Source organism: Ambystoma mexicanum, chromosome 2q, assembly GCF_040938575.1.
Source record: "Ambystoma mexicanum isolate Mex_15411 chromosome 2q, UKY_AmexF1_1, whole genome shotgun sequence".
Taxonomy (NCBI): Eukaryota; Metazoa; Chordata; class Amphibia; order Caudata; family Ambystomatidae; genus Ambystoma; species Ambystoma mexicanum.
The window spans coordinates 545,493,047-545,637,225 of NC_090924.1; positions in this window are offsets into that span (position 1 = coordinate 545,493,047).

Here is a 144,179-nt window from a genome sequence, read left to right on the forward strand (position 1 = left end):
TACACAAGTACTGCCTCATCCCCAAGTACAGGGACCAGTAAGAATAGGGCTAAGAGTAAGGATGATTACCAATAAGTAATCAAGGCATTAAACACAAGTAGTGGTTAACACCATTGAGTTGACTGGGCTTCAGCACTCCCCCCCCTGAAATTCTGGGCTATGTTGACACAACCTGGCTGACCTTCAGAGCAGTTGCCGGACAGAACAGGACACAGATGTTAAACTGCACCTGGGCTTTGCTGTTAACAAGGGCCCAGCAATTACTAACATAAAGCATGTCATTGTTAGTACCTGCATTCAAATGCCACATTTTTTAGGCAATTTAAATTGTGATGTGGGTTTAGTACATGCATGTCAGAGGAGTGATAGAAAAGGTAGAGAGGGAACTGGAGACTGCTCATTCTCACAGCAGTCCTTAAGTGGGTGTTTTCAGGCTTAAAGGAGAGAGATCCTTGTATCATTGACATGCACTAGAATAGTCTCATTAAAAATGCACAAAGCACTAAGATGCCCCTCCGCCACCTCCCGTGAAGTTAACACCTCTCCCTACATTTGAAGGATTAGCCCCTCGAAATGTAGGTTTTGTTGCGCCCCTGAACACAAGCACACACACCATTCATCATATACATATACGCACAGCCATCCATACATTTAAGTGTGCACCCTTTCACCATAGAGGCACACACTTCCAGGCACCCACCCATACATTTAAGTGTGCTCCCTTTCACCATGCAGGCACACCCATGCAGCCACCCATATATTTAAGTGTGCGCCCTTTCATCGTACACACATACGCACACCCAGCCACCCATACATTTGTGTGCACCTTTTCACCGTACACTCACACAGGCACCCACCTACACATTTAAGTGTACACCCTTTCCTCAAACACTCACACCCGCACACGTCATGGGGTTGATAGGAGTCACATTACTTCAAAAGAATAGGCTGGAGGTCTCCATGTCATGGGTTGGGGGGAGCCCTATGACTTCACAAATAAATAGTTTATTTTTGCATTCACTCTGACTTCATAAAGAAATTATTTCCGTTAAGGATCGAACCATAACAGAAATAATTTCTTTATGAAGGCAGAGTGACTTCAAAAATAAACTATTTATTTTTGAAGTCATAGGGCTCCCCCCAACCCATGACATGGAGACCTCCAGCCTATGGTCTTCCATATAATGGGGTGGGGAGCCCCTCTGACTTCAAAAAGAAAGTTTCTTTTCGTAGTCACTCTGCCTTCATAAAGAAATTATTTCTGTTACAGAAATAATTTCTTTATGAATGCAGAGTGAATTCAAAAAGAAAAATGTTTAAAAAAATATTTGGGAAAAATATATGTTTTCATTTTCTTTTCTCCAAGTGGGGCCACCTCACAGGACATGTGCTAGCGGGGTCCCCGCACGCCGGGGTCCATAGGGGTCCCATTAAGCCAGTGCTAACAGGGTTTTTCATAGTCCAGGTAAAAGAAAAAAGATGTAGCAGGTCTTCCTTCTACAACGCCTGTACTATACCCCATCTAGGATGCATAAAATGGGGATATTACCATCGCCTCTCTGCTGGAGGGGGTGTGGAACAATAGGCACAGTGGGACATATCTTGTGTTCCTGCAGAAAGATCCAGCCATTCTGGCAGGTGGTGCTCGGCTCACTATCTGCTCAATTCCCAGAGGCGGCTATTCCTTTGACACCGGAAGACGTGCTTTTTGGAGCCAACTACAAAGATATATCCAGCAACTTGGATCAAGTTTCAGACTAACTGTCCACTTCCGGTTAATCCTGTTCAGCCATATGGCATTAAAGCGTTCTCACATAAAAGCGCATTCAGTTATTATCTTGGGCCATGATGAATAAAAGGCAAATGACCATCAAGCAAAGTACTGTGCCTCCTGGAAGGTGGTTTCATAATTTCAGAATGTCTCTTTCCAAGTAGCTTCTTTGATGCAAGACAGAGATAATTATGCTCGCCATTATTTTCGAAGTTCCTGGAACATTACAGAAATAGGATTCAAAATTCCCCGCCTGTAAAGACCACTTTATAAAAGCAAACCACGGAATTGTTGATACTTTTTTCTTGCCACCCATAACATGGTTCATTATTGCTTTGGTCAGTACTGCCTTGTCATTTGTCCAGACCCTCAACCTGTTCCAACCTCAGATAGTCCTCCTGAGTTTCATGGCACTTTTAAAGTTTTTTCCAAGACTGGCTCTGTAGGCAGGGTTAATACCACAATCCTCTTTGCCTTCTCTTGCTGGGTGCTTACTTCTTCTTGAGATTTTAAGTATATTGGTTGGCATGTCATTTTCTTAGGTTGGGCTTCGTGTATCCCTTTTGTTTTCTGGGAGAAGATGCCAAAGGTTGGCAGAAAAATTCCCTCCAGTCTTGCGCCTTGGGAGGGCTGGATTTCCTTGGAAATCTTATCGAAACTTCCCATGCTTATTGATCCATTGCCTTGCCTGTTGGCACTTGATGTTTGGGATGGGTCTTGGGATGGTCTTGTCGATTCACGATCCACGGGTAGTTTTAAGATGGATAATTTGTTAACGCTGTTCAGGGAGAACGTAGGTGGAGGTCTTTGGCTATCTGTTTTAGAAACCTTTTCTGAAGGCCCATCTTTTAGTTTCATATGATCAACTCCTGCTGTTTGAGTGCCCACAGATATTGTGGTTCGTTTTATTTGAACCAGTGTTGATGCTTCTACTGTTTGTGGTGGTTCGTCCCTGCTAGGGGTATCTGTGGTTTGCACTTCTTGATTTACCCGTGCAGGTTTGTCGCTGGCCTTTCCAAAGACGTAATAGCAATAATAATAATAATTTAGCATTTGTATAGTGCTACGAACCCTCAGGTATCTGAGCGCTTCTTATTATTACCCACGGTGTGTGGTGCTCATTTATCTACCTCAGAAGGAGGAAAGGCTGAATTTGGCCCTACCGGATTCGAACCTCGTACCCTTCCAAGTAGGATAGTTTGGTGTGCATGTATGCGATCATGGTGGTCTGATCCTTTAGCATGTCATTTATCGCTTCATACAGCTTTCCAAAGGGTGCCAACGCTATTGTCACCATTGATAGTAATGTCATCGGATCCATTTTTTTTACTGGTGAATCTCTGGCTGTCTGCATTGCGATTTCACTTAGCATGTCGGTTCTGCTGTGTTTTCGAGCAGAAGTCTGGTTTGGCAGTTGGTTCAGAGTTGAGCGCGGTTCTAGTGGTATCACTCTCCGAAAACATGGGACCTCTCTTCTGTGTTGCTGGAGTTGCTTCTTTGTTAGCTCTTGCTGTATGGAAGTCTGCCCATCTACTGGTGATCTGTTAAGGTTTTTAAAAGGTGCCCTTACTTTTTCCTGGGCCGGCGGCCTCTGTCCGTCATTAAGAGGGCCAGTTTGGCTGGGTTTCGCGGCTTTTGGGGTTGTGCTATTTATTCCAGACTTGTGTGGATACTTCATGTTGAGCAATTTAGGGGCGTCCTGCGCTTGTCCAACTTTGTCGGGAGGTTTCCAAAAGTGCCATATTTGGGGTGTCCTGCTCGTTGGAATTGTTTTACTTGTGACTTTGCGCCCCCCTGTCCGGGCCTCTGAGGAACTGGTAGGTGCAACAGATTATAGTCACATTCTCTCAAACCCTCGACCACAGCCAGCAATTCAGCATCCGATGGCTCATTAAGCTTCTTGTCTGCTGAGAGTTTTTTTCCTGAAAATCTCTTCCAATTTGTTAGTGAGCATTAGTTGTTGACCTGCTTGTTGCCCTGGGTTAGCAGTGGCCACTTTCCTATAGGGGGCTTTTGCTCTCGATGAGCGAAGTATTGTCAATTTTTTTTTTTGTAACTGTTCGAGTTTGGTGAATCATGTGGTTGTGTCCGGCCTGTTTTAGGAATTTCTTTTTGCTTTTATCACTGTCTATAGACTTAGTTATCTTATGTTATGTTACTTTGCATTTATATAGCGCCTTATGTACCATTGGTATGGTCTCAAGGCGCTGGTAGGTTGAACGCCCTTGGGAACCGAAGTTCAAATCAGTAGAGAGAGTAGAGAGAGTCAAAGGTGCATGTGAGCACCGGATATGTGTGCAGCTGGTGTGGCATTTGTGTAATAGTTGCTTCTTAGCGGTAGGTGTGGTGGTTGAGAGATCAAGAGTATGTGTTCGTTCTGGCAGGATTTATCCAGACCGATTATGGTTGCGTTAAGCCTGAGGAGAACGCCTGGCTAGGGGGTGTGTAACCAGCAGTGTTTAGTTAGAGTGATGGGGAGTATGAGGCAGATGTTGGTATGAGAACAGCTATACCGAATGGTGTCATAGTATCTCTGTGTTCTAGTTGAATGGTGGTGTAAAGAAGAGAGTAAGCGTGGTGATGTGATATGATGGGTTACATGCTCTTTCAAACGTTCCATGCACTCCAAACAATTCCATGTAAGTCGCGCAATTCTATGCGCTCCAATCCGCTCTATGTACTCCAGTCTGCTCCATGTACTCCAGTCTGCTCCATGCACCCAAGTCCGCCCCATGCATTCCAGTCTGCCCCATGCACTCCGGTCCACCCCATGCACTCCGGTCCGCCCCATGCACTCCAGTCCACCCCATGCACTCCAGTCCGCCGCATACACTCCCGTCCGCTCCATGCACTCCCGTCTGCTCCATGCACTCCAGTCCTCTCCACGCACTCCAGTCTGTTCCACGCATTCCGGTTCGTTCCACGCATTCTGGTCTGCTCCACGCACTCTGGTCCGCTCCACGCACTCCGTTACGCTCCACGCATTCCAGTCTGCTCCACGCACTCCAATCAGTTCCACGCACTCCCATCCGTTCCACGCACTCCAAATCCCTTCCGCACACTCCAATCCATTCAACGCACTTGAATCTGTTCCAAGAATTTGAATCTGTTCCATGTACTCCGATCCGTCCCGTGTATTTCTAAGTTGTTTATGCACTCCATCAACATATTTCACCCGTACCATCCACATACTTCCCGTACCTTTCACATATTACACCAGTACCTTCCACATACTTCATCCGTTCCATCCACATACGTCACCCATTCCATCCACATACGTAACCCATTCTATTCACATACATCACTCGTTCTATACACATACGTCACCCATTCCATCCACATACTTCACCCGTTCTGTCCGCTCTACGCACTCAAAAGTACTCATCCACTCTACGCACTCATCCACTCTACGCACTCATCCCCTCTAGGAACTCATCCGCTCTACATGCTCTATGCACTCATCCGCTCTACACACTCAAACGCTCTACGTACTCATCCGCTCTACGCACTCATCTGTGCTACGCACTCATCTGTTCTAGGCACTCGTCCGCTCTAGGCACTCGTCCGCTCTAGGCACAAGTCCGCTCAAGGCACTCGTCCACTTTATGCCCTCACACGCTCTACGCATTCACCCGCTCTACTCACTCACCCACTCTACGCACTCACCCACTCTACGCACTCACCCGCTCTATGCACTCACCCGCTCTTACGCACCCCACCGCTCTCACGCACCCCTCCGCTCTTACACACTCATTCGCTCTTATGCACTCGTCTGCTCCATACACTCGTCCGCTCTACCCACTAGTCTGTTCTATGCATTCATCCACTCTACACACTCCTCCGTTCTTACACACTCCTCTGCTCTGCGCACTCCTCCACTCTGCGCACTCTACCACTCTGCACACTCTTCCGTTCTGCGCACTCTTCTGCTCTGCACACTCTTCCGTTCTGCCCATCCATCCGCTCTGCGCACCCATCCGCTCCACGCACTCATCCTCTCCCCGCACTCATCCGCTCTATGCACTTGTTCTTTCACACACTCATCTGCTATATGCACTCATCTGCTCTACATAGTCGTTCGCTCGTACGCACTCATCTGCTGTCACAGGTTTCCTTCCTTCTCACCTGTTTGTGTTCTTTCTTCGATGGAGTCTTCCCGCGCACGCTACGGGTCTTATATAAGCCCGTGTGAATGTCCTTGGCTTCCAGCGTGCGTTCCACGTTCCGAGTACTGGATCGTTCAGAATGTCCGGGAATTCCTGGAAACAGCGAAGCTTACACTCGGCAGAGTGTATGCAGAGATCTGGGATGAAGAGAGGGCAGAGGAAAGAAGGAAGGTGGAGGTTTCAAATGGGACCAGGAACCAAGAATTGAGAAGTTAACGAGAGCGAACTTCGGCAGCACATGTCAACCACAGTAAACGGTAGCGTTGAGACACGCAGAGCCGCGGGGCGTGGCTGCTTTATAGAACGTGATGCATACAACACAGAAACTGGTACACAGTGTTCTGAGTTCGGTGGGTATGTTGGAAGTACTGCTGAGTGTAAGCCTCTGTGGGTCAGGGACCAGGAAGTCCAGAAGGGACGAGTCCGATGGTTCATGACAGCATGCCTCCTCCGAAGACCTGTTCCTCTGGGTTTGCCGGGGTGTATAAGGTGGTACCTTTTGAGTAATCTGGGGGCATTAAGATTTGAGAATGGTTCCCAGGTGCGTTCACTGGAAGGGTACCCATTCCATTCAACCAGATATTGTAGTTGACCACGTCTGTACCTGGAGTCACATATTCTGGACACTTCATATTCCAGCTGGTCATTGACAATCACATGGGGTAGACCTTGGAGCAGTCCAGGAGGACTAGATGTATGGTTTCAGTAGAGATGTATGAAATACTGGGTGGACTCTCTTCCAGGAGTCTGGTAGTTTGAGTCGGAAGGCCACTGGGTTAATAATCTCCTTTATGGAGAAGGGACCATAGTACCGGGGGGCCAACTTATTTGGTGGTAGATGTCGAGGCAGTAGTTTCGAGGATAACCAGACCTTATCACCTACTGTACAGGAAGGCCCTGGTCTTCTTTTGGAGTCTGCATAGAGCTTGGTAGTAGCTCTGGCCTTTTCAAGGTGTTCTTTGGCTTGCTTGTGCACGTTGATGAGGTTTTCAATCGAGGAGTCGAGTGTAGGGACTTTGTGTAGGATGTGGAAGCAAGGATGGGAGAACAGAAGGATGGAACCCTTGGTTACAGAAAAAAGGTCTGGTTTTGACAGCTGAATGATCCAAATTGTTATAGGCGAATTAAGCCACAGGTATCAAAAGTGACCAATCGTCCTGGATCTTGGTGGTGAAACAGCGAAGATGTTGCTCCAGGGTTTGGTTCACACGTTCAGTAGCTCCATTGGTCTGGGGATGATAGCCTGAGGAGAGGGCACGTTGGATTCCCAGTATACGGCATAGGTGTTTCCAGAATTGAGATATGTATTGGGGTCCCCTGTCTGATATGATTTTGGAAGGGAGACCATGAAGTCGGAATATGTGTTCCTGGAAGATTCCAGCAAGTTCTGAGGAAGATGGTATTTTGTATAAGGGCGTAAAATGAGCCATGTGAGTGAATAAGTCAATGGTAACCATGATAGTTGTGTATCCTCTGGAAGGTGGAAACTCTACAATAAAATCCGTAGCAATGAATTCCCAGGTCCTTGTTGGTAGTGTTGGTTGGAGTAGGAGACCCCCCAGTCTCTTGTTTATCATGCTTGTTTTGGTTGCAGATTGCACAGGTTTGGATATAGCGTTGGACATCGACTTTCATTTTAGGCCACCAAAACTGTCTTTGTATCAAACGGAGAGTATTGAAGATGCCACGATGTCCTGAATGGAGGGTATCGTGGCAGAGGTTCATGATCCTTTGTCGCAGTCTTTGTGTGGGAATAACCAGGCATTTGCCCTTAAACAAATACCCATCCTTTGTTCTAAGATTCCATCGATTCTTCCCAGTAAATTCCTTCCAGACCTCAGAGGATTGGATTTAAATTCGAATGTCTTCCAGGAGGCTGATTGCTTGGGCTACAAAAATTGTGTGAGGAAACATCTTGGGAAAGGATCGATCTTCTAGAGTTTCATAGTCGGGACGTTGGGATAAGGCATCAGCAATTATGTTGTGAGTTCCAGGAACATGTTGTATTTGGAACTGATACTGTGTGAAGAAGAAGGCCCAGTGGGCTTGACGACTATTCCTGCATTCCAAGGATTGTAGCACTTGACGATTCGATGGTCTGTATGGACCTGAACAGGATATTTGGCCCCCAAGAGTAGATGACACCACTCAGTAAAGGCTTGACGGATGGCTAACAGTTCCTTTTCTTGGACAGAATAATGAGTCTCACTGGGAGTTAGAGATCGCGAGAGATAAGCGATGGGGTGTTCTAATTTGTCCTCGAGTTCCTGCTTGAGAACTGCTCCGATGGCGTAGTTAGAGGTATCCGTCTCTACTATGAAAGGTCGATCGATGTCTGGTTGAGCCAAGATGGGGGCTTGTGTAAACTCTGATTTCAGTCATTGGAAGGCTTTATCTTGGCCTGCTGACCAAAGAAAGGGAGTATCCTTCTTCAAGAGTGTAATGATCGGTTGAACTATCTCCGAGAAGGACGGTATGAATTTCTGGTAAAAGTTGGCAAGCCCCAGGAATGATTTAATCTGTTTCACAGTTGTTGGGACTGGCCAGGATAGTATGGCTTTTACCTTTGAGTGGTCCATTCCGATTCCTTCAGGACTGAGGACAAATCCTAGATAATGAACAGTAGAGACATGGAAAAGGCATTTCTCGGGTTTAGCCAGGAGTTTATGTTCACGTAACCACTGTAGGACTGCCTTAACATGCTCTTCATGCTTGAGATGATCCTTGGAATATATTAGAATATCATCCAGGTAAACTATGACGAAGAGAAACAGCATATTGGAGAACACCCAGTCCATGAAACGTTGGAAGACCGCCGGGGCATTGGCGAGTCTGAAGGGCATAACCAGATATTCAAAATGTCCAAAGGGTGTTCTAAAGGCTGTTTCCATTCGTCACCCTCCTTTATACGGATTAGGTGATAGGCACCTCTAAGATCAAATTTTGGGAAGACTACCGCTCGTCTCACTGCTTACAGGATATCCGAGATTAAGGATAACGGATAACGGTCCTTGAGGGTACATTGGTTTAGACCATGGTAATCAAGACAGGGCCTAATTTCCTTGGTATCTTTTTTGGGAACAAAAAACAACGAAGCTCCTGCTGGAGATTTGGAGGGACGTATGGTGCCATTTTCTAGGTTGGTATCCAAGTATTCTCGTAGGACCTTTTTCTCTGGCTCGGATAGAATGAACATCCTCCCAAAGGGAATTACTGCCAAAGTCTCAGTATCAATTGTACAGTCTTCAGGTCTGTGAGGGGGTAGAGACTGAACGATAGCAGTTGAAAACACATCAGTGTAATCCTGATAGGCCCGAGGAACCTGGATAATATTTGACACTGTGAACGGGCCTTGCTGTTTTGTGGGCGCATCTTCTGGGGATGTAGGCGAGGAATCCAGGTATAGACAATGAGACATACAATGTTCGGAACCAAGAAACAAGGATCCTGCTGCCCAGTTGATGTATGGGTTGTGCTTCTGCAACCAGGGCATACCCAGCACCATTGGATAATGGGCAGACTTTATGATGTCAAATCTCATAATCTCTCAATGATGGTTTATGGAGAGTTGGATCTCTTTGGTTTGTAAGGTGATGGGTCCTGAAGAGAGGGGTCTTTCATCGATAGCTTCTACAGGCTGCATGATGCCCAGTTTCATATGGAATGTGGTGGGTAGTGACCCAATCTTGATCTATAAATATCCCCATGGCCCCACAATCCACCAATGCCAGAATGGGGTAAGTTTCTTTCTTGGATGGCGATAGTAAGGCCTGTAAAATCACTAGATTGCTTTGTCCAGGAGAGTTCAAGGATGGAATAGATGTGGAGCAAACATCTCTCTCCCGAAACTGTGCTCCATCTAGGATCGGGAGCTGGCGTTTCCCGAATGCTGTGAGGGAGCCAAGGGACATTCTCTCACAAGATGTTTATCTGAGGCACAATACATACACAATCCAGTGTGAATCCGTCACATTCTTTCTTGCAGGGATATGGGTCCACGAAAGGCCCCCAGTTGCATAGGTTCTGGGTCTGTAGTGGGGGTAGAAAATGGCTCAGGTTTAGAGGAAGGTTCTATGGAGCCTTTTTGGCAAGTCATTTTGGTCTTCTTCTTTTCCGCCTTCCTTTCCTGGATACGGAAGTCTATTTGTAAGGAGAGATCCATAAGAGCCTGGAAGGAACTCGAAAGAGGGTAAAGCAAGGCTCCGGGGACCAATCTGCGTCCTTGGTCAGTTGCCTAAAGCGTGTCACATAGGTCAGCATATCCTGGGAACCTTGTTGGAAGTCCAGTAGCCATTCCTGGGCACTGTAGACCTGTTCTGGGCGGTCAGTCATGGCCTTTAAAGCTTGTACGAAACCATCATAGTCATCCAGGAGGGCATTTCCAGAATTAACCAAGGGCGTAGCCCAAGTTAGCGCATTCCCGGAAAGATGTGAAATCATGAAGCCAACCTTTGCTCTGGGAGTAGAGAAGTAATAGGGCTTAAAGGTAAAGTGGACTAAATACGAATCAAGGAATCCGCGAAGGTTTCTTGATGAGCCATCATATTTATCCACTATTCCGCCCAGCAATACACTTTCTTTGGTCACAGAATCACGTGATAGGACTAACTGTTTTAATGCAGCATTCCCGGCCTTGAGATTATGAACTTCTGTTGTTAACTCCTGCATGCCGCGCATGAGGTCTTGGACAGCTGCCTCCATGTCCGTATCAGTGTCGGTTTGTTGGCGTCTCAATCTGTCACAGGTTGCCCCCCTTCTCACCTGTTTGTGTTCTTTCTTCGATGGAGTCTTCCTGCGCACGCTACGGGTCTTATATAAGCCTGTGTGAATGTCCTCGGCTTCCAGCATGCATTCCGCGTTTCGAGTCCTGGATAGTTCAGAATGTCCGGGAATTCCTGGAAACAGCGAAGCTTACTCTCGGCAGAGTGTATGCGGAGATCCGGGATGAAGAAAGGGCAGAGGAAAGAAGGAAGGTGGAGGTTTCAAATGGGACCAGGAACCAGGAATCGAGAAGTTAACGAGAGCGAACTTCGGCAGCACACATCAACCACAGTAAACGGTAGCGTTGAGACGCGCAGAGCCGCGGGGGCGTGGCTGCTTTATAGAACGTGATGCGTACGACACGGAAACTGGTACACAGAGTTCCATGTTTGGTGGCCATGTTGGAAGTGCTGCTGCGTGTAAGCCTCTATGGGTCAGGGACCAGGAAGTCTAGAAGGGACGAGTCCGATGGTTCATGACATCCGCTCTATACACTCATCCGCTCTATACACTCTGCACATTCATCTGCTCTATGCACTCCTGCGTTCTACACACTCCTCCGCACTTACGCACTCATCCGCTCTACACACTCGTCCACTCTACACACTCATCTGCTCTACACTCCATCCGCTCAGCACACTCATCCGCTCAACATACTCATCCGTTCTATACACTCCACTGATCTACACACTCATCTGCTCAACACATTCATCCGCTCAGCGCACTCATCCGTTCCACGCGCTTCATCCATTCTAACGATTTCATCCGCTCCATTCACTTCGTTCATTCATCATGCATTATCGAATTCAGGCCATGTCACTTGATATATGCACTGGATCCGTTCTGTGGTCTCTACCTGTTTTATGCACTTCACCCGTCGCATGTACTTGATTTGTCTATTCTGTAATTTCCATTTATGCCATGCACTCATACAGTCAGTGTCATCTGACTGTGCACTCATCAGTCTCTTGAATTCATCTTTCCATTCTCTTCTCTTTATTCGTTTCGCCTATTTTGTTAATTTTGTCAATTGCAATCATTACATCAATTTCATTAATTTAAAACTCATTACTGTTTTCGTACGATTTATTCTTTGTATCCACTTCACTGCTTTGATCTAGTTTACTCGTTCTATTCTGTTTGTCCTTTTAGTTTACATTGGCGGTTATTAGTCATCGATTTCGCTTGAATCTTGATGTTGTATTGTTATTTGTCTTATTGTTATTCAAGATCTACTAGTTTGTTGGGTTGGTGTCATTGAGATGCTGCTATTCAGTTTGGGTTAGTTTGCATACGGGTTGGTTTTAGGGGAAGAGCCAAGTTTTCAGTAGTTTGAGGAAAGACATTAGATCTTCAGTTAGGCAGATGTGGGGTGGGAGTGCGTTCCACAGCGTGGGGGCCAAGGCTGAGAATGATGATCCGCTTAACCAGACTGAGTTTGTTTTAGGTATGACCAGGAGGCCGGCTGAGCTTGATCTTAGAGTACGTGGAGGGTGATAGGGTTTTAGCTTGTCTTGAAGATATTGAGGTCCGATTTTTTGCAATGCTCCATGAGAAATGCATAACGTTTTGAAGGTCACCCTTCGGGCTACTGGAAGCCAGTGCAGAATTTTAAGGGCTGGCGAGATGTGGTCTCTCGGGCCGAGTGCTAGTAGCAGTTTGGCTGTGGCGTTTTGTGCTCTTTGAAGTTTTTTCAGTTGGTAAGCATGGACTCCGAGGTAGAGGGGGTTAGCGTAGTCCAGTCTTGATATAACAATTGATTGGACCGCAGAGAGTCTGTTGGGAAAGGAGAGATATGGAAAGATGCACCTAAGAGTTTTAAGGTGGAAGTGGCAGGACTTTGAGACGTTGTTGACTTGGCGCGAGAGTGTTAGGTCAGAGTCAAGGGTGTTAACTCTAGCGGCACTTGGTGTTTTCCTGTTGTCTTGTAGCACAGCTGATGAGTTCAGAATTGCCGGGATGGGAGCCGGTGTCTTCCCATCTAAAATGGGGGGTATGGGCTTGTTGTCCTGTAATGCATTCTCTGAGTTGGGAACCTCATCTGCGTGTACATCCTGCGTTTCCAGATTGTCAGCAAGTAGATTAGCCTCTTGTTCCAGGGGCAGATTCCTCAGGTCTTCTTGTTGTGGTGTAGTATGGATCATGACTGAGGCTATGATCCCTTTGAGATCTCGTTCCACTTCTTTCTGCAGAACGAGCACAAGCTCATCTGACTATTCTGCCCCTTAACCCCTTTTGCAATCTCGGGTTTGTGCGAAGTCGGAAAAATAAAGACGTCACTCGGCTCTTCCTCTTGAACGTTCCAAAAGCCTGTTCCAGACCCGCTTTCCTCCGTCCCCTCTCCACGCGCAACCGACGGTCATCCAGGTAGTGGGGGGCCGTCGAATGCAGTGGCTGTTGAGAACTCTGCTGAGGTTTGGGAGGTATGTGCGGGTGAACCCACAAGGCTAAAGTTAGTTCGGGCAAGGGGCGGGGAGAGCAATGTGATCAAAGAGGTCTGGCGACTTGATATAATCGAGGGAGTCTTACCGGATGGTGTTAGCAAGCGGGTACGAGGCAGCCCGCACGTTTTCTCTCAATGCCTCGTCCGAGGATTCTAGGTCCTTCCGCCCTTATTCCTTGTCCAGAGGGTGGTTTTGCTTACTCCGTAGGAGTCTTCCTTCATCTTCAGCCGTGGGTCCAAGCACTGCGGCAGTTGCTGCCATAGACTGCAGAGACTGCAAACAATTCTGCGACAGCTCTGCGGTCACTCCACGGTCTGATGATGTTCTTAAAGCGGACTCTCACGCTGTAGTAGACAAGGTTGAAAGACTACGCTCTGTAGTCAGGGAACAGCAGGAAGGAGCAGGTACTGCAGAGACTGCAAACGACTCTGTGACAGCTCTGCGGCCGCTCCGCGGTCTGTTGACGTTCTTAAAGCCGGCCTCTCACGCTGCAGTAGACAAGGTTGAATGACTACGTTCTGTAGTCAGGGAACAGCAGGAAGGAGCGGGTACTGCAGAGACTCCAAACGACTGTGCGATGGCTCTGCAGCCGCCCCGTGGTCGGATGATGTTCTTAAAGCCGGCCTCGCACGCTGTAGTAGGCAAGGTTGAAAGACTATGCTCTGTAGTCAGGCAACAGCAGGAAGGAGCGGGTACTGCAGAGAATGGGGGTATTATCATTGAAACTGGAAGAAAATGAAATCCCCAAATATTCGAAAAACACAACCGTTTGCAGCCTTTTACCATCTACCCGAAATTGATGTCACTTTCGCTTTTCTGACTTTCTTCCTGGATTACAAATACAAATGAAGATTGCTGCTTTGGGGACATTTGTCAACAAGTTCCAATATTTCCTGAATGCTGTATGTGCGTCAATACATTTTTGTAAGGATCATGGTGTCCTGGCCAACAATACAGTGGGGTCAGCATACCACTACAAGCCTGCAGGCATCTGAGTGCTGAGATAACAGTTGTTATTATCCCACTGCATGGTACTCAATTTATCAACCTCAGAAAGATGAAAGATTGAGTTGGCCCTCCCCGGATTCAAACCTGCATCAACAGGCTGCACACAGATGTCAGAAACAGGCGCTCAGCTGGTTGTGCTATCTGACTGGCTATATATCCAAATGAGGAACATTTGCTTAAGCAACCTGTAAGACTACTGATGAATAATGTAAAAAGGAGTAGAGAAAACACATGAACAATGCAAACACTTGTTTCAACTGGAAACCTAGGTGTAAATTGTCCATGGTCACCAGAGCATATGCATTCTGAGCTATCTTTGTGGAAGCAGGAAAGAGTACAAATCAGATCGATCGGGCATTTGAATTTCCTGACACACTGCCATAACTTCACTCTGTTAACTTTGTCAAAGACAGTGTTAAGGTCCATCAATGCCAAATATATGGGCTCCTTTTGGAGGTAACTAGAGTTGGATATAATCAAGTACACATTTAAGGTGTGCTTGTTCAGTCCCACTCTATCCCAAAACCCCAATATTCCTTGTCGACCCATTCCTGCAGACGGGCCAAAACTGCCTTTCCAAAGATCTTAACTGTGAAACAAGGAGGGGGATAAATCGTATGGCACTGGCAACTCTCTACTCTCCTTCTTGAATATTGGGAATATAATTGCTTGCCCCTAAATAATTGGGAAAGAGCATTGTTGTAACATACATTTAAAAAGACAAACAAGGACTGGCATCCAAAGGTCCTCTAGGGAACAAAATAAATCAGATGGATTAGCATCAGGACCTGTACTTCTCCCGAAGCCTCTTTTCGTCGGGCAGTTACTATCTCAGGGTAAGAGAATTGCAGGCCAGTTTTCTTGACGCATGGATCCTCTCTAGTCTCGCTCTCCTGTATTCATTAATGGAGCACTCTTTCCATAGAGGGAAGAGACGTGGTTCTCCCTGAACTTGTAGGGGACATTGGTATTAACCACATTGTTATTTCCTCTCTTTTGGGTCCATGATTTACAAGCTTGCAAAAGCGCATGTCGTTTGATTGCGCAGCAAGCAGTACCAGGTCCTCTCAGGCGTGATCATCTGCCACTTTCCTTTCCAGTGTAACCTTTTTGTAGACTGCTCTGGCATGCACGATACTCAGCCTATCTTGTTTCTCTGGTTCTAGACCATTCAGCAACCTGACTATGCCCTGTTTGTATTCGTCATTATACCAGGAACCCCTTTCCATAGTTTTGTACTGCCAAACTTCCTTTAGAAAGTTAGTCGAGATTTTGGGGATTAATTCCAGGTAGAATTTCAGCATTTCAGATAATATATTTGCCGGTATTATGCAATGCATAATCCAATTAAGCTCCAAGTTAGAAATAAAGGGGTTATCTTTATAGGTGCAAGAGGTCCGTAGTCCTGAGATTTCTGTATATTCTTTAGGATGTAGATTACAAAAGCGCCAAACATCTGTCATGCCCTGAAAATTGAAAATATTCTATACCTTTGCAGTGGACTGAGATAGGGGTCTGGATTTTCTTCTACAAGGGTGCCATACTAAATTTAAATCTCCTTCCCACATCATCAGAGTATTTAACCATTTAACCAGTAGTTTTCTAACACATTCAAAGAAGGATGCAGTATTGATATTAGGTGTATGCATTGATCTGCAGAGGCCCTTAATTAGCTGTAGTGCCAAACACAGATAACATAACATAAATAGCAGCCTTCATGATCCTCAATCATTGCCAAGAGGTTAAACATGGATTTGTGTACAATGATAGCCACTTGGCTAGCGAATCTCTGTGTAAGGCATAGTATCTATTACTACAAGGAGATCGTAACTGACATCATCTCAGCCAAGCAGAATGTTTAGAGTGCAATCAGTAACTACTGGTATTGACTCAATTCTGAATATTCCGACTTCAAAAGCAGACAGGGAAGCAGCAAAGCAATTCCCAGGTAAGATTTCTTTCAAAAAGACACTTTCTCTCTGGGAGGATATTTTTTTTAATGTTGCTACAGCATGCTATTTAACTCACGAAAGAGAAAACTAAAACACGAGAAAACACTTTTTTTTGTTATAGAAAAACCATTTACTTTCACATGACACCTAAAGTAGGGTCATGTTAAGACTGTTTCAGTTCAACCAGTTTTGTAATTAAAATGCTTAACTTATAAAGACAACCCTGTTATTTACATACTATGAAGTAACATTTAATTTATTAACTCAGTTTGCATATCTACTTTACTCACTATTAAAAAAGCATTTGACTTTGCTACCAAAACTCCAAAACATGTACAGCTAATACTGTGATGTGCTATTAGCCTTATAGACCTCGGAAGGGGATAACACCTCTTACCCATGATATTGACCGCCCTCCCTCCCTCTTTATGGCTTTATTATTGCCATAGTTGTTGGCCATATGTCTCTGTGTTGACCCGCTCAGATGGGTTTCTTATATAAAGTATATGTTAGCTGCATACAATAGCACAATGCATACCTTCAAATAATTATTAAGCCCATGGACGTTTCATGCCATGATCTGTTGGTTTTGATCGGCCATAAAACACTACATCAAAAGTAGTTTATATATTACCCGGTAAATATAGTCTCTATTCCATGTTAGGAGCTTCGTGTCAATACAGTTTCTCCCCTCCACCACATCCATCAGATTCTGCATCTTCTGAAGGTATTGCACCTGTATATCCTCCCCTCCTTCCTGAACCCACACTGACCTACCACAACTGGCAGCGATAACCCCCACCAACATAGCCAATGTCATACCATTGCAAAATCTTAATGGGTCACTTATGTGGGGTGATGAAGTGGCTCAACTCTGAGTTACCTTATGTCAACATTAGCTGATCAAATAATAATCTGTACATTATCCCCCATCCATTTGGCAGCATGGTCAGCTTACAGAATATGGTGACTGCCTTGACCGATCTAGAAAACAGACATTCCCATATGAACTATTTCACATGATCAGGTCAGATTAGCGGGAACCAGTACTCTTTATGCTCGGTAATAATGCAATATCATCTCAAATAACTGTAGCTTAAGTGGGTGGGCGAGCTATAAGTAAAGCCTCCCCAACCTGCATTGCCAAGTCATGATTTGTAAAGAATGATGGTAAGCTGCACGGCGCATAATGTGATTTAGAAGTTAATAACAAGCATGCCCTATCTTCTTGACGCCTAGCAGTTGTTTTACTGTTTGAGATTGCGTGTATGGCTTTTTCCCCCCCAGGGCTGAAGTCTGGGAAAAATCTCAAGACAATGTTCCGCGTCTATTGCACACCACATCCAAATAATGAAGACTACCTTTTAAGTTGGTTATTCTTCTTTATTCCGTATCGTCGTCGATGACTGCCGTTCACACTTCACCTTCCTCTTTCCTCAACCAGCTCCCTCTCATCTCTGGATATTAATGGGATTCTGTTCTGGAAGGTACACCGATGAGACCACAACACCATCCCCTTTGCAGCGTTTAATATTTTTTAAAATGTGTTTATTGATATAGTTGATAAATCAACTTTTCAATACAAAAGTACAATTTTTTTTTTAAAAAAACTGAAATATTTAAAATACAGGAAAAATAAACAGATCACATCACCACACATCAAATCACATCATATTAAAACACATCATATTAACTCAGTTTACAGGTTATAAGACATTAATGCAAATGTCGGCAGGCAATATCGTTAAAAGTAATCATTTGGAAAAGAGATATTATATTCACTTTTCATATTTTCACTTTCTGAATTGAGCATGAAAACATGAATACAACTCAACAACAGAATATTAAAATGATTATTGCAACTACCTAGCCTTTTCTATCGCTATAAGATTCCTGCTGTTAATGTTGTGTGTATTCAGTTAGTTCTACCAGCTGCTATTTTTCTGGTTCCAGCCGTTGTTACAAATTCAATTCAGGGCCTTCTTTTAATTTCAATGCTGTCAGATAATTGACAACTGCTAGTCTTATTTTTGTTATTTGAGTGTTATACACCAAATGCCAAAAATGCTCAGTCGATAGGGCTATATATGTTTCAAAATGTCTTTTAAAATACTCAACCCTTTTATCCAATAACATAGGACATTCCGCAATGAGATGGACCATGGTTTCAGGAATTCTGGAATCTTTGCAGAAGCGACAACAGAAGTCGTCCTTCCTTGTAATGATATTCCATTTAGCTAGAACATTTCTTGTATGCCATAAATTCGTTCTGAATATCAAAAAAGAGTCTCTGGCTTTAGCGCCAGGAAATTTCAACAGATAATTTTCAGGAGTTCTTATTTTCTTCGCAATTGTTTTGTAGACCTTAGCATGTTTGGTTTTTTGGCATTGCTCATATGTATTAATCCAATCCCATATCATGGCCTTCTCCTTAGCTCTGTTAGGATTTGTTATTAATAATTCCTCTGATATCTCTGCACTTTGTAGGAAGCATTCCACACTTTGTCGCCAGTTACCTATGGCTTTATGCTCACTTGTTTTCTAATATATCGACAAAACATGCAAAAGTGAGCTTTGTTGTTGACTCATGATGCATTTTCGATACAGACTACATAGTCTGCACATGTACATGCAGTATAAAGAGGATAAAGAGGATAAGCCCAGCTCATACCGTAATAAGCACATCTGAGCTGTCTTGGGCACAAGTAATATGTTTTTTCAGAATTGTCCTTCCAATCTCGACCAGGCCATCTCGTTCTTCCATGATCTGGACTCAGCACCATATAGTACCGTAGGTACAACCTTTTGGCAATAGAACATGATTATAGGTTTCAAAGAAAAGGCACCATATTTCTGATTTATAATAGACGCTTGTGAGATGGCAGTTCGGATTTTCTTTTTTAATTCTTCTAGATACGGAATGTCAGAAGTGGATATATTGACAAGCATTCCCAGATACTTATATTGCGTTATGTTTTCTAAAGGCTGAAATATTAGGGACCATGTAAGATCATTTTCTTCAACATATTTCCCTAAATGATCAAGTAAGGTTTGTAAGCCCCTTGGTGTTTTCGCCAATAAGACCAAGTCGTCGGCATAAAACAACCAACGGACTGCATATGCTCCAAGCCGCAGAGCATCTGATATCACGTCCCTAAATTCCTTCACCACGTCTGCTATAAAGTAATTGAATAGGGTGGAGGCCAAGAGACAGCCCTGTTTTAAGCCTTTATATGTGTTAATGGATTTGGATAAAGTTCCATCCATTGTCAACCGCACTTGAATGGAAGTTTCTGTGTGAAATTGAATTATCCAATGCTGCAGGTATTTGGGACATGAGTTTTGATTAATTTGTTAAATAAGAGTCTTCTAGATACGGAATTGAAAGCAGTTTCGAAGTCGATGAAGGTCATAAAGACCGATTGTTTAACTTGCAGCTCATGCTGTTTGATAGCATTCAAGACCTGCAAGTTCACAGAGGTGCCTAAACCCACTACTAAACCCGTTGAAGTCTCTTAAGACCAATCGCGCAAAGATCTTCCCTGGGACATCGAGTTGGTCTATAATTTTGTGGGTCTAATCTGTCCCCTTTCTTGTAAATGGGGACAATAATGGACTTCTGCCAGGAGCAGTGTATTTTTTTGCTAATTATGATCTGATTAAATATTGCACCTAGTATAGCCGCCGGCGCCTCAATGTTTTTTCTCAACATAAGGTTGGAAAGGCCGTCTGGTCCCGGAGCTCTCGATTTGCTCAATTTTTTCATGTAAATTTCAATATCTAAATTGTCGAACACTAATTGCTTGTCTCCATTAGAGCACGGGTCCATTAATGGCGTCGGAATATGGGTTTCGGCATATAAAGAGTTATAATACTGCACCCATATTTCTTCTTGTAATACATTTATTGGTCTTATCGATTGTTTTCCCCCACAGGTCGTTTTTATTAGGCCCCATACTAGTGCCGAATTCTTCGAAGTTATAGTATGCAACGTGGTTTGAGCATCTTTCAATATCATGTTTGCTTTTCGCTGTTTTATCCAGTTATTATATCTATTTTTGCATCTGGATACCATTAGTCCTTTGTTGGCAGCATTCTGCTGCTTTATGAAACGTAATTCTCTCCTAAGATCTGCTTTTCTAATTCTGATCTCTTCATCATACACATGTCCATGTGGTCTCTGGTTCCTAGAAGAAGATTGTTCTGGTTTCTTGAATAGCTGTAGAGTACCCACATAATCCCCATCTGAGTAATGTAGGTTAGGATTCAGAATGTCTTTCGAATATGACACAGCTACAAGAAGGTCATTTAAGACCGCATGAGTGCATCTGAATCGGTTACCATTGGTAGAGAGCGCCAGACTCTTAGTATATTTTTGATGGGGCTTTTTCAAAACGTTAGTGGGCCACGTCCATGTTAGATGAAGAATATTATGATCACTCTTGGACTGATTTAATATTCTAAAAGAGGTAACATGACAAAATAACTCATTATTAGTGTAAACATAATCAATTGTGGAGGTATAATTGCTTTGCTGCCAGTTTATTTTAGGGGGTACATCACCAAACACTGCACCATTTATCATGTTAAACCCTCTCTTCTTCATTAGACACTTCCATGTTTCCACTGTTTCTTTCAACTTCCCCGTTTTTTCATTGATACAATTCAGATTTAAATCACCAGCTATAATAATATGCTTTATATTAGGGTCTTTGTCAATCATATTTAAGCAGTGGGTCAAATCTCTGAAGAACCGATTGTCAGTAATACTCAGATGGTTCCAATGCAAATTTAAGCAGGCAACGATGTTATCATTTGAAGTGACACGGACCAACTGCATATGACTATTTGGGGAGGCCCATGCTTCAACTTTCAGGCCGCTTGACAATTTTACAGCGGTTATGAGACCTGTCATGGGCCGACCTCTAGATTGTTTGATGGCCGGTTCTAGAATGACATTGTGATTTTCCCACACCGGAGCGGAGGTTAGCCATACTTCTTGCAGCATGATAATGTCATAATTGTCCAGAATGGACATCGAGGTCGATGTAAGGTGAGCATGGCCTCGGGTATTTTATGAAGCTAGCTGAATAATTTGATTGCTTTCTTCAGTGGGTAGGTAACATCCATTCAACCCCTTTCCCTGAGAAAATCTTGTTACCATTCTTATCTGATTGTCATTAGCTGTAAAAATGTTATAGTCAAGGGATCGGGGGAACCTGCAGCCAACCGTACCTTTCTATGTTGGATGTTTGAATGTGTATTAGCTATATTCAATGGATAGGTGTTAGTTGCACTTGGTGTTGGCGTTGGATTAAGCAGCAGGAAACCTAATTGATATATTTCGTCCCTTGCTTGCCAAATTGTATATTTGACTAGGGCTGATAACATCCACATTTTTGCAACTGCTCTATCATGATCATGAATGAACTCAATTTGTGAAATGTCATCAGATTTCGTGCCCTGTAAGATTGGAATATTTTGTAGTATGTTCAATACTGAGGATCGGTTCAAGTCATATAATCCAAACTCTCCACACCAACATTGCAAAATTAAACTCAAATGTGTTGAGTCATTACATTTGTTATGTCTATTCTTCACAGGAATTTTCATTTCCTTTTGCTTGTTTTGCGTCATAAAGTTAGTACTTGCAGGAGTTGTTCCTGCACCACAGAAGATGTTATTTTGATGGGATTTCAGGTCATATATATTAGGATGGTACTTCCCTGTTTGAATCGCCGCAATCTTGTGCGGCTTGGCAGCAATTGATTTGGTGCTCTGAAAATGTTGTGCAAAAAAGATACTCATTGATTTCATAATTTTTTCCCGCCATATTCCAATGTCAGAAACAAAAGATCTTGTGGTCTGTTATCTAAATCCCCTCCCAGCTCTTTCTTCTGTACCAACTGTGAGGGAGGGTATGTTCTTAATGCATCAGTAGCTTGTTCATTTTTTGCTGCCTCGTCCACGAGATTATCTAGTGGATCGTATCTGAGATCCATAGTAGTTGGAGTTTTGTTTTCTTTTGTGGCCAATTTAACAGTTGGAGTGACAGCTTTGCTTCTATTAATAGGAGTGTATTTTCGAACAATAGCTGCACTCTTCTCTTGGCATCTTTTATCTGGTAAGGTCAAAAGCTTAACAAACTGATGAGAATTTTTATTCTTATGCATTTTCGTAATCTATTGATTTTTCGTTTTTTTTCATCACAGAATGTTCAACAGCAAGTTTTTTATTCCCTCTCTTAGTCACACTAAATATGTTATATGTCTCATTGTTGGGCAGAGGGGGCACACTCACTTGTTCTTGGGTTCTTTCACCTACTGCTTTCTCCGTCTTCTCTCGATCAATGATTTCAATTACACTTTTATCATGCATCACACATCCAGTGCCAACTTTCTTTTCATTCATGGACAATATACTCGACCCTTTCTCATCTTGATCATTTCTATTATCTAGCATGCTGATGACAGATTCTTTTATGTCTTTTGGTTTAACTAAGTTCGGTTTCTGAGGACTTATACTAATGACCGCCTTGTTTTCAAGTACCGGAGCAAGTACATTTTTACTTTCTAACAGCTCTCTTAGTAAAAAATTCGGATCCATTATTCTTGCATCTAATGTTTCATATAGCTTGGCTAGCGAAAAAAGGGCCGTCTTCATGGCCTGTAGCGTAATTTCTGTAGGGATCAGTGAGACTGGGTTTTGGGGGCATATTGATTCTAAATTATTATGCTTAGATTGCTTAGGGGAGCGTTGCCTGAAAGATATAGATAAGGTGGATGATTCTAGTGAGCATTCTGGAAACATTACAGGCGATTGTGACAAGTGTTCCACATCCGCTTCTGCATTTAGCTGTTTCGCCAAGCCACCGCTAGCCGGTGACACAGCATCATTTATTGTATTGGGAATGTCCTCAACATCATCATTTGTTTCTACATCATTATTAGTTAGAGTATATAAGTCATCAGAAAGTTGTATAGTTTCCGTGTATAACTACATCGGTTGTAGATTTAGAATACGCTGGCAAGGCATAATCACCCAGCAAATTGTGTTCAGACAAGGCAGCTAGAAGTGAATCAGACGGCGTGCATAAGTCGACTGCAGTCGGTCCCGTGTTAGTGTTTTCAGGGATCACTGCAGTCGCTTCGGATTCGCTGCATGCCGATTTTACATTTCTTTCCTTCCCTTTCGTGAAATCACATTCAACACCCGGCAGGCCATCAGAATAAAACTTCCTAATGTCGCTGGTATGCGACAATGATCTACCACGGGAAGAAACACGAGGGGGCGCCCATTCACAATTCGTTTTGGGGTTATATGAAAATCATATGGTCGTTCAGTTAGTGGTTCAACCGCAGGCATATTTGTGCGCAGCGTGTACAATTTCACCATTAAGATTGTTTTAACAATATCACGCTTAGAAAAATTTCAGAACTTTCCCACAAGTAGTTACACAAAAAGAGATATGGAATGAAAATATTATTATTGGGGCTTACCCTCGCCGCCCTCTGCACGATAAGCACAATCAGCCCTTACAGAAAGCCCTTGCTCAGAAAGCGCACGCAGGAAGCACGTGCACTGGGCTAAAGTAGAGAATGCTGGGATGCCGAGGTGTGGCTCAGCTGTCACTATAGGGAAAACAAACGACAGTGTTCACAGAAATGTTTTAAAGCGCCAAAGCGCTAAGTCTTTGTTTATAATGTGCGAATGCACTCGACAAATGTAGCAAACCGTGGTTGTAGCAGGTGAGAAACACGAAGTCCAAATCACGTAGTGTCACACAGGTAAGACAGGGGTTCCTCAGCACAATCAGCCCTTACAGAAAGCCCTTGCTCAGAAAGCACGGACGCAGGAAGCGCATGCACTGGGCAAAAGTAGAGAATGCCGGGATGCGGTGATGTGGCTCAGCCGTCACGTGGTTGTAGCAGGTGAGAAACACGAAGTCCAAATCATGTAGTGTCACACAGGTAAGACAGGGGTTCCTCAGCACAATCAGCCCTTACAGAAAGCCCTTGCTCAGAAAGTGCACGCAGGAAGCACGTGCACTGGGCTAAAGTAGAGAATGCTGGGATGCGGAGGTGTGGCTCAGCCGTCACTATAGGGAAAACAAACGACAGTGTTCACAGAAATGTTTTAAAGCGCCAAAGCGCTAAGTCTTTGTTTAGAATGTGCGAATGCACTCCACAAATGTAGTAATAACGTGGTTGTAGCAGGTGAGAAACACGTCCAAATCACGTAGTGTCACACAGGTAAGACAGGGGTTCCTCAGCACAATCAGCCCTTACAGAAAGCCCTTGCTCAGAAAGTGCACGCAGGAAGCACGTGCACTGGGCTAAAGTAGAGAATGCTGGGATGCCGAGGTGTGGCTCAGCTGTCACTATAGGGAAAACAAACGACAGTGTTCACAGAAATGTTTTAAAGCGCCAAAGCGCTAAGTCTTTGTTTATAATGTGCGAATGCACTCGACAAATGTAGCAAACCGTGGTTGTAGCAGGTGAGAAACACGAAGTCCAAATCACGTAGTGTCACACAGGTAAGACAGGGGTTCCTCAGCACAATCAGCCCTTACAGAAAGCCCTTGCTCAGAAAGCACGCACGCAGGAAGCGCATGCACTGGGCAAAAGTAGCGAATGCCGGGATGCGGTGATGTGGCTCAGCCGTCACGTGGTTGTAGCAGGTGAGAAACACGAAGTCCAAATCATGTAGTGTCACACAGGTAAGACAGGGGTTCCTCAGCACAATCAGCCCTTACAGAAAGCCCTTGCTCAGAAAGTGCACGCAGGAAGCACGTGCACTGGGCTAAAGTAGAGAATGCTGGGATGCGGAGGTGTGGCTCAGCCGTCACTATAGGGAAAACAAACGACAGTGTTCACAGAAATGTTTTAAAGCGCCAAAGCGCTAAGTCTTTGTTTAGAATGTGCGAATGCACTCCACAAATGTAGTAATAACGTGGTTGTAGCAGGTGAGAAACACGTCCAAATCACGTAGTGTCACACAGGTAAGACAGGGGTTCCTCAGCACAATCAGCCCTTACAGAAAGCCCTTGCTCAGAAAGCACGCACGCAGGAAGCGCATGCACTGGGCAAAAGTAGAGAATGCCGGGATGCGGTGATGTGGCTCAGCCGTCACGTGGTTGTAGCAGGTGAGAAACACGAAGTCCAAATCATGTAGTGTCACACAGGTAAGACAGGGGTTCCTCAGCACAATCAGCCCCTACAGAAAGCCCTTGCTCAGAAAGCACGCACGCAGGAAGCGCATGCACTGGGCAAAAGTAGAGAATGCCGGGATGCGGTGATGTGGCTCAGCCGTCACGTGGTTGTAGCAGGTGAGAAACACGAAGTTCAAATCATGTAGTGTCACACAGGTAAGACAGGGGTTCCTCAGCACAATCAGCCCCTACAGAAAGCCCTTGCTCAGAAAGTGCACGCAGGAAGCACGTGCACTGGGCTAAAGTAGAGAATGCTGGGATGCGGAGGTGTGGCTCAGCCGTCACTATAGGGAAAACAAACGACAGTGTTCACAGAAATGTTTTAAAGCGCCAAAGCGCTAAGTCTTTGTTTATAATGTGCGAATGCACTCGACAAATGTAGCAAACCGTGGTTGTAGCAGGTGAGAAACACGAAGTCCAAATCACGTAGTGTCACACAGGTAAGACAGGGGTTCCTCAGCACAATCAGCCCTTACAGAAAGCCCTTGCTCAGAAAGCACGCACGCAGGAAGCGCATGCACTGGGCAAAAGTAGAGAATGCCGGGATGCGGTGATGTGGCTCAGCCGTCACGTGGTTGTAGCAGGTGAGAAACACGAAGTCCGAATCATGTAGTGTCACACAGGTAAAACAGGGGTTCCTCAGCACAATCAGCCCCTACAGAAAGCCCTTGCTCAGAAAGCACGCACGCAGGAAGCACATGCACTGGGCAAAAGTAGAGAATGCCGGGATGCGGTGATGTGGCTCAGCCGTCAAGTGGTTGTAGCAGGTGAGAAACACGAAGTCCAAATCATGTAGTGTCACACAGGTAAGACAGGGGTTCCTCAGCACAATCAGCCCTTACAGAAAGCCCTTGCTCAGAAAGCTCAGAAATCTCATTGTGATAGTGGAGCAATTTCATGGTTATTGGGCTCGGTCTAAGAGACCCAATGGATGCGTTCTTTGTTAAAGGATTGTGATGGCATGAGCTTAAGCAACAACTGCTTCTTTGTGTATGTGTTTGGTTTCCTTGCTCATGTCCCGGGAGGATAGCTCAAGGACAACGTACTCACTTTGGACACAAGACGACACGGAGCAACACAGACTCAATTCACGGGTCTGCGCTCAGAAACCTCTGGTTATTAATCGTGTTATGAATAACCTTTCATATCATGACAACAAGACAACTTGCACTACAAATCTCGCCTCCTTTCCCGCAGCTCCGCTTCCCTCGTATCAAAGGTTTGCTCACGTCCCCGGCATCTGCGGGGGCGTGAGCACAGACTTTCTGTCATGCCTTAGCTCTGGTTGAAAAGCAGCATGTGTAGATTTAACACGACTCTTTTGGGGGTTTTCCATTTCTTTATTTTTGTGCAGCAGGCAGTGGGTATTTTTCACTCTCAAATTGTCATTCACCTAGGCATCCGACGATGATGTGAAGAAGGGTACTACTTCTTTTCAAATGCACACACTTCTGCATATACTCAACTAAATAAAACAATATTTCACACAGCACAGTTAACCGAGTCAATGTCACAGCTTCTGGAGCACTATTTATGTCGTGCAATGAAGCTGACCCGTGGACCAATCAGTGATCTGATTGGTCAACGTGTCATCTCACTATTTCACTCCTCACATGATTCACTCAGCAGCCACAGTTTGGGTGTGTTGCTCATTGCTGGTGAAATGTGTTTACCATGCAATGTGAGGAAGAGCAAATGGAGGGTGACCCACCCTAAACACCACCAATAAAGCAAACAGTTTCTCCAGTCTGCGAAACTGATCTTGACTCTGAGCAGTTGCTGGCCATGCTGGTCACCAGCCATGCCTCTGCATGGAGCATTTCAATAAATGTACTGAATCTTTGCATTGTTTCTGTCCCCCAGTGAGCTCCATGTAGATAGAATTCAGCCCCAGGAGCCATCTTGAATTGTAGCTTGTGGCATTCAGACCTAATCTGGCAGCATATCCCTCAAAAGCCTTTCTTCAGAAGCCACCAGGGCTGTCACAGGGTTTGGTGAGGTCCGGCGAAAACAATGTGGTGAGGCCTCCTTGCTATTGTTTGCACTGTGCCAGCTGCACCATAAATAGGAAGCACAAAAACTCTTTGGTTTTATGTGTTGTGGGCATAAATGTGCTGACAAGGCCCTCTGATTGCAGCTGGGCTAAGCTAAAATAATTCTGTTGGTCCTTTGCACATACCATCAAAAGGGTATTCAGAGTGAAACAGGAGACTGAAACACTGACAATCATTGCAAAGATGATATTGTGGTCAGCCAACATATGTCATCATCCACCATCTGCCAGTCGTGTAAACCTCAGTCAAATTAAAGCTGTGCATGTTGCTGCTAATATGAGCTGCAGTATGACATTTCCATCATAATCCCCCCTGCAAAAGCCTCCCTTATTTCACCTGTGTTTTGGCTTTCTCTAACGTGCTTCTTAACCAAGGTACTGTTGCCAAATAGTGGTTGTCTATACAGGGCAGAGGTTCTCAGTTAAAGTCAACTTGATTGTTTTCTCAGGCCTATCATTTGGTGCAAACATATTTCAGGTTTGGATGTTACTGTGGCGTAGATTTCCCTGTATCTGGACTGAATAACTGGTATTATATCATATTTTTATGTATAGCGTTCCATGACCGACTCCTACTACAAAATGTAATAATACTTCATTTATCCACCTGTGAAGGAAGAGGGGCTGGTTCAGCCCTGCTGAAATATGACCTTGGGAAGTGTAGCCTGGCACAAGTCAGAGTTGAGCTTTCAAAAATAAACATGTATTAGAATGCCTAGCAACGAGCCTCTCTTATCCCCTCCAGTCCCATTTAAGTCAACATGTAACATTACTATTATCAAGCCAACTCGTGGGTCATGGCATATTCCTCCTGATTTTAAGCATCTAATATGTTTCATATTAATAAGAAACGTTACCCCCAGGGCCAATGCACAACCAAATGCTGTGGTATGAATATTTATGGAGAAATAGCTGGTAAGATAGCAGTTTCAGAGCCCATTGCTGGAATCTATGTGTGATCTGCAGGTCACTTGTTTGAATCCTCTCAAGTTCGACAAATGAGCATTACATTTGGCTGGAAGTTAATAATCATTTTATATGAGTGTTTTTAAGTAAAGTGCTCTATCCAAAACACTGTATAAGTAATGGATTTATATACATGCCTACATGTTACAATCAACCATTCTTCAGCTGCAGTAGAGCGCGGAGCGAGGGATCGAGCAGGAGCTCTCACTTCCTCTTCCTAGCTCACCCTGCGCCATCTGAGCTGTCCAGACCACCCCCTCACTGGAGCATTGCCTCTGGGCTATTTAGGTACAGAAACAAGATTTCCTTTTGTTGTACCTATCACCCACCATATTTATTAGCCTCACCACTCTGACCGTGAGGACAGCTGTGAGCGACACCTTATAGCACCACAGACCGATGCCCTCTCCATTCCACCATCAGCAACACTGTTTCCCTACAAGCTCCGAGTGTTTTACCAATGACGTTGTGAGCATCCAGCCAAAATCGTTGTTCGTCTCATAGGTGCCACTGATTGGCAGCCTACTTCCATATCCCGCCCACCAGCCGACCGAAAGGCGGAAGCCGGCACCATCGATTTAGGCATCATGAACAAGGTGCCTGTACTGAGCCTGTCCGGTGCCTACAGGGCCGAGGGCCAGCTATTATACCCGCTACCCACTCTACCGTGAGCCGTGCCGAACCTCACTTGGTCCCATCTACCTCAGCTCCTGGTGCCTGCCTTGCACCCTGGTAAGAGACACACAATCCCACTACTCAGACCTGTGTGTGACTTCTCCTTCTACACAGCTGATACCAACAGTTTAATATATCCTCCCATCTTGCTGGGGTTCACGGGCCAATATCTATCCCCTCCGTACTTGAATATCTGCACAAGCAGCCCGTGCAAGACCTTTCCCTTTTACTACGAACAATGCTTATTGCTGTAAAATGTTCACTTCGGCCCAGTCACAAACCTACTTGCTGCCAGTAATTCTGTATGCCTCCTGATAACGTTTGCTCCGCATGCCTGCTCGCGGTCTGTTGATGCCTATGGCCTATACAACCTTATGACTAAGGCGGCATTCGCATCCACACTGCAGTCTGCCAACTGCTACCCGTTCTGTGCTCTCAATTGTGAGTCAGCACGTCGTAGCACAGTCGTGGCACCAAACTTTGTTTGCCCTAACTGCATCATCGAAAGCACTGTTGTTTATCATACTTACTGCCCAACATGCTCCTATTTTTACGACTTGTCGCCTATATACGTGCCTAGTATCCACTCCTCCTTGTAGGATCATTACTTGTATCCACTCCTCCTTGTAGGATCCTTACTTAATGTTTGCCTCACTGTGATGTTCAACTGTTCCAAATTGTATGATCACATTTGTATGCAAAGATGTTTATTTGCCCACTGCCTCTGAACTAGCCATCTTGTAGAGTGCTTCTCTGACCCACTGCCTGATCGTCTATGAGCCTATTCTATGTTCTGCTTTGTCTTACTGCTCATCTCTGATCTAGCTCAGCTGTATGATGTTCACCGCCCACCACCTAACTCTGAACTAGACTATTTTCTATGATGTTCCTTGGCTTACTGTTAACTTTGAATCAGCCTATTTTGATGCTGCTCACTACCCCGCTGCTCAATTCCAAATTAACCTCTCTGCGTGCATAAGCACTCTCTGGCCCATTGCCCATCTGCATACTGTAGTGCCTTCAGCACTATACATCAAATGTGTAGCCTATAGCCTGCATCATATACCAAATGTGCACCCCTCTGCTTATTTGTATACTGTAGCGCCTTCAGCATTATACATCAAATGCACAGCTATCTGCTAAACGTGTCTCATCTCTTAACTTATTAGGTCAGAAACCTACTTATCGACATATGTCGTTTCTAGTCTATTCCAGACTACTAAGACCACCATTTAAATACTACTTCAGGTTGCCTGGCATATCTCTTTCATTTCAGACTATTGTGAATGTTGAATGCGTGCCTCTATCGTACCTAACCTATTCCAAAATATTGTGTAAACGTTGAATTTAGCCTACACTAGCCTACTGTGCCTCTGTCGCATCTAGCCCATTCCAGACTATTGTGCAAATGTTGAATCTAGCCAACATTACTTTCCAGGCCTATCACCTCTGTATTTTCAAATGTGTACACTAGCCAGCACCTATACCTAGTCACACTTGTACCCCGCACACTTATCTGGTCACCCCTGCCTTATATGAACCTATCTTCTTAAAGTGACTTACTTACTAAGTATCAGCATGCTTACTAAAGCCATTAGCTATATTACCTGCTTTTCATTACTTATATTGAGTCTCACACTCTGCCTTGCTAGATGCCACACTCAGGCCCTTGGAAATTCATCCTCAGCGGCACCCCCCGACCTGCCCAACAATATAACAACTAAACAGCCTCTAGCTATGGGTGACACTATACAGCTATACACCAAATCCTGAGTAACCTCTGCTCAACGGATTCTAGGAATACTCGCCTCAGAGCGAGACTAGAAAAAATATTTGAGCCACCATGAAGTTCGTTACCCATCTCTATAGGAAAAAGGACACCTAAAATTCAGCTGGGCCTAATGCTCTCAAGTACCGAGTTAGTAAACAACCGCCTTCCTAAGAGAAAAAGTTGCACAGTCCAGCACTTGATACCTAAAGACCAATTAGTTTCTCACCCAACAACTGTAGACCCCACTAGCCTGACTATCAAAAGAGCTCTAATAAATTCCAGATCCTTAGTTGCTCATGCCACCAAGATTGCTGACCTCATTCTGAGGGGTAACCTAGACTTTCTCACCATCACCGAGACATGGTGACACCCCACAGCAGGCCCTATGCTTATGCTAGAAGTCCCAGATGAGTATACCATCATGAGACAAGATAGACAAGGAACTAGAGGAGGAGGCATTGCCATTATCCACAAATGCAGTCTCACTATGAGATTAGCCCCCCTTACGATATCCTATCATGTGAAGCACTGTCAGTCAAAGTACCTTTGATTAACTCCCAAACCCTCAACATACACCTGATAAATCGCCCCCCGGGCCCAATTGTAAAATTTGAGGATGACATTAACACAATCCTAGTTAACAACCTCAAAAACTCAATGCAAGCATTACTATTGGGTGACCTTAATCTGGGTTTCAATGACCCTTCGGATCTGCCTGCCCTGGCAACAGCAAATACATTAACAGAATTAGGCTTCACACAAAGAAGTATTACCCCCACCTACAACAAAGGTAGCATACTAGATTGGGTGGCAGACTACAATTGCCATGCCAACATCCTCTCCATCTCACCGCTAGCCTGGACTGACCACTACTTACTCTCATTTACTCTCTCCACCACTAGACCTTTGCCCACACCTGCCCCTATGGCTCCACCCACACTTACCAGACATAAAAAGAGTATCACAACGGATAGGCTCATCCCTGCCATACTCCCCACCCTCAATGCACTGCCTGACAGCACCAACCCAGAGAATCTCGTTGAGGAGTACAACAACAAAATTATGGCCTCTTCCCTGGACCAGATCGCCCCCCTCAAACTCAGACCAAGTAAGCCAAAAAACCATCTGAACAAATGGTTCACACCCTTCCTAAAAAACCTAAGGCAACAAAAAAGAAATTGCGAGGCTGCCTGGAAATCACTACCCTCAGACGCCAACAAAAAAGAAATTTGCCTAGCTAAGAGGGCATCATACAACACTCGGATCTCTCAAGCTAACTCCAATATAAAAGAATGATTTACTATTCTCAAAGAATTAGAGACCCCCATCGCTATTCCAGACACCTGTAACAAAGATAAAAAATGGTGCTCAGACATCCAACATGCACTTGCGAATGAAGTATCTACCTTACAAAATAAAATATCCCTAAAGAAGACTCTTTAAGGAACCCACCTTCTCCCAAAATACCTAGGAACACAGACGAAGCCCATCCTACCAGATTCAACTTCACCAAAGTGTCCATCGTCAAGGTGGAAAGAACTATCCTGTCCCTTAAACCATCCAATTGTCAGGGTGATCTCTGCCATGCACAGCTTATTAAGGATGCAGCCCGAGACCTATCACCCTTCATATCCAAGCTTATTAACGCTTCCTTTACCACTGGCACTATACCTACTAACCACAAACAATCATGGGTACTTCCAAAACAACGTTAGATCCCTTAACTCCCACCAATTACAGGCCAATCACAACAGTCCCCTTTCTTCTAAAAATATTAGATTAGGTGGCCTACACGCAAATACAAAAATATTTGGAATCTCACCACCTACTAGGAGCTAGACAATCTGGCTTCCCCCCTCAACATGGAACAGAAACTGCCCTTATTGATCTCAAGACCCAGGTCGATGAGCTTAGAGACAGCGACAAATCAGCCTTGCTCCTTCTCCTGGACCTCTGAGCTGCGTTCGACCTAGTGGATCATACAATATTATGTAACCATCTCCACACAGCAGCACACTTCTCCAAGGAAGCTATAACCTGGATTAGATCTTTCTTATGTGGCAGAACTATGAAGGTCTTCTCGCCCTCTGCAGTTGCAGACCCCATACCCATCACTTGCGGCGTTCCACAGGGATCCTGCATCTCGCCTACACTGTACAAAAAAATTTACCAAGCCCATTTTCGATGATCTGGAACATCTTGGTATCACCTACACCAACTATGCAGATGATACCCATATCCTCCTCCCACTTTCAGGAGATTATGACAAGGATTTGGCCTTGGTGAATAGAGTGCACATCATCATCCAGGAATGGATGGCCATGCATGGTCTATGCCTGAATGATGACAGAACAGAACTCATCATCCTGGGTACCCGTACGAACCTCAAGAAACTGGGACCTGACTACTCCTCTTTCATAATCGATGGCAATTGCATCAAGATAGCACAGGAAGTAAAAACGTCTACATTCTCATTCTTTAAACAGGTCAACACGCTAGCATCCTCCACGGCCTAGACGTGTAAACTCATAGGAACAGGTAAGCCATTCCTCTCCACTAACAGCTGTACCATCCTGGCCAAGACAATTTATCCTATCCCGATTGGATTATTGCAACACCCTGTACATAGGCTCCAACAAATCCATCACTAGAAGAATCCAAACCCTACAAAACAATGCTCTTAGAGCGGCACTAGGCATTTCTAAAAGAAATCACGTCTCTGAGAGCAGACAACAAAATAACTGGCTCCGAACCAGTGACAAAATCCAGCTAAAAACTCTGTCACTTACACACAAATCTCTTAATAATGCCGCCCCTATCTACCTCTCTGAGAGATTCAATAAACAGACTTCCACAAGACCCACCAGATCAGCAAACAGGGACCGTTTGTCCATCGCTAAATTTAAACTATCCACGATTGGAGGTAATAGTTTCCCCGTCAAAGCATCTAAACTATGGAACTCCCTGCCTCCTACAGTGAGAATAGACCAGTCTTATCTTAACTTTAGAACCAACACCATCCTGTGGCTGAAAACCAATGACCATTAACTCACATGATTTCTATTGAATTGTATCCAACAAAGCCCTTCCCAAATCGGCAACCCCCACCTGGTGTTCATTGTATATAACATTCGCTATATTGTAAATATCTGCAAATTCTGCCACTGTAAGAAATGTATTTTACTTCACAACTCAATATATGTTAGCTATGGGGATAACAATAACATTGTACATAATGCCAGTAACTTCTGTAAATAGCAGTTTATCCTGCTCTGTAATTAATGTTTCACACTTTGACTCACTGTAACTAAGCTTTGCACCGTCTTGTAACTGCTGCGCCCTGATACCCCTGGGTCTGGCACGCATTATAAATAATTAAACAAACAAACAAACAAACAAACAAAACAAACAATGAATCCAAGCATAGGCTCAGAATGTCAAATTCCTGAATTAGTGTCATTTAGGTGTGACTTCTGTGACACGCATTGAATTTCAGGCATCCCTGCATGCGCATGATATCCAACTGTTTCTTTGCTTCCTTGAGATATGTGTGAATTGTATATCTTGTTTTATATATAACTCCTGCACACACCACTGCCCTATTTTACCCACAACTCATCTGGTGGTCATGAACCACATGAGGTATACCAACAAAAGACCTCGGCTGGGCATGCTTCCGGCTGAAAAATGGATAAGGCAATTGCGTTGTGGGGTCACAGATAGGAATAACACCAGAGATTATTCAGGAAGCAGGTTGTCCTGGTCAATCAAGAAAGCAGTAGAGGGTCCAGGTTGCAGAGAGAGGGTCCTTTTGTAGCCAGCCTGCACTCTGCACTTCCCTGCTTGAGCTTGATGGGTGGTGTGAATGACCGCGAGTGACAGCAGCAAGTTAGCATGAATGTATCTGTGCTCATTCAGAGGTGGTGTTAACGAATGCACTATGGTTACATGACACTGTCACATAAAGAGTCAGTGAATAGCTTTCTATTAGTGAGTGACAGAGGCGCAGCACTAGTGCCTATTCAACAATCACGCCGAACAGCAGGCGACTCGCCATGTGTGGCACATTTTCGCACAGGGAGATGCTAGACCTGGGTCCCACACTTATATGATATGAAATGATAAATATGCCTGTACAAAAGTGTTTCTAGGCCCGACAAGACAACGGAGGGAAGACAGAGGGAGGACAAGACAAACAATCTTACTAGGCCTTGTGCCATTCAGATCGCACAAGTGCAGAACGCAAAGTGCAAGGGGAAGGGAGGCTGTGAGGCTGCTGTGAGCGTGTGGCCTGGAGCAGTTTGTACCCCATGCACTCCCCTCATGACGGTCCCGCAAGCCACGCATCGATATAATCATCGGCAGACACGGGTATCTTTCTGTTTCCTTGCCTCGCTACCAGGTAGCAGAACTGAATATAAGAGGAGTTTCTTGCAACACCCAGCATGGAGCCGAGATCTCAGTGTGCTCCCTATTTCCCACCCATCACGTGATCTCACACTTGGGTAAATGTAATCTGGCCCAGGGACAGCAAAACATTGAGCAGAATGTATCCACACCCTCAAGTGCCCTGAATCCCCCTCCAGTACATCTCTAGCACCCCTGCCGAAGGAAAGATTTTGGTGTCCAAGCCAAAAGACACCCCCATTCAATTCCTCTCTCCATCCCACTATTCTGGCATATCAAAGAAATTCCAATTCCTTGTATTGTTTACACCTTAAGTGCTAAGGACAAGTATGTTAGTCCTTTTTGCATAGGAATGCATGATAGTCTTCTAGATGAATGGCCATGGGCCTCATTAGGACCCTGGCAGAATGGGTTTAACAGCGCCGGTAAAGGTGCCGGAGCCGTTAAACCCATTCCGCCCTATTACGAGGTCAGACCAGACGTCCTTTGCGGGTCCCGCGAGGGGACCAGGGAGCTAACAACGGGCCCGTTATCAACGGGCCTGTTGTTAGCTCCCTCCCCATTCCCATTGAGCCCTATGGGGGCTCAAATGGGAATGGGGATGGGTACATTGAATGAGGAATTACTGGGTCCTCCAAGGTTGGAATGGCTCGGTAATTCCTCATTCAAGGAACCCGGACCCGAGTTTGGAGGCAGCCATGCCCTTATTAAGGGCATGGCTGCCTCCAAACTAATGAGGCCCCATGTCTTGTTTTTGTTGTCAAGGAAAACATAAAGTAGTGGGACTGCCAAAGGACGGCTTTGCTGAAGTCCCTTTTCCAAGCAAGTTATTAAATGTAAAATAATTCCCAGCGATGCATGACGCAGTTAAAGTTCTATGCAGAAAACACTATCATTTCTTAAGAAGAGACAAGCATATAAGGTGGAAAATACCTGATTATGATAGCCAATCAGCTGTAGTAATGAAACAGTGCTCTTCTATGCCGTTATTGGAAGGACCTACAGAACTTCAACACAGCACGTTTCAGAACGGAAAGGGTTAACAATTGTACAGCTTTGAAAAGATTACGATTAGGGTCACTTCATAACGGCACACGTTTCATCAGCGTAATTAGGCTTTCAGGCCTGGCAAGCAACGTTCGTTTTTTCCACGGGGGCTAATTTCCCCTTTTAGTGGTTCTTCAACCATTAATGATATCTCTCCGCTCTGAAAATAATTCAGCTGCCTTATTGACCCCATCTATGTTGGTACTGTCACCTTATCAAATGAATTCCGGCGGGGAACAAAAAAACCCACTTTCAATGCTAACATTGTGCTGTGTGTTTCTCCTGATAATGGCCGCATAATGCCAGCCCATTTTAGTGTCTTAAGAACTGCACAGTAAGTATCCCATGTGACCAATGCAAAGGTATTTGGGAAGTTGAGTGGTCAAAGGTTATAGAAAGGTACTCAAGCACGTTTCGCAGCAAAACAAATATTTCCATAACTGTAGGAGTGAAGAAGCGGGGAATACACTTGTGTTGTTTCCCGTGGGGGGCAAGGGGGGTCTATGCAGGGACAAATATTGCATTCAGTTGTAGTTTTATCACGAAATAACTAGCCATCTCATTTCTCTAATTCTATGTTATCCACTGTATCCGATTATCAAAGTAGAGTCATGTCATTATGCAGGCAAGGCACAGTACATTATTTGCTTCATATGTAGAATCCTCGACTCATCCCTTTTGGTTTGGGCTATGTGGAATTCGGGTTTGCACGAGACACAAAGACATTTGGATTTATTTGTATTTTATTTATTTTAATAACAGGGGCGTCAATTTCCATCGAGAAATGACTTGCAATATAACACATTTACAGATGGTGGAAAAATCCCCACCAATGTTGCCTGTACAAATAGCATTAAGATGAGAACAATAACTGAGACAGTTTATGAGGGTGTATTAAATGTGGACATAAATCAGGGTCAAAACAAAACAGACAGATACAAAATGTATATAGGAAAACAGGTGACTTACAAAGGTAACATTAGTGCTTCAAACTAAAGAGGAGGACTAATTAAATATACAAAAGGACATTATTAAGCATCACTAGAGGCAGTGGAGGAGTCAGGTAGTGTGGATGGGGAAGGGAGAAGGGGGAGCTCCCTCTTTAGCAAGAAAGTGAGGTTTTAGAAGAGCTTTGACTAGTTCCACAGTTGGTCTGGCTTTGATTGCGATGGGCAGTGCGATCCAGTGGAGCAGGACAAGTAGGGAGAAAGAGTGGACGTGAGAGGTGGCACAGGGAGGGTATGGGATGGTCAGGTTGAGTGCAGAGGAGAATCGGAGGGAACAAGATGGTGAATAAATTGAGATACAATTCGAGGGGTACTAGGGAGCAAGGCCATTGATATCCACTGGCATCAGAGTATTTATCATATGCATTACTATTATAGTAATAGGGAAAAACACATGCACATCTTGGAGGAATCATGACAGGTAGCTTGCAAGCGGGAACCCAGGCTCCGCCCACTCCAGGGCCTTTGTGTTCTACTGGAACAGCAGTCTTTGGCAAAGAGTTGCTGGGTCCATATGTCAGCTCGCCGCACAGCCCCAGTGTCTCATGCTGCATAGTTTCGGTTTCTAATACGGGTGGGTCCAATTTTTCCTGATCTTCCTCCCTGGGGTTCCTGGGCATGTGAGAAGTCAGCACTGTCAGTGTAGGTAGCTCGGACGGCTCCGAGATCGGATTTATTTTCAAAAGGATTGCCGCTGGAGAGGAGCTCATCAATCAGGTGGCCATCTTCGTTGCGCGCAACAGCGCCCCCCATTTCCACAGTGTTGTTTTAAATAAGTGAAAGAAGGATGGGTTGTGTAGGGAGTGTGCACTGCCACTGATTCCGATAATGTGAACGAAGCATTCAACAATCAGAATCTAACACGGACACTGTAAGATCTGTTTACTTGAAACTGAACGAATTTGAGTTTTTGTGTTCACTGTCAAATAGGCCCAGCCTTGAAATGGACCCAAGAGGGTCGAAACACGTGTTGGCTTCTGAATGGGCTGTTATTAGCATTTGAATGGGCTGTTCCTGTTGGGCAATAAATGAGACCCACAGTTGTGTTTAAGGATGCCTTAACATGGGGCAACTAATAAGACCCACATGTTTATAATTAAACCATTTACTCAACAAGGGAATTAAATTTTGATTGTTGACTGCCTCATTCACATTATCAGAATCAGTGGCAGCGCACACTCCCTACATATCCCCTCTCCTTTCGCTTATATTGCTAATGCAGGTTGGGATTATCCTGCAACTGTAAGGAGGTGCGGCAGTCACACGTTCTCCATGTAATGTTACCTATATATATCTATTCCACAGCGCCCATTATCCGGTAAATCCCACTTGTTTCTTGTTTTAAATAAGGTTAAGGAAAGTCTTTACTACTTTTCAGGATAGCATAACAAACTTATTTTTGACAACAGTGATTTAAGTATGGCAAAGGGCAAGTCTTTTCAAGGTTTCTGGTTCACAAAATGTTCAAAGGAAACAAGAACTTAATATGACCAAGTCTCTTCTCAACATACCAATTCAAAGTGAGTTTCCCGGTTCACTCCTCTGCAGGAAACCCATCAACCACAAACTCCCAGGAATATACCCCTTTTGGCTCACTTAGATCCCCTGGTGTACTCTCCTGCCAGATATCCTTGTCCAAAAAGGTTTCACTACCTGATATCCTTAGCAGGGTTCTCTGCACATTCCCTTTCTCCGTAAGTACCACACAACTGTGCTTTTTCACTAGCACACTTTTGTTAACTTCATTTGTTCTATTCGGTCGGTATTCAAAAATACTTTTAATATGCTTCTAAGCATATCTGCTCATCCTGTGACCCCCTTTGCTATAAGGTTGACTTAGCATCTCTTTGTGCAGTGGCTGAGGAGTGCTCATGAGGGGTTGGCTTCCCTTTATTGGTAGCGTCCCGCTAGGTCTTTGCCTATGTTCTTCCTGCCTTCGCTGCCAAGACCAGTGCAGCTTTGCAAGACCGTCTCTCAATGCATGGCTTCGCTGTGCACCATGTGCTTTCTCTCGCGCTGTGCTCCTCTCCTCTGCTTCTGGACCTCTCCCGCTGACTTCTGAGAACCTTCTTTTCCCACAGTTCTTTGTAGGATTCCCTTTGCCATCGGTCATGATTTCCGCTCTGCACACTTTGCAACCTGCCTTCTCTGTCCATCCAAGTTCAATTAGCTCCATGTGATTTTGAATTTTAAAAGTCCAGCACAGCTGATTAGATTTGTGACAACTAGACTGCACAGTGGTAAACAGTGTATTGGTGGGTAAAGGGCCTGTGAATGCGCTCTGCCTAGCTCTAGAATATGTGCAAGAATGAGCTGCGTTGCTAGCATCAAGAGCCAGGTGTACCCACTTACACCTGGTAGTGTAGAAATGCAATTAGAAAGATGTGACGCGCTTGTCAGGCTGACACTGAACTACTTACAAACACCTGAGAGACTAGAGGAAATATTTCTCTAGACCACGTATGAACAGTCCTCTACAAATTGGTACAATATAATGTATTCACCAGGTCACTTGTTTGCCCTTATTCCATTTGTATCTACCACCTGTATGTGTTGTTAATCATTAAATCTTCACATACCCATTTGAAGTATCAAAAATATCAATTTATTAATTTTTTTAGATATAAAACATTATGTCATAAAAAAGCATACACCTTTATGTCAAACGTGCATACATCAATATAAAACAGATTATACCATTTTCAACCCATTGATAGTGTACTACAACAATATACTGTGGTCTATTAATTCATCAATGTTTTTCATTCTCTCATTAAATTAATTTTCAATATGGATCTATGGTTAGAACCTTCTCAAGTTGAGCCGGCACACCCTAGTCCTTTTCACTTTCACCCATCAGTCTTTACTCACTCATTCCAAACTTTCATACTGCATCCACAAACACTCCCAACATGTTTCTTTCCTTAGACTTTTATCACAACTATTAGGAAATTCATCAGGGGTGGAGCCACATTCAATTGCATTGTACAATACAATGATATCTTCTTAGAATCATTAGGGGAACCACATCTGGTCCCTCCCTTTGTTCCTCTCTTCCGGCTAAGACACCGAGTGGAAATCTGTGGGAAACAAGTAAAGGGCAATCGACTTTTAGTGTTCGACATATCCTGGTTGTATTTATCATTAGATACAACTTGATATGCTTAACATCACAGTAGGAGGCTACCATTAATTTATTAACTCCTCCTTTTCATCTTTTGATGGTCTCACCCCGCTTGGTAGTAATGACAGGTTTCACATGTACTGTTCTCTTAAAAATTCTTATCTCTGTCTAGTTTTTTTTGCCATTTCTTTAAGCCATGTTCTGATCAAAGCTTCCTCAAGCCTCAAATCTCCTTTATGGTTTATTCTTAGTATTAAGTTAACAAGACACTCTTTTTTATGGCCCGTTCTCATATTACCTCAGTATCCTACTTCAATCCCGTGTCGAGATCTGTCTTATCTTCGCACACGAGTATGTTCTGGCTCTGCTTAAGTTACTTGAGATAGTAACTCAATGGTTTTAGCCATTCAAGTGCACCATTCCCGCAAAACCTATGCAGAGGAACAAAACACACACCGTTTTGTGTAAAAAGGCTCTTGACATGAGTTGCAATAGTTGTTCTACAGTTCTAAAGGCCACTTTCTACTGCTCTTACCCATGTATCCAATTTGTGCATCTCCGTTTCTATTCTGCTCGCTCGACAGGCTAGCTCTAGAATCCACCCCCCTTCATACGGTTGTTCCCAATATCCTCACCTTCTTTGGGCTACAAGGGACATGAAAACAAACCAGGAGTCAAATGTGTCATCTTTTCTCTCTAATTATGTTGTTACTTCTATATTTCTTAAGTCATTGGTGATATTGCCACTCTCCACGGGTTATTGCTTCAAAGAAGCATACAAAGACTTACCAATGGGGGGCGTATTTCGTGTCTCTGATGTCTTTACAAATGAGTCTTGCAGCACTTGGGGTTCTGGCTCCTGCTTTGTACTTGGGACCGCGTGTTTCCAGTATACTGGTTCTAACTACGTCCACCAACAATTTTGCTGTAAAACACGAAGCAACAACACCAAAAGGTGTAGAGGGGCCGTGTGGACATGTGTATACAATTATCCCGCTCTTCCCCTTACAGATCGTGTCCCTTCTCATCCGCTCCATAATGTCTTATGTACTACTGCCTAAAGTGCCTTACCTGGGTTCTCCTGCAGAGCTCATTGGCGTCTTCCTTCTCGCCTGGTGTACCTTCGCCGGTCGCGTATCTTTTACTCGGCCCTGACTTCCTACTTTTATACTCGTCATTGGTATCACGTGACCATTCCATCATGTGATTTCCAATCTACACGCGGGTGACTTTTTCTATTTAAGGCGCCAGAGTGAAAATGCTGCCTTCGGGCCCCCCTACTTAAGTTTAAATATGCCGCGGGTCATTTCACTCTATATCCGCGGTGTCTTTTCACGTTTTACACCCTCAGTGTAATTTTTATGCACGCGGCATTGGCCCCCTCTGGCTGGTTTTGTTATCACTCCGGTGGACACAGGTATGTAACATTTGGTATTGTAAAATTTAAAATAAAATAATTTCTTTACTGTGTATATATTTCAACTGTGCTAATACAATGCCAGTATATCGTAGTGAGGTATTCATGGCCATCTTTATATAATTTTAACTTTTCACCACTCATTATATATTTGCATCTATCATCTCCTCACGTAGGATAGATTCAAAGATCTCTCAAGAGTTTTTTTTCATTTTCAACTCCTTGCCCTACTTGAGCATTTGTTTTTTTAAAATATTTTTTACAGAACTGATGATGAGCCACACCATGAGAAAACCAGTGTGGTAAGAAATACCTGTGGTTTTCATATCTATACTTATCAAGGAAGCATTGGGGTATGCCTAATTCTACAGTCAAATGTGAATGCCCAGATTTTATTAGGCAGCACTCACCTGCATCCTATACTTTCGCGAACATCAATCTCTTTGGATAGCCTAGGCATCCCACTATATGTCTTCCTGGGTTGTCAATTACACTCCGGTCAGCCTTGACGCCTAGTTTTGAGCCAATTGTTTGATTTTACTATTCTGCTCTTTCATTTAGTCCCACATCAGCGCTGTTGGTTAGAAAAATTAGTTCTTTTTCTTTCAAGATTAGTTTTTTTCTGTCTAGGTTGATATCATTACTGTTCTTTACTTGGTAGACTACAGACCACCTCAGGTCTTCCACTCTATGTATATTTTCTATAAAATGTCCTACCAGTGGGGCTGAGTGCACCCTGTTCTTTATGCAACTTTTGTGTTCAGTTATCCGGGTTTTGACGTTCCTTTCCGTTTTCCCTATATGTAGTTTATTGCAAGGGCACCAAATAACGTACACCACAAATTTGGAGTTACAGTTTGTTAGCACTTTTTGTTTCCACAGAGTATCTAGGCCCAGGTCTATTTCTGTTGTTTTCTTTGTCTGTTTGCAGCAACTACAGGATCCACATGGATAATGTCCCTCTGGTCTTCTTAAGCCCCATGTTTCTGTAAGGGTTGGTTGCGCTTGTGTCTGTTTTGTAATATCATTGCGCATGATCTGATCTTTAAAGGATCTACTCCTCCGAAAGGCAATGAGTGGTCTTTCAAGGGGAACATTCCCTTTCTCAAGTATTTTCCAATTTTGGTGAATAATCTTCCGAACCCGATTGGAGAGGTTACTGTATGTATTGACAAAGACTAAATTGTCTTTATTTTTGACTTTTGGTGTTTGCTCGAGGATCGCATCCAGATGATTATTATCAGCTCTTTTTATGGCTTTTTTAGTCAAGTTTACCAGGTACCCTCTTTCATGCAGGCTAGTTCTTAATTTCTTGGCCCCAGCTTTGTAGTCTGTCCTGTTTGTACTGTTTTTCTTCAGTCGTAAAAACTGCCCAAAAGGTAGGTTGTCGCGTGTATGAGTCGGGTGAAAGCTGCTGTAATGCAGTAATGCATTACGATCTGTTGTTTTTTTATATGGTTTCACATATAATTCGCCCTTGTCTTTGTCACACTTTGACACTGAACTACAACATTAAAAATGTGTGTTGACTAACACTGAATGTATATATACGTCTATATTTATGTGAATTATTAGGAGTTTCAAAAAGAATTATAGGCAGAGCGCGACAAGCGCGTCACATCTTTCTAATTAGACTGCACAGTGTTCTCAAGGTTACATTTTCTCCACATGAACTCCTTGCTCCTCTTCCTCGTCACAGTACTTGAGGCTTTCTCGGACATTGAGTCTGTGGAAGTTTCAATGGATTTTACATCACATAGTTGAGCAGTTGCAAACACATTACAATCACCATAAACATCAGATGTTTTTTATGTTTTAGTTTCACCATGTCTACATGAAGACTGAATGGGTTTTTTCTTAAACAGAGAATTTCTCAAGGTTTTAGAATTAGATGGTTTTCAATAAGGACATTAGGCCATTAAAAATCCTCAATTTAATGGATCTTTTTCACAATAAAGAGAAGTATATCACTTCTATCCTTGTGGAGTCACCACTCTCCCCTTACAACCATCTCCTCCCATGTGATCCACTCTCAAAATACCAATCCCAGGGTCAAGATCAGGTAGCAGCTGCCTTCCCCTGGCCACAATGGAGGATACTTTAGGCTGGGATCAAGTGATGTCTCTGCAGGATTCATCACACAACTTATTTAAATCGTTAAAAAGAAGATGTTCACTTTTTTCAGCTTTTTATTTTGGTTTCCACGGCCCGTTACACTGGCTATGAGAGGTGCATTCCCGTTGGTGGTGAGATCCCCGCGGCTACGTGTCAGTGGAAATGCACATGCTGTTCTTGCAGCTACCGAAACAAAAACTTTGCTTTTAAACGTGGTAATCCCATAGCTATACAGCCGTTTTGTGTCAAGGCTAAACATGGCATTTAGTAATACAGCCATAGGCCACACCACAATCAAGCATTTCTAGTCCATTGACACTGTGAGAACATACGTAAACCCGCTTTTTAAAGCATTTATGTAATGTTTCTATGGTCAGTTACCATGACTATGTAACCGCACCCACTGCATAAGCACAATGACACTTCCTGCAGCTTTGTAATGATTCTCCTGATTGGTCCGCATTCATAACCATGATAATTTCACCACAACCACAGGAAATCTGTATGATTCTTTAATTGATTTTTTGGCTTCGGTTGAGGTACATTCCAGCTCCACCAAAAAAAGCGCTTTTCTTTTAGTATCTTTATGTTGCTATCCCTTTTTACCTTCTCTTACTCCTTAACCTCTCTCCCTTGTCTTGTCAAGTGTGTTTATTGTCTCTTCTTTAATTTCGCTTATTTTTTCTGTTTTTTAAAACTTTTTCTTTAAAGTGGCATGGTAATTTTGTGCAGTATTTTTATTTTCCTTTGTAAATTTTCCTCGTTGGTCCTCCATTTACCACCATACAAGGACCATCCAGTGACTTCAGTGATGACGACATCCAACAAGGCATCTTTTCTCTGGAAGACGAAGATGTTGGCTGGGTTGCCACTGCCTCACCCCCCCTGAAGAAGGCAAAGAGCATCAGTATGGCGTTGGATAGCTGGAAGTATTTCCTGGTGCTGTAGCAACACAGCCTGAAGCAGGGTGAGTCGGTCCGCTGCACCTTCTCTAGTAAGGTACCGTGACGGAGGCTGTCCAACATCCCATCCCAGAGCCTGGCTCTTAATCAACATCTTGTCTGGGTGCACAGGGATGAAGTGGATGACACCTACCAGCATGCCCACCAGAAGCAGAAGGTGAACGCCCACAGACCCCAATCAACACAACGGGCCTGCAGTGCGACATCTACTTCCTCACCTGCACCACCATCAGCACTGGCCACACCTCCAGCAACATCTGGGCCACTGCAAGTGCAACACCTTCCACAAGCAGGACAGTGGCCATGCCATCTGCAACCCAACCTGCTGTCATCCGGCCAACTGTAAACCTAAGCGAGTGTATGATTTTATGACTGGTGTGCCACAATGGAATTACTTTGAGAGGTGCCATCCTAGACGAGAGGGACCTTCACATAACAAACCAGCAACAGAACTGCCAACACTAGGATTTTTTTATTTTTTGAATTGGCAATTTTTTTAGTAACAATACCCAAAAAATGTCAAACCAATAAACATTTATTCATGCTCCAACCCTAATATTCTTCCCATCCAAGCTCCCCCTCCTCCTTTCACCCCCAAAAGTTATTTTAAGAACCACCCTTAAAGTAATGAAAAATAGAAAAAAAGAATGCACAGACTGTATAAATGGATTGATAAAGCATGTACCATCCATTTTATACAGTATGTGTCTCTAGTATGAGTGAGCGAAAGTTTCGCTCGTGAAGCGAATAGTGAATAATCTGCACTGGATTCCACTTCTGCTTGATCCACAAAATCAGCATTACTTTTCCGCCGCCACTGAAATTTTGAACACTTTTGCACAGTTGTTTTTTTTATCTGTGCTAGTTTCATGCCGCTGCACACTTTTCTATGATCCAGGCTAGTTTTGTGCAGTCGCTGAAGACACTTTGCATACTTTTCGCTTTTTTTCTAACTGTACTAGGTTCACGCAGCGGCACGAGAAACTTTGCGCATCTTTTTTTTTTGTTCGATTCATGCTAGATCCGCCCAGAAGCATGAGGAACTTTGCATTGCTTTTTATTTGATTCATACTAGGTTTGCGATGCAGAACGACAAACTTTGTGCTGCTCTCTTTCGATTTGTGACAGGTTTGCGCAGTTGAATGAGAAACTTTGTGCAGCTTGTTTTGGCTTGCAAAAGGGCACGAGAAACTTCGTGCTGCCCTTTTCGATATGCAAGGGTGGCGGAACGGTTGATTTTGGCGAAAATGATCAATATCTTTCAGATTTCGCTTCTGCAGCTGGCAGAACAGAATTTCACAATTTCGCCCATCCCTAGTCACTAGAACCCTCTGTATGCACACAATTTGAAATTACTGTAGTTATACAAAATGCACTATTTTATAACTGCAGTTATTGGACGTAAACCGCATATGTGCACTTTTCATCGTTTGAACACCAACAATTACTCAAATTGCTCAAAGGTACCCTCACCACACCCACAACCACTCTACTCCCTCCTCATAATCCCACAGCACTGCCTGTTAATATTCTTCAATTTTTCCTCTGGCACACTTCCATTTTACATATTTAATGTGATAACCACGATAAAATAACCATGTTAAAAAATTGCTTTTATCGAATCTGATTATTTGCTCCATTTCAGACTCCCCAATTTCACATGATGTCCACCACCGTCCCCACCACTACCATAAAAACCTTTCAATACTTTTTTCAACTCTAAATACGTTTTTGAACACGTTTTGTTTTTGGCCAACCCCTGTTTAACCATGGTTATCTCTTGCATCGAGCAAAAAAAAAAAGGTGCCTTTTAATTTCTGAAAAGTCTCTCTGCTGCAAAGCACTATGGGAGATATAGCTATCATTTTGGGCTAGTGGGCCTCCCCCTTCTCCGTAAGTGCTTTGTGCCCAAGTTGTTTTGTATCTGCTCCAATTCTGCCCAGTGGATTTTGCGCTCCGCAAAACCTTGGACTTTTCTCTAAGGGGAAATGAATGGGAATAGGTTGAAAACAGCTTTTTTGTTGCTTTCTGAATAACATTTTCATTTTTTATCTAATCTTTCCCAATATTTCTAGTCTGGGATGGGCCAGCGATAAACTTTTTGTTTGGAAAATATCAGCCAAATCCATCATGTAAGTCAAAAGTTATTATCAATAGATTTTTCGGATGTCCTATGGATCAAGGCATCACCTTAACTACAATAAACATGACACATGCAATTTCATTTTAGTAAAGCTTTTCTGAAGTAAAATACTCCTTTTAGTAAAAAATGAATTATCTACAGGTCATAAATTATGTGCGGTTTTCCTGCGGTTGTCCTTGGTTTAAAGTTCATACTTAATTGTGCCCAACATATTCGAAATTGTTTGCCTATCAAATCTTAAAACTTTCCCTTTTGCTTTGGTACCTATTCATATGCTCACGCTCCATTGTGGAATACCCTTTCATATTTACCATTCTTCTTTCAGGGATAACTAGACACAGAACCTTGTTGAAGGTTTTGTGTCACAGTATATATTTAAGTCTGGTAAATAATCCTGAATGCAATACCGTGGAACACGCCTATATGCACTGTGGTAGTGGGGGCAGCCCAGCCTCCATGCTCCCTGATTGGGAGGAACTGGTCCCACTATTCCCTATCAGGGACGTTGAAAGTAGCACCAAATAAGAGTACACCAGGTTTCAGGCACATTAGAGGACCAGAACCTTCTAAAGGCTATAATTTGTTGAGATTCCCTGTGTTACAGAAATCAGCTGGCAACAACTATTTGTCCTACTTATTGACTGGAATGCAGTACATTCCAGCTAATCAAAGCCATCTCAGCCCCTACCTCTTGAAATTAAAACCTTAGGTTTCAAAGTTAGAACTCTGTGACACCACCATTCTTCTACTAACCATGGAATTCTGCTGATCCCTGGCAGTTACTGATTACTCTGCACATCCTCTGGTGAAAATGGTTACTGGACCACATGATTTTCCTGGGCACGTCTTTGTGGGTGGGCTTGTAGTTAATCTGCAGCAATTGCTGCCTGTGACAATGCATTCTATGTTTTCCATTGTGAAAATCCCTACAAGAACGTATAGGTTGTCTGAGCTGTGCTATTGTATTGTATTGCATTATATGCTGCTATTAAAGTAGTGATCTAAATAAATAAATACAAAAAGCAGAACCAGGGGGATTTATTTATGTTTTATTTTTATTTATTGGGTTCTTATAATGCGACAATACAATGTGACATTTGATTAATACATGGTACAAATTAATCAAAAGAGATAATCATTTAACTGAATAACTAATCAACAATAGTGATACACTACCAAAGAATCTGCTTATGAGTACATGGTAATTCATAATTGGACATAGTCATCAAGGTCTGTACATTTTTATGAAAAATAGTGAATCGATGCCAGATGTAGGAGTTTATCCAAAGAGTCAAAATAAAATTCCATATATGGATGCTCTAGGATAAACAAACCCAATTACACAAAACAGTATACCCAAGCCAAAGTGAAACTACCACTATGGTATGAAATCAATTAAATAAATCACACTCAAGTTTCACCTCATAACATTGTACCTGAAAGACTTTGATGCATGTCAACCCCAATGGTAGATGTAGGAAAAATGTAGATCTTCACCCACTGTTAATCAAAATAAGCATAATGTAAACCACAATCTTGAAACATTATGTTATAAAGAGAAAACAAAGAAAGAAACCTGTGTGATAAATAGTCAAAGTGTACCTTAGAAAATGTGTCAAATGCCGCAGAGTGGTATCTCACCCAATCTTCAGGAACTAGAAAATTAAATAAAAAAACGCTTAAGTACCATGTGCCGAAAAGGTCCCTATGATATCCCAAACAGTACACAAAAACGGACCACCGCTCACAAGCAAAGATCAAAGATCCACCTAGCAACTCTCGAACACCATAGAGATAAGCTCCCTGCGATTGACTCACAAGTTTAAAAAGCCAAGATGGCCACCACGTGAGGTTGTGATGTCATCACGCGGACGCAATGACGTCTTGACGTGTAGTGTTCATGTAGAGTAGATGGAGTAAAAAACACCCCTGATTAACACAAGAACTTTATTAAACAAGGGAAGGAAGGTAAACATGCCAGAATGAACAAGATAAGGAAACTCTTAAGTGTTGCATAATTGTACATGATTGCATGTTCATGATATATATGGCAATAAACTACGAAATTACAATTTTTGAATACTGAAACATCATCAAGTGCTGATATCTGAAAATCGACAGTGCACACTTCCAAATCAGTCAACGATTTATTCCATAATAGATAGAGTACTACTGATGAAAAGAGGTCCATCATATTATATCCAAATAACTAAATAGGAGACAATAGCTGATCATCAAAAATAAAATTAAATAAAAATAAATTTAAAAAATCCTTAGCTAGTAAACAATGTATCATAAAAAAGAGAAACAATACACTGCTGCATTCTTGTAGTGCTAGCAAGTAATTACATAAAAGAAATGAATTAACAACATATAATTGGGAGTCCAGAATAGTATATGATGAAATGTACAGGATTCTATGTTCACATCAAGATATCCTACAAGTAACATCGCAGACTGAACACTTCATTCCCTTTGGTTAAATCGTGTCCAACCGGTCTATCCAGTACACCTCCCTTTGCAGCAATCTCTTCAACCTATCTCCCCCTTTTGTATATACACACAGAACTTCCTGTATTGCAAATCTAATTTGCAAACTATTATGTCATTTATCCAAAAAGTGTCTAGCTACTGGGGATTTCAAGTTACAAGTGTGTATGTTTGATTAATGTTCCACCATCTCTTTTGTGCTGACCTGGATGTTTGTCCCACATATAAGAGGCCACAAGGGCATTTAATGGCGTAAACAACTCTTGGGGCCAGATTACAGAAAGTTTGCACCAGTGCAAGTGCAATGTTTGCACAGTATTAGCACTGCAACAAAGTTTTCCCTATTTTAAAAAAACACTGGGGCACATTCAAAAACCATTGCACCTCGACAAGTGCAGTTTGGCATATTAAAAAGCACTTGGGGGGAAAATTGTCCTAGTGAAAAAAAGCTGCATTTTCACTACATTTTTGCACCACAGCAAAGTTTGCCCGAGTGCTAATAAAGAATGGTGTTAGCACTAGGGCAAACTTTGCCCTGATGCAAAAATGCATCAGAAATGTATCTTTTTAGCACTAGGGAAATTTTAGCACTGGTGGTCGAGGTGCAATGGTTTTTTAATGTGTCCCAGTGTTTTTAAAAATAGGGAAAACTTTGCCCTAGTGCTCATACCCTGCAAACTTTGCACTTGTACCAGTGCAATGTTTCTGTAATCTGGCCCCTGATGTATTGCAGGTAGCAAACATACGTAGCACAATTCTTTTTCCAGTATGGGGATGTTGAATGGAGTTGCCCTTCATGATATGATTGCCATTACTGCAATTTAGGCACAGGTATGTACCATTCTTGCGAGTCTATAATCTTCTCTGTGTGTCAACCTTTGGTTTCTCAGCTCGTCTCTAAAGTTCCTCCCTCTCCTATAAGCCATCATACAACAGTTAGGTAATAGTTTCCGCAATTATGGGTAAAATTGTTGAGGCTTCCAATGTGTCCTAATAATTCTCGATATGTGCATACTCTGGTATACTCAGTAATGTAAATAAGTGGTAAATCCTGCCTTTTAGATCCTCTCTCTCAATCGGGACAATTGTATGTTGTGCTTGACAATTAACTTTGTCGGGATAGCCTCTTGATCTCAATCTTTCCCAGCAAATTGTATGAAGTGGCAGGGCCCAGAGTGTACTGTGTGCAAGGTGGATGAGGTGGGCCCAGAGAGGGGAAATGAGTATTGTGAGTCACCCTTCACAGTGATGTTTGCATGGTCACATATTGACTGAAGGTTGCAGTGCTAGGGAATAGTTTAATATTCTGACAATATTTTATGATGAACTGTCTGAAAGTGCAAATGGAGCCCAGCTGAGGATTCCCACACAGAGGGCTTCAGGTGTTACATGACGATCACCAAATAATACCATAACATGCTTGTTGCTGTACAGAGCTTTATGCCAAAGTAAGGCCACCACACAGCAGTGAGGTCGGGAAATGGAAAGGAACTCTTTGAGACTGCAAACAAGCAATGCTAGTACCAGCGCCCACCCACAGGTCTGTACTGAAAGGCTACTCTGACCTACCTAGCTGTTTTTACAGTAAAGATATGTGGGGGACTCTGAATATACATCTGCATTAGAATGGACCTCGGTATGTAGGTTTTCCCTTGAGACCACAGCCCTGAGTGGGCTGCCCGAGAAGTAATCGGGCCTTGCAAACAAACGTTTGGGTGTTCCAGGGGTGGTGTGGAGAATGGGCCCTTATTAGGTGGTTTCTGGGCTCCTCTGGAAATGGTCTGCAGATATACAAAACCTTCATAACATCTTTCATCTGCGATAGTTGTCTAGTTGGGTTATCAGGTACAATAGGGTAAACCCAGCTACCTTTTGGAAAACAGCACGTTTTACTGGACATGGTGCTCGTTGTACAGCACTAAACTCAACAACAACAACAACTGTGGGAGGGTGACAAAGGAAGATAGAAGAAAAAGTAGGGAAATATTGGTAGGCCGAAAATGGGAAGTATTCATGCTAAAAGAACAAGAAATGTTATTGAAACACACATTCATTTGGTCCAAAACAGACTTGTCCGCAAGAGAAATGGTGAAATGGGTTGCTAATACAATTACAAACTCTTTAACTACACATGCAGGATTGCGTTCAACTCTGTTAAACCACAAATACATTTTCAACAAAATTAACTCCTAGACTGGGCACTTTACTAGCAATATGAGAAATGGGGAATGGGCAGTAAATAGACTTAGAAATCCTTCACAAACCCTTTAAAAAACCCAAGTGAGATTTAATATAAACCTAATCATATGAAAATTATTTTGCAACAACACCAGCTATAATACTAGACCCTTTTCCATTAGCAGGAGAAATTTGTTTTAGTTCCTTCAAATGATTTCCAAATATCTTTTTGCCTTAAGGGGGTTCCAGCCAGAGCCAGAAGGAGCTTGCAGACCTCTGAGCCCCCACATACACACCACTCCCCAAATGTAGCATTTGTTTTTAACCAAGCAGCAGCAAGTGCTATGTCCTGTAGACAAGGAAAACATTTGGGAGAGCAATGTACAATATTTACAATACTAATGTGAGAATGTCTAACTGTTGATTTGCCCCAAGGCCATCCTGTTCAACATGTGGAGGGAAATGGGAAATCAGAGAGGGGAGGAGTGGGAAAGTATGAGCAGACTTATGGGATGGGGAACCATACTGATAGGCTGGGTACTTGTGTAACACCTTCAAGGTTCATATGTTGTCCCAAAACACTGATGGTGAAGGGGAGTGTAAATAAGGGAACAGAAAAGAGTCAGTGGGCCTCATTAAGAGTTTGTCGTTGTGGAATTAACATGCCAGTATTATCGTTTATCAGCACGTTTCTGCACTGGCCAACTACAAGTTTGCTGGTGAGGTGCCTGAATGACCTCCAGCTAAGAGCAAACATAATCAGTATTACCGGCTCCTGTTTTACTGGTGCCAGCAATACCAGCAAAATCCCCCATGGGTAATGGGGATTTACATCGGACACCTGCACTTGTAATCCAGCGGTAATACTGGGAGACCAAGTGCTGGTAACAGTAGTTTAGTTTGCCAGTATCCTGTGGGATGTACCGCCAGGATATCGGCAAGCTTGTAATGAGGCCAATGGCAAAGTTGTTTTGTCTGTTGTGTGAGGTGTTATTTTTTATATTGTACCAGTCATCCCACTGGTGGTCTAGCAGCACAGAGGCTTGTCCAAATAGTTATATATCATACTACAGTCAGGAGTATGAAGGAGAAAGCAAAAGGACAGCAGAGAAGGGGAAAAGGGGAAGAAGAGCAAGGTTAAAGGCAGAAGAAATACCTGTACAGGTAAGAAAGGGAATAAGGGGCAGGGACGGAGAGTGTAATAGTTTGCATGCCAGTAGAGCCAGTGTGTAATAAGCAAAGCATAGTAGTGATCACAAAAGGCCAGATGTGAAATGCTCCTGTGAATGAACAAACACCTTTGTGGACAGTTTCTAATACTGTCAAGGAAGTACTGAAATTAGCCAATGATCAGTTGCATGGTGGGCTTGAGATGTGCTCCAGCTTACCCTTCAAGCATGGAGACTTGCTTGCCTGCTTGCCTGCTAGGGGTCACCATATAACCTGTACTCCAGACAGATTCATTTGGGTTTGCCCAGCCAGCTGTCAGATGGGATAGAGCCCATGTTGGACTGAGTGCAGGGTGAATAAAAAGGAGGCAAAGTGTACCATGTGTTAATCTCAGGTAATGATGGAGAAGGGTTTTATGCGTTGTAAATATGTTGTGACTGGCAGCATTTTCATCACTGGCAGGGCATTTCTGCTCTAGCCACTATTTGTTAAACTCAGGGGTGGAACACCTGTGCCGCTCCAGATGTCTTGTACTACGACTCCCATGATCCCACACCATTGACCATGCTGGCTAGGGGTGATGGGAGTTATAGTGTAAAACATCAGGAGAGACAAAGGCTGCAGACCCCTGGCTTACCTGATAGAAATGCAGGAAAATATGCCTTCTCATTGCTGTATTTTTACTGCTGCTGGCAAGGACTAAAAGTGGTATTTTTTCAAAAGGAATGTGAATTTCATTCTATCGGTTATCCTACATAATTGCACCACCCCAATTATTACCAAACGGTGGAGGCGTAATTCACATTTGGCAGTATTTGTTTCATAATGAAGCCGCCTGCCTTGTACCTGGGTTATCAGTGCATCCTGTAGTCTGTTCTTTGCCGTTTACTCACTGCCTTACTGTCTACATCCGCCCTTGTTTCTGGCCCTGTGTTCCTTCCCTTTTATTCTGTCAATGCACACCCATTCGTATTATAGAAGCAGGAAGCTCGTACTGCTAATTTTCAAAAGTCAATACTTAGCGGGCCTGTTTCCCATCAGTGAAATGTTTCATTAGGTATAAGAAAAATAGATAACAATGGCTTCCTCTATTCTTGGAGGCACAGAAAAAAAACGAATATTCAAGTGACGATGAAAGCAGTGCGGAAGGGACTACAAAAGAAATGGTTGAACATATTGTAAACGAATAAGGTGAACCATTTTAGTAATGCTGAAACATATCACTTTATTTCAATTACCAGACACTTAAGATTTTCATTGTCAAACATGAAGCTAGATGTAACCAGGCGGAACCAGTTTATAGCGGTGGTAACTGCCTAATGCATAAGTGAGTTTCAGAAGTGCACTGTACTGAATGCATACTCGGTATTTAATGGAATTGAAAGACTGGTGCACATGTTTCATTTTAAATGTTCAGGAGCTGAACTGGAATACAACACAATTTCAAGCTTCAGGAAGCCTTGGACGGTTTCAAGCACATATAGGCATTATGGCCTCCCTCCCCCACTTGCATTATGTTTTCAGAGCAAGCGTGCAGTTTTTGTAAGCAGCCTCTCCCTGATTTGCAAGCCCTTTCCCAGAAATCTCTTTTATAAACTTGTGCATCGTATTTTTTTAAAATCATTGCACAGAAGAGCTTTGCCCTTCGATAGCTAATCATTGTCACACTGTGTGCCCTATTCACAGAATAGCTTTAACGCACTGGTAATACTGCATGTGATAAATACCATTATTGCATGTGACGTAAAGTTACACACTTGGGGCCTAATTCACAGAAGTGTTTTATAAAGGCAAAACACCATTGGAAAACGCTCTGTGAATAAGGGCCCAAATATTCTAGCCCTTATTGCCATGCCTGCGGTAACGGCAAATAGTGCATGCAATTATTGGAAGATACTGCATGCAAAATCACTGGAACAGCATCACTGCATGCAGAAACAGCATTAGCTGATGCAGAAACATTTAATTGGGCTAAACAACATTACGAGCAGCTTTCATTACTGGCAGTCCAATCCATTGTGCACTTCTCCAGGAATACGTCATCCGCCCATGATGAGTGTTGTATAGATTAACCACGTATAATAAACGCCAGGACACCCTCCGGCAACAGAGAGCAGTCGCAGGCACTATGAAGACCCGTGTGGATGTGTTTCACTACGCAATGCAAAAACGGCCCGGCCCCAAGCTCTCTCCGGCAATGAGCTGGAGCTCCGGCACTGTTACAACACTGTTACAACATCGCCAGTGTTGTAACAGTGTATCGGAAGCGGGATACGGCGGCGGCACGGAAATAACGCACTTTCCATGGGTCCAGCAACACAGCCTGCAACCCACATGTCACATCCACCTCAACGACACCTCAGCCACGTGCAAGGCCAGTGAAGAAACAAACTGGATCCAACCCGAAACAGCATGAAATCCAGAGCACATGTGTGGGACACAACACAAGAACACACTGAAGCTAGCTCATCGCCAAGGTGGGTGAATAGAGCAAGGTTCCACCAACTATGAGTGGCCATTAACACCATGTAAGTCCAAATGGCTGCCACCACGGCCCCAGCGACCCCTGCCCAACTGGTGCCAAATCTTAGCCCTAACACCACCCCATGTACGCAAGGACATGGGTGGGTGCCTATGGCCATGTTTAACCCCTACATTGAACCATCATCAATGGGCCCAGGTGAGCACTATGGATTCAAAAATTTAAGATGGCCATGGACTGCAAAGACATTGCCTTGCCCAGAAAGATGGGGTCTCACTTAAATATCAATTCATGCCCCAACTCAAACCGGATAATGACATTTTTAATTTCTGCACAATGGTCCAAGGCGAGGCAGAAACACTTCATGTATATCATACTCGAGTGCAGCGATTGGCCCTATCATGCGAGTTTGAGAATGTTGATAAAGAAATCAGATTGCAAACCATTACTGTAATGTTCTCAGAAAAGCTGAGGAGAATTATACTGAGCGAGAAAGGCATTCCTCTATCCCATATCCTGTAATCTGGCCGACAGAGCGAACTCTCGCACGCCTGGGCGGCACACATGAGTAATACAATCCAAAGGCTACAGGTATTTCCAGCACTGACCATTGCGGCAGTTACCAACCGTCCACCACCTTGGAGAGAAGACCATGGCCCCTCCTGCACTCCTGGATGGTGACTCAGGACCCCTGGCCCAATGACTGCGGGTGGTGTGGTGGACAACTACATGCAAGGTGCGACTGTCCAGCACAGTACTACATGCAGCATGTGCGGCCGCCTGGACCACTATGCCAAGGTCTGTCGACCCTCGAGCAACCCCATTGGCCAGAGGGCCCCAATGGGAAAGCCGCCCCCAGAGACAGAAAGCAGGCAAAGGCGTGCCAAGTCGAGGTTGAGAACAACTCCTTGTTGGCACAGTCCGAAGATGAAGGGGACAGGACGATGGCCACCATTGCAGCCCACCAGACCAAGAAGAATAAGGGGAAAGTGCACCTCATATCGGCACTAGTGCAAGGAAACCGGAGAGAGAAAAAGGAGAGGAAGAGACCCCGATGCAGCATTATGGTAGGGGATCGGGAGGTCACTATGACAATCGACACCGGGGCCTCAATAAATGTGATGCCCCTTGACACTCTACACACAATCGATCCCCGACCGACGCTGAAATTCACCAATACACAACTCTATGCATACAGAAGCAGAAAACCCTTCCTAGTAGTTGGGCGGTTCCGCACCACACTCAGCAGAGCAAGAGGACCGACGATCCAGTGGAAAATGTACATTGTGGATGCAGGGATTGATCTAGGTCTGATCAAGGTTATCTACGAAATCTCAAATGACAATGACAAATGACAATGAAATCCAGGAGCTCCTGTCAAAACATCCCAACCTATTCGAAGGGATTGGATGCCTCAAAGGTACAGGTATAAAATGACATATTGACCCAACCATACAGCCACAAGCAGCAGAGCACCGGCGAACACCTTTCCATATGAGGGACCTAGTAGCCAAGGAGCTACGCAACCTGGAAAAGGCAGGAATCCTAGAAAAAGTGACCGGACTGGCGCCATGGGTCTCCCCAATGGTGGTGACAAAGAAATCAAAACAGCCCGGGAAGATCAGAATCTGCATACACATGCACCTCCTCAATGCAGCCATTATCCGGGAAAGACACATCACTCACCCTTGACGAAATAATTGCTGACCTCACAGGGTCCAAAATGTTCTAAAAAATTGACCTGAAGGCAGGCTATCACCAACTGAAATTACACAAAGACTCACAATACATAAACACATTCTCAATACACCTGGGGCTGAGGGGGGACAGGAGGTTACATTTTGGAATATCTTCTGCAGCAGAGGTATTCCAACAGACAATTCACACCATCCTGAAAGACCTCCCTGGAGTCCTCAATGTCAGTGATGACATCCTAGTAAACGCAAAGAACAAGGACGAGCATGTGGTTAGGTTGGCAGTGGTTCTTGACAGGCTGGAGGAGGCTGGCCTGACCATACACAGAGAAAAGTGTGAGTTTCTTAAGGAGGAACTCATGTTTTTTGGATACATATTTAATAGTAAGGGCGTGTCCGCAGACCCGTTGAAAGTGGTGGAGGAAGCAGCGCCACCCACGACACCCACTGAAGTCTGCAGTTTCTCAGGGATGGCCACATATGGCGGGAGGTTCATCAACAACCTGGGCACCTTATGAGAGCCACTCAGGGCCCTGACCAAATCAGGCACAAAATGGCAATGGGACACACGGTGCCAAGAGGCGTTCAACAGCATCAAAGAAGCACTATCGACCAGCACCACAATGGCCTACTACAACACCACTCTGAACACAGAACTACATGTGGACGCCATCCCAGAAGGTTTAGGGTAGTATTGGTGTAAACCACTGCAATGGCTGACACACAGGGCGTGGCATATGCTTCTAGGGCCCTCACCCCCCACGGAAGAATGCTATATAAAAAAAGAGAAAATCGCTGTCCTGTGGGTTGTAGGCTGTATGGTCTGAAGTTCAAAACATTCACAGACCACAAGCTACTGATCCCCATATTCATGGGTTCGGCTCCACACCCCCCAACACGGGTGGCCATCAGTACGAGGTCGATCTTGTGTACAAGCCGGGCGCAGACAACCCAGCAGACTTTTATCTAGGCATCCACAGCCTGCTACTGAAGTCGAGATCTCAGAATCAGCAGACAATGAGGAACACATATGCTCAGTCGTGGAAGTGGCAAAGCCAAAGGCGGTGAGCATAACCAAACTAATCGAGGCCAGGAAAAATGACCCATGTTGCACGCTGACAAAAAAGGGCCATTCTGGGAGGAACATGGAATCTGTTCCTTCAGAACAACCACAACCGCACCACGGAGGCAAGAGAGTTTTTATCAGACAGCTTTACAGACTGGCATGAACTGTCGATCACAGATGAAGGAATCATCTTGGTGGGAGTTTGCATCCGTATACCACCCGCGATGCAAGAAAGAATAATGGCACTGGCGCACGAAGGACACCAAGGCATGGAACGGACCATGGCAAGGATCAGGGACCGAGTATGGTTCCCCCTCATTGATACCAAAGTCGAGGATGTCGTTACAGCATGTCTCCCATGTCTGTCCACAGGAGCCCCACCAAGGCCTGAGGCCATACAAAACGCTCCGAGAGGCATGTCACAATGGGAATCCATGAGTGTTGACTACTGCAAGAAGTGACATAACTTTTAGTTGCCATCAACGGGCACTGCTGCTACTCTGAAGTCAAAATAGTGCACTCAACAGTGGCAGACTTTGTCATATCAGCCTTGGAAAAAAAATGTGTGACACACGGCTTACCCAGGAAAATGAAGAGTGATAATGGACCGCCATTTCAGGGAACTGACTTTGCAAAATACATGGACGATCTCCGGATTGCACATCACCTCATCATGCCGAGATGGCCCTAAGCAAATGGTGATGCCAAACGGTTAATGAGAACGCTCAATAAATTCCTCAGGATCGCAAAGGTGCAAGCCGCCCCATGGGAACTCGAGTTATTTTGGTTTCTCTGCAACTATAGGCTGATCCCTGACGCATCAACCAATACACCTCCCAGCCGACATCATGTTCCGGACTATATTACGATCTTCCATACCTCACCATCTCTACAACAAAGTCAATTCAATACACTACACAAGCAGAGGACACACAACAAGAGAATAAGGTCGAATTAGCACATGAGCTGCAAGCGACAGGCACGGAAGTCGCACACCAAAGTAGGAGACCAAGTGCTAGTCCTCCACAACCCATCAAGGACCAAGCTGGCGAGTGTGTTTGAGCTGAGCCATGGACAGTGAAAGAACAGAAGGGAACGATGATCACTGCAAGCTGAAATGGGAAAATAATCACCAGAAATGCATCAGGACTTTGTGGGGAGAATGAGGAGACCCATTGGCGGACAGAGAAACAATAGAGGGAGGCCTGGGTCAAGAAGGAGCATGGCACCAGTCCTGCAGCCCAGTCAACATGGGACACCCAGACCAGGAGAAGGGGGGGTGCCAAACCCCCAGATCAGCTCATAAGGGTAGCCCAGAACAACAACAAGCCGACAAGCCCTCATCCAGGCCTGATGAGCGAGCAGAACAGCCGATACAAACTGAGAGCCGTTCTGTAGCCTCCAGACAAGCTAAGTGACTATGTGCGCGAAAGAGGACTTGAATGATGAGCTATACACACACATATATATATATATGTGTGGGTGTTTGTTTGATTAATGGGGGAGAAGAGGAATGTTGTATAAACATCACTACGCTTGCATGGTGAGTATGATAAACAATGGGACGCCCTACAGCAACTGAGAGCAATTGTGGGCACTACGCAGACCTGTGTGGATGTGTTTTACTGTGCAATGCAAATGCACGCAACGCCCTGGCCCCAAGTTCTTCCGAGCAATGAGCTGGAGCGCCTGCATCGTTAAACAGTGAGTGACATGCAGGGTTGCCAGTAGCAATTATGTCGAAAAGGTGGAGGCAGGAGACTGTGGCATTTCAAGTTAATGAAGCAGGAGTTCATGATTTTAGCTGAGGAGGTAGATACGCAGGCTCCCAGGTTGTTGGCCACTTCATGGCAAAACAGCTGCAAGCAACTTTGAGGTCAGCCTACCCAGGGCATCAAAAGATTTCCACAAGAGATGGGATGACTTAAAATGACATGTGCACGCCATACTTGCAAAACATCTTAAGAAATGTATGGCAACATGGAGAGGATGTGGACCCCTTCATGCACTCCTGCGAGCCAAAGGTTGTGTCTATGGTTGACATAACAGGAGTGACTGGGTCTGGAGATACTGGGGTGGGCGCTGGATAACAGAAAGCATCTGGTAAGCCAATGTTCCCACGTTTCAGTCACAGCCATGCAGGGGTGGACTGGCCTATAGGGAACTCTGGAGATTTCCCGGTGGGCCTCTGCACCCTGGGCCTCATTTCTGTGGTATTTTCAAATTTTCTCATAGGAAAAGCATTGGGCTTGATGAAAATGTGTCATATGGGGCCACTTTTAACTTTATTTCCTGGGCCTCTTTTGGTCCTCAGTTATTATTTCCAGGGCCTTTTTTAGTTCCCAGTCCAGCCCTGCAGCCATGTGAATTGTGGGGCCGTCATATATCCAGCAACAGCCTTCTCGCCCATGTGGGACACATGCTCTGGGATTGACCTCAAAAGTCATCTTAGACAAGCGCCCTCAGAGACAAAGGACACAGGCTCTGTGGTACGTACACATGTGGAACCCCTCCCAACCCAAAGGAGCTTACACTTATCAGTGGCAGACAAGCATGCCCAGTATTCCACATCCCCCTCCTCAATGGACAAGGGACCCCACATCTGCATGTTCCTTCAATGTACTGGGGGTCCCATGTTCAACTACATTCTTCTAACTACGAGTGCATGCATGCTAGTGCTCTTAAAACACTCTGTCATGTTTTCCTTGCTGATCTGCATATGTGAGTTTGTTCTACAGTGCTAAGCTGTGTGATGGAAAAACGCTGTGCTTTTGAAACATTTTGAAGCATTATTGAAGTTTGTAACATCTTGAGTGCTTTGTAAACTGCGCAATTCTTTTTGTATTCAGAATTGCTCACAACTGCGCACTACATTTCCCAGCACTGACTGGGTACTTAAGCTCAGGTCCAGGCGTGTCCATGCCGGCACGTACAAGCCGGTTTGCGCCAGTTCACATTTCATTTGTGGAGGGAAGCCTGATGCAGCTGAGCGTTCCCCTGAGAGAGTTTTTGCTTGTACACCCCGGTTATTGTGGGTTTGGAACTTTTGTTTTTGTCATCTGCTGTGACTGTCTGTCTTAAGGCGGTATGTCGTGGTTGGGGACAGTTAGCATTGGACCAAGCTGGGCAGCTGCTTTCAGAGTTCAGGATCGTGCCATGGCCCTGGATTCCAGGGGAAATGAACGCCCAAATGATAGCTGGAGTATACCAGCACAATGACTATAGAGTCCTCCGTGCCACAGTTCCCGCTGTTAATTAATGGCGCGACGGAGCAAGCTATATGTACCACTGTATCAGTTGTGATTGTAAAGGTCAATACCCCCTGTATTATTACAACTATGACCACACAGGCTAAACATGCACCCTTGGAAGTTGAAACTGGGAGTGAAGTCCCGATGCAGATTATTGATGCTATGCTGTTACAGACTCACTCTCAGCCACCAAATATCATCTAAGCAGTTACAGAGCTAGGGAGCCCACATAACTCCAATACCGTTCAATTTGGAGTGTTAGACAACAAGAACATTGTTGAAAGTAGTCCAGAAAACTCATTTCTCCCAGATAATGCCCTATGTATGTCATCTGAGTTAGGAGAGGCAAGCATGAATGTTCTAGGCCCGACCAAGAGTATTAACTGACTGCTGATCAATACCGGGTCCTTGATTAAGCATTTCACTGAGAGTGACAATTTTCTGCTAGATAAGTATATTGAAATCTGTGCAGTAACAGTGACATGGCTCCATGGTTCTGCTGGACCAGCTTTCGGGTTTGCTGTACCGCCAGTCAATGAAATCCTCAGAACCAATTGCACCTCAAGTAGAGGTGGAGTGGTCGCCCTGATCTTTGCTGCCTATTTACAGATTCATCAAGTGGTTACGGAAGGGCCAATTGGGTGTGAAATTTTACATGTCAAGCTATTGACTCAAGTGAAGGTGGCATTAACCCAGGTAAACTGGCTTGGCTGAAGTGGATGGTGAAAGCTTTTTATTTTTTTATGCTGCCGAGATCCGGCGGACCCTCCTCCTTTCACTGTGTACACAGCTGTTTGTGTTGTGGGAGGAGGGGCTGCATGTCGACAACAGCCAAGGTTGTGAATACATGTTAGGCACTTGAGAAATTAGCCCCGGACAAGGCAGAGACATGGTGCTGTCATGCTTGGTGTCTCTGTTTCGTTCTGGCTCATTTTTGGTCATGTTGTGAGTCTAGAAATTACCCTCCCATAGCATAGGCGATATATTTTGTTGGCTGAAAACCAACCGCATCATATGTTCAGCATTATTAGTATAGACTCATGAGCATGACCAGAAAGAGTCCATTTTGTAGGAATAGAATTCGCCATTTTGACTAATTTTCGCTTTTTGCTTTCTGTTCAAACTGCTTTGCTGTAAGTGAATTCTATTCCATTATTGCTCATGCATAGAGCAAGGCCACAAGTTACATGTTGAAATGCAGCCCAGGAAACCCAGACAGCAATGCCCGGTCTCCTCCCTCACAAGTCCTTGGAAGTAAGCAACAAGGCATTTAATCACTACGCAGGTGCCAGCTAGTCTCACTGGTGCGGCAGAAACGGTAGAAATGAACAATTAATGGCTTGAATTATGCTCTCTTTTACGCCCCCCCCTTCACTGAGCCCCTGTAGATCGAGCGGACCGTTAGCCCACAAATAGAAACTAGAAGACAGTGAGGCCTGGAATGTGTCTCTCCCCTGCATGCAGCTTGCTTGTAAGAACGAGAGCATTATGTTCCCTAAAACAAAGAATGATGTCTGCGACTTCACAAATTGCAAACTGTTGCTGAATAGATGTCTGAAGGGTGTCATATTCATCATAATTGTCAATCATCGAAACTATTGCAGAGAAAGATACATTATGGGCGGTTATGAATATGTCACTACTGATAATAAGATGTTCACGTTGTATATATTTAACTGTGTAAGAATGCTCACTCTCTTGCGCCCCACGAGGTCTGGGTGACACACGTTGCAGGACGTGAGACCCAGTCGGCCGACTGAGACTATTTGCTTTGCTTTGTGTGTCCAGCCAGAGAGCAAGGAGGCCAGGGTCCTGAAATGAGGCAGAGTGAGCGCACTAGAGTAACCCGTAGTGCGGTCAGCAATGAGAGAAGAAAGGAGTTGAAAGACCAGGCAGAAATGTATACAGATGGAAACGATGAGACATCAACGCTGGATCATGTGGGTTGCTTTTGGGGGTGGCAGGGCTCCAGCGAGCGGGTCCTGCTAGTTTCCAAAGTGTGTCAGGCTAAGACGGACACTGTCTCAGCCTGGCACAGAAGTGGGTGGGATTTGATTGTTGGAGCCCTGCTGTTTCTGGGGGTGGCTGATGTAGTTGGGGATGGGTCCGGGACGAGGCAGAGACTTTGGGTGTGGTGGCACTGTGTGTCTGTTTCGTCCTGGGCTGTTTTTTCAGTCATTTGAGCTAAAGGCAGGGCTCAGACGGATAGGCCCTGCTGGTTTCTAGGGTGGGCCAGGCTGAGGCAGTGTCCTTGTGACATGGGCACTGCCTCGGCCTGTCACGGTTGAGAGATTGGCAGGGTTTGCTCGCCAGAGCCCTGCCATTACTGGAGGTGGCTTATGTGGCTGAGGGTGGGCCTGGGACAAAATGGAGATATTAGGAATGATGGCTCATGTCTCCATTTTGTCCTGGGCTAGTTGTCGGTCATGTGAGCTACTTTTGGATGTTGTGGGGCTATGACAAGCAAGCCCTGCTAATTTGCAAAGTGTGCCAGGCTGAGACGGTGTCTGTGTCACACAGACACAGTTTCAGCCTGAAGTGGTGAAAATGGAAAAAATGGAAAGGAGATCACACAAGGGCCAGGGTGGGGCAGAATTTGGAGAAGGGGTGGAGTTCCAAGGGGCCAGAGCTAGAAATTGAACTCCGCTTAAAGGAAATATTCAAAATAATAGCTTCAAAATGGTGCAATTTATTTCCTGATGCTTTTTTAGGACAATAAGGGATCCATACACATGCTCTACAGTAGAAGGCTATCAGGGTACCTCAGCCGGTTTGAAATCGTTGTTGAGATGTTACATTTGAAAAACTGGTTGTTAATAGTATATCATTTTGCAATTCCTTATTAAAAACAAGTGCTATAAAATGTTTTTGGCCAGGGCATGGGTTGGGCTGGTCGTTTGCTTATATTCAGGGTTTGAGGTGGGGGTATTTCTGCCCCTGTAGTGAAAATCAAAAGTTGGCACCGTAGAACCCACAGTTTAATTTCCTAATAACTGCTGTCAGCACAACAGTTGCAATTATTTGTGATTAAGCAGTTTGACAAGCATATAACACCTTTATAAATATAACCTGTGATAAAACACAAAGGAAGGGCCACACAAAATACAGGATATTTGTGTGGTAGTCCAACAAAAAAAGAAATCAATTTCAAAGCAAACCACCAGTGAATACAAGTTTAAGCAGCATGTTTGAGTTTTGCAATGAATAAAATTTGGCAATAATAGAATTGTGAATTTTAGCATGTGTCACATCTAGATAGAAATGTGAATTTTCGCTTGCACCACATCTAGATACAAATGTGGGTTTAGCAGGTATCCCATCTAGATAGAATTGTAAAGTTTAGCATCTAGACATAATTGTGATGTTTAGCATGTGTGACATCTGGATAGAATTGTGAAGTTTAGCATGTACAACATCTAGATAGAATTGTGAGGTTTAACATGTACCACATCTAGATAGAATTGTGAATTTTAGCATGCACCACATCTAGATAGAATCGTAGGGTCTAGCATGTGTCACATTTGGATCGAGCTGTGAAGTCTGGCATGCACCACATCGGGATAGAATTGTGAGGTTTAGCATGTACTACATATAAATAGAATTCTGAGGTTTAGTATGCGTCACATCCAGATAAAATTCTAAAGTTTAGCAGGTATCGCATCTAGATAGATTTGTGAGGTTTGGTATGTGTCACACCTGGATAGAATTGTGAACTTTGGCATGTGCCACATCTAGATGGGGTTGTGGGGTTTAGCTTGCGTCGCATCTGGATATAGTTGTGTGGTTTGGTGGGTGTCACATCTAGATAGAATTGTGAAGTTTCTCACAGTCTAGTGTAGAGGAGGAGCTAAGTACCCCCCTCATGTACTTCACCCCCATATTGCCTATATGTTGGGAACCAGAGTGTGAAACACGTGCAGTACCAGTGAGAGTAACACTACCAAAGAGAATCCTGGAAGCAAGGTTCCCATTAAGAAAGCTATACCTGCATACAAGACAGATTGATCGCCATTTTAATGAAATCCCAGAAGAAACAGCATAAATGAATGAAAGAGCAGATTGGGGATGTCACACAAGACCAGACTGACGTGTATAGAAGAGATGCAGAGACAAGAAAATGTAGATATTCTATAAGGCATCAAGAAAGTATAAAAGATAAGCAACATTTCGGGCTCGAGATGAAGAGGCTTATGCTACAGAAACAATGAAGATATCAAGTCATTTCAAACGTGTACAGATGCAGATGTACAGATGCAAAGAAACGCAAGCAGACAAAGTATTCTTGAGGCTAGCTATGTAGAGAATAGTTTGCAGCATGCATCAACTTAAACATATATAGGAGTGAGTGAATGATGGACGATTCCAGTAGGTATTATAACAGGGCTGAACCAGGAAAAGAAGACCTTCCTTTTTCCAGTGTGTTGCAGTTGAAAAGCAATTGAAACACAGAAATGAATCTCTGTAGGAAGAGGCTGGATGAGCCCCAAGGAGCCAACGTCGTTCTAGCAAGAAGATCAAACAGTAGTTACAATCGTGTGAAAGAATGAAACTCCTGTTCCAAAGACATGCACGAAAACAAGGAAGAAGTCAGGTTTCATGAAATAATAATAGTATTTTAAATGCACCAGAGCTCAAATTTGTGGTCTTCAGTCATGTGGAGGGATGAAACTGGACAAACATGAGAACCCCACCTACGCAGGAAGACAGAGTGTGACTCCACTCCCTCGTATTCTCCAGAGTTAAGAACATTTCCAAGGCCAAGTTCAAAGCCTTAATTGACGTGCAGACCACTGAGGTGATTATGGATGATATTCTAATTAGTGAGAAGCTATGCTTATGAGCAGCTCACCAAGCACCTGGAAGTCCAGCCTGCATGCTGCTAACGTAGGTGGAAAGAACTGGTGGATGTAAGAGTGCCAACCAATTGTAGGGGGCCACGTAATAAAGGGCCCTATAGTTTGTGTAACCAATGGGACGTGGTACATTTAGTGACGTTCATAGTGACCTGTTTGGAGGGTGGTCTTAGTAGGCCCGCCTGACGTTGAAGAGCCTTTCATTTTCGTAGACTAGTATGGAACGTATACCTAGACGTTCCCTCTAAGCCAATCGCATTTGCCACTAGCTTTTTGTAGCTTGACACGTAGGATGACATTAGTAATACATAGGTTAACGTTAGCAATGACGAGTTTTTACTATAAAAAGAATGTTTTTTGTAAACTGCGTTGAGTTTATGCCCTGAGACATCCGGTGATGTCTGTTGGACTGCCTGTTTTAGATAAACTAACATTAAAACAGTCAAATTTGCAAACTTCCTGAGTAGTTTTGATTATTGATGTTTGGGTATCTTCTGCATCCCCATCCATCTCAAAGTATTGCTACCTCATCTTAATGGGCTGGTTGTCCCGGTTCACTACCCTTTTGTGAAACCCAGTCCATTTCTCATGGTCTACCATTCTCAGAACCAGAAGGAAACGACTAGGAAGCATAGACCCAGTGGGAAACAAGTACCACAGGGATGAACCCATGACCCCTAATTTAATATTACCTAACCGGGGGTGGGGGATTACCTCTAGTCCACAGAGGAAGCCTAGGCATGTAAGGATCCCATACAAGATGGACCAGAATCCTCTAACCTAAACTTTGTCAATGCCAGGGCAGGGGAAACACACCTTCATCAGCCAAGTACATGTACCACTAGAGTAATACAGAGGAAAACTGCCATTCCTCAACATCCCTACCAACTAGGTGGCCAAAGAATAATCCCAATCACACAGGATAATCATCGATGTTGATCACAGAAATGCAAAAACAAAGAGGTAAGGAAAATCTATTAACCAAATTCTAAAACCTCAACTTTTCGCATAGACTTCTCATACAGAAATCCACAAACCACCTCTCTGCACAGCAATCTGCACGTACTTCACCACATTGCAACAACTGACTAACAACACATAACCTGGCACAACAGCACATGGGAATTTGCACCGACCCAAAAACCGTACTTAAGCTCAGCCAACGGTGCAAACCGAAGTGAAGCAGCCAACAGAACATCACAACTGTCCGTTTCCTATTCCCACTACACCCTACTACCCCCCCGCCGCTCTCCATTTTTCACATTGTCCTTTTCAGATCCGCCAGAGTTCTTATGATCAGAGGATTAACAACACTAAATCAGACTCAAGGAACATTTTTAAGATTCTCAGGGAGCTAGAAGATATCTCTCTCTCTACACCATCTGTAACTAAAGATAAAGGCTGGTGCACATCGATTAAGAACACATTGATCAACAAGATCGAGACTATTCAGAATTACATCATGATTAAACGGGTGGCCTTGGCTAAGCAAAGTGGCATGGTAGAGCATACAGGACAAGGGAAGGATATTTCTCTGCTTGAGTTCAGGCCAGTCACAGAACATGAAATCTGCTATTCCAGCTGAAACCCACCTTCTGTAAGGGGGATGCATGCCCTGCTGCGGATTTCAAGATCTTTGCTTCCCAGATCATTCCTCTAATTACTAAATTTGTGAATTCCTCATTTAATGAAAGTTCTGTGCCGCCTTGCATCAAACAGGTCTGGATTTCGCCGTTGTTAAAATAGCCCTCTCTGGACCCTAGTATCCCCTTCAACTACAGGTCCATAACCAATGTCCTGTTCATGCTTACAAACCTCGATCGGGCTGCCTATATGCAGGTGCAGGCGTTTCTGGAGAAACATAGCATCTTGGGGCTGAGACGGTCCGGGTTTCGCAAGGTGCACAGTACTGAATCTGCCCTACTCGATCTCAAGGGTAATATGCTGGAAATTCTGCAGAAGGGTGGTACAACCCTCCTGATGCGTGTTGATCTGTGGCAGCATTCACCTTGGCCGATCATACCATGTTGTCTTCAGATTTACACACTCAGCCTCTTTTTCTCCATCAGCAGCCAGATGGGTGGAATCCTTCTTGACACATCGGTAGCCAAATTATTTTATGAAGTTGCAAAGGCGGTGGATGTTGGGGTGACTGCGTATCCCCCATATTATATAACTTGTTCACCAAGCCCCTCTTGGATCTATTGGAAGCCAAGGGTATGCTTTACACCAACTGTGCGGATGCTACTCAGTGTCTCATCCCTCTTTTGGGTGATTACATCAAGGAAACTGAAACCATCAATGCAGTTTACACCTTCATTCATATGTGCATGGCCGACAATGGACTAGCTCTGAATGATGCCAAAACAGAGCTCATGATAGTGGGCATGGCTGCGTGACTGAAAAAGCTAAGCCCTGATTTTCGGGTTTTCCAGATTGCGGGCTGTGCAATTCTCACGCTGCCCAAGTTTAAGACCCTGGGCATAATTCTGGATCAAGAATGTAACATGAGGGCGTATGTAAGTAGCCTGGTATCTTCCATGTCCTACTATATGATACTGCTTGTCCAGCTAAGACTGTTCCTAACATGGGATAGCTGTGCCACTGTTACGTGGGCCATTATTGGGGCCACATTATTGGGATTACTGCTCTAGCCTGTTGCAAGGTGTCAGCAAGGGAGAAATCGCCTGGCTCCAGATTGTGCAGAGCAATGCATTCAGGGCTGTGGTGGGTCTGCACAGAAACGATCATGTCTCAGAGGCCAGAAGGGTGCTGCATTGGCTTCCTATTGCCATCAGAATCTACTTTAGTCTCCTGTGCATCACACATAAGTTCCTCCATGGCAGCAGCCCCAGATATTTATCCAGCAGACTATCATGGTTGTTGGCATGAAGTGTGCTGAGATGGAATAATACAAGCCTCCTGCAGGTGCCCAGAGCCAAGCTCAACCTGGTCTCCCACGGGTCCTTTTCCTATGTAGCACCTAGTATTTGGAATGCACTCCCTCCTGACCTGTGCCTCACTAGCCAATTTCAAACATGGACTAAAGACAGTTTTATTCAACTGGTTCTCATCTGGTTTTCCCTCTGAACATGCCTTGTTAGGCTTATGTGGTCTATGTCTGTCGGTTGTCGCTTCTATGCCTGCGGGCCTGTTCACAGTGCTGTGGAGGAGCAGAAGAATGCCTCTTCAGGAAGTCCCACCCCCCTGCTACCTATATGCTGGAGGCCAGAAATCATGCCAACCATGACACCAGTAGTTGTACCTATTCCACTGAGAGTTTTTGAGAAAAGGTATACACTAAGAAAACCCTATCTGATGTATCCCTGTAGAGAGGACAATCTCTTGGAAGAGGTTCCTGAAGGAATATGAAGATGAAGGAAAGAAAAGTTGTTGACATCACAAGAGATGAGCATGACACACTGAAAAGTGTGGCTGAAGAAGAGGATGGAACCTGATGACGAAGTAAAGAATCGAGTAAACTTTCATGTGCAAATTGAAGATTGCATGTGTGAAGAGCACTCAGAAAATGCAAGCCGTTTAATCACTGTACAGATGCAGCAGCGTACGTAGACTAAGTAATCTTAGAAGCTGGCTATGTGTAGTAAATAGACTGCAGGCGGTGTGGCCTGGTGTTAAAGGCTGGAGCAGCCAAGAACTGGTTATCTATCATTGAAAAAAAGTGAGCATGAGAAGCTGAGTCATTCATTGTCAAGGTACAAAGAAAGAACACTATGAGTGCCAAGTTTTATTCATTTATTACAATTAAATGCTAGAAAATGAGCCGAATTGTGGTCTCCTGTCACGTGGGCTGTTAATGGAAATAGAAGTTGGGCATGCAGGTCTAGACTTAAGATAGCATTTGCTCAAACTCCCATATATTTCCGGGAGCAAGGATATTTTACAAGGCCAAGTTCAAAGGCAATCTCCATGGCAGAAGGCATGGTTGATGAGAGATGTTGGGCTAATTGGCTTGGAAACATGGTCAAACTCCACCCACTGACACCTGGGGTACCAGCATACGTGCATCTAGTGAACCAAATGTTCCAATCATAGAAGGCCATAAAACAAAGCGCCTTATAGTTTGATAGCCAATGATGAGCTGTGTGTCAAATAATTATTGAAGATGACTTGCACTACGGCTGGGCATAAGTTGTCCATCTGACTGTAGAGACCCAATCACAACCCATTCCCACATAGAAAGTATACTTAGATATTCCCCTTCAACCAACCACAACTCCCCATAGGTTTTTCTTGTTTGCCACGTAGTATGATGTCACACATGATGAGTTTTTCTTATAAAAGAGTCATTTTTTATGAAATGCTTTGATAGATATGCTGTGCGACATCTGTAACAGTTGAATGAGACTTTGCCAACTTCCTGAGTCAGTTTGATTTTTTGGTGTAAGAGATATTGTGCATCCCATCTACTGCACGAGATGCTACTTATTTAAGGGCCATAAACTCGCTTGGTAGCAGTGGTAGGATGGTTAGACCCATCGATTAAGTAACTCCAGTATTTTGGAAAATCGAACATCCTGCGCCACCTAACCAGGAGATTGCAGGTTTTCCTGTGGAGACCAGCCAAATAGAAATCTTGCAAGAAAATCGAGACGGTGGGCAGGCACGGAATGCGAAAGTGGTCGGTTGGAGGAGGAGACGATACCGAGGGCCTTGAGTCAAACAAATGAATGGTTAGTAGACTGAAGTGAATGGCAAACTAAGGGAACAGGGTTGTGGTAATTTCAAAGTAATGGGAGTAATGGGAAATATTGTGTAGAGCTAAAGAGAGAGATATAAGTGCCTGAGAATCCTGACCCAAGAGGGTCTAGAAGAGGTCGTCTCACATCCCATTGTGTGTCCTTAGGCTACTTATGAAGAGGCTCATATAAGGAGACAAGATAAACTCTGTGATCAGAGTATTTAATTAGGGGCGACGAGAAAGAAGGGTGATCACAGTGGTTTTATGTGTAAAGTTGACTAGTCTGTCTGTGCATTTGTGTGAAGGAAAGGTGTCTAAGTGGATATATGTTGTGAATGATTTGAGATAAAAGTCAAAGAGTTATGTCATCTTTCTAACGAAGTGGTTGGTACAAATCAAGAGGTAGTCAGAGAATATTGAAAGAATAGAGGTTTGAGCGGCGATTGTTGGAGCATGCTCATATTTGTTGTTTTTGGTAAAGGTCTTTTTATAAAACTGGTAAGTACGGACAGTCAATTGAGACTCGTCACAATGGGAGATATCACTCCTATGATGCATTCATGTAAGGCATTGCCAAAACACATGCCCAAGCTCAAAAAGTATAGTGTGGAATGGGTGAAAGGCACGGCAGATAAGATGTTCATGCGGCCACAAGGGGGGATCATTGTCAAAAGCAGTACCGCAACAAATTACCACATACTGGTACGCTGTGTACACAGGGAAGAAACTGGAAAAAAAGACTAGCTATTTTAGAGCTTTGGAAGATGTACTAAGAAGAGAGAGAGGATCCACCACCTGAGGAGTGGATGCTCAACCAGTGTAAGGAGGAAGGTGTTGAGCCCTCAGCTCCCCTTACCTCACCCAAAGTAACAAGCGCTAGTAGGGAAGAAGTAGGGTTGTATCCTTTAAAGGAACTGAAAGCGGCGACAGGGTATCGTAATCCGATATACGAACCGCCCACTTATAGCAGTGATGATAGTCCAGAGGAGAGTAAGAGAAAAGAGGAGATCTTTAAGATCATACAAAATAAGGAAGAGAAAAGTGAGCGATCGAATGTATCAACAGAAATAGAACGAGAGATTGAGAGATGGGAAGGAGAGAAGGATAAAGCTGTCAAGGTAATGTTTGTGCAGAATGAATGAATGGATGGGAGGGCAGATATTACTCAAGCTAGATGGGAAAAGCATTGAGGAGGTAAGGCAAAGAGGAGACCAGGACAAACAGGATAGAAAAGACAGAGAACGAGAAAAAGGATTGAAGGAAGACGAATATAAGAGAAAGAGCAAGGAACGACAAGAACAGATGTATCAGGAGGAACAAGTGGAAACACAAGAACAGGAAGAGGAGCAAAGGAAGTATGATAACAGGCAAAGAGCACTATAAGATAGGGACAGATGAGAAAGGAAGAGAGAAGAGGAGGAAGCACAGAAATTAATGGATTAAAGAATACAGAGATGGAGGGAAGCAGAAGAAAGGAGAGCAGGAGTGAGGAGAGAAGAGATAAGACAAGAAGAGGAGAGAATCAGAAGAGAGGCGAGAAAGCAATGGGAATTAGATGAAGAAATAGAATGAAAAAGGTGACAGTAGGATTCTGAATCTAGCTGTGTTCGTGAAGGAACCGGTAGAGCTAAGTCCAGCAATACAATGGGACAGAATGAGAGAGTTTCTTCCATTAAAGGGAGCAACGTCAGGGGCATCTAAAGTAGCGTTAGAAGAAGGCTTTGATATAGGAAGTATCGGAGACAGGATCGATCAGGCCTATCAAGAATTAAAGGGAGATGTCAAATCTGGAAGCCGATGGAAGGGAGACCTATCCCTAGTATTTCAATCACAAAGCGAAGAGGAAAATCCATTCAGCTTCGAGCATAGAGCCTTATCCTTAAGCAGGCTGACCTTAGGTAGAGATGAAGGAGACAAAAGTCACACTAGTTGGGGACTAGACATGTCAGACGAGGAGAGAGAATCCTTCCATGGGGAAGAGGGAGGGAGTGCATGTGCCTCCGAGGCAAGCCTGCAGACGGACAAGGAAGTAAGATGGTCCAATCTAAAGCAGCCTAATGAAAGGACGCCAGATCCCAGAGCATACCCAGAGTGTCCGAGAGGTTGATCATATAGTGAGAAAGGAGAATCACCGCTTTACGTGAGCAGGTTAAGGTCACTACCAGTGAGGAGGCAGTCAGGGACCATTGCCCCTGCCATGGACAGGCAGTCCATGGGAACTGATTGCGGGTTAAGGTTCAAACAATTTCCCTTATTGGAGAAAGGGGAAGCAAGACCACAGTATATTCCATGGCCGCAGATGGATAAGTATCATTTAAGATGCAAATTCCTGAGTTTGATGTCAGGTGCGTGAAAATGGATTTATGAATTGGAAAAAATGACAGGAGAAAATATGTTGGCCACAGGAGAATTTAAGGATCTATTGGCAGTTATTCTTGGAGAAAGAGTTGATGACATATGGAGGAGAGCAGGCTATTCAGGTGTGACAGCAAAAAACACAACACATGATGGAGCACCATTTAATAATTGTAGAGCAGATGTTTGGAGAGCTCTCAGGGTGCAGTACCCTGAAACATCAGATATGGGTGCAATTATGACACGTAAGATGAACGAAGAAGACCCTCTTGCTTATATTCAGGATATTCAAGAGTATTGGACTCTTAAGATGAGGGAGCCATGGGAAAAAACTGTGGCATTATTTTACCACATTTTATGTCAGGGGTTTCCTGAGCAAGTACAGAGACAAATGAAGAAGGAAGTGGGGATGGAAGCAAAGCCATGGGCTGTAATACAGTTGACAATAGTTCATTACTGTCGGCTATTGCAGTAGAAAAACAGGAAGAAAGATGAGGACAGGAAAATTGAGGAAGTTAAATTTGGTCAGAAGAAATAGTCAGAATATGCCATAGAAGGGGCAGTATTGACAAGCGGAGAAGGGATGGGAATACAGCAAGTCATTTTATTGCTTTTAATAACGTTGTACAACATACAAATATAAAATATAAACCCCCCCTCCGCCACTTCCATTGCCGCCTCATCAGGTCCATCAGGTGTTGTTGTGCCGCTTCCTATTTGTCTCCGTCACTGCGCACCAAACGCTACTTTACTGAGTACTCCCTCTTTCATCCTCCTGCTTCCTCATGCTGGTTTTCAGTTCACACCCTCTTCCCATTTCCCCCAGATCTTGGTGGCCTTGGCTGGGCACACCCATGCAGTGTATATTCTGTGTTCTTTCGCTGCGCATGCATCCAGAAAGTTGTGGGTACATCACAGGCGAATAATCAGCACCCGATGGACCAAGTTGGGAATGGGTTCATGCCACGAGGCAGAGGCATGGGCTTTAGAAGAAGGGGTGGATTTCGAAGCAATCAAGATGGGATTAAGAGTGCACAGAATGAGAATTAGAATGCACAAGAAGAATTCAACCAAGGGGCACTAGTCAGGCAGGATCCTCCTGTATGTTGGACTTGTGGGATGACAGGACACATTGCATGCGTGTGTGGGAGCAAAGGGAATGTACAGAATGGCCAATTCTCAAGAGGGGGGACAGTTTATCCTCCACCATATAGCACACAAACTAGGGAAGGGTTTACCCAAGATCAAACAATGTATCAGGCACAAGCGCCGCAAATGCAACAGACACAACAACCACAGCAAGTGCAAATGAATCCACTGCAGGGGCAATCACAACATGCCCCCATGCAGGCACAGCAGTATGAAAAAACGGGACAATTATTGACACCTAGAATAGGTGGGAGGAATCCCTTCACAGGTACTGGGCATATGCATGTACCCACAATAGGACAGCTCACAGGGCGACTTGTTCTGTTCAGTACTATCTGTGACACCAGACCCCCAAGAGGAACCAAGGGTCAATGTGACAATAGGTGGCAAATATAATTCTTTTTTAGTAGACACTGGGGCCACTCGTTCATGTATACGAGAAGGAAAATATCCAATGTCGGGAATTGCCATGAATGCTAAAGGGTTCTCTGGAGCTATACGTCGAGTTCCTTTTACTGATGAATTACCAGTCTCTATAGGGGAGTGTGACATGTCTGTTCCATTATTGTATTCATGACAGACACCAGTAACATTTTGGGAAGAGACTTGATGACAACACTTAACATTATTATTTCTTTCACTGACAAAGGGATAGTGTGTTGCACTCCTGGAGTACACTACATGAATGTGGGCAAGTTTATACTGGCGTTTACAGGGCAAGTGGCTCTGCGAGGTGTACCAGTGGAGCCAGAGGTTTTTCTTTATGGGATGAGCATTTTATTTACATGGCTACCTGGCTTAGTGGGAAAAACTATGAGGATACCTGACAAATTCTTGTTTAGATCACAGATACCTATGGATGAAGAGATGGGATAGACTATCCCTATAGGGTTAGAAGCAGCCATAGTACAAAGGGATATTGCGATGCTTGAAGGAACAGATGATCAGGGTAGACCATGGAACACAGTGATAGCTCTTGAAGAGGGGTACAGGTTGACTGACATTTCTGACAATGACATGTTCAGAGATGATCCAACAGACAATGAAGTAGTGTTCTTTATGAGCATCACATACTGGATAAGAATAGAGAAGAGCTGAATCCCACAGCGAATGGCAATAATGCGGTAGCATCCAGCATTTTTTTACAAAGACTTGGAGAAGGTGCCCGGCGTCTTATGGACCACAGGCCCTTATGATGTAGGACTATTGAAAGGAATAGGAGAGGTTAAGATAATGCTGAAGCCAGGGGCAATTTTACCTCGAGCAAAACAGTACCCCATGTCTCGAGAGGCCGATGAGGGTATATTCAAGACTATTTCAGCAGTGATGAAACAAGGTATTCTGGCACCATCAGAATCATTGTGCAATACCACGGTGTACCCTGTGAAAAAATCAAAGGGAGGCTTGTGGAGATTCATACACGACATGAGGCTGATTAACCAGATTGTTGATGCAGAGTTTCCTTTAGTTCCTAACCCGGCGATGATACTATGCAGTATCCTGGTGGAAGCTCGATATTTCACAGTGATTGATTTGAAAAATGTGCTTTTATCAATCTCGCTGCACAAGGACTCACAAGATTTGTCTTCATTTACGTTCCACAAGACTTGTCTGAAACACACCAGGCTGCCTCAAGGGTACTGTGAGTCTCCAGCGATTTTTAACAGAGTCCTACAGATGGACTTCGGCAATATTGATTTGAAAAGTGTTGCGATTCAATACCTAGATGACATTCTAATTTGTAGCACTACAGAAGATGAGTGCTTACAGGGCTCGATTCAGTTGATGACTATTCTAGCAAACAAGGGATACAAGATAGACAATGTGAGCTACAGTATTGTCAAGAAGTTGTGTTGTACATAAGGCAATTGATTACACATGAGGGAAAAAAGGTAACACATGAAAGGGCTGAGGCAATTATGAAGAAAACAAAACCTCATACAATAAAACAGATGCAGACATTTTTGGGACTATGTAATTATCTTAGAGCCTGGGTGTTTGACTATAGTTTGTACACAAGATCCCTCTTGCAGGCTTTAAAGAAAGCACAAATGGACAACGTTAAAATAGAATGGTCTGAGGAGATGAAGGAAGGATTTGAAGAGTTTAAGGAAGCAATTTTAACAGCTCCTGTTTTAGGAATTCCCAATTAGGCTGAGGAGTTTTTCTTATTTTCGCATATGAATGGTACAGTCATGACTGCAGTGTTTACACAGAGGACCACATTGGGGTATACGCCTTTAGCATATTACAGTGGGATGTTAGACCCAGTTATGAAAGGACACTTTCCGTGTGAACAGTCATTGGCAGCCACTGCATTAGCAATTGAGAAGTCTACAAGCTTTGTGATGGGCTGCACTATGACAATTTTTGTGGGACATGCTTTGTTTGCCATTTTAACGAAACCTAAGGGTACATTGACATCTAAGAGAGCTTCTGCTTATGAAGTAATGATTTTGAACTCAACAATCAAAATTGTCAGGTGTAAAATAGTGAATCCAGCCATATTTGTAGCTGAGCCAGTAGCAGAGAGTGATCATGTGCATGTCTGTGCAAACTATGTTGAATTGTATGATGATATACCGCGCATAAAGGAGAATGCATTATCGGGGGGAATTCTCTTTGAACATTTATCAGACAAGTGGAGACTGGCATTCTAGCACAGCTGTAGTGAGGCATAGAGCAAATGGCGAGTTTGAGGTCATAGCAAGTGCAAGACTACCATCTCAATTTTCGGCGCAAGCAGCAGAATTGGTAGCGCTCATTGTCACACTCGAGAAACATGAAGTGGCGATGTACAGTGACTCCACCTATGTGACGTCAACTGTACACGCAGGGCTAGCACGTTAGAAAAGGAGGGGCTTCCTCTGAGCAGACGGCACTCCATTGCAGAACACATCTTTATTGGACAGACTTATTAAGGAACTATGACTCCCAGTAGCCATAGCGATAGTTAAATGTGTAGCACATACTAAGCAAACAGATTTAATTTCTTGCAGGAACGAAGCCGCAGATGCAGAAGCCAAAAGGGTTGCATATCCCCTAAAGAAGCATTATGGGGATGGGAAAGCATTGGAAAGCTGGTGATGCTAGTAGCATTGTTTCAAATCACACTAGAACAGCTGCATTATCCTGTGCATGTAACTAGGGAGAGTCTTGCTGTAACAATTGTGGAAGACTGGTTTGTTCCGAGCCTGCTAGAACACGTTGAATTTTATGTAGTAAACTACATCGTATATCAAATGTTTACTGTTGGGCATACACTAAGAATGATTAGAGGAGTAATTCCTCGACCGAATGGTCCTATTCAGCATTTACATATTGACTATGTCGATATGCTGCAGGTCTATAATGGATACAGATATCTGATAGTGGTGGTGTGTCCCTTCTCTAGGTGGATTGAGGCAGGTCCACGTACACACCCTGACGCCACTTGCACAGCAACATTTTTAGCATGTGAAGTCTTTCCAAGATGGGGTGTGTGTGAAGTGCTGAGATCCCATAAAGGGCCACATTTTGTCAATGAAGTGTTCGAACAGTTAGGACAAGTTTTCTTCTGCTTATCACCCACAAGATAACATGATATGTGAGAGGCTCAATGGCCTGCTTAAGGAAAGGATTGCCAAGCTTAAGCTAACATTGCAAAAGAGATGGCTATATTGCTTGCCCTTAGCTTTATATGCCCTAAGAAATCAGCCTGGGTCAGACCACCACCTCTCACCCCATGAACTAGTAACAGGGAGGCAAATGAGAATGCCTCTTACACCTCCATCGAGGAATAGAAGTGATGCCAAGAGTACTGCAAAACTGCTAAGTGATGCACAATTATTTGACATGTATGACCGCTAGCATCTCTCTCATTTCAGACTAACTGATGCACCAAGGGGGGTCGGTCTCAGAATACAGATGGAGACCATTCATCAACCGGATCTCTTGAATTGCTATCAGCACCTAGAATATTTGTTGGCGATACGGTGCTAATCAGAACCTTCACTAAGAAGTGTTACAAGCCGAGATTTAATGGCCCCTTCATTGTAGAAAATGTCACTTCCTTAGCAGTAAATGTCCAATGCAGATGAGCTTAGATTCATATGAAGGACGTAAAGCTATACACCGGCGATGCTGCACCACCCCCAACTGTCGATTTAGAATGAAGACAAGAAGAATAATTTCAGCATGTGCAGACTCAATCAATGACAAAGAAGAAGGAAGATAAAGCTACTAGCTGATAAATACAGATTTGCATTTGGACTGTGACTCACCTGGGACACTCCTTATAGATATTATATCAGGCGTGCAGTTCTTTGTTCAGAGTCACTGGAATCTTTTGAAAATTGGACTTTAGAAAGTTATTGATGAGTTACAAATATGCCTAATCTTGAATTTGAATTTGACAATTGGAAGCGCACGCAATTTCCAGACTTGTTTCTCACTGAGTTTCTATTTGGTTGAATCTATGGTCCTAATAAACAGAGATGTCCACAGACTTATACTTGCTGTTTTTGTATTTATCCTTCAAGCTTATCCTGCTCTTGTCAAAAGAGACGCTGATATTCACACTTTTTACAGGATCCTAAGAATGGCCCTGTAATCAGAAGACTGCTTGTGGCAATAGTAGAAGAAATATTACAGTTGCCAGATTTATTGTAGTTGCCGGAGTAAAAGTGTTTTTCTTCCTTAACAATTGAGGTAAAAATGAGGAATGTTGAAGCTGGTACAATTCTGGGGAATGAGCAAGCCCAACCAATTTCAGAATGCCACAAGTGGTGGGGGTTAATAAGTTGTTTCATGATATATGTATGTGCGACAATACTTTGTATCTTCCTGTTTCTCCTGTTTAGCATCCCTCATTATATTGATGCTCCTATTGAGATAGAGACTACTATGATTTCACCTACTACAGGAACTACTCTTAGTTTGCTTACTTCCACTGAGGTAGATGCTACTGTGATCCTCCCCACAAAGAGAACTTTTTTTGACAAGCTTCATGAGTATTATGTAAACCGTGCATTGGGGAAGTTCAAGAAAAATGCAGAGGAAGATAATGGTGGGATTAACACATATCTAGACAGGACAGTACACTTGGGTAATAATATGTGGTACCAGCAAATGAGAAAGGTGGAAGAGAGAACATCTAAGGAGAGTTGCTACATGTGTTCTCGAGTACCGTATGCCATGGGAACCTCTAAAATATGTATAGCTACAGAAGTACCAGTGAAGAAAGCCCATTGCCTGACGCACCTCACACTTTGCCTGACAAGAGGACAGTTCCAAGGCCAAACAGCATCCATAGTGTGGATGAATAAAGCGACAAATCAAGGAGAAGATAATTATGTGCAAAGTTTAAAGGCAAGAGAGAAGCCAGAAACAAGGCACCAAATAATGAAATATGAACAGACTGGAATGAGTGGAGCAGGAATCAGGATCAAAGAAAACAAGATGTTGAACTGCCAAGGAAAGAATGAAGAAGAAATATGGATATGTTGGGAAAGAGGACAATTATAAATCAAAGGAACAGTGCTGACTCATGAAGGATGGATTGACGGGGTGGTTGTGTGCAAAATAGCAGTATTAACCGGACAGTGGGAAGACGTTGTGAAAAATGCAGAAGAGGAATGCAAGGATCAATGGCCAAAAATGGCAAAATTGTTGACATGAGTCGATGATAAAGGAGGACCATTGCAGATAATACCTCTGAAGAGTGCGTCCTTATGTTTTCTGATATAACAGCACAAGGAAAGTCAGAGAGAATCACCAGTGTAGCCGAATTATTGATGTACAAGACATGAAGGAAGGAACAGCAGTGCTGATGGAAGATTATTGGGGTTGTGGGTCCAGCGCCTACATGAAGCTACCCAAGGACTGAGGTAGGACGTATTCCTTAGTGCTCATTCATATTCCAACATTAATGATTAGACAGAGTGACCTGAACATTGGTGAATTTCCAAAAGCGCATGCCCATTTAAGAAGGAGAAGAGCACTCAAATTTCTCAAATGAACAAAAAGGGAGAACTATTTCTCAACTAAATCAATAGAAGCTTTTGATGCTTTTCCGTACAAGCACAGTTTGTTTACTCAAATTGCTGCAGTATTCACAACCATCTTTATGCCAGGGATCCAGATGATAGCAAATGGGAAGTGGTTACAAATCACTCGCTGGGAGCTCCTGCAGACGATCAAAACCACCCTTAAGGGATTCAATCAAAGAAGATTTACTATCAAAGGGATGCTATCAAAGAAGAATTGAGCGCCATACAACTGATGACGCTACAGAATAGGTATGTCCTTGACATGATTACAGCGATGGATGGAGGAGTGTTCCCCAAAATCGGGCCATCATGTCGCATGTTCATACCTTCACACAACAGTGAGAATGGGACTTTGTCAGAGGCTATAATGTTGCTGATGGAATTGCACAATCAGATGGAAGATGAGACAGAAGCCATTGCAGACAACAGATGTTTTGCGGCTATCTTTTCATGGGTTCCACAATGGATGGCGAATATCTTTTTCTTGGAGCGGTACTAGTGATGATAATGTTTGGATTCTGTGTGATCAAGATAATAATTACACAGTGCAAGAAGACAGCAAAGAAGGCAGTAGGAATGAAGATCATGATCATTGTAGAATCAGGGTTTGGACCCAAGGAATTGACAGATGAAGATATCAGAAAATATATAGAGGCCAGTACAGTATCTAAGCACCTGAGGGAATAAAGTTCCTGCATCCAGGGAATCACAATAAGTATGTGGGACAATCGATCTACTGTAATCCGAAAGGACAGTGAAGCTAAATGACCTGGAGAGTAGATGAACATGTACAATCAGCAGGATCTCTGAATGGAGTAGTGAAGATTTGGGCCCAGAAGAAACATTTCTTCAAGAGAAGAAATCAAAATATGGAGACTTGTGAAGGTGTGGTTGGTGAATCAACCACAGTGGGGAGTGTAGAGGAGCAGACGAATGACTCTGCAGGAAGTGCCACCCCGTGCTACCTATATGCTGGAGGCCAGAAATCATGCCATGCGTGACACAAGTAGTTGAGCCTATTCCTCAGAGAGATTTTGAAAAAGGTATCCACTAAGAAAACCCTATCTGATGTATCCCCGTAGAGATGATAATCTCTTGGAAGAGGTCCCTGAAGGACTATAAAGATAAAAGAAAGAGAAGTTGGTGACATCACAAGAGATAAACATGACACACTGAAAAGAGTGGATGAAGAAGAGGATATATAGACCTTATGAAAACTGATGACGAAGTAAAGAATTGAGTAAACTGTCATATGCAAAGTGAAGATTGCATGTGTGGTGAGCACTGCACAAAATGCAAGCTGTTTAATCACTGTACAGATTCAGCAACCCAAGTAGACTAAGTAGTCTTAGAATCTGGCTATATGTAGTAAATAAACTGCAGGCGGTGCCGCCATTATATAGAATCTGTATTTCAGTGCCACAATTGTAGCAAGCTTAAGCCCATGGAGAAGATGGCTGAAAGTTGTGTTGCAGCAAGAAAGCAGCTTGAATCGAGGAAAGACTGAGAAAGGCTGTCTGGCCTGGTGTCAAAGGCTGGAGCAGCCTAGAACTGGTTATCTATCCTTGAAGAAGAATTGGCATGAGAAGCTGAGTCATCCCTTGTTAAGGTGCAAAGAATGAACACTATGGGTGCCAAGCTTTATTCGTTTAATACTATTAAATGCTAGAAAATGAGCCGTATTGCGGTCTTCTGTCACGTGGGCTGTGAATGTAAATATAAGTTGGGCATGCAGCTCTAGACTTAAGATAGCGGGTGCTCACACTCCCATATATTCCCAGGGGCAAGGATACTTTAGAATGCCAAGTTCAAAGGCAATCACCATGGCAGAAGGAATGAATGATGAGAGATGCTGGCCTAATTGGGTGGGAAGACATGGTCAAAGTCTACCCAGTGACACCTGGGGTACCAGTTTATCCGCTGCTAGTGAACCGAATGTCCCGGAAGGGCACAGGGGTGTCAACCAATCATAGAAGTCCATATAATGAAGAGCCTTATAGTTTGATAGCCAATGATGAGCTGTGTGTCAAATAACTGTTGAAGATGACTTGCACTAGGGGTGGTCATAAGTTGTCCACCTGACTGTAGAGACCCAACCACAACCCATTCCCATATAGAAAGTATACTTAGATATTCCCCTTGAACGAACCACAACTCCCCATAGGTTTTTCTTGTTTGCCATGTAGCATGACATCACACATGATGAGTTTTTGTTATAAAAGAGTAATTTTTTAAGAAATGCTTTGAGAGATATACTGTGCGACGTCTGTTCACGTCTGTTGTAACTCCCTGTTTTAGGCAATTGATATTAAAACAATCAAATGAAACTTTGCCAACTTCCTGAGTCAGTTTGATTATTTGGTGTAAGAGTTATTCTACATCCCATCCACTGCACAAGATGCTACTTTTTTAAGGGTCGTAAACTCAGCACAATACAAATTAATATAGTTTATAATTGGTTATTTATATAGCACTTAATACCCAGAGGTTTCTAAGCGCAGACCCAGGGATCTAACATGTGTTGCGCCGCGTCATTTTGCTTCCAAGGCGAGCACGTTGCCCCTAAGCTATCCTCCCGAGACCAAAGTAAAGAAAAGTTCAAGTGACACTGCAGCTTTGATGTAAAAGGAAAGAGCCACATATATCCACCCTTCATCAGCCATTAAATGGAAGTGTAATTACACCTATACCACTGATTCATTCTCCCTACATCTTTTCCCACAGAGGCAACTGTGAAGATTCCTATGGACCCCTCACTGAAACCCAAGTCTCCTCCTAGGTGACCAGGGAAAGGCAGACGCTTCCTGATACTGACCTTGGAGGTGTATCACCTGGGAGGAGACAGAGCCCAGGGTGGTGAGGAGATCCCATGGGATGAGACACAGTATTTGTCCTCTGAAAGAAAGTGCCTTGCTGGATTGTCAAAACAGGCAATGGCATGTTGCCATTATAATATCCCTGACCAACATATAAGATCTGTAAACCGGGGTACAAGTTATGATAAATCAGAGTACGTCTTATTAACAGAGCCATTTTTCAAAGTATATCAGGACCAAGAACCTCCTTACTCCAAAAGGTATAATGTAAAAAGATCTAGAGAAAACACTTTAAAACCAATGTCTTCCTCTATAAACAATTACTTCTAACAGTCCATCCTTTAATAATGTTAAGGAAAATAAATCTACCCTTAAAATTAACCCAAATGCTACAAAAGCTAACTTTGTTGAAGAAGACTGCATGTCCCATAATCCCATGATTACTGGGACGAGGAAGAGGGCAGAAGAGGCATACAGTAGCAGCAGTCAGTCAATTGAGCCTAACAGCCCACACCTGAAGGAACCCCGGAGGCATAAAAGGCCCCCTCAGGTGCAGGCAATTGGAAGGAGAGGAGGGAGCTGGAACTCTGACAGGAGCAACACGCAGCAGTAGTAGCAGAAGGCAAAAGTCTGGCAAACCAATCAGAAGTGATAGAACATGACGGATGCCGGAACGTGGAAACAGCGGATTTCACCTGCGTGTTCTGAGAGGGTCATGTTCTCCCAAACTCTGAAGTGCAGAGGCTGCACAGTGGAAGGTGTGCAAGAGAGCTGTCTTTCCCCATGTGAGCCTGATTGCTGTGGTTGCTGTGTATTGAATGTGCTGGAGACTGAGGCGAGGAGCAGTTGCCAAGCTGTGGGTCTCAGGAGCGAGAGGGGCTCCAGACATGTGTGGCCAGACCGGAGACACCTTCATGGAGGAAGGGTGTGGGTCCTGAAGCAGCCAGAAGCAGCTGAAGTTGCGTTAAAGGCCGTAGAAGCAGTGCAACCCACAGAGCAAGTGTTGAAGAAGCCGGTGAGTTTAGCTTGGCATTCTAATACCTTGCACAAGCATTGCCGGCAACAGTAGCAAGCTCCCCGTACACTCACGTATGAGTAAAGCAAGAAGAAGTTGCTCATTGAATTTGAAATACCTGAATGATGGAAAATGTAGCACCCACGTGTAAATGAAAACCATTTTTACTTGTGTAGAAAGGAAATACTGCTTTCATCCATTGTTCACTATTCTAAGACTATTACTATATGAAGGAGTGGTCGCGTTTCATCAATTAAGGAAGGTGAACGTCGCAAAAATCATTACTGAACCATCTTTCCTGGCCTCTCTCTCACTGTGGGCACTATCTAAAGGCCGCTTGACCAGGTCACCCTCTTCCTCTCTGAGTGAGCTGGTCTCTCCTCCTCACTCTGTGCATTTACCTCCTCACCTGGATGCTTCCAGCCCTTCTTCAGGACTTTTTCACAACCTCTGCGATTCTCCCTCTCTCTCTATTCTTCCGCTGACCCGACTCACTCTGCAGGGTACACCCTGGATGTTCAGATCTCCTCAGACCTCCCATTCTCTAACCCTCTCACCACTTGTCTCTCTTGGAATGATCACTTTCTCCTTTCTTACAAACTCTCTCTCTCTTCCTTGCACGTCAAGCCAACTCCAACACTGCCAGCTACCTTCTCGGTCATCTGACCCATGAAACGTGTTTCAGTTCAGGCTTTGGCCGCTACTTTCTCTCCTCCTCCTGCACCTTTGGCTGACTCACCCCCTGGCACAGCCCTCTCTAACCTTCATCTCTCTATCTCTAACACTCTGGATGTCCTTGCCCCTTTCACGAGGATCCGCTTGAAGCCCAAATCCAAGTGCAACTCTTGGTACGATTCCAACCTCGCCGCCCTTAAACGCAAGTGTAGTTTGGCGGAGAGGAAGTGGAGGACCTTGGGTGCAACCCCTGACAAACTGGCCTGCGGCCTGCTCCAAAAGCAGTACAAATTCTATGTCCTCTCTAAGAAGAGAGCCTGGATCCAAGCCTGAATATCTGGGGAATCTAACAACTCGGCTGAACTTTTCAAAATCTGCAAGGAGCTGGCCAATCCTGATGCAGTCTCTACCTCTCCTGTTCCCTCCCATGCCCTCTGCATGGCCTTGGCCTCTCATTTCACTACTAAAACTCAGGACATTCTGTCCACCCTCTCTTCTTCTACCTCCTCATCCTCCTCCTCTACCACTTCTGGCCCTTCTGAGGCATCTCTCCTCCTCCTGTCTACTCCTTTCCCATGCTCACCCCTGACCATGTTGCAAGAAAAGTCTGATCTATGAAAGTCTCATCAAAGCATGTTCTCCTGTGCTCATCCAGAACAATCAAGGACCACATCGATACCCTTGCTCCAGCCTTGGCCGATTTCTACAATCACTCCTTTGCCACTGGAACTTTCCCCTCCCCTTAAGCACTCTCTTGTGCACCACTTCTAAAGAAGCCCTTGGTCGATACTCCCTCTGCGGCTTACTATCGCCTGATCTCCATAACTCCTTTCATTGGCAAACTCTTGGAAAACCTGGCCATCTCCCAGCTTAATCTACTTACTGAATCTGTTGGTTGCCTCCATGACCACCAGTCTGGCTTCAGAGCTGCCAGAAGCATGGATACTGGTCTCCTGAACACCTGTGAAGACTTGCTTTCCAATCTTGACACTAATCTCCCTTCTGTCGTCATTCTCCTTGATCTATCCTCTGCTTCTGACATGGTCAACCATGCCATCCTACTCAATCATCTCCGGGAAAAACCTTGGTATTACTGATCGGGCCCTTGCCTGGTTGACCTCCTTTCTCACCAACCCCCCCTCTCAGGTCCAACTGGGGTATTTCCTCTCTTCTCTACCTCGACTTGTGGTGTTCCCCAGGGGTCTAACCTCTCTCTCTGGCTCTTGAACCACCACCTGGCACCTCTTGCCCTGTGGGATGTATTGACCCACTTTTGCACTGCCATGTGGCATCCCTGTGTTCTGATGGTGCCAGAATTATCAAAATGGCTGCAAAACCCTGTGCGTAACAAAACCTTTGAAAATCGCGCTTTGTAACACGAAAAGATGGCTGCCAAATCTACCATGCATGTTGTCAGTGGTGAAACAGAGATCTCACTCCTGAAACATGTCACTGGGCTTCACAACAAGTAAAAATGGAGCACAGTGGGAAAAGCAGTGCTTTGCTGAATGAAATCCAAAATCTCGCTTTTAAATCCTTTTTCTTGGTTGCTGAAACTGCAGAATGCCGGTATTAAACACCCTCAAACATCCAATATTCTTGCTGGGTGCTACCATCCACTTAGTTCAAGAAATCATTGTGAACTTACAATATCCTGAAAAGCTGAATTTGTCATAAAAACATCCACAGCAAAAGTTGTCTGCCTGTGAAATCTCTCAAAATCTGGGTGCAGTACCCTCGGCCGCCTGGGTGACAGCTGTCATAAGCCTGCATTAAAACTGTAAACTTGCACAACTAAAATCTAATGTCTGAAATCTAAGTGGCCTGTTCCTGAGACTAACCTATGTTGCAATTGTTTAATCCCATGGTTTAGAATCTGGAATCAGTGTTCTAGCTGCTTGTTTTGAAATTACAAGTTTGTTTTAAGCAAAGAAAAAATGCCACAGAAGGACTTTGATTTTAAGCCTGACTAAAAGCAACTAAGCCAGTATAACAGCTTCCCCCACAGAGGCCAGGCCTCTCCCCTCCCTCCACCGGGAAATCACACCTATGTGATGATTATAGGGTGGGAGGAGAATCTGGACTGCTGTGGGAAGGAGACAATGGACAACCTCTGGCTACAGGAACTGTCAAGTGGGAAGGGTCGTAAAATGGCCTGAGCCCAGGAGGAACTGGGAGGAGACTGCTTCTGAGCTGCAGGGAGAAGAAGGAGGTGGAGACAAACAACCAGTTGTTGCTTAACCAGGACCAAAGACACATTTTAAAAAGGCAGATAACTTACTGTGTAAAATTGTAAAAAACATAAAAATAACAGCATTGTTAATGTAAATATTGGCTGCGCCGGAACTCTGTGACATATTCTAGGAAGAAACGGCAGAAAATGTGATATTATACAAAATGTATTATTGATAGAAGCAGGAAACTTCATACACTTATGCCCATGTTTAATGCGTACATTTGTAGAAATTTGCTCCGAATTTGGACATTGTTTTCTGGACAAAAAGGGCAAAATTCTGTAAAAAGCAGACACAAGATCTTACAGCGACGGGGTTTGGAGGAGTATCTGCTACACAACATATGTAAACTGTATATATAGGTGATAATTAGGTATTCATCCTCATAGAATCCTATAATCATATGATATTTCAAAATGTACAAGATTTACAGCTATATAGCCTCCCATAAATACCTAAATAAAATACATAAACATCTTTGTTTAACTATGTTTCTTGAACAGGTGTAGATAAGAGAAGGGATAGACAAGCATGCATGTGCATTTCCCATTACATAATTAATACTCCATGGCTCCCTCTGTGGGTTTGTAGTGCACAAGCAAAAGCGTCCCGCCATACCTGGTATAGTGCCATATGTAGTTTTGAGTTAAGGGTATTGATACATTGTATCCAGAATTCTGCTTGTTCTATGAATTCAGGGTTATGCACAAATCTACCAAGGTGTTTGATATAGCTAGCTCTCATCCCAGTACACGAAGTTAGAACATGTCGAGCAGTTTCAAGTTCATTGGGCAGATCACAGATTCTACAATACCTCTCCGTTTTTGCTAGACCCATCTCCTGACCCCTGGCCGCCAATATTGGGAGATGGTTAATACGAAAGAGTAGAAGAAAGCGCCTCAGTTGATCCGACGGACAGAGGTTTAAATAAGGCTGCGCCTTCATAAAAATGTAGAGAACGTGTGAGACAAAGCTGTAACTTTTCAGTCCTTCAAGGTGAATATAATTACATTGCCAGTCCCATAGCTTGAGACGGTACGCAAAATTGTTGAACAAGCAATTGTTTTCTCGACCCCACTCCGGCTGCCAGCAGGTTTCCTCACTTAGTTTTTCCATCTGGGTTTCAAAGTTTTTCAATTTGCCTGCCTCCATCTCCCTGCTGATACTAATTAGGAGGCCATTTCCAGGGTCGTTCTTAAGACGGATATATAATTCCATTCGTTTTTTCAAAACCATGGCTCTGAGGGAACCAATTCCTAGTTCCAATCTAATCAGGGCCATGGGTATACATTGGGGGAGGCCGAGGATTTTCCTCCAGAAATTACCCTCAACCAGCTGTAGCCATCCCAAGTTCATATTGTAGAGGGGATCAAGCCCATAGGTGACCATCGGGGCCAGACATTGGATATACAGCTGTCGTGCCGCCCATATAGAGAAACCACTCCGTTCTCGCATGAATTTGTATATGAGTGCTGTAAGTTGAGTTGCTTTTGTTCTGCGTAATTGAATACAAGTAAGATAATTTCCCTTGTGATCAAATTCAACACCTAGATATTTATAGCTGGGGGTATAGTTAATTTCAGTCACTCCTATCATCATACGGGGTCTGGCTACATTTCCAGCTGAGAACAATAATAGATTTGTTTTGCTGATGTTGATCTCAAGTTCGTTGGCCTCCGCATAATCCCACAGCTTTTTAGCAGATCTTAGGATCCCATTAAAGGTATGGTCAAGGATCACTAAATCATCTGCATATGCAAGCATGGGACAATGACTAGGGCCAATCTTTGGTGGGCAGTTGTTGATTCCCTGTAAGCATTCTGGTGCATCAGATACGAATAAATTGTACAGAGTGGGGGCTGTGACACAACCCTGCTTCACTCCTCTGGTCTGGGGGACGGGTTTAGTCACTGCCCCAGCGTTATCTAATCGAACCTGTACCGTATTATTTGTGTGTAGGAGTTCTAAATAATAAAGTAAGGTTTCAGGGCATCCCAATCTACTGAGTTTCTTCCATAGGAGAGAACGATTCACCGAATCAAAAGCAGCCCTAAAATCTATAAAGAGTGCATACAATGGTGGATTAGAATGTGTTAAGGCCTTAATTCTCAATGTATTCATTATGAATAGATTATGTGTGGTCGAGTATCCAGCCCTAAAGCCACATTGAAATTTATCCAAAATGCCCGCGCTCTCAACCCATTTTAGGAGTTCACTAAGTATAAGAGCAGCAAATATCTTGCCAGTGCAATCCAACATGGACAATAGCCTATAGTTTTCAGGTTCGGTTCTATTGCCTTTTTTAAATACAGGTATAAGGATTGCTGTCTGCCAAGATGGTGGTATTTGGCCCTCACGTAGAATCTTCCCAAAAAGTATTTTAAGTAGGCAGGCCCAGAAAAGGGGATTTCGCTTCAGCACCGCATTGGAGAGTCCATTAGGCCCCGGGGCACGGGACGAATTTAACTCCTCAATTCGGCTTTGAAGCTCTTTAATAGTTACCACAAAAGGGTGAGCTTTAGGTTTCATATGCACCGGGTTGTTAGTAATATTACTAATCCCACCATTACGCTTTTCCAGATAAGCGATCCATTCAGTGTTACCTATAGGGTTGACCATATAAGTGGATTTCTGTCCTCTGACTTCACCTAGCATAGACCAGATCTTCTGAGTGTTTCTACTACACAGTGTGCTGACCATGTGCTGCCAATTTGCCAATTTTCTTGACCTTTTGTGTGTTTTTAGCCACCAACGATAATCATTTTTCACTTTCCTCAGCTTAATGGCAGTTTCCATTCTAGTTAGAGGGCCATTTCTAATCCGTCGGATATCACTTCTAAGCTTTCGCTTTCTATCTCTAATGTCCCTATCATAAACAACCTCTTTCACGGAATTTCCCACCATCTTTCGCATTTTACAGGAGCCGTGTTTACCCGAGAAATCACTAATCCATTTCTCAATTTGCACTGGTGACATATGATAGAATTGCTTGATCAAATCAGGGCCCCATTCTTCCATAGCCATAGTGGCCTTTAATATATTTTTATCCGACCAGGAAATACGATTATGAGAGTGGTTGCTCAACAAGTGCCCCAGATTGACTTCCTCCCTTTTGTGGGCCGAAACTCCCATAGTTAGAATCAGGGGGTCATGGTCACTCCATTCACATTCTTTTACCACCATATCACAAACTATCAGGGCCACCTCCCAGCTAGTGAAGATGTAGTCAAGAGTACTTCCCGATCTACTGTTTCTATAAGTATTCCTGCCAGGCCTGTCACTTTGTGTGCGCCCATTAATTATTTCGAGTTCCCAACAGCCAAAAAAACCAAGCCAACCCTCCCCCTCCTTATCCGTAGACGGGAGGTCCCATAAGCTATTCTTGGATAACAGAGGGTTGTTACCAGTGCCTCCACCATTGTTGATATGACAATTTAAATCCCCAGCAACAATAACAAGGAACTTCTCATTGTTTGATCTCCATTCAGCAAAAAGTTCATGCATGGTTTCTTGGATAAGTTCTCTTAGTCTTGCACCTGGGGGATTGTAAATATTGACTATTAGTATTCTTTCACTTAGTCCTTTTATATTGAGAGTCACTTCAACAGCACATATATAATCACAATTAACCGCTGGTATCTTTTTACTCAGGATCTTGTTAGTCACTCCAATAGATAGACCCCCGTAGGGGCGCCCCCGCTCTCCTTTTTTCGCCAGCGTGTGATATGTCATATACCCGTCGATATCCATGGGAGATGTCCACCAAGTTTCTTGCAATAATATAATAGGGTAGTTGTTGATGAATGCCAGAGAGCCCTTATCCGAGAGAAGATGCTGATGTCCATGGGTGTTCCAGCTCAATAGTAAACAATCTCATGGTTGCCGAAGCACCATCGGTAACGAATCTGCTATCCATTTCAGAGTACTCTGAATATCAGTTAATTGGACCTTCTCCTTAGGTGGTTGCGGGGGTCTGCCCAACTTATTCTCAGATGTCCCATAATCCTTGCTGGGCAAGCATGGATCTTCCTTATCTTTATTCGCATCAACTTCCACACAAATCTGCATTAGAGATTTCTTATGTGTTCGAATCAGCTGTGCCGATGCTAGCACACTACAATGAAGAGCAGAAACATTTGGATTGCGCACCTCCAGTGGTTCGACAAACAGGAAGTCTTCCGAGCGTATAACACGCAACTGTGGTATCATGTGTAGTTTAGCTAGTACTTCCGTCCTTGTCAGCCATACGTCTCTTTTTTTCTGGTGCAGATTTTTAATTATGCAGATTTTACTTGCACCGGTGTCTTCCACTTCCTCCGATTCCTCTCCCCCCACGGATACACGGACCTCTTCACCATCCGTTTTTTCAATTCGACCTGGTGTCGAGCATTTAGTCGATTCACCGATGATACTGATCGATAATTCAGAGTCCACGACTTCATGGGCCATGCTTTTAGCTTCATGCAATGGGTCTGGAATTATCCAGCCTGATAGAGATCCCATCCCCTTTCTTGCACGTTTCTTTGCCTTCCGACCCCTTCTCTTGCTTTTTTTTGATCGAGCAGCCGTGGGAATGGTAGCCGGTAGGGGGGAGGTGATTTCTACCACTGCGTTCTTTGCAGCCTCTCGTTTCTGTTGTCTGCGTTGCTTTTTGGTTAAAGGTACTGCCGTATTAACCTCCTCGGTCTCCTCCGGGTTTGTTATGTCCGGCTGATCCGTAAATATTGGAGCTTCATCCATTGCAGGGGGTATTAATGATGTTGGATCCATGCTCCCAGTCAGATTTGTTGTCCTCAATTGCATGATGGTGTTAGTGTGAATCCTGCCACACAACTGTAATAAAATTTTCAGCGCAAATTGGAGAGATGCCATGGAAGCCTGCAACTCTGCTATGGCTAAGCCATTGGAGTCTTTCGGCATCCCATTGCACAGCTCGCCCGTGTGGTCCAATTCTTCAGGATCCATGAAGAGACTGGGGGATGCAGACAGTCGTCCCATAGTTGGTTGTACTGATGGGATGGGTGTGGGCTGAATGGAAAGTATACCTGATAGATCAGAGATTGAGTTGCCTGTGCAGTTATCCGTGCATTTAGGACTGGGGATCTCTATGTCCTTGTGTTGCTCCTTATGCGCCGGATTCAGGATCTGCGCTTCCACCACAATTGTGGGTCTTTCAACTGAGGTTACTGGTCTGCCTGAAGTTGCCATTGATTTTTGGATAGATAAGCAAAGCTCCAGTAATGAGTTATTGTCGATGTCTTGATAATTGGTACAGTCTAAAACGTCACTGCCATTATGAGTGGGCGAAAGAGTCTCCTTTTCTGGTGCGGCAATATCCGCCCCCGTATTAACTTTGGGCTTACCCTTCCCAAACATGGCAGGAATAGTACCTTTTTCAGGTATAACACTGTCCCCATTTACTGTTGCCTTATTTGCGATCTTAGGGGGTAGTTTCTCCACTTTTTCATTATTGCCTTTCCGTAGGTTGTACCTAGTGTTTCCTGCTTTTGTTTTAGTCATTCTCCTTACGGAGCACACCACCACACGTCTGACTGGGGGGTATGCCGTAAATTGCGATAGAACTGAGATCGTGCTATGCAGGTTATATATCGGTCACCGATATGTGTCGTAGCCCACTGTGACAGATTGAGCAATGATAGGGATCAAAGAGGTAGAATCGCCCTCCGCAGTCTCCCGGCCCAACTGCCGTCTGTGTGGGTGTATTAGGTTCCTTACCGCTCTTCCGGTGCCCCTTATGTAGATCCTGGAGGGGTTTAAGGTTCTCGTCCCCCGCCGTCCACCGCTGTCCACAAGTTACCACAAAGGACCACTTGTCCTCCCACTTCTCCGCGCGCGCTCCGCGCTGGAAATGATGTTAAGTAGAGTTGGTAGCTGCTCACTGCTGCAAAGCTCCGCCTCCAAGTAGTGTTCAGGGAAAAAATACTCAGCGCACCACAAAGGACCACTTGTCCTTCCACTTCTCCGCGCGCGCTCCGCGCTGGAAATGATGTTAAGTAGAGTTGGTAGCTGCTCACTGCTGCAAAGCTCCGCCTCCAAGTAGTGTTCAGGGAAAAAATACTCAGCGCACCACAAAGGACCACTTGTCCTCCCACTTCTCCATACTGTATATATGATTGTTATAGAGATGGCACACATGGAAATATGTATTGTACCAAAAGTAGATTTTGTGTTCAAGAGGCTAGGGGTGGACTCTAGGCCTTGTCAACCCACATCATCATGGTGACACCCTGTTCTTCTCCTCCTATCAAGGAAGAGAGGAGACCCTGACCAATCCCTGGAAAGGGGGCACACTTAGGATAAACCAGCACACAGACCCCTTTATCATAAGCATGAATAAAGACAGCTCAGCACTCAAAAAAGGACACACAGATTCACCCACTAACCGATTGCTGGCGGAGCACCCTGAAGCAGAACCATCCATCTTCCTTGCTCCAGACTCCAGAAACTTGGAAAGCAGAAAGGCCCATTCTATAGCGGAACCATTCTCAGCTAAGCCTTAAAATTCCAGAACCCCAGATACCTAAGGGGAAATAGACAGCTGGGCTGTGCTGTACTGCTTGCCTGCTAAAAGAATTATCATCAGAACCAGAGATCCAAACCAGTCCTGTGCCAAGCTGTGATCAGACCCATTGTAGATCAGATCCAGTCCAGTTGTGCCGTGCAGTGTCCAGATCGCCTTGACGCTGCCAATCCAGTCTGTCCTGACCAGAATCAATTACCAGAATCCCCGACCAGAATCCCCGACCAGAATCCCTGATCAGAATCCCTGACCAGAATCCTGAGGTTCCGTTTGAAATACATATAGTGAGTATCTATAGATAGAACTGTGCGGCTAGCCTATGTACCTTGCTTAGTTAATCCTTATCTTAAGCCCATCCTCTCTTTCTTTCCGAGCCAGTATTGTTAGAACTATCTTTGCGTGGACTTTTCTCTCATATATGTTGCTAAGGCCTAACTTTCTATTGATTGATTAAGAAACTAATTCCCAAACCAAACAGAAAGTAGAGTATCACACCTGAACTGTTATGAGCGGCCGTGAATGACCTTCCTGTGTGGTATTATACTTTTTGGTACTCTTTAACATAGTGTAAGAAATCCGTTTTGTCATTTTAAAAGTGCATTCCTGTTTTACATTTTTGCGCCTGTCTCAGAAAAACGACCTCTGCTAAAATGACCATAACTTCTTCAGTTTTTGTGCTAGAAACAAACTCCTGCTTGTAGATAACAATTACAGCTTTAATTTGCATCTAAAACCGCATTCCAAATCCATATAGTTTTCCCGTAATCGCGATTATCGCACACTGAAAAGTTTTCCCTGAATTTCGTTTTAGGGAAATTCTGACACGTGTAAAACAGCTTATGATTGCTTCCGACCTCAGTTTTAAGATTTCACATTGCTTCTTAGCATTCAATCATTGCTAGTGTTTGTCTGTAACTATCCAAAGCGGCTCCCATAAGAATTTAAACAATTTCAGCAATTTAGACCATGTTTAGGGCCTGATCACGACTTTGCCGGTAACGCCGGCGGTATTACCGCCGGTGGTATTAGCCCTAGCGCCAAACTCCCCGGCGCTAATAGCGCTGGATCACGAGTTCGGTGGTAATGTAATTCCCCATGCCCCATTGAGCCCATTCAGGAATACCCCATTCCCCATTGTGCTCAATGGGGAAAATTCACGCTTTTACTGCTGGCGGATTTCCCGCCGGCGGTAATAGCACACATTTTTGGTGGATTTCCCCCCAGCCAAGAGCTAGGGCAAAATCCGCCAAAGTCCTGATTTGGCGGACCCTTAAATCCGGCGGTAATAGCGCGACCGCCGGATTTAAGGGTTCCCGCCAAAGTCATGATGAGGCCCTTAGTGTTTTCACCCAATCTATCCTCAAGATAACTTTAAAACCATTTTGACAGCTTGCCAATCAATTCTGTTTTTCTCTTGTGTTGCTGGGGGGAAAGTGGGATTGTTATTTTGTTTGAAACCTGTTCTCTTCTCCTATCTCTTTACATTGCCTGTTGGGGGGCTGAGGGGTGTACAGGGGGATATAGTACCCACACTACTATCTGTTCTGAACACAAACACAAAAGTATTATTTCTGTGCTGAATTGTTTTACTCACTATTGCTCCTTGTGCATTAAAGAGATTGTTTAGTGTTACATCACCCCATTGGTGATCATTGTGTACCCATTAAAACATATTGCAATACATTTGTAAATACATAATTAAATATTTTAACTTTGCAATCCAGCCTGATTCCTGGTTCAGTATGACCAGGGGGGTTCCAGGAGGGGGCGTGATATGAGTGGTACATTGTTCAGAATAAAAGAACTTTTAGACACAAATAAATAAGGATTTCAGTTTTGCATTACACGCTAGGTGTTGACGTAGGTGAAGTGCCGGATTGAAATCACTTACAGCCCACTGCATCGCTATTTTCTGCTACAATTTTCAATGTTATGTGGGTGACACTCAGATCAGTTTCAGGCTCCCCTCAGCCACCTTTGCTTCTTCTTTCATACCAGACTGTCTGGTGAAATTCAGGAGTGGCTTGCTGCCAATGGTCTCTGCCTTAATGTCAGTAAGACTGAGATCCTTCTCATTGGGACACCAACTCCCTCCTTTCCTCTCTCTCTCTGGCCACACACTCTGGGCCCTCTTCCTGATCCTTCCTGTGAGGCTAAGAACCTTGGTGTCATCTTTGACCCCACCCTCTCCTTCTCTCCTCACATCTCTGACATCTCTAAGAAATCAAACTATCAGCTGCACCTCGTCATAGGTATTCTTCCTTTTCTCACTTTCCCCCAGAAGCTCACTACCTCCAGAGCTCTGGTTCTCTCTCGGCTGGACTATTGCAACAGCCTCTTTCTAAATATTCCTTCCTCTACTCTTTGACCTTTACAACGTATACCAAGCAGGACTGCAGGATTTTCCCTTGCCTCAAGCCCAGTGATAATATATCTCCAGCTCTGAAATCTCTTCACTGGTACCCTGAAGCTGCAAGGATCAGGTTCAAGACCCTCAGCATTGTCCACAGGGCTTTCTGGGGCCTGGGACCACTCTACCTCCAACTTTCTCTCCCAAAACATCTTCCTTCTTGAGCTCTCCGCTCATCCACCTCCAATTCCCTGAGGGTCAGATGCTTCTCCAAGCAGAGAGTTGGGGCAGATCAATCTCCTCGGCTGGGGCCTCACTCGGGAATCCTCCCTGCCTCTCTCAAACTTGAGCAGAACCACCTCCAGTTCCGGAAGCAACTCAAGACCTTCCTTTTTGCTTCCTCTTTCTCTCTTCCTCTCCCTTGCTGATGCACCTGACTGCTCCATGCACTGGTCACCTGCTCACCCTCTGAACTTGGACCCAGGCTCCTGCATGTCCAGGTGCCCTTGCACAGCCTCCGGGCTCCCCAGCACTTAAGGGTCTGTATCTGCAACCCTAAAGTATCTTCTCTCTGCACTTATGAGCCAACCGCTGGCTGCACTTGTGAGCTAAGTGCACTTCCCCCTTCCCCACCCCCTGGCACTTCTCCCCTTCCCTCATCCCAGCACTTGCACGATCTGAATGACACAAGGCTTAGTAAGATCTTTATTTTGTCTTCCCTTTGTTTCCCCCTCCTTGTCTTGTCGCACCTAGAAACACTTGTGTAGAGGCGCGTTATAAATGCCAGATCATATCATATCCATATTAATTTTATTCCACTCCCTCACCCTTTCTAGGCCCTCTTTCGGCCACCCAACAACCCCAAATGTGTTTTCCAGATGTTTTGCTCCCTGCTATGTCCTAGGTCAGCGGCAGATCCAACATGGCGACTGTTTCAAAAATGATGATGCACTTCACATTTTTCACCGTACATTCACTGTGCATTTTTGGTGTCCACGACATCGAGCCACACACCGATTGGCCCAGAGATGTCCACAACCCTGAATCAGGAAATGAGCCTGCGGACCGGACCGAGATATCAGTAATATTTGTTTACCTACTTTTTGGCCATTAAAACAATGCTGGAGGGATTTACACCAAATGTACAAAAGCATGCTTTCTGGACCAAGCCGATGCTCCTGGCGCACGTTTGGTGAAAATCCATCCATCAGTTTGGGCTGTAGGCACCAGCAAAACTTGTTTTCTATTGTGTCTAGGGATGATTTCGGCACGGCCAAAGGCCGAAAGGCCGATGGGCCAATCCGACCCTGCCCCTATAACTTTTCCTACACTGACAAAACCACCCCAAACTTTGCAGAATCTTTCCGAGGGGGCCATATACTTTTTTTTGCAAAGTTTGATGAAAATTCATCCAGGGGGTGCAAAGTCATAAGCCGCCCAAAAAGTGCTCTTTCTATGAGTTAAGCAACTTAACCATAACTACAGGGCCGCTACCTCAAGCCCTGTAATATATATGTAATTATGCAGTATTCATTTTTTTTATACTATCCATACTTAGAAATATTATTTTCTATCCCAATTCATAAGTGCACATACTTTGTTTTGTATGTGTTTTATAACACTTCTCATTTAGAAAACAATATGTCTACATACTATTTGTGTAATAAGCGCAATTGAAAATTTGAATCTGTATATTTAACATGTTCCAAACAATCAGGCTTCAACATGTTTTCATTTCTATATATTCCTATGGTTATTTAATTTACACCTGTTATGTATGTAATTATCTTACAAATATGTCAAGTATATTTTCCACACTCTGGTATATTAAATGCAATTGATAATTTCAATTGTCTGCCGAGTTTCAGGGGTTTTGTTGCATTACATTTTCAACTTAACGTCCCTGCAACTAAAGTTTTTTCCCCAAATATATATATAGAGAGGGAAATAATTAGATTGGCTTAATGTAGATAGCATTCAGGTTTAAAAACAATATAGACTCTGCGTTTTTTCAGTGAAAGAGACACAGTATTTGTAATACATTTGGTATTGTTAGCAGAGAAAATAGTTCAGCTAATTACACACGAGGCCTAACAGAATACACTTGTATTTACATTGTCACTCATGGGGTGAAGGATTCATTACCTTTAGGCTTCACTCAAAAGTCCGCTAAAACATGAGGCATTTTGCTCAAAGCAGGGGTTTCTTTCAATGTTGGGTGATAATACATCAACATGCATGTAGGTTTCATGACAACGACATTGTGATGTGATAATGGTAAGGTAGGCGCTAATTGCATGCCTGCAATACAAATGAATGCCCATGTCAACAGTGCAAGTTAGAGTATGTCACATAACTCCCAACAGGCACACAACACAGTCACGCAGTGGAAGATGGCTGCAGCATAGCTGACACATTATCTCCACCAATCACCACACCAGCCACAATATCATCCACCACCACTACCACCACCACCACAATGAAGGCATCACACACTTCTTGTGGACAAATCACTGTGAGCAGCACGAGATGAAATGCCATCACTCTGTCAAATTCCCTCACCCAAGCAACAAAGGAGCCAGATGTACCTGTCTCTATTGAGAAATCTACCACAATCCCCACACCTAAAATGCTGCTGCTGCAGTGCACAAACCCACCACTGCATCTCAAGAGCCAGCTGTTCAAGTTTACACGGTGGTGCCAAGTACCACCACTTCTCCCATGGAACCATCTATAGTAGTGCCTTGAAGCACCATTGCCTCTCAGGACCAGGAAAGGAACTTCTGCAGCCATAGACACGACCATTATTGCTCCCGAATTGCAGCATCCATTTACCAGCATGCTGCTATGCACTCCTGTCATGGACAGTGTATTTGTATTTGTATTTATTGTGTTTTATATAGCGCCTTTGTCCAAAGCGCTTTACATAGGACAGTCAACAATATAATGAATCAGAATGCAAGTCAGCGTTCATAAACAGTAACATTCAAACTGTGTTCATAAATAGTAACAATCCATTAGCATTCCTGGGAGTAATCAGTCAATCAGTGTTCATAAACAGTAACAATCAATTAGCGTTCACAAGGGTAAGTGAATCAGTGTACATAAGCAGATTAAATCACTTAGAGGACTGTAGCAGGTGGGTTTTTAGAAAGGAACGGAACAGAGGATAGGCAGTAATGGAGCTAAGAGACAGGGGAAGCACGTTCCAGTGAAGGGGGACCAACAGCTGGAATGAGTAAAAACGGGATTGGGCACAAGGGGGCCGTGGGACATTGAGTCTAAAAAGATTAGTAGAGCGGTGGGAGCGAGATGGAGAGTAAAAAGAAAGGAGAGATGCAAGGTAGTCAGGAGCAAGGTCATAGAGACATTTGAACACAAGACAGAGAAAGTTGTATTTAAGTTGAGAATAGAAGGGCAACCAGAAATTGGGTCACGATAGGAGGAAGACAGAGTAAGTGAATTGAAGAATGATAGATAGATTTAAGAGGAATAAGGCAAGAGTGGGGAAGATCAAAGAACAGAACAGAACAATAGAATAGTTGGGAGAATACTAGTGAGGAGATGAGGAGTTGTGTAGTGTGGAAAGTGAAAAAAGGGCAGACTTTGTGAATGTTATATAGACGAAATTGACAGGCACAGGATGTAAGGGAGATGTGGTCAAAGGAGAGATTAGAATCAAAGTAAATGCCAAGATTGCGGGTGGAGGAAGAGATTGAGATGGAAGAGGGGGGAGATCGCGAGATGAGAGTGATAGCAGGATAGAATAGGACCTCCATTTTTTCAGCATTGAGAGTGAGGAAGTGAGAGGTCATCCAAGACTTGATGGCGGTGAGGCAGGATGAGAGAGTCTGATGAATGTCCGAGGAGAAGGACGAGAAGGATAGAAAGAGCTGGATGTCGTCAGTGTAGAAGTGGTGTGAAACTCCAAAGGATGAGATAATAGGGGCAAGAAAGGAAGTATATAAGGAAAATAGAAAGGGACCAAGGACTGAACATTGAGGAACACCATGGACCAGAGGAACATGAGGAGAAGTGTTGCCGCCCCAAGAGACAGCAAAGGTATGGTTGGATAGGTAAGATGAAAACAGACCTGCGCAGACCAAGGGAGGAGAGCGAGTCCAGGAGCAAATAATAATCTACAGTGTCAAAGGCGGCGGACAGATCAAATAAAATAAGAATAGATGAGTGTTTGGAGTAGCGAGCAGTCAGAAGAGAATTAAGTATGCAGGTAAGGGCTGTTTCAGTTGAATAGGGGCGGCGGGAACCAGAGTGAGTCGGAGGAAGCAGTGATAGGCTAGACAAAAATTATGCTATTTGTGACTAAACAAGGTGCTCAAGGAGTTTGGATAGAAATGGTAAGAGGGATATAGGATGAAAATTACAAGCAAGAAGGGGGTTAGCTGTAGGATAGGTATAAAGGCAGTAGGAAAGGTAGTGGTGGTAAGACAAATGTTAAAGAATGAGGTGAGAAAGGTTACCAGAGGTGGGAAGACTTTGGGGATAAGTGAAGAGGGGATGTGGTCTTTGGGCGCTGCTGTAGGGTGAGCTTTGGCCAGGAGGAGAGCGATCTCAGAGTCAGTTAGGGGAGGGAAAGTAAAGATAGTGCTGGAGGGGGTAGGGAAGGTTAAGGGGAAGGAGTTATAGGAAGGTGAAGATACTTGTCTTGACATAGGGAGTGCACTTTGGAAGAGAAGAAATTGGTGAGGTCAGATGCTGATAGGGATGAGTTGATGAACGGGTCAGGTGTAGGAGGAGAGACAAGTCGGGTTAGGGTTTGGAAGAGACATCGAGGATGAGTGGATTGATGTAACGCTCACCTGATTCCCACGGAGGCGCAGGTCGTGGCAGGAAGGTGTCTGTGACCTGAAAGGTGATGTGCAGGACTCGATGGGCTTCTGGGGTTGAACCTCTTCGCACTGTGTGACGGACTCGTAGGGTGAGGTTTCTGCAGATGAAAGAATATAGGGGTTAATGGTCTGGGTTGTTTAATGTCTCTCTTCCTCTCTCTCCCAAGCTTCTCCGTAGAGCCCCCAGGTCAACGTGCTCACCTTAGATAGGTGAATGCTGGACTCTCCATCTGCGTCTGATGCAGGGCGCTGTTGCCAGTTCCTTCACTGGTGAAACATAGGCCTCTTGGACTCAGAGGACATTTACCATCGTTAATCGCACGAGCGGTGAGTTTCCAGACACCTTTTTAGTCTTTATAGTCTTTAGAGTCTTTAGGTGCAAGGCACGTTAACATTGAACAGGACTTCGTATGATGCTTTTCTCCCCTTTTGCTTGCAGGACTCGTGAGGAAGATGAAATAAAGCGCCTGGAAATGCGTGAGTAAATGCAAGCACTCTAGCTGTTCTTTCCCTTGCAGCGTAGTTCGTGCTGAAGAGGCACCGGAGTATTTGCAGGCGTTCTATTGTGAAGAGCGCGATGGGCGTAAGTAAATACCTGTCTAATGTCTCTTCTTTTGTCTTTCAGAAGCTTGTTTGCAGCGCCGGAGTCCGCGGAAGGCCCGTAAGTAAATACGATGCTTTTATCTCCGCAGGTGGCTCTGCAGCGTGAAGAATTCCAGAGTTCACGGAGTGCCGTTAAGTAATGACAATGCTTTTGTCTTCACAGGCGAAAGTACAGTGTGCCGAAATGACCGCAGCCGATGGATCGGGTGAGTAGGCACTGCGAGTTAAGACTGCCTTGCTAACCTGCTGTTTATTGTCTCTACAGATGCTGCTGTCGACTGGATACAGGAATGGTGAGTATGATTCTAGTGACCATCTTGGCTCACTAGCGTAGTAATGACGTCCTTTACTGCCTTAGGGACAAGGGGTAGATTCATCCTTGATGCCATTTCACCGTCCACCTAATTGCCGATTGCTCCGCTGTCGATGTAAGCTTCAATTGCATGCAAACGATCCGGACGTGCTGGACTAATGAGGACCATGGGCACCACGAAATGCGAGGTCACGGGACAGATCTTAACGCTCGGCAAGAGGACCTCTACACTTGCCGGGCTAGGTCGTTTCCCTGCTTAGAACTTGTGGCACTGGTGTCTGTGGCTCCTACAGCCTTCTTAGCTGGTTTCACTGGGCAGTCTCGAAGAAAGTGCCCTGAGTTCCCGCAATAGAGGCATAATTGCAGCTGTCTTCTTCTTTCCCGCTCCTTTTGGCTTAAAGGACCTTTCATCCCCCCTATTTGCATGGGTTCCACAGTGTCAGCTCCCTTAGCAGAAGTTTGTGGTTTAGAAAACACTCGGGTATCAAATTTGGAACGATCAGCCTTCCTGTTCTGTAATCTGTGGTCCAATTGGACGACTAAGTCAATATAGTCTGAACATTCTTGTGGAGGGTTCACAACTTGAGCTAACACATCCTTGAGCTCTCCACGCAGGCCTCTGTAGAAAAGCGTTATTCTCTTGTCCTCGGGCCATTGAGTTTCCACTATGAGTCTGTTGAATGAGGCTATATAGGTCAAGAGGTCTTGATTACCCTGTCGTAATAAAAGAAGTTCATGGTCCAAGGCCTGCCCTTGTGCATGTCTTGCAAACAGTTTCTCCATACTGGACTGGAAGGCCTGGAAATCATGCAGAACCGGATCATCCTGGGTGACTAAAGGAATCGACCAATCTGCGGCGCTGCCACTGAGATAAGAAAGCACGAAAGCCACTTTGGTCTGATCTGTTGGGAATGCAGCTGGTCGACATAAGAAATGTAAGCGGCACTGGTTGATGAACACTGCATATTTCTTTGGGTCACCAGAAAAACGTTCGGGCGGAGCCAAGGGCACATTACCAGGTAGATTGATTTGCACTGGATTTACAGATGGTGCAGAAGGATAGCTTCCTCGTGGAGCGGGCAGAGGTGTCTGTCCGGCCTGCGTTTGTAGCAATTGCCTAGCGAGGTCCTCTGTTCGCTCCTTGGAAAGTAGTAGTTCTCTTCTTAGAGAGCTTGTTTCCTGACGAGCTGCATGTACTTCTGCTCTTAATTCTCCGAGCAACTGGGCTAAGTGATCAGTGTCTGAGGTTTCCATTGCACCTGGGTAGGAGTTTTGCGGTGGGCTTCGCGTTCTGTAACGCTCACCTGATTCCCACCGAGGCGCTGGTCTTGGCAGGATTAGTCTGTGACCCGAAAGGTGATGTGCAGGACTCCATGGGCTTCTGGGGTTGAACCTCTTCGCACTGTGTGACGGACTCGTAGGGTGAGGTTTCTGCAGATGAAAGAATATAGGGGTTAATGGTCTGGGTTGTTTAATGTCTCTCTTCCTCTCTCTCCCAAGCTTCTCCGTAGAGCCCCCAGGTCAACGTGCTCACCTTAGATAGGTGAATGCTGGACTCTCCATCTGCGTCTGATGCAGGGCGCTGTTGCCAGTTCCTTCACTGGTGAAACATAGGCCTCTTGGACTCAGAGGACCTTTACCGTCGTTAATCGCACGAGCGGTGAGTTTCCAGACACCTTTTTAGTCTTTATAGTCTTTAGAGTCTTTAGGTGCAAGGCACGTTAACATTGAACAGGACTTCGTATGATGCTTTTCTCCCCTTTTGCTTGCAGGACTCGTGAGGAAGATGAAATAAAGCACCTGGAAATGCGTGAGTAAATGCAAGCACTCTAGCTGTTCTTTCCCTTGCAGCGTAGTTCGTGCTGAAGAGGCACCGGAGTATTTGCAGGCGTTCTATTGTGAAGAGCGCGATGGGCGTAAGTAAATACCTGTCTAATGTCTCTTCTTTTGTGTTTCAGAAGCTTGTTTGCAGCGCCGGAGTCCGCGGAAGGCCCGTAAGTAAATACGATGCTTTTATCTCCGCAGGTGGCGATGCAGCGTGAAGAATTCCAGAGTTCACGGAGTGCCGGTAAGTAATGACAATGCTTTTGTCTTCACAGGCGAAAGTACAGCGTGCCGAAATGACCGCAGCCGATGGATCAGGTGAGTAAGCACTGCGAGTTAAAACTGCCTTGCTAACCTGCTCTTTCTTGTCTCTGCAGATGCTGCTGTCGACTGGATACAGGAATGGTGAGTATGATTCTTGCAGATTGAGGAAGAAAGGCTGGAACAGACTCGGTGAGCGTTCTGCTGCAGATGCAGAATAACGCAAAGCAAGTTTCATCCATCGGGTGTGGTTTAAATAGCCTTGGAGTGATGAGGCGTCTTCCTCCACGGCCCCGCCTAGGTAAGAAAAGAGTTCCAGTTCCAGAAGCTTTCCCCATGCTGAATCCAGGGAATGGAGCTGCCCCACCCAGGTAAGAAAGTAGTTCCTGTTTACAGAGGACTTCTAAGTGGCTGGTAAGTAAGCAGCATGGTCTGCTGCAGGAAAGCCGACCCAAACATCTGCACACATATTATGAGCCCGGCGCTTCCAGTGCCGGGACCGATGATTCTGATGAGCCTGGTGCCACTGGCGCCAGGACAAGGTCCAAAAGGTCCCCGTGGGGACCGGCTGGTGCCTAGGATTAGGGTTAGAGGCCTGCTTCCAAGGACGTTGTGCTGGTCCTGGCTCCTTGGAAGCAGTGATCATGACAATTGATTGTGAAGAAGGTCAGAGAAGTAGGTACATTTGGCAGACTTAATACAGTCATCGTATAGGACGTGATAAGAGAAATAGGTTGCATGGTTAGTAGGTGAACAGTGTTTGTGCCAGCACCTTTAAAGGCAGTGAAGGAGGCGGCACATAGAAGAGAGATGAGGAGAGAGCCAGGGTTGGGCAGGTTTGCGAGTGGGCCGAAAGGAATAAAGACGGTAAAGTTGATCAAGGCTAGATGTGAGACATGAAGAGAGAGTGGACGCAGCTTCATCTGCAGAGAGAGAGAAGTGTGTGAGAGATGATAGAGAGTGTATGCATGTTTCATGGAAGAGCGAGGATTTACAATTGCATAGATCATGCCTGTAGAAAGTCTTAGTGGAGGAGAGGGAGGAGGTGCTAGAGGGAGTAGGTGGGAGTAAGGAAACTGAGATCAGGGTGTGATCAGAGAGGTAGACGGCAATAGTAGATATGGAGCAGGCAGTAAACGATGAGGTGAAGATCAAGTCGAGTGTAGAACCAGAGGTATGAGTAGGAGGAGTGGTAAGTGGGGAAAGTAAGTGAGAGTCAAGTATTGATAGGAAGGGGGTAGATGAGTAGAGAAAAGGTGAAGATTAAAGTCCCTGAGCAAGACAAGAGGTGTAGGACATGGTAGAATGTGACCAAGAAGGTGGTCAATGTCTTCAGAGAATTAGTCAAGTGGTCCAGGTGGATGGTAGATAATGTGAAGTGAAATTGTATGAGGAGCAGTGAAGATTGTATATATAAATTCAAATGAGGAATATTCTGGTAAGGGTACAGGGTACAGGTGATGGAATAGATGAACATTTAGGACCGTAGAGTAACCCAACACCGCTGCCGCATCTATTGGCACGAGGGACATGTGTAAAAGAGGATAGAGAGGTAGTACAAGAAGCAGCAACAGTTGTTTTATGTGGAAGAATCCAAGTTTCAGTTATGCAGCGAACATGAAGATGTAGGCATAGAAAAAGGTCCAGAACTGCCCTGGTCTTATTGCAGAGGGATCTTGTATTCCATAGTCCAAGGTCGATGGTGGTGGAAGTGTCAGTAAATTGTGGGTAGATGAGATTTGGATTGAAGGTGTAGTAGTGGAGCGGTAGACGGTATGAGGGATGGTGGGAGGGGACCAGGTAGGTATGGAGATAGTCATAAGGAGGATAAGCAGTACCTTAAGGCTGGACTAGAGCACGGTAGGAGGAACAAGTGATGATCGGAACAGGCGGGTAGGGTGTATCATGCTCATAGGGACTATGGCCATGGACACACCGCGGACAGCTGCAGACAGCTATGACCCACTTTGCTGCGGCTTTGCTTGGAGGCAGGGGTTTCAGCCACTGGCGAGCACGCGTGAGCGAGGCTGGTGGGTGTGGCCTCCACTTCAATGATCTGTTGCTAGGCAACAGAGAACAGTGCCCCTTCTGGTGAATCTGGCAGGTGGGGAAGGGCAAGCTGGTGAGGCCCGCTGTGCTCCTGTACAGCGGGGTGGCCCAGAAAGATGGCAGGCAGCTGGAGGCACTTAGCGCGCCTTGCCGCGTCTTCGCCTGGAGGCGGGTGTTTCAGCCGCAGGTGAGCGGGAGTGAGCGAGGCTGGTGGGCGTGGCCTACTCTTCAATGGTCTGTTGCAAGGCAACAGACAACAACAATGCCCCTTCTGCTGAATCCAGCAAGTGGGGAAGGGCAAGCTGGTGAGGCCCGCTGTGCTCCTGCACAGTGCAGTGGCTGGAGGCACTTAGCTCGCCTCGCCGCGGCTTCGTATGGAGACAGGTGTTTCAGCCGCAGGTGAGCAAACGTGGGCGAGGCTGGTGGGGATTATTAGTGGATTATGCTTTTTTGTGCCTTCCTCTCCTGGTAGTTTACTGTTCTCAATGGTTTCCTAGAGTGCACACTACAAGTGCACACTGTGCAGTACCGGTGGTCTGGACGCTGGGCTCTTTTGATGTGCAGTTACACCCTTTGATGAGAAGAGCTCAACAGCCTGTCATTGCGTTAGTGTTCCTTGATCCCTGGCCTCCAGCAATGACTCACGCGCACCTCCGGTTCCTGCCTTGTGCTCCTGCTACCAAGGGGTTAGGGGGCTGTAAGTCTTGGCGGTCTGCTCCAGCACCCCTGCCGTCCCAATGGGGAAGCCAAAGCCCACTCCTTCACTCCTTCCCCGCTCCTCTACGGTCCCGTTCACTGAGCTTGTTCATTATAGGGGGGGGGGGGGGGTGAACCGCACCAACTTGGCACCGAGAGGCACTGCAAACGTCAATTGGGTCCCCAACCTCCTACCTCCTTCCTTGTCAGTGCCTTTGTTGAGGGGCCAGGCCGTTCCTCACTGCGCCCGCATGCAGTGGTGATGTAGGGCTCCTCTGTCATGCGCTCGGGATGAGGATGCAGCCGTCGGCTGGTTTTCTCCTTGAGGCTCGGTGGCCCACGCCCCTATTATACTTGCTGTGCGGTCAGAGTCAGGAATGCTGTGCACTTTGCCGTCTCCCTTCCTCCGCTGTCCCCTTCTCACATGGGGCTCACTTCAGCGCCGATCTCGACCTGAGAGATTCGACTCTCGTTCCTTGCGGCCACGTCCCGCTCGACGGGGGCAGTGGTCCTCACCGCTGGAGGGAGATGCTCGGGTACTGCCCGTGCGGTTCCTCGCCAGCAGTTTTCCGCCTTCCACGCGAGCTGCGGGGGGTGCGTCCCCCTGATATAGATTGCAGTCTGCTGGGCTGGTTTGAAGTTTTGAAGAGAACTGGGGCATACCCTCTCCCCTTTAGCCTATCTCCCCTAGTCCTTATCCAATGCTCTGGGGATTCTGTGGCAGGATTATCAAGGGTCGGATAGTCCCCACGATGAAAATTGCATGGCAGTTGAAGGAGCATGAGCCGCAGGGATAATGGGCACAAATGAACACACAGACAGTGCACACCATATACGACAGGCTGACTCCAACAGAACAGAGGTAGGAAAGTATGCTGTGACTTGAAGAGGAATAACTTGCACAGTCACAAGCCATACGAGCTGTGGTTTAGAGGGCCACACGGAGAACAGCACATGCATTGGACCGCCAGTGCAGGTGAATGTCGAAGAGGACTGCAGCCATTACAGAGGCAGGTTATAGGATGTGGGAGGCCACTGAGACCATGTCTGCATGTTTGGAGACGTTACTGCATGCCATGACTTTAACACTAAAGCAACTCTGTGGTGGTGGGGATTGGGTTGGCGGTATATCAAGTGTTGTGGAACGATATGCCAGTGCACGCCCTAGTACACAGAACCTGTCAATCTGAGATGGTGCTAAGTGCTGCTAGAATGAGGGAATCATGAACCCATGTACTTCTGGATGGGGGGGTTGAGAGTGCTGGCAGGGCACAGGTGTTAGGGAGGAGGTTGCTTGGTGGGAGGTGGGAAAGCATTGGTGTTATTGGATAGTGAATTAGACCACATTTGTGGCAAGACATGGATTTGACTGATGACTTTAGTGTTGTGTAAAAAGTAATGTCAATAAAAAGTTACAGAATGTGTTATTGGTGGACAAGTGGGTGTTCACACATAATGGTCAATGAGTTCCTGACAAATAAGTCATCCATGTCTTCCCTCCGCATGAATGCCATTTGGTCTAATTAGGCTGCCTTCACCCTCATCATTAGTGCCTGGGTCAGGGTCTGCAATTTCTGTCTCTGGAGGCATGGTTACATTCCTCTCAAATGCACATATTGTGTAGCATGCAGAACAAGATAACAGACAATTTCACCTACTTTTTTCAGGGCTATACACGAGGTCTCCCCAGTCTGGTGCATGCACCGGAAATAACCTTCGCTGGTCCGAAAGCACCTTCTATGCACTCCCTGTACTGGGTGGGGGTATTATTCTATGCTACCTCATCCACTTTGCAGGATTTTGAATGAGAGTCATGAGCCAAGGTAGCTGAGGATATCCGAGTCACCTGCAATGAAAATGACATGTGGTAAGTTAAATGACAATAGATGCTGAATGTGAGCAGATCCACTCAACCATCAAAACCCTACTTTGCATATCGAGACCCCTTTCTACGTAGAAGCTTTAGCTACTTATGCTGCACATCCCAAACACCACACACACCCTATGGTTTGCTTCACATACATATGGCCCACCAAATAGCACAAACATGCTGCCAGCCTTTAACACAGGTCTCTCTACTCATGCAGAATCTATCTATCTCTTTTACTGTATAACTCCTATTCAGTATTTTACATCCCCTTTACTTTTACCCAGAGTCTGTTTTATTTTATTTGTCCTTAGGTCTGCATGCCCGTGGCAAGGAATTAATAGAGCCAATTTGCAGAGAGCCTGGCGCACTGAAACTAGTATAATGTTAACTTGGTACATTTAAACTGCCTTCTCAAATTGCATTACATAACAAGAATGTATTGTGGGAACACTTGGCCCATGTACATGTGTACAATCCTACAATCACACTGGTCAAGTACAAGACCAGCCACCTTTGCTTCGTCCATAGTCATGATTTGTGATGGGTTGCATTTTTGTGTGAATATCAATCCCTCTTATTTACACTGCATTGCCTCAAAACGTAAATGATTCCAGCTTGAACTTCCATGTATTGACTGTCCATGTGCTTGAATTGGTCCCCTGTGCACATAGGGTGTGTTCTATTTATGTCTGTGCATTTATGGCACTGAACATACCATGTCCCAATGGACTCTTGCGGCACAATGCTAGGAATGCTAGTCTGCCTACACACCTCAAGACACCTTAAGTGGTGCATACCCAACCACGTTCATGGAGTGTTTAGTGTGTTGGTCAATGCATTGTGGGAGTTGTAGTTCTGATATTGCTATTGTGTGGCACTGGGTGTGAGTTCTAGCAGGCTATGGTAGCACTCAGGTTTGGTGGCCATCATGTGGCACCATTTGGGATCCTGCTCCAGTATGGCAGTGGGTTATTGTGCATGCCATTTACAATGCTTTATGATACATCATCTACGTTTGTCATTTGCCTTCCAAATCTTGGCATCCACATTCAACATATGTTTTTGATACAGTTCCATACCCAGGTATGTTGCCCTCTGTGGATGTCCATGTTTCCTGGTAGGGTACTGTTCTGTAGCACTATGCCATCATGGATAGAGCCAGGGATATGGGCACAGCCGTGGCCCGCAGTCTGGTCTGCGGCACAGTTACGTTGTATGTTCGTTGTGCTGCTGTTTCAGGTTCTGAAAGCCTCCAAAGCTGCAAAGACCTTGGGAAAATGTACAATACTGTAAAAGCACCTCTTGGTGGCATTATACTCTGTTGGGTTGGTAGGCAGGGTCATGGGATGGTGTGCATGCCATATAAGTGCATTGAGCACTTATTCCAGGACTACTGAGAATGTTGGTTGGGAAATGCAATGCAGCATGCCAAAGGTGTGCTCAAATGTCCCTGTGGAACATACATGCATACATGCACAGCAGGCACCAGACTCAACAGTGGGGTTATCAGTTTGGCCATTAATCCTACTAGTAAACTCATCTTGTATCTGGGTGAGTCCCTGAAGGTGTCCCTTTTGAGGCGTTGCAGGGTGATCAACTGCCCATCAGCGAGTGCACAGGTGGCTGGTGTGGCAGTGGAATAGGTAGGCTCCTCACCTGATATCTCCTCTGACATTGCTGTAGTGGTATCCTTTGCACATGCTACACTGCCTGCCGCAGCAGGTCAACATAGTGCAGCACTTTGTGAATGTCAAGGTTTTCATCTAGTGCAGGATGCATGTTGTTGGGAAGTGAGTCAGGTAAAGGTAAGCCCCTTTAATACCCATTTGCAGCCAACTGAGATCACAGTGACATCCTTTTGTGCACCTGGCTGCATTCCTCTCCACATTTTAACTGCTGTGGTTTTTTGTAGTAATTAGCACCACTTGTTGGTGCTATTTCGGTAGTATACATACTTGTAATTTTGTGGAATGGCCATGTGGTTTTTCCTTTGGCACTAATTGCTCTGGAGGGACTACTAAGAGTGTGTGGGTTACACTCAAAATCAGTTCTATTCACAGCCTTATGTATATCACTGTTAATACAATATTCAAAGAAATTTCAAACAAAGTTATCGGTGCCGGTACCCCTCAGTCTTCAGCTAAGACTTCAATTAAATATCAATGCCTGTGTTATGCTTCACAAATTAGTGTGATTAGTAACACTCTCATACATAATGGGCCTCATTACAACCCTGGCATTGGACCATGGTGGTATTAGCACCATGGTCCATGCCGGATTCCGCCATGGTGGATGGCGGATTTACCTCCCCATTCCAAGGTTGGCGGGGCGGTAAATCCCCATTCACCATGGCCCCTTCCCCATTCCCATTTTTGGCCCATAGGGCTCAATGGGAATGGGGAAGGCGCTAATTACGGCACCGTAAATTACGGTGCCGTAATTAGCACCAAGGTCCCTTAGCGGGATGGACTTTAACGCCTGCAAAAAGCAGGCGTTAAAGTGGGAATCTGGAGTTAAGGGTTTAATGGCGCCGCAGCCTTTTACGGCACCGTTAACCCCTTAACGCCAGGGTTGTAATGAGGCCCAATATCTCATATAGAAACATTTCAAGATGTATTCATAAATATTTAAGTACAAAATTCTAGAGAAGTTCCTTTCTTTCATCAGTATATTTATACTTGAATTTAAACATACCTTTAGTGTGCAACCATTTAACATTATTACAGCAAAAAGATTACTTGTCTTTGTTAAGAAACAAGGATATTGGGTCTCATTCCGAGTTGGGCGCAAAGGGATTACCGGCACCAGTAAGGACACCGGTGCCGGTAAACCCGTTGCGCCCTATACCGAGGTCCCTTAGCGGGTCCCTCCTTTGGACGGAACCCGTTAAGGGACTTCAGAGCTAATAACGGTACCGAAAATTGCGGTACCGTTATTAGCTACTTCCCCATTCCCATTGAGCCCTATAGGGGCTCAAATGGGAATGGGCAATGGATTTTCAATGGGGACTTACCGGTCCTGCAAAGGTCGGACTACACTGGAAAGTCTCCATTGAACCAAGTCGCAGTCTGTACCGGTATGGGAGGTAGTCATGGCGCAAATAGCGCCATGACTACCTCCATACTCGGAATGAGGGCCATTGTCCCTAAAATGTTCAACATCATACATTTTTGAATGATTCTCTGTACAAAAATAATACTTGTACAAAGTGAGGAAAACATCAATTTACAGATATTTCCAAATTTCGTTAGATCACCCAAGTGTAAGTATCATCAGTTATACAATATGTGCAATATTGCAGATCCCTGATAATGTGCATGTGTAAGTATCATCAGTTATACAATATGTGCAATATTGTAGATCCTTGATAATGTGCATGTATGTAAGATGTCCTGTTCTGTTCATGTTTTACTTTCTCAAAGTGTTTCAAGTATATCCCATAACTCTTCTTCAGGAGTAGGTAATTCTAACTTCCACCAACCATCTATTCAAATACGGAAACCTCTCTTAGTATACGTAATCAATTATCATGCTTATTTACAAGAGAATATTCTTGCAAAAACTAACTTCGCCAATCTGGAGTCGAAATCTGAACCAATAGCACCTTCTTATATTATATTCTGCCAAATCTTAATAATCAAAGCTTCAAGCAAATCCAACTGAGCCACTTTGCCTAAACAGAAAAAAAACATACGATTCAGTATAGACTATTTCGGGTCTATATCATTGTTAGTCCTCTCAGTACATCTATATGCAACATTTTACCATTAATCCTTTAAAAATGGAAAATACTCAGCGGGCACAAACCATCTCTCCTTATTAATATCAGTCCACCCAGATTCAGTCGTGCTCAGATCTTAAATATTTTTTATTACAACCCTTTAAGCTGTATGTTAAAAGATTTTAAATTATTAACAGTCCAGTTTCATCCCCACTTAGCTACTTGGTTCCTGCTAACCTGGATACTTCCTCCATCCTCTCTGGCTCTCTCAAAAATTGTACCACAAACAAAACAACGGCAAAAGCCCATACATAGGCATAACCCTTTTCCAGGAATTCTCCCCTGAAGTTGTTAGAAAGGTATGCTTACTTTTCCAATTCCACCTTCAGCCGCCATATTGGTACAGTTATTTGAGGTTAAACCCCTTTAAAGTGAAACCAAAAGAAGAATTTAGGACAGTAAAACATATTTATCCCCGTGGACACTGCATGTTCTTAAAACTCATAGCAAAGATATTATTTCTGTAAAATATGTTTTTCTAATATAATACACAAATAATCTGTAGTACATCTATTTCCAATTTCACTAAACAGGACATCTTGCATATCATATTTACACAGTCCACAATATTAGTTATTTAAACTTTATAAAGCCATCTCTATTATAAAGAAGCAATTCCTTATCTAGTCAATAAATGTTGACCCTGTTCGTAATACAGAAAACACCCGGATTGAGACCCTTGAGAGTCAGAGCTGAACGTTTGTGAACCTTGTACACCGGTTTAGGCCTTTTCCCACATTCCCAGATCAAGAACTGCATCTGTGAAAATGTGTGGCTTTTTTAAGCATGATGTATCGCAACTGGTGATTTTGCATTGCATGTGCGTATATTTGATTTATGTTCAGCCCAATGAATTTTAGCCTTTCTTGGGGTTAGACTCACATAACATATTCCACAAGTGCATATAATAGCATATATAATGCAACTGGAATAGCAAATATTTAAATTGTTTAGGTAGATGGACTTTCATATGTTATTGCGATGTTTGCAATGCAGGCCCAGAAATGTCCCTGTTTTGGTATGTACACGCAGGATTCGCTTCATATACGGCTTTGGCCAACAAAGGCCCCGAGGGCTGTCCATCTGGTGGCCTAACCACCTGGATAGACTCACGCTATTTCAGCTAAAGTAGATCTACATATCTAAACACCCCGGATATCTGTGAAATACATGTGCATAGCAACTCTAAACTTATCCTCTTTAATATCTATAACATATTGAGTAGTCCTGACACCGTAAGCCCCCTCCTCATGGTGTGTAATCAAATAGATTCACTGGCAACAAGCATGAGGGAGGAGGCCATAGTTATATTAGCAGCTGATTTTAACGCCCAGTTCGAACCAGTGATCGACACCAAAGGGCTGTTTGAGAAGGAGGATATGGCCTGGGATATCCCAGATTTGGTTGCGAGCTACCCTGTTAAAACTCACAAGCTAGCCATTAGGATGGCACATGCCCTAGCAAATTTAGAGTTTAGGGAAGCCAATGGGTGGAAGCAGGGTGATCTACCCGCTCGACTGACCTTTTTAGCTTGGCTGCGTCATTTTCACATTGATTAAATCCTAATCTCTGCCAAGGTTTGGCATCACCTGACAGATATGCATGTAATCAGTTGTACAGAGAGCTACCACTGATCGTTGGTAGCCAGGTTTAAGGACGCACATGGGGTCATCGAAAATTCTAGCGCAATTCCAGTATCAATTACCGGCAATACAAGAAAAATTATTAAATGGGAGGATGTTTTGACCAAGGGGATGGAGGCACAGATCTATCAAGTGAGGGCAGGTACTGATTTACTACTTTCTATATTATTGTTCGTACAGATTAGTATTATATTCCAAAAGGATTTTAGTTGAGATTCAACATTCAATTTTAAAGGATGTAATGGGCACAACAACACATCTCAAGTTAGAAGATATGAAGAACACAACGACACGGCAGTTAGAAGATATAAAGAACACAACAACACTCCAACACGTGTTTCAACCCAAAAACAGGTCGTCCTCAGGGCCTATATCTAATTAGTGTTAAGGCAAATTATATCACAATTGATAGCATAACAATTATTTTACAAACGTTTTGTCAATTTTTTTCTCTAAGGTAGTGGATGAGGAGACAAAAATCGGAGAGGGGGTGGGAAAACAAACACAAAGAGAGGAACAGAAAGGACATTGTTAGATGAGTGACCTTTTTAACCACTTCATCCTTAAACTTGTGAAATTACAACATTAGAATTCCCAAAAATCACGTTATTGTTTATACAACACATGGTTGGTAAAGCATTATCCCACAAATTCAATTCCAGGATGTCAGTTTATCCCTGGGAGCTCAGCAGGTTTTGGTACAAGTAGGGCGATAAAAACAAATTATAATTACCCAAGAGTGGGGCTGTTAACAATCTATCCTGTAGCTCTTTATTTTGAGCGTGAGCAAATGGGTGATTCTTTAAATATCAGATCGGCGTTAACTGTTTGTTTTAAGCAACTGAAAAATAGAGAAAACACATTTTGCACATGAGTTGCAAATATGTTTGTATTGACGATTCCAATAATCATATTTAAATAATAGTAAGAAATATGGGCTTTTACCTGAGCGATGTTTAGCTATTGTTGAAAGGCGACCGCTTTACTGATGCAGTGACTGAGCTCAGGCTTCCCTCTTACAAATATATTTTATATATAAATGTATTGCATGCTATTTTTAAGACAATGGGCCTCATTACACGGACGGCGGTAACCATGGTGCTGTTAGCCCCATGGTTGCTGCTGGTATTTTACCGACTCCGCCTTGGTGAATGGTGGAATTACCGCCCCATTCCAAGGTTCGCGGGGTGGTAATTCCCCATTCACCAAGGCCCTTCCCCATTCCCATTTGAGCCCCCATAGGACTCAATGGGAATGGGGAAGGAGCAAATATTGGTACCGCCATTAGGGGTACCGTTATTTGCCCTGAAGTCCCTCAGCGGGTCCCTTCCTTAACGTGTGGTCTGGCCACACGTTAAGGACGGGACCCGCCAAGGGACCTTGTAGTATGGCGCTAAGGGATTACCGGCACGGGTGCCCTTACCGGTGCCGGTAACCCCTTAGCGCCATCCATGTAATGAGGCCCTGATTGGATCTGGCAAAGTACCCAAATCATGGACAGAAGCCATTACAATCCCTGTGTACAAGAAAGGGGGAGGGATAATCCTGCAAATTACAGACCAATATCATTGCTTGATGCATCTGGGAAAATATTTGCGTGCACAATCTTGTCACATCTGGCAGCATGGGCAAGGGAGACAGCTGTTATCCAACATCTACAAGCTGGCTTTCAACCAGGTCTGAGCACAATAGACCAAGCCTTCAGGTTCTTTATGATTCACCAAAAACATGCACCCATGAGGACATTCAATCTTTATACCATCTTTATCGACCTCAGGGCTGCATTTGATGGAGCCCCACAAGACAATCTTTGGAAGGACCTAGCAGACCATGGAATACATGCAGGTCTTTTATGTTTTGTCATGAGCCTGTATGCAGGCAATACTGGGAGAGTAAGGTGGAACCTAGAAGGAAACACCACTCATCCAAATAACCTCAACCTTATCTTACGGCAGGGCTGCGTACTTGCGTCCACACTATTCTCCATATATATTAACAAACTGATGATTTGCCTATCCTGTGCAGAAATGAATGAACCCAGACTGGGACGTGATTTTATATCCCTCCTGCTCTTTGCCGACAATGCCATTTTGATTTCTAAAACAATGGCAGGCCTAAAAAGACAGGTAGACACTTTCCACAAAGTTTGCATTGAAAGTGGTCGACAATTAAGATCCCAAAAAACCAAAGCTATGGTATTTACTCTAGCAAACAGCAATAAACGCCCCAGGCTGCAGGTGAAGATAGGGGGGCAACCTATTGAGAAGGTGGACACCTTTGACTACCTGGGTATTAGAGTCGCTGCTAAAGGAACATGGTCTGCCCAGGTAGAGAAGGCAGTGTCCACACTGGACAGAACAAGTAATGCCTTGGTAAAATACTTTAACTTGTTTGGATGTGGTGGATTGTCCCCCTAACTTGAACTTTATAATGTGCAGGCAAGGGCAGCTACAATGTACCGAGCAAACATCGTGGCCTATGTCAACTGTGCTCAATTGGAAATCATTGAACATGCATTTTAAAAAATTGTTATGCGCTCCTAAGTGTACACCGAATATGTCCCTGCACATTGAATTTGCACAGCCCCTGTATATGGGATTTGACTTTGGGCAACCCCTGTACTTTCCAAATATAGAGATGCAATACGCAACGTGTTGTCAGAACCATATGACAGAAGTATTCAGTGGTTTACGCATGTGAGGAAAGAATTGAGCATCTATAGTCCAATCCGGAACATATAAACTTGCAGACGAAGGCCCAGGTTAAGGAAACATATTGGCTCAAATCCAGATGTAATGTAATATGAACAACTACCTCACATCAACTGTCCAGGCCAGGGAACATTCACGTTGTAAATTAAAGCTAGGCAAAGAAGACTACCTGGACAACATCACTATGCTCAGGATGAGATCATTGTATGCGAAGAACACGCTGGGAATGTTGCCATTAAACTTGCTACTTTACAAGTGGCGAACAATTGATTCTAATTTTTATAAGTATGCATTTCTGCCAGGGAAGATAATGTGCACTTTTTTAGTTTTTATGTCCCTACTACCTGGGCCTTAGAAATAAATTACTGAGGCCCGTTTTGCTGAAATACAATGTTACACACCTAAATAAAGCATTGTTATTATCTAGAAGCACAGCCGACAATTTGGTCATCCTTGCATTCGCAACCTCCACTCACTGTGCTTGCTTGCTCAGAAGCAAGTTCCTTAAGACTAACCAAATGGAATGAGCACTGATACAATAACAATTGGATTATTTTGTACTGTTGGGGATTGGCATTGGTATGTTTTATATTGATCGATTTGCCATGGCACAACGACCCAAACTGGTCAATGCCTTTGCTGGAATCTTTTTAAGATTGGCGTTTTAAAGATGCACATGTGTATTCGTGTATTTATTGTGCCTGTTGTTTGAATGCACTTTTTTATGGCGTTGCCGAAATACATGTTTTTGATTGATTGGTTGATTTCTTTCCTTGCTCTGACATGGCCCCCTATGTGCTTAAACTATTCCCTGATAGTACATTCATCTTTTTGGTTTATGAACAAACTAAATCAAGCAAAGAAAGTTTGTACATTAAATGCCGCCAAATTCATATGCTGTACTTCCTTTGTCACTGATGCCGATACATTGGATACAGCTCTCCCTTGCTTTAGAAATGATCTTTCACAGTGCGCTGCATTTTAACAGGTGTTTTCTTGGTCTCATGCCTTATGTGTTGGTGCACAAATCTTTCCTTATGTGATTTAATTTGGGGCATATTATTTAAGCAATATGACCCGAGCGGCGGGCGCATTACCGACTCAGGTAATGCCCCGGGGCCCATAGTTAACGAAGGCCCAGAGGCATTACCTGAGTCGGTAATGCCCCCGCCACGAGGGTCATATTGCTATTAGTACCCCGGCCCGCAATATATGCAGCGTTTCGGGACAGAAACAAAAATTAAAATGAAACAACCAAGAAAATGGCTGCTGGGAAAGGGAAAAAAGAGTCTGTTTTCCCTTTTCATGTCAGCCATCAGGAGTGGACGCTCTGGGAACAGAAGTATTCCCAGCACGTCCGCTCCCGAAAAAAAAGAAGCAGAAGGTAAGTGGGGTAGGGAGGGCAGGGAAGAAAAAAAACAAGAAAAACAATATGTACCTGAGTCCCTGCCGGGGGACAATGGAAGCCTCCAGCCACATGGAGGCGTGGAGCGGGGATGGCCCAGCTCTGAGTCTCCACACTGCTGGAGGCTGCCATCATCCCCCAACGAGGACGCAGGAGCAAGAAGGTAAGTGCAGTGGGGTGGGGTGGGGAGGGCAGGGAGGAGGGAGGGAAGGTGAACTAAAGAAAAGCTTACCTGAGTCCCCGGTGGGGGGCGAAGGCAGCCTCTCAGCAGTGGGGAGGGTCGGAGTGGGGATGGCCCCGCTTTGAGCCTCCTCATTGGCTGAGGGGCTGCCACGCCCCCGCCGAGATCAAGGTAAAGGGGGCCGGGTAAGGACCCGACGAGAGCCAATAAGAATGCTTGTTGCATTCTGCTTGACTCTCGCGGGGTACTAATAACTTTTACTGGCAGACCCTTCACCAGCCCTATCAAGTTGTCAACTTGAAGAAACTTCTATCCCACTATTTGGCAGGGATGAAAATGTGCTTACCTAAAAGAGGTAGAGCTCTCGACTGGATCCCTGTCCCAACAGCCCTATAAAACATCTTGATTGGGTATTTGCTCTAATATTGACCACAAGTCATTGCCATTTGGCATTTTTTGTAAAACAATAACATGGCAATGTTTGTCCCCTTATTAAAGAAGTTCCCTTTAGCAGGGCTTTAAGTGGGCCCTGGCTAGCCAGCGAAGAGCTCCAGCAGTGCACAAGAACTACTTGTGACCCAGGGTCTTTTACTACTGGCTTCCATCACCACCAAGTGGTAAAAAATGAAAAAATCTGCATCTGTTTTAGGGGGAAGAAAACATGTAAGTCAAGAGACCATGGTGGAAGGCGCCAGCAGCCCGACAAGGGGAAAGTCAAAGGACTATCCACTGAGAGTAGAGGGGGACGATTATGAATCTGTATGCATCCACTGTGACAAGAAACATCCAGTGATACCTTTGGATGATCATATATAGGTAAGTAGGGAGGAACATTTACAACACAACAGAGTGAACACACTGCCTGTTATCATACTTTTAGCTGAAGTGGGCTACATATTCTTTTGTATGGAGCCCACACCAGCTAGCAGCATGCACCCGCAAGCGTGGGTTTCATTGTAAAACGTTATTCGCCCCACCACACACATAAGAGCCTGCTTTGCCGGTTACAGGCTAAATCAATCTGGTTTTCAGGTTAAGAAAATTTGACTTCGTAAATTAATCGATTTTTCAAGAAAAATTGAATGCTATGTTATCAAAACGAAAAGAGCACATTATTTATTAAAACAAAAAGCACAGGCTCTTTCGAGTTAGTGAAAACCCTCAACATTCTGTGTTGTTTTTTGCATTAAAAATAAATAATCTTCACTGTTTATCTTGATAACACAGTATTCCAAACCCTCTAAATAATAGAGTAAATTTAAATAAACTTTTACAAAGAAATTCTTAAACTGAACATCACCATTAGATTTCTGCAACTTATTATACATATCTATGCTATTGTGGAAATAACACTTGCACTGATATCCTGCCCTTCCCACTCTTTCGGCCCGAACTCCAGGGATATCATGCATTGTTTTGAGCCCACCATCTTATCCCATGTCTCTTTGTAACGACCCCCTAGCTTTCTAACCATGCTTAAAGGACTGCTCTCTAGAATCTTGAGAGGTTTCACATCTTTGCCTTATTTACGACCTACTTCTTCACTGTAGCGCCAAGAATTTGTTGTGAAAACAGTTCTCTCTGATTTTGTGGACACCGCTGACATTTTGGAACCATTGCTGACAGAGTTTAATTGGGCTAGGCCATAGGGAGTTCAACTTAGTGGCAAAGCAGGCTCGACGACTTCTTTACTCTGATGCTTCTCTGATACTTCTCCATCTTTCCATTATGTAATCCTTTCAGAGTCAAATGCAATTGTCAGAAATGTGCTACTGTACTCTCCTGACTGCTTTTCTTTTCTGTTTTTCCTAGTCTTTGTTATCCAATCTCCACCCAGTAACATGTGAGGTGCCACAGGGCTCAGTACCCTCACATCTTCTTTTCAACCTCAATCCTCTTGTGTGACTCACCCACGCCTTTACATTCTCTTTCTTCTCCTATAAAGATAACACCCACATTCTTCTAATTCTGGACCATGCTCTAAGTAACATCTCCTACTACTTCAGGTGCTGTATGAAGGTGATTGGAGATTGAATTGTAATCAGCCGTTGAAGCCCACTGAAAAGAGCATGGTTGGGATGATACCACCTAAATGTGTTGCCTGCCCTCCCTTATCAAGGATATTGGCTTTAGGTTGGATTCAGAACCGTCTCTAGTAACTCAGTTCATGACACTGTTGATGATATGCTACTTTTCAAATGAAGATTCCCTATTTGCTATCGTTCTGGTAAATGTTTATGCATTTTTGTTTCTTTAGGCCTCATTACAAGTTTGCTGGTATCCTGCGGTTAATTCCGGCGGGGTAACGGAAAAGTGACATACGTTACTGGTGCCTGATATGCTGATAATTCCGGCATAATGCAGGTGCCGGCTATGGTAGGTAGATCCAAATTCCATGTAGACCATAGGACTACATGGGGGGATTGCCATTATAACTGGCACCGGTAATACCGGTGTCGGTAATACCAGCTGTTTTTTTGCCGGTGGGATGCCTGATGTACCTCCAGCTCTTGGCTGGAGGTACATCAGGTGTAACGTTTTATAGAGATGCCACCCTCAACACAGGGAGTTTCTTCCCTCCCCATTCTAGGTGTCACACAATAAACAATTTAATATCAGTTCTTTATTCCGCCCTATTTCTGATGCATATCATACCCCTTAGATTCCCCACCCCGAGATACCAATGAGCCAAGAACAGGCCGGTACAGCAGAAATATATATGTGTTTATCTGGATGATAGGTAAAATCACACAAAAATGTCAGAAAACACTTTATCCATGGCACAACACAATCAACTTCTCTCTTCATAAATAACTCACACAATTTGGTTGGGAAAATTCAAATCAAAGTATTTTACTTTTCAAAACAAATGATCATCAACACTTGTCCCTGACTAAAATCACTTTACATTTGCAAGGCTGTTCAATTTTGGTTTTCCTGCGTGCTTAAAAGACTAGCAGTATATAAACACTGCGTGATTTAGCAGTGGGCTTCTCAGACCCCACCTCTACTTTGCTTTGTGTTGGGGAAGAGAGACAAAATAACTGGGATCATTTGAGAATTTTGGATTCCAGATCCACTCCACTTAAAGGCCTATTTTAGGGAAGCTGGATGGTAAAATTGGGATGATTTGAGAATTTTGGATTTCAGATCCCCCTCCACTTAATTTCCTCTGTTGGTGAAGCTGAACAGAACAATTGCCCAATTAAACTAGTAAATTACAGACTATAGTTTTCAGTGCACACTGAAAATGAGCTTTGTTAATTTCGAATTAAAAGAATTTCACCCCTGCTGTTCTGCCAAGGGTAATTAATTACATTTTCTTTAGCTACATAGGCTAAGGATCTACACAGTTTTGCCCCCCTTTCCCCACCTGCTATAAAGGGAAAGGATTTAAGGCCAGCAGATTCCCCCACCTGTGGTTTCAGAGAGATCAGTTCTACTTACATTTAAAACCTCTATTTAGAGTTCAGGAAAGCCAGCTGCATTTCAGGACCCTCTGGGAGGATATGGCAGGGGTCTGGCCACTCCACTCTCAAGGATGGTCCCCAGCTCTTCACCATAGGACACAGTCAGATTTTAGGCCTTCACAGCAATAGACCACTCCATCCATATGCATTTTCAGCAAATTCTCCTTTCGATGTTTCCTTGCGGTTGTCAGAAAGTAATTTCCAGCAGCTCTCTTGATGGTAGTTTTAGCAGCTCTCCCTTCCACATAGTGCATTCACTTTATATACCAGTGATGACACCATTGAGATTTAAATACTGAGCGATGTCCTGCAAGAATTCTCGCAACCAGGATTGGACAGTTACCCTTCTCTCTACCCCCAAGTCCAGCCTCTCTCTATGGATTGGTTTAGGAGTCTGGAGCAGACATATGGCAATTCCCATTTGCAATCCCCTGTTGTTTTCATGTCAAATTGTGGCACAAATCTATCTAGTTATGTGTCAAAAACTTTGTGATTAACTAGTAACTGCCATAATACATATATTTTCTGCTTTAGGTAATCGTGCAGAATTTAATAAAACAACAGCCGGGTCTGCGCCATGCTGCACAGCCATTTGGCAATTTTCCACCATTTTTACAAAGAGCATAATCATTAGGAACATGCAATTTATTAACCGCATACCAAATTCTACCCCCCACCAGTTTGCCAACTCTTAAATCTGGGACATGTTCATAGGAGCCAAGAACACTTTTTAGCTTGCCATTACAATTCCCTAAATCGCAGGTAGATGAATTTTATTTCAACAAAATCAGATGGAAATTACCTAAAAAAATGACACATCAATTGAGGAAGTACGACTTATGGTTGCTGAGAAAAATACCTAAATTACAATAGTCCTTTTAAATTAATAGGACATATTTAGGTTATGCAAATCGGAGCCCTCCTGTCCCCAGTGCCATTTGCCTATCTGGGCCATCCTATGAATAGAGTTTTTTTTCATTATCCTCTTTGCTGTTTGAAGTTGGTAGCTGCCGGTCATAAACACTTAGGAGGCCTTGGCAACAGAGAGATCCCCCTTCCCACATTCCAGTCATGCACCACCTAGAGCCATTTGCTCTGCATAGAAATTAGCTCTCAGAGACACCAAGTCTGGGGAAAATCTGTTTTAAACACCTCTTAGGAGCCACACTTTATTGCACTTATAAACAGCTGGGATGCCAGCTAGGCGTTAAGTGGGGCAATACTTTGAGACATTTGCCCCACAGAAAGCAAAAGGGTCTGACTGGGGCCTACAGGAACTTTTTCATGGACACAAAGTGGGCTTTTCTTTTCAAATGTTGCAGGTATTTTTCATGTGAAGCATAATATACATTACATCTTGTCTACGCACACTAAATATTTTCCCTGACATCTTTATTTTGGCAGGGGAAGTGCAAATGCCCACGCAAAGTCATTTTGGTGTCAGTGTTTGAAAACCTGCTTTTCATGTGAAAGGGGCCTTTGGATTTCTTCTGCCATTGTGAATTAAAATGTTGCTGTTCCTCTTGTAAGGACAGGTATGCCTTTTCACGTGGCACTTCCTTGTGTTCCTTGCAGAAACCCCACAGTTCTACTCAATAGGCCCATTCTCAATGTGAAGGTTCTGTTATTTTTTTTTTTTATTAAGGTTGGCAGGCCATTTTTCCTGTGGGCGCTTCAGTTCTGTGTGTTTGGGGCCTTTGATTACACCCGACAGTCAAACTCGCACTCTGCCGGTCTGGAAACATGCCGGTAAACAGAATTACCAGCATGTTAATTCCGCACAGGCAGAGTTGTTATGAGCCCCTTTATCTTCCAGGTTTGATTATAGGTTTGCAACCAATTTCATGCACCCAGACTGCCCTAATAGCTGGGAAAACCAGATGAAATTGATCCCAAATGTGTGGCCTCAGCTACTTGTAGGCAGAGAGCATTTTGAACACATTCCTCCTTCCCTTAGTTAATCTACTATATAACTGTAAGGGAACTATTAAATGCAAGTCACTCACTGTCACCAACCTCACCTATCATAGTCCAGTGCCCACTGTCCTTCCAGCATTATCAGCATTACAACTTATACAGGTGCCTGCATTCCAGATCCCTCATAAAAGGAAGACATTTGTTTTTCTTTTGCAGAGGCAGCCCAATGGAGTTCTCATCCCAAATAAAACCTTCGACCCATTCAGCTTCCTTACTCTGCATGGTTAAAATTAGTATGTTATCCCATTGAATTGTTCTCTCAAATTCTTGGTGATTTTCTTTGTGTTTTTTTTCTTCTCCAGACAAAGCACCGATATGACTCTGGAGTGCCCACACTCTTTTTAAACTCAATCTATGACCTTGCCAATGGGGAAAGAGGTAAACATCAAAAGTATGGCCATTTTGTACAAGACTTTTCAAGAGGTTGGCCTGCACAGTCTAAACTGCCCAAGAAAGAATGTACAGACCTACATTCATATGCAAACATTGTTAGCTTCTGACCTGAGGAGAACAAGTATGGACTGTCAGGCTTTAATGGTGCAAGACATGACCCTTTAGAACTATTTTATGTGACTATTCCATTAACCCTCTTTCTTACAGTATTATTCCCAGGGCATACCATAACAAACAACCAGACATGTGAAATGTGTAAATACAGTTGTTTTTGAAGATTGAATTAAACTTAAACCTAAAAACAGTACTTCTTTTTTTGCAGCCAATAGTAATGTCTAGTGGGCAGGGCGATGAGGTTGTTACTAATCTTATGTTACAAAATACAGCAAAAAATCAATTACGGAAAACATTCTGGAAGGCTAGTATGGTTGGGGCGACGTGAATGGCACATTGTATGTCAAGTTACTTAACTTTAAATTATAGTGTGGAAAAGAAAGATTTTAGTCAAAACATGCCCTCTCTTATCATTCCTACAGGCGCTAAAATCCAACAGCTAATGCAATGAGATTACCCATTCTATTTTTATTTTTACAGAAAGTGTTGTGCACAAATGTACAATATTAATGCATACATACAGAAAACAATAGAATTGCTATGTATGGGCATGCACAGCCATGCTCGTGAAAAAAATAAATAATTACCTTCAGTTTTTTAATGTGAAATTATTAATTAATCAGCACATTGCAGTAGTTTATATTCTGTACCAGAAAAACATGCATATGCAAAAGTCATAGCATGCAATTTTACGAAAATTGCTTTTTAATATCTGGTTATAAAAGAGTCTGAAGTGTACATGTATTATCCATTTATTACCGTATTTAACATTTAGAAAACACCTATGTAAACTTGTTTTCACATTTTTTAATGATTATCATTTTGTTTGCTTGTTTCTATGTTGCATATCATCATAACAAACATTTAAATCGGACTTGATTCATTAAAATGGCATTCATAAGATTAAATAATTAATTACTAGTGATTTCAAATATAAGAAATTGCTAATTTCAAATCCAATAAATATACATTTATGATTTTCCCATTGAAAATTGACATGTTTCAATATATTGCAACTTCATTTGGTTTTTGTTTTGTTTGCGTTTATGTATCTGAGAGGAATCACCATCTGACAAGGGTGAAAAGCCCTGGCTTTTTTATTCTTGTTAACTAATAAAATGTTGCAGGTAATTCCATCTCTGAAAGGGTAATCTGCTGATCAGAGTCCCCTTTCATAAGCTCGATGCCAAAATCCTAGTGGGCACCTGTGTATCCTGATCTGCAGCACCTGCTCTACCAGTGGCACATAGCAGGTTCAGAAGTAATAGGTGCTTCTTTGACAGCTGCAGTTACAGCAAAGCCTCTGCAGCTCAGGGCTGCATTTAAGACATGCCCGCTGTTCCAAAACTATATAGAAGTAGCCATGCTGGAGGCAGGGTAAACTCTAAAATAAGCAATGCCCAAATTAGGGCATGGCACTGCTCATAAACATTGTAGCCACATCAAATTGATATTATATATGTGTCGGCCCTGTAAGCCCAGTTCAGCTCTGGAAGGGTTATGTGTATTCTCCCTAGACAGGCTGAGTTTGCCATACTGGCAGGAATGTAGCCTGGGGGGGATTGCCTCTCTTTGTTCTTTTGTAAGGGTAGATAACACTCTTACCCACGGGCACCCACTCCACAGGAAGCTCGCCTGGGAACAGGAATCAAAGGACAATCCCATTCACAAAAGGCTTGGCCTCACACCAGGTTACTGCATCTGAAAAGGCTTAGTATCCTATTGAGAAGTGAAGAGGCAGGGTAAGTGTAAAAAGGGAGAGCTCTGAAAATGTGAGGGTGGTTCTCACCATTCGGTATATCTCTGCCTCTGCCTCTCCTTCCTGTCCCCTCCTCTTCCTCTAGCACAAACCACTTTGGGTGTGATGTCAGAAGGACAACGTCCTCTTCTTTCAAGAACAGCGATTGGACCCCTAAATCAGCCTAGCTTTAGTCCAATGCCCTGTTTACTTTTACCTTCAAAAGAAGGCTTCTCACACCACTTCTTTGTTTCACTCTGGTACAACACCTCAGAAGGATTCTTTGGGAGATTTGCACTCTCCAAAGCCCTCAACCACTGATCTGAAAAAGGAACAGTCTGAGGCAGAAAAAGTTCTGCCCCTTACCAACTCCCGGTGTCCTTTGCTGTGGACCAGGACATGCCACTCTAGACCAGTAAATCCTGAATCTGCCAGAGCAGACCATGAATGGACTCATCTTGTCCTCTAGCCTCTGAAGTGATGCTCCAGCATCTGGAGGAACAGATCAGCTAGGGGTCCCTGTTCTGCCTCTTCGATGCTTGTTGAATTGCCATAAAAGCAGAGCTCGATGCCATTGATGGTGAGGTACCCTGCCCTGCTACTTTCTGGCACTCCTCCGAAACTTGGAACTACACTGCCTGCACCTTGAGCCTGTGCTGAGCCCATCACATGCCAGGTTCAAATCAACCAATCAATGCCAGGACCCAACTTGAACCGCTGGAGTGTCACTTGCGGACTCAAACTAAAGGTTATGCCATGACTTGACCTGACTCACCCTAAAACTGTCACTTTGCTGAATCGCACCCCAGAGCAACAGGATAACTGTTTTGACACTCACCGACCACTCACTCGAACACTTCCTTGGGGTAAAAACCGGACTCGACCCAGCACGACTGAAAACAGATCATGGTGAGCGCCCTGACCTGCTTCGTCAATTGCTGCCTTCTATCAGCACAGAGCTACCACACTCGATCCTGCTCGATGTCTATTTGCGTCTTGGGCCCACAAAATCCAACCAACCAGAATTGACCTTGATCTGCTCCCATCACTGCTTGAAACCAATTTCGACACTGTCAACTCACCAAAGACCCAAACAAAGATACTATCAATCAATAACTGCCCCTTTGGTCCATTTTGGGCCCTAGAGGCTGGTTTCGACACATTTGCACTATTTTCATCCAAAGATATATCTTTTTGATGGTTCATAATTTGCCTACGACCCCTGTCTACATACTCACAGTGCTACATTCTTCTATCCTCTGTTTCATCTTCTCTGTTCTTTCCACAGGTGTGTGTTTTGTATAATGCTTTCTATTTCGTTTTCTTGAAGATGCTCTGTGTAGTTAAAGTATATAGTAGTGGCCATGTAGTTATGGTTAAGTTGCTGTTTCCATAGGAAGAGCACTTTTTGGGTGGCTTATAACTTCGCTCACCCTGGACAAATCCTTACCAAAATAAGTATATGGCCCACTCTGAATATTTTTGCAAAGTTTGGTGAGGTTTGGTCCAGGGGGGGAAAAGTTATGGGGGGGTCCCAAAATTTATTTTTTTCCCATAGACTGAATGGGAGAAAAACTTTGCGCCGCCTACAGCCCAAACCGCTGGACGGATTTTCACCAAATTTGCGGCAGGAGCTTGCTCCCGAAAGCGTGCTTTTGTAAATTTGGTGCCCATCCGTCCAGTAGTTTCCTTTAAAACGACCAAAAAGTATGTCTCAAAAAATTAGTGATATCTATGTCCGCTCTGCCGTCACACTTCCCTGTTCACTCCGCGGACAAGATACCGATGGCTAATCCATAGCGTCATGTCCGCGGACATGTGACGTGTTCACTGATTGGATGTTGAACAGCGTGAATTACGTCAGATTGTTTTGCTGCGCCCGCCATCTTTCATTCGTGTTTTGGTGTACTCGTCACCGGCTGCCTAACCGTCACTGTTTTGTGGGACGATCGCCCAGGACCCATTTGTCTGTACGCTGCACTGGCCATTAGGAGTACCATAACATCTTTTATGGTGGTGTAGGCCGAAGTTCATGCCAACGTCTTGGAAATCACTGTGCGACCAAAGCGGTTGCTTTATCGAAAACAAATACTTTGTGTATGGGAAAAGAACAACGTGTGCCTCACGATTAACATTTTCGATGACGACCGAAGAAACAAAGTTACTATTTGATTGAAAATGGGATTAGTCCGATGGTCTCGGACAGTTTATTGTGAAATAAAAGTACTTTACAAATTCTAAAATGTTAATGTTTTCTTTTAAAAACCAGTTTATTATATCAAAATGTGACGTGCTACATTGTACGTCGCTGTGTGTTCATTTTCAGGTTCTGCGTCACAGCACATAGGTGCTTATGGGCGCATTTGGCTACGCTGGAGAGGAACGTCATCCAGAAAAGGTGTACAATATCATTAGGGTTGGTTATGTGACATTTGTGATGTCATCTTTGATATCCTGGGTGTTAGTCTTAGCAGTGCTATATATATTTGTATAGAACTTTAATTGGGAATTCCTTTTATTTTGGACTGTGTTACTATGTTGTTTCAGTCACTACTGAATCACATTTACACTGCTCTTTAGAGCATATGATTCCTTCGACCCACATTACCACAAAAGGTGAAGGAGGTATATATCTTTACTTTGCTTTACTCTGCCTGTTTTACCTTTATGCTTGGGTTGGTTCTTGGTTTGCAAACGTGTTATGGCTGAGTGAGCATTTTAGCAGTAAAAGTGTGCAGGAAAGAATCCATTTTGTCCCACAAGTGGCAGTTGCTGGGATTTGAGACAGGCTGTCCCTACAGCTCAGCCAGCCAAGGTTAATGTGTGCAGTTAATGTTACTTTTCACTGCCTAGGTATTTTTACAACATTGGAACTTGCAATGAGCATTGCACAGACCTCGTAAGGAAGTGTCTTGCATGAACTCTGTCAAGTAAGAGGACTCCCTTATGCCAGTAACATTAAGAAAGTCAAACTGTTAAACATCCTCGGAGATTTTGAGGAAGCTATGGGGCTGGCGGATTCCCAGTGGGCCAGCAGAGAGCTGGAGCCCACAGCCCAACTGATCATGCACCTGGGGGGAATGAACACAGCTGGGGAGAGTCAGAGTGATAGTGCTTCCCAGGATTCCTGCTGCAGGGCAGGCACTGTGGTATACCTGAGGTCACAAGCCTCCCACAAGTCACACACATCTATTAGATCCCGCGCTTCAAAATGTCCAAAACCCTGCAGAGTCTTGTTGGGGATAAGTCTGATAGGCTCTACCTCTTGGAAGAAAGGAGGATAGCCCTGGCTGAAAAGTAACAGAGAGAAGAGACCGCCTTGGCAGAGCATATTTTATTGTATTTTTTTATTTTATTTGAATTTTTACAAAGCGTTACACTCTGAAGGTCTCAGTTCGCTAACACACAACAAACAAAAAAAAAACATATTACCAAATAAGCAAAATATAAACAAGACAGTGATCGGGAAAAAAAAGCAACAGAAATCTATAAATAATTCTTAAAACAATAAAGACATTCGAAAAAGAGCTGATTAGTGCTCTTTCAAATCAGTCTCAAAGATGACGAGCCCTTTGACAAAGATTCAAAAAGAGTGGCAGGTTAATAGACCTGCATCCAACAATAAGACAGTTCCGATTCTTCTGAGAGCACCAGTCATCCAGCTCAAACCTACGTAGGACCTCTAGGTCAGAAGTTATAATAACCCTACGCACTGTTCTCTGGTGAAGCCATGCACATGCTTTATTACAGAGGGCCTCCCTGAGTTATTTCCCTAATGGTCTCTCTATTTGGGTGATGATGAAATCTCTTTGATTCATAAAGAGTCCTCTTACAATCTAATCCCTTCTCACCGGCATATGATCTTTACTGAAACTTAAACTCTGGGTGGTAACAGGTTTTGTCTTACAATCAGGTGGTTGATGTAAATACGGAGAGGCCAATGCTGGTTTACCCACCGCAACAAAGGATGTTGAAATCAAGGCTTGTGATCGCTCTCCAGTTGCGGATGGTGATGATAATAACACAACATTTGGAATGGAAAATTCTTCAGACCCCTGACAGCCAGTTCCTATCTGCGAAGTTAGCAAAGATTGGTCCACATTTTCTGGTTTTTGGTCTGTTTGACAGAGGTTGTCCTTTTCTTCCAGATTGTATTGTAATATACACTTTGCCAGCGAGTCCATCCATTTGAAAAAATCTGAGAAGTTATTACTCTGATTAAGCTCATGGGTAATGTTGGCCTTAACTTGCAGCCATTGTGTGGGGGTGATGTGCTTTTTTCTGAAATGTAGACTCATTGGAGGTCCCCACAGACCTCAAACGAGTCTGGTAAGTAGGTTGTGTGTCGGTGGTTCTTCGGTGGCTCTTGAATGCCCTTCTCCACCCTTCCCCAAAATATTCTGTGGCCATAGGAGGTAACAGCATTGGATCATTGGCGCTTCCCAGTTGAATCTCAGTAGTAGTAACCCTTGGGTCTTCCTCATTATTTGCTTGACAGGCAGAGCCTACGATTTCTGTTTCCAAACTTGCCTTGTGATAGTGTCAGAAACCCGGCCCGGGACATCCTCATCATTGATATGATATGATATGTTTGGTTATTTATAACACACTTAATACCCAGAGGTTTCTAAGCGAGGACCTGGGGATCGAAACTGTGTTGCTGCGTGTCGTCTTGCTTCCAAGGCAAGCATGTTGCCCACTAAGCTATCTATCTATCCTCCCGATGCATTATCATCTGAGGAGAGATCTATTCTCCTATCCTGAAGCCTCTGTCTCTTATGCACATTAAGTGCCAGGACCTCATTCAGATGATTCCTATTAGGTGTTATATAGACAGCCATAATGCCATGCTCTAGAGGTACAGACTCAGGCGTCCAATATATTGGGCCATCTCTAATAGATTGTTTTGTTCCCTTCGAACCAATACAAGCTGAGCACATGTGTAAGGAAGATAATTCCATTGGATGTGTGGATAAGGGGTGAGGAGATAGGGAGGGGAGTACAACTGGAAGAATGGGTGTCTTTTAAAAAGCATATGCTCTTGTAACAGGCATAATACACTGTAAAAAAGCAATATGTCAGACTTTGCCTTAAAATAGAATATGACACAAGTTTCCCAGGAAAGGAGTATGACCCTCCTACAACGTGCATACACGTGAATTATATCAGTGATGATAAGGCCCAAATGAAAGGCTCAGATCCAGCACTTTTCCAAAAAGAACTCAAACTCCTGGTCCAGGATTTGGGCTTACAAACATGCCAAAGGCAGCACAAATGTTATTACTGGAGATGGCACTCTGCCGCGACTGTAGCACTTTAACTGGTGCTGGCTTCCGACCTCAAGAAACAGGACACAAAGATGTCAGAAGAAAACGCAGAAGGGAAAGTGCTTCTAACCACTGACACCAGGGGCGGGAAAGCCAAGCAGAAGAAGCCATGGACATGTACGTCAACACAAGATCACCAGATCGGTGTGTACGGGCACAAACACCACAGTGTTGAAGTTTTGATAAGAACCATGGCTGAAATGTTGTGGCGCTGCGGCTTCAATAGTCATGCCAGCCTGGAGATAAAGAAGCTAGAAGAAAGGACCCATAAGCGGTCCATAAGCAGCAGGCTGCTGAAGCCCTAGCTGAAAAGAAGAAGAGGTACTATGTGATGCTGCACAGGATGGAGCTTGAGGTTGGTAAGGAGGCCAGCAAAGCTTCCAGTGGGGAGGTGTCTCCAGCAGTGGCTCACAATGAAAGACGAGCTACCACCTCCCCAAATACCTAGTCCAAACTTATTAGGAAGTGAGAGATATTTGTGACTGGTTCAAAAAGCTGGAGTTAGCTTTCTGCCTCCAGCCGATAGAAAGGCAGTTGTGGGGTGCAGCCCTTGTGAACCACCTACTGTCAGTTGGAACTGATGTCATTAGTCAGTTGTGTCCTGCGGCGAGGCCAATTATTCCAAAAATGAAAGCTGCAGTGCTCAGGAAGTTCTGCAAAACCCCAGGATAGTGCCTCAAAAGCTTTAGAGAGTTCACCAAAAAAATGAAACCTTTGAGCGGTTTACACATCCGTCCCTGAACTATCTGAGTGGTTGGCTCACAGATAACACATTTTACATATTTAAGGGCATGTTTAATTTGATTGCATGTAAGAGTATCCTTTAACAATCTGAGATGAAGTTACACCAGACTTTAGTGGACAAGACTATTACAGACCCTAGGGAGCTTGCTAAAACAGTCACAGGTTTGCGGCTTCTCATGGTTTTTGGACCATGTGCTCATAAATGGGAACATATCTCCAGCACTTTGTGATACTGCTGCGGGTATCACTGCTGTCCATCAATGTTGGGTGCACGAGGACCAGATCATCCTTGGTCCTCCCAAGCTGTTTTGTGGATTTGATGGTTTTACTGATGCTCACTGGCTATCATGGAATGCAGTTAGAGGGTAGAAACCTCACAACTATGTGTCACTGTAAAAGATGACATTCCAATAGACTGTCTATTAGGAAATTATAAACATGGTGCTGAAATCATAGCCATGATCATAAGAGAAGGAAGATTGGGAGGCAGCCCTGCCAGCCATTGATCCAGGGGCTCTTCTAGCTCGAAATGGCAAAAGGCTGGCACCGCTGGTGCTACCCACTCCAAAACCAGAGTCCACAGCGCAGCCTACTCCTGCCAGAGATGCCTACTGTGGAGGCATCAGACTCAGTGACCTCAGGGATGTCTACAGGCATAGTACCAGAACCTGGGGTGGAGGACACAGCAGCTTCAGACATCAAGATTCTCCCAGAACTAAGTGACTTGGCCTTAGCTGGGGGCACAAGTCTGGCTGACTTTTGTCAAGCACAGTGCGACTGTCCAACTTTATCACATATGCACGAGCAAGCAGAGAAGCAGGCCCAGGAGGAAAACCCTGGGATGTTCAGGGTGTACTCAGAGAATGTTCTCCTGTACAGTGATCCTAAAACCTCTGAGGAAGGGGCCAGCCAGTGTTTGCTGGTCCCTCGTTGCCACAGGGCATTGATTCTGGACTTAACTCACTACATTCTGTTGGCAGGTCATGTCGGAAGGACTACAACTACCAACAGGCTGCCTGACCATTTCTACTGGCTCCATTTGGGGGCAAAAATCTAATTATGTATACAGTCCTCCAACAATTGTCAAGTATCTGGTAAAGCTGGCAGATCCACAAAGGCCTCTACAATTCCACCACTCATGGTTGGGAGGCCTTTTGAGAGGATAGGAAGGGACATTGTGAGTACGTTGGATCCCAACACCCCCTCAGGAAACCAGTACATTTTGGAAGTGGTAGATCATGCCACACAATACCCGGGGGCTGTACCTTTGAGGAGCATCAAACCCTGTGTGGTGGCTAAGGCCCTCATTGGAATATGATTTAATGTAAGGTTCCCTAAAGAAGTATTTTTTGACAGGAGAGCTAACTACTTATCTGCACATATGAAGGGTATGTGGCATAAGTGTGGAGTAACCTACAAGTTCTTCACAGTCTTTCACCAACATACTAATGGGCTTGTTGAGCAGTTCAACAAGACAGTAAAGGGCATTATAGATGGAGAAAGACGGATATTCTCCTGCCATGCCTCCTGTTCTCCTCCAGGAGGTGCCACAGAGCGCTGTAGGGTTGAGTCCCTTTGAGTTCCTGTTTGGTCATCCCGTTAGAGGTCCACTAAGTCTGATGTGTGAAGGATGGGAGGGCAATCCATGAACTCCTTTCCATTACATAGTGGCTATGTGCTTGGCCTTAGATCCAAAATGGCCAAGTAAAGAGAGCAGAGCACCCAGAACCTGAAGATCAGAAAGGAGCTCATGAAGCACTGGCAATACCAGAGGCCACCACGACTGATTACAAGCCAGGCAAGGGGGTATGGATCATGGAACCAGTCAAGACCAGTGCCTTATTTGACAAGTGGACTAGGCCATATGTGGTGCTGGAGAAAATCAGTGAGGTTACTACCTAATTGATACCAAGTCCCCAAGGCAGATGCATTGGTTCTTCCATGTTAGCTGGATGAAGCACCACTACAGCCATGATGACATAGTGATGGCTCTAGTCACCCATGATGAAACTGCAGAAGAGACTGATATCCCCTCACATTTGCTACACACCTAGCCCACAGAAAGGTCCTTAGACAGAGTTCAATCTTCCCATACCTCACAGAACAGCAATTGCAGTACTGTCAGCAGCTGCTGGATCAGTTTCCAGGACTGTTTTCATTTACTCGAAGGAAGATTGATGGGTGTGTCCATGATATCGACACCAAAGACATCAAGTCAGTGAAAAGTAGGATTCACTGGATGTCTGAAAAGGTTAAGGACACCATCCAGGAAGAAATCTCTAAGGTGTTGACCTTGGCGGTTATTGAGCCATCCTGCAGTCCTTGGGCAAGTCCAGTGCAGTAGCGGTAAAACCAAAGTCTGCTTTTGTGCGGACTACTGAGGGGTCAACTCTATCACCAAGACAGATGCACACCCCATCCCTAGTGCAGACAAATTGTTTGCCAAGTTAGGCGCTGCAGGTTCATGAGTACATTCAACCTCACAGTGAAGTATTGGCAGGTCGGTCTGAATGACCAAGCAAAAGAGAGGTCAGAAGTTTCTAGTCCAGAAAGCAACTACTAGTTAGCTGTCATGTCGTTTGTGTTAAAGAATGACCATGCTACCTTTCATAGGCTGGTAAACGAGGTGCTGTCAGGGCTGGAAGACATCAATGTCTCCTACCTCGATGACATTGCAGTATTCAGCCACACCTGGGAAGACCACTTATCCCATTTAAAACAGGTGCTTCAAGCCATGCAGGAGGCTAGCTTGACTGAGGCTTCCAAGTTCCAGATAGTGCAGGGCACTGTGACAAACCTAAGACACTAAGTGGGTGGAGGCAAGAAACAGCCTCTCCAGGCCAATGTCCAGATGGTGGTGGATTGAGAAATCCACACCACCCAGACTCAAATGAGTGTCTTTCTATGCCTCACAGGCTACATTACATGCCTTTTAACAAGGGGCTTCAGACTATCCCCTTAATGATGTGACATCAAAGAAACTGCTGATGAAGGTTAGCTGGACCCCTGCCTTTCAATCATCCTTCCAGAGCCTGAAGGATGGCCTGTGCAAAGCACAACCTCTAAAGATCCCAGATTGTGGTACTGGCAGACTGGACCTTGCCCTAACAGCAGAAATATACCCTGGGGGATTGCTTCTCTTTGTTCCTTTATAAGTGCAGGTAACATATTTTTCCCAGGGACAGCCACTCCACAGGAAGCTGGCCTAGGAACAGGAATCAAAAGGCACACCCATACAAAAAAGCCAGAATCTCCGGAAGCTGGGAGAGTGGGCCCTGAATTGACCCATCCTGTCCTCGAGCCCCTGAAGTGGGTCGCACAGCTTTTAGAAGACCAGATCAGCTAAGGCTTTGTGTTCAACCTGATCAAAGCTGGTCAAACTGCCATCAAAACAGAGCTCAACACCATTGACAATGAGGGATCCCACCGGTGCCACTTTCTGGAACGCTTCAGAAACTTTGAACTCCAGTGCTTACATCTCGAGGCCGCTTGATGCTGTACCATGCCCTTGCTGGGCCTGTCACGTGCTAGGCTCTAATAAACCACTAAACACTTGGACTGACTTGAACTACTAGTGAAGAGCCACTTGCCAACTCAAACCGGGGTTAGATCACAACTTGACCTGCCCTTCAACTGCTGATCCGCACCCCAGAGCATCAGGATCAGCATTTCAACACTAGTTGCCTGCTGACTCGAAACTGCTGGAGCACCACTCATCGACTCTTCGCGGCAGTTACAACCTGGCTAGACCTCAAACATATCCTGGTGAGCACTCCGGCCTGCTTTGCCAAAAGCCTCCTTCTAATAGTTGTTAAGGATTGTAATCAGGCAATACACCCTGGTCTCAGCCTAGTATGCAGTGCACAAATGAAATACTTATTTTATTATGTCTATAGGTCCAATATTCTGAGTGATATACCACTCATATCACACCCCTTCTCAAAATACCCCCAGATGACAATGGACCAGGAATCAGGCTGGTTGGTATGATATGATATGATATGGCATTTGTAACATGCCTATACACAAGTGTTTCAAGGTGCGACGAGGCAGGGAGGGGGGAACAAGGGGAAGACAGACAACGATCCTAATAGGACAGGTGTCATTCAGATCGCGCAAGAGCAGGGGTAGGGAGAAGGGAGAAAGTGCATGGGGAAGGGAAGGGGGGGAAGTGCAGTACAAGGTAAGAAGAATAAAATAAAATAAATAAATAAAGAGGGCCAGCTGGTGGCAAGTGCAAGGTAAGTGCAGACAAGTTCTGGGAAGGGGGGGCTGTAGGGATACAGAGACAGTCCCGCAGTGCAGGGGTTGCCAGGGAGGCAGTGCAAGTGGAGAGTGGCTGGGCCTAGGACCGGGGTCGGTGAGAGTGGCCCAGTTGCAGATTCAGTGCAGTTTCAGCAAAGAATTAGCAGTGGAGAGGGAGAGAGAAAGCAGAAGCAAAGAGGAAGGTTTTGAGGTGCTTCCGGAACCGGAGATGGTTCTCCTCAAGTTTCAGGGAGGCAGGAAGGCTGTACCAGAGGGAGGCCCCTGCCGCGGAGAGAGATCTACCCCCAGCTCGTAGCTTCGAGAAGCGGCTGACCCTGAGGGAGTTGGAGACAGATGAGCGAAGGGCTCGGGAAGGAAGATATTTAGGAAGAGAGTTGAAGGTATTTAGGCCCCAGGCCCCAGAAGGCCTTGTGGACAATGCAGAGGGTTTTGAACTTTATCCTCGCAGCCACTGGGAGCCAGTGTAGAGATTTCAGTCCTGGAGAGATACGGTCCCTGGGCTTGAGGCCAAGGACAAGTCTTGCAGTTCTGTTCTGGTAACATTTGTAACATTGGTAAAGGTAACATTTATTTATTTAAAATTCAAATCAAAACATATACTTTTAATAGGGAGCAGCAATCACCAATGTGGTGACAATAACAATAGGTAGTTATGTAAGGCAGTTAAATTCATTTTTAGCAACACAGAATATAAAACATCAGAGAAAAGAACACTTTTGGTTTGTTTGAAAAGATAGCACTTGAGTTAGGATTTCCCCTGCCAAATTCCTTGCCCCACAAATAAGCAATTCTAAACAGATGTGAGTAAGTAGCAGGTGTTCAGGAATAAAGAACAGTGAACAGAATTTAAGTATACCCTTCCCTCCCCAAACAAGAGAGAAAAACGGATTTGCAATCTTACACTTTTTAAAATGACATTCGAACATGGCTGTGTGAAACAATGAATGTGTGCAGAAATCCTCAAATCAACATAAATTTATGTGGGAGCAACATGGGAAAGATGCCAACAATCATAAGCTATAGTATGAGCAACAGTAAACACTTTGAATCTTAATGGAAGTTTGGAAATAATTGAAAACAACAATCACATGTGTAAAACTTTGCAGAAATGCGAATTCCTGCCTAAATTTCACTAAACGGTTTTTAAGAAAAACAGGTGAAATACACTGTGTTGTGTTGGAATGTAGATACAGTTCTTATGTATAAATCAGAGTTGAAATGAAGGTTCTAGCTATTAACCTGAGGAAGATATGCAAGGTTGAATGAGAGACATTTTTAGAGAAATCGGGCAGTGAAAACAGGGAAGAACTCAGTTTGGACAAGACAATATTTACTATAATTTTACTCTATGACTAGAGCATTACGGCTAGAATACCAAGGAGGGACAAAGTAAGCTCTGGAGTTGATTCATGACTTCAACAGCAAATGCCCAGTGCCCTCTCCTGGCGGAACCAGTCAGATCACTCGAAGGATGGATAACTTAAGGTTTACACAAGATGAAAATGACTAAAGAAATGGCGCTTAGCAAGATAGATCAAAGACAGGATTGCAATTAGGATTCTGACAATGTGACAAGTTCTTAAGGTAAGGATTGGATGGTTTAGAGATTGGGATAGAACAAAACAAGGTATGCTATGATTTTCTATGCTTCCTATTAATACTTACAGTCCACTTTAATTTAAGATTTTGGACCGACAAGAGTTCTGGTCATCACATGGATCAGTCTAACCAAGGATGGCAGGGCACATCTGGCAGAACAGGGTCAGCTGGGTGGTTCTGGTCACCTGGACTGCACTGGACTGAATTGTCCTTTCTGGTTACTGGAGACTGGATATCAGTGAGATGGCAAGTTTGCTGCAGGCAAGCCTTCAGTAGTAGCAAGCCAGATGGATCAAGATGCTTCTCTGGGGTTTTTGGGATTGCATCAGAATTTGGGCGTAGCTGAAAAGTAGTTCAGCAATGCTGAGACCTTAGCTGGGTAAGTAAAATCAGGAATCAGGAACAAGGATGGAGAATTCAGGAACAGGGCGCCACGCAGAAAATCAGGATGAGGTCAGGAATCAGGGTGTTGTGTGCTCTGAGGTTTCCTTATTTATCATGCCAAATGACATCACTAAATTATATCACAGGGGCAGGCTTATAGCCCACACCCATGATGCCATGATTGGGCAAGAACATAGTTTCCGCCTTGCTCTTTGCTGGTTGGATGACAGAAAGGGAGGTCATGTTTTATAAAAATGATCTTTACAATGTCTGGAAACCTCCCCCAGCTCCTAGAACCAATATCTAATTGTCCCACAAATACATATTTAAACATTGATGACCTCTGAGAAAATCAGATGCACAGGTTACATATGTCGTAGGTGACATTTCAATCCAAATCCCCAATCTGTGGGACCTGATTTAGGTTTTCTGTGACATTTGGGCAATTTTAACCATGAAAGATTTGGCCTAAAATGTCCCAATTTTGTACATAGATGCACGTTTACCCTGGAATATGTGTACAAAATGTCATGTGCGCAAATTCAATACTTTCACCACAAACGGTTATTCCCCACAACTTCTGTTCCTTATGCAGTACAGGGTTCAATCAGGTCTTTAAAGAAAGAGCATAAAATTAGAGTTAAACCTATCAACTTTCAGATTTCTCCTCATTCTTGTGGCAAAGTTAAGTGTCTTTAAAGTTCAATTACAAATAGGCATTAAAACACCAAGGCGGTAATTCATGGATTATTTGCGCTGAAAAAACGGGATTTGTGCGCCATTCTGCCCGCAAATCCCCATTTGTTAAACAGGGATTTGCGGACAGAATAGTGCACAAATCCCGTTTTTTTCGGCAGAAATAATCCATGAATTACCCCCCAAATGTCCTTAAACTGTTTTTTTTTACTTTTCTTTCAACTGGCAGCAGCTGTCAATTTCCTTTGAAGTAGAATGAGGGGCCTCTCCCTTGAGAGTGAAGCTTCCTGCCTTTCACACTTAACAGGTGAGAATCTTAGCCTGCTATTTTCTCAGCCTTAGGCAAAGACAAATGTCTGATGCACTGGGAAAACCCCCATTGTCTTGGGATTCAAAGCCTCCATGCTCGCAATTAGCATTTCCTGCTCCGGAGGTTTATGAGGTGTCACCCTTTCTCAGGGCTGGCACTCTGGGAAAGCAGGTTTTTTTCTTTGACACAGTTTGCCATTCAGCCTGGGTTTTTGCTTTGATGTATACTTTTAAATCTTAACTTTAAACATATAGAATTAAACATTTTATATGTGTATTTCTCACAGTAGCACATCCATTCACATGCTTGAAAAATCACGCCTTTACACAATGATATGCTTTTAAAATAGGTGATTTTGCTCTTCATTCAGGAAAAAGCACATTTAACTTATTTCTTTTAAATTCGGTTTTCCTCTGCAGCAATTACCCATTTTAGTCAGCTCTAGTCCTTCCCTTGAGTGCTGGAATGGTTTGCAGAATGGATACATGTATCATGCCTTTTGTTTAGAGTCTTACTCTGGACAGCTGATTCTTGATACTTGTTGCATAGTTTTAGCCGCGTTTCCTGTGGAAATGAAAACAAAACCTTGGGTTTGCTTTTACAATGATACTTTTTTCTGGAGCTGTCATTCAAATGAGGCCTGGTTCCCCTGAGCTACAATGAATGATCCTGAGCATTTCAGGGTCTTTTTGATCATAGTGGTTTATGAGAAATGAATGGATTTGACGCAAAACACCACTTTGAAAGTTGAAAAGATGACATTTCAAAGGAGCATTTTGGGTTTTTCAGCACAATAATGCTGCTTCTTTCCTTTGCTCTATCTTGACAGTGGCAGAGCCCACTGGCATGCTCCTGCAGTGAGCACTCTGTTTTCACCCCACCTGAACTGTGTGTGGCAGAGTGTGCAGCCTTTTTCTGGTTACAAACACAGTTTTGAAGATTTTGGCACACACAGGAGTCAGCGCTGTCATTTTGGGCTGTTTCCTTCACCATTGCAGTAAAGTGATGTAGTGAGGCACATATGAGTGGGTCAAAATATCCCACATAGCACACGGCTACTGCATTTGAACCTGCTTGATGCCCAATTGCTTCTTGGGCCCACACTGTCCAATGTACCCAAACTGAGCTCCATCTGCTTGCATCACTGTTCAAAGCCGAGTTTGACGCCGTCGACCCACCAATGACCCGAAAGAAGGGTCTATCAACCAATCACTGCCCCCTTGGTCCATTATTGGCACTAGAGACTGATTGGGTCACCAGAGTGCTACGGTCTTCTATCTGTTGCAGCTTCCCTGTTCTTTCCACAGGGGTGGGTTTTGACCAGTGTTACCTATGTAGTTTTGGTGCATATGGTGTGTTCAAGCACATATATCTTTATAGAACCTTGATTGGACATTCCTTTTATTTTTGGACTGTGTTACTGTGTTGTTTGGGTCTCTTCATAATCAGATTCACACCCTTCTTGAGAGCATAACCTTTCCCCAGTCCACGTAATCACAGAAAGTGAAGGAGGTATATCTTTTATCTGTGCCTGTTTGACCTTTATTATCGTGGGCCTCATCACGAGTTTGGCCCCAGCCCTTTAAATGAGGTGGTAACACTATTACCACCGCATTTAAGGACTGGCCAAATCCTGAGTTGGGCAAATGTTTGGAGTTCCAGCTTTAAGCTGTAGGTAAACTACTCCACTTTCTGCCAATTTTTGGGCGCTATTAGCACAGCGCTAATTGCGCCGGCACTAATAGCACCACCAACCCTATTGGGTTCAACGGACCCAATGGGGAATGGGTATGTATTGCTGCACCACTACTCGTGATCCGGAGCTAACAGTGCCAGACCGAGTAGCAGTAAGGCTATATGTGTTGGTGGTATCCCAACAGTATTACTCTGGGGATACCGCCAAGGCTCTGATAGAGCCCTGTGTTGCTTCATGGTTTGTATACGTGTGAGGGCTGAGTGGACATTTTAGCCTCAACTCATCATTGAACTCCTGCAGGGCAGAATCCAGTGCATCACAGATTGATATTCTAAAAATTTTTTAGAATTTTAAACCAACGGCACTCATGTATTCAGTCTCATTTATTTTGTTTTGGTAGAAGCTGACACTGTTTCAAATAACAAGGGTCCAGTTGGAGTTCCTGATTAGTATTGTAGGCAATAGCAGAGGCAGGGTTTTCCATGGGTGTGTGGTGGAAAAGGTAGAACACTCAAATTAGATTAAATTGGGGGATAAGTAGTCAGTTGAACCTTTGCATGATATGTATGTGTGTGGCATGTTCTATCAATAACCACCAAGAAGCATACAATCTCAGAGTTAGTTGGACGCCGGACAGTTAAGTGGCTGTATGTAGCATAAAACACACAGGTAATTGTTGTGATCAGGGAAGTATGAGCTGAAGTGCAACTTTACTGCACTGGCAAGTCTTGCATGCATTCACGAGTCTGCTGATTCCTGAACATAAAATTCCATTTGATTTGCATGTTTGGCGAGCCAGATGCTTGCCCAGCTCTATAATTAAGATTGAAAGTATAACTTTGAACATGGTGAAACTAAGCTTTTTTTAAATGGTGCCATTTTTCTGCTTTTTGAAACAGGTTAATTGTCAAATGTCTGTAGGTAGCACTGTGATGATTTGTCTGAAACGTTTGTGATTTCTTGATTGAGGAGATTTGGATTCCCTCACCATTCTTAAGGGCTTTCCATTGAAGAAAAATCCTCATGCATGGCACTCCACAGATAAGATTTTCAGAAATAAATTTAACATTTTGATTAGCATACATAAGATCTGGGCATGTTTGACATGCAGGAACCCAGAATACTCTAGGTAAGACAGGTGATCCATGAGAAGGAACTTGAGTTCCAAGAAGAGGATGAAGGGAATGTGAGTGCCATTGAGAAGGTTGTAATGAATGATTATCCATTATGCGCAAGGGACCTAACCAAGTAGAAAATAAGGTACAAAATGAAGTGGATGGGATGTAGTAGAACAGCTTCCCATTGGGTCTTCATACCAAACCGCCAGCAGTGCCCATGTTAGGTAGTAGGTATGCTATGTCAACTAGGACCTAGATATAAAGAGATTAGCTGACAAGAAGAAGCTTGGACAGCTAGTCAAACAACATGGAATGACTAAAAACATGGCGTTTGAGAACGAGCACATTGCTCTTGATTGAGGAAATGTGACCCACTAAAAGGAGATGAAACAACTGCAACCTTTAGCTGAGTTCCCAACTCAAAAGCAGTTGCTCACACCCAGAAAGGGAGGAGACAGTTTGGCCAGCATTTCAAAATCTCATCCCAACTTCTCAAGAGATGTCATTTTGAAAAATGGGTAAGGAAATTATATTTTAGTGTGGATAAATGATTTTAAGTTAGCCTATGGGATCTACAATGTTTCTAAAGATGATTGTAAACGTATGTTCTCAATTAGATTTCCAAACAAAAGGAAATTAGATTGTTTTATCTATAGGAGGGAGAAGGAATGTGTATAAATGCTTTACAGAAGTGATACTCCATCAGTAGATTCTGTCTCATGAACAACACCAGAAACATTGTGTGCAATCTGAAAAGGCAAGCCTGAATGAGTCGATTAATAAAAAATGGGCACACCATTTGGATGAATGATATAGTTATTAGCCTCTAAACAACAGTTCTACTGCTGCTACTCCGACATATATTAATATGTCGTGACCACCACACTCACTCCTGGAGGGATCTGACTACTCCAACATAGGTATGGAAGGATCAGTATCTGGATGAACCCTTGCTAAAATCTGAAACTCCATGCTTCAAATCCGAAAGTAGGGCCTCGCTGGCGGGGTATATCCCACGGGGAAGTTCTTATCAAAATCATCAGTTAAACATTGAAGGTACATATGCCCTTTTAGCTATTTTAACTTGCCAATTTATAACATGAAAGTTTCAGTTTGTTAGAGGAAGAAGGCTTGCCAACACATACACAATTTAAGATTTCCTATCATATACAGGCATATTTTAAGTGGAGAGAATGCTCTGGGCTAAAGAGCACATCCACTACCCCCTATAGTAGCAAGGCATCTTTCTACACAATGTTGGTCCATTCCCATAGGATGCAGTGTTGTATATGGCTATAGAGCACTGGTTGAAAAGATTGCATTACAAAAAGCTTATGCACAGACTTTTAAAACGCGGTACTCGTTTTCAGTGTTTCGGCAGTGGTAAAAATGTCTGTAATGGAATAACCATCATTGTACCATTCTACTCAACTATGAAGTTGGAGGTAAGTTTGATAAAATACCTTCAGGGCTATGCAGGAGGCATTTCATCCAGGAACATTTTGAAATGAGCTCTCTCATGATTACCACCTGTGGAAATTCAGCTAATTCCTAATAGATTCCTATGGTACACCATAATGGGGAATAAAAAAAATAAAAATTTGGAGGACTTACCCCCATTTACAATGGTTGCAATGTTAAACAGGTTTGGCAAAATTAGAAAGATAATAAGGTTATGTTTGTATGCGTTTCATATGCCAGCAATGAACAGTTTAAGGGCAATTGCATTTGTCTTTGTTAAATAGGAGGCAACAGCCCCACCATGTTGGTCCTGGATTCAAATTATGTGGTCCACAGTTCACACAAAGTGCTATATTATGTTATATAGCATTTGTATAGCACCTACTGCCATTAGTATGGCCTCAAAGCACTGTGGTACTGAACACCTTCAGAAGACTGTAGTCAGAGATGTAATAGGTGAATATAGGAATTCTGAAATGTGTGTGTGCATTTTTAGCCAGCAGAAAGTTGGGTAAGGGTTGGCTGGCCTATAGAACCTATAGGAGCCAACAAGGAATTTCTAATGATATTGAAATTCATCTCAACCAACTCCTGTTTTGAGTATAATGGAACCTATTACACACAAAAACAGGTACAGCCATGGGTACTA